This window comes from Pleurodeles waltl, chromosome 9 (genome assembly GCF_031143425.1).
Source record: "Pleurodeles waltl isolate 20211129_DDA chromosome 9, aPleWal1.hap1.20221129, whole genome shotgun sequence".
Classification (NCBI taxonomy): domain Eukaryota; kingdom Metazoa; phylum Chordata; class Amphibia; order Caudata; family Salamandridae; genus Pleurodeles; species Pleurodeles waltl.
Window position 1 is genome coordinate 765,487,398 of NC_090448.1, and position 144,179 is coordinate 765,631,576.

Genomic DNA, 144,179 nt, shown 5'->3' on the forward strand with positions numbered 1-144,179 from the left:
AACCAAACCAACAGATATTACCATGATAAAAGGCTAAGAGGAGTCCGATTTCCAGGCTAAAACCAAAATTTAATGCATCAGTATTCCTGCCCTCCGAAGTAGAAGTATGAAAGATATTGGTACTTCATTTTGCAGAAATATCAGCACAGTATTGCTCAGATTTACTAACACTTTGTGCTGGGTTACCTGGTGCAATTGGGGTTATGAGGCATTTACTTTCCAATGTAAATCACAATTTATGCTGGAAAATTGTCTAAAGTAAAGCAAAGTAGTGCCATGCACTACTTTGTACTTCATCGCGTCAAGCGGACATATCACTGGTGATATATAAGTGATTCCATGCAACCACCAATAGCGTTTCACATAAATCGGAATCTACAAACATTTGTAGACAGGGATTTGGACCAAAAAAGTACACCTCCTCTAGGCAGGTGTAACAAAGAATTTTTTAAAAGCCTCCACATTTTTCCAACTTTGCATGTGTGCTGCACTTTGCACCACACATACAAAATGGAAAATGTATTAAACCATAGTTTTTTATACTGGAAGTATCCCTTAACAGTAAAAAACAAAAAACGATGCTTTGTGGAACACAAACACCCTTGCGCTATGGTACAAAAGGGTGTGCATTGGTTTGTAGCAGCTTAAACTGTGCAGTGTTCTGGGAGAGAAAAACAGTGCTATATCTTAGTAGAAAAGTGCTGTTTTTCTCTAACCCTTTGATGCAACACAGTGTGGCAACTTTGGTTTGCTTATATCCAATTGGTGTGTTGAAGTTGCTTTTAAGTCCATAGTAAAGTGGTTCTACCTGTACCCAGGGCCTGTAAATTAAATGCTACTAGTGGGCCTGCAGCACTCATTGTGCCACCCACTTCAGTAGCCCATTCAACCTTGCCTCAAGTCTGCCACTACAGCCTGTATGTGCGGTTGTAAACTGCCATTTTGACCTGGCAAAATAAACCTATTGCCAGGCCCAAGCCTTTCGTGTTCATGCATATAAGTCACCCCAAGATGAGCCCTGAACAGCTTAGAGAGCATGGTGAAATGTACTTAAAAAGTCGGAGATGTACTATTACGCTTTACATGTCCGGGTAGAGAAATCCTCTTAAATGTGTTTTTCACTACTGCAAAGCCTGCCTCTCCCGAAGGATAACATTGGAGTTACCTTATTACATTTAATAAGCTTTAACTTCCAAATGGGAGCAGGTAACCTATTAATGATTGGAGTCTTTGGAATTGTAATGAAAAATACTCTTTTATGGTAAAGTCAGATTTTTGTTGCTTTCATCTTGATGCAGTTATTAAATTGTGCTCTATTTTTCTAAATTGGTGTGGTAATTTTCTTGTGTTGTGTTTTCACGTTATTATTGTTTGAAGTGCTTCATAAATACTTTACAATTATTTTAATCTTTAATTCACATTTAATTTGATTTATTAATGGGATGTAACATTTTAATATTTCCAGGTTAACATTACATATTTTCAGTTAATTGACATCTACTCTATACATTATAATATTTTAACTATTTTGTATATACTAAGCATACTAAAGCATCTCATAGTAGACCAACAGTGTTCCTACAACTACTGCCCATGCCAGAGCCTTCCTGATCGATTATTTCTATGTACTTTATCATTGAACTACCAAATTCACAGGGATTTGCCACTCTGCAGGTGGTTATAGACTACTTTTTCAAATTAAGACATTTCAGTCCTTGAGAGACAACTCCTCACAGCAGTAGAACTAGCCCAAGTTTTGTTGGATTACATTCTTTGTTTATATGGCCTTCTGGATACCTTTATAACCGAAATGGGCTCTTCCTTGACAGCACATTTATAGACTACTAATGAAAATGTTGTGTACTGTCAATTAACATCACCAGACTAAAGAATAGACAAAGCAAACCAGTTTATAGGACAGTACTTTGGGTGCTTCCTGATGAATCACCATCCAAAAGTCAAAGTAGAAATCGGCCAGAGAAGTGTTAATGCATGGGCAAAGTGAGCAATTGCCCAGGGCTTCCACATTCCTAGAGGCCCCCTGGGAAAGTAAACTTAGTTTCTATTAAACCTCTTTTTATTCTATTTCTCCCTCAAAACCTCTCTTCCTTTCAGCCTACATGTGTCTTTGACTCTCTCTCTCTCTCCACCCACTGTCATCTTAAGGATGTTTGGGGTACTGTGCAAGACATATTTCTACTGTTTTTTTGTGACCTTGTCAAAATATAACATTTATTTCTGTATTATTTTGCATTATTCAGCTTGAATTAGCAGGAAATAGGTAATAAAACTGAAATGTGTCCCATACTTGGGCCCTCAAAATATGTCTTGACCGGGGCCCCCAAGACACTTAACATGACATTTGGAAATCCCTTGCAGATTTTGCTTTTAACAATTCCCTACATTACTCATTGGGAACATTCCCTTTACTGCACTTATGGTATCAACCCTTATATGTTGCCCCTCCCAGCATTTGCCTCCAAGAAATCCTTAGTCACTCCCCTATTGTATCTCATCAAGAGCATTCATGACAATGTTTAATGCAGGCCAAGACCAAATACACACGTCAGGCTCTTCCTACCAATTGTTCCTAATAAAGTTGATAAAGTGTGGATATGCACTACACTTCTCACTATTCAGTGGCCCTATCCATTCCTTACGCCCACATTTGTACACTCCTTCAAGATCTCAGTGTTAGTGAGCTAGGCACTGGTCAGATCATCATAGCCAACTAGATAGCAAATGCACTGCACTGTATATATTTCCCCTGTTAAACCTTCTCCTATTGAGTCAGGGACTTCTCCACTTGCTTCATTAGTTGAAGCACACCTGAGTGTGAAGTGGAGGCTATCATAGATATGTTATGTTCTGTTATGTGATGATCTGTTATGTTATGTTATCTTATGCGATGTTCAGAGGAACGTGAATGCTTCTTGGTGCTAGAGAAAATCTTGTAACCATGATAAAACTAGCAATGCAAGAATTAAAAATCAAGAAACTATTTAGAGTTTAGAGGACAGGGCACTCCGCCACAAAATTGGCGGAGCATCCCGAGGAGTACCCTGTCATCAATCCCTTGGTCTGTCGCTCTCTTATGTGTCTGGTGGACCATCTGGTTTCTGACACCAGTGGCCCCACCTGCTATACCTTCAGTAACCCACATGGACAACTTGATGAAGGAGGAGTAATGTTGTAGGAACATTAGTCCACAGGCCCGATTAGAGCATTTGATCTGATATTCTTTCTGTTCAGAATTACCTGGGAACCTGAATAAAAAAAAAATACAACTGACCCCCACGCCCTGGGACAAAGGTATCACGGTCAATATACATGTTTTTTTTTCTTTTACTCAGTATCTTTTTTATTAACATTTATATCTTTACAACAGTTCTGCATCAGAAGGAAGGAAGAGCGGGTGCACATATCAATTCCAGTACAAACATCGAAACAATGCTGTAATGCTATGTCAGTAAACAAATATTGTTCCAAGTATAGAGCAAAGAGAGAAAAAGGGGAAGTTAACAGTAGCAAGTCAATATACCGGTAGTGCGGTAATAGTGTAGCACAGTGGTCTCCAAACTTTTTAATGCCGCGCCCCCTCCCCCCCCAGTTCAAAAATAAAAATCATTTGGCCCCCCTCAGAATTTTTCACAATTATTTTATAAAGATAGCAATGTTTAAATATGTCTAGACCAATTTAAACATTGGAGTTAAGTACTATTACCTTTTTAAAAATGCAATAACATACTTTAGCTTAAAACAAAGGCATGTCATCTGTATAATGCTTCTTTTAGCTAGAGTCTCGCACCCCCCCTGGGATCACTTGAGGCCCCCCTAGGGGGGACCGTCCTCCAGTTTACAGACCTCTGGTGTACCATTATATATTATTTTAAAAGTAATCACTGATCATCTTTGCATCTTCATGTATGATCATCTTCATACAGGTGGAACTGTAGAGGGAGGGGAAAACTATAAGAGGAGGGGGGACACAGGCTCTTCGGTTAGCGTATGTCTGGTGTGGGGCACGGGGCACAGTTCGTACCTGAGGGGGTGCAATCGGCCCATGGGGGAAGGAAGGTAGCTTGTGTTCCTAGCCCGACAGGTCAAACAGTTGTAGTGTGCACAGTCTCGGGGTCAGAAACTTAAATATTCCAGACGGTACATGTAGGTAATGAGGGGTGTCCACAGGCGGAGGAACTTCTAATCAGTAAAAAACAGTTTGTGCGTCATTTGTTCCATAGCCATCATATGCCAGAGCTGCATTAACCAGGACACCACTGGTGGAGCAGTAGAGGATTTCCAGGCTCACGCTATAAGCTGCCTAGCCGCACCAGTCATGTGGTTTACAAGATACCAATCTGCATGTGTCATGCCCTCCAAGGATGTCGGGTGGATTCCCAGTATGATTTTGTGATAGTTTGCCAGTATTGGATAGCCCAATGTGCTCATAATATGACTTCAAATCTCATAAAAAAAATGGTCACAGTGTGGCAGGTCCACCAGATGTGTTGGAAGTCACCCTCGTATGTGCCACATCACCAGGACTTTGGGGAAGTTGTGGGATAGATGGCATGCATGTGAGATGGGGTGAAGTGCCATTGCAGCATAACTTTCTATGCTGTGTTTTGTTGGGAACAGCTTCTGTAGGTGTGAGAGCTGTCCCTTCATAATTGTTCCCATTGTGGTTGGGTGATTTCTGGTAAGGCATCTTGGGTCCATTTTCATTGGTAGGGCGTGGAAGGGCAGAAGTTGTGAGTGCTAGAGGACGTCATAATTTTTGGATATTAGGCCCGAGAGCTTTAAAAATTTCTAACAAGTGTTTCAAAGTAATGCAATAGGTAGCCGCTGTTGCATTAAGGGGTTGCAAAGGAAATATTGATGTTGAGCTGCGTCAGGGAGATTTAATTCAGCCTTGCATTGTTTAAATGACTTGATAGTCTCGCCATGAAATAAGTCTTGAAGGATTCTACAGTCGCCTCTTACCCAGTCAGGAAGGAGTCTCGGGGAGAGCTGGCATAAAGTCAGGATTGCGGGCTATGGGAGTATGTGGTGATGCAAACATGAACAGTCTGTGCATCATAGCCAATCTGCCCCATATCTCCAGCACCGTACATGTGAGAGTAACTATATAGGCACTGCGAAGGCGAAGGTGTTTCGGAAGCTATGCTAGATCCCACAATGGACAACAGGCAACAGCTCTGTCCATGTGGATCCAAAGTTTCTCGCTTTCGCGAACCACCCACTTAGAGATATAGGGCAGGTGTGCTGTCCAGTAATAATCTTGCAAGTTAAGGCAAGTGAGACTGCCCTGATTTTTAGGGAGCATAAGAAGTGTGGTGGATGTTTGAGGAGTCTTGCCTTTCCAGATAAAAGTTTGTAAGTCGCTCTGCATATTTTTAATATTGTCAGGGGAGTAGGGGTGGGCAAGAATTGGAAGAAGTATAATAATCAGGGCATAATATTAATTTTCATAACGTTTATGCTTCCCACCGGCGAGATCTGGAGAGATATCTTCCAATATGGCCTTATGATAATATGACCAATTAATTTTGATCCATGTGGCTAGGGAGTTCAGATGGTAAGGGCTAGATATTGTATAGAATGTATGGACCAGTGGAAAGGGATGAGCGCCTGAGGAGTTGAAGGTATGCTGAAGGTGAGGTGAGATTGAGTGCATGGGACTTAGGGGGCCATTACAACCCTGGCGGACGGTGTTAAAGCTGCGGTAATACCTCAAACAGGCCGGCAGAAAAAAAAGGGAATTATGACCGTGGCGGAAACCGCCAACATAGACAGCCACTTTAACACTCCGACCGCCATGGCAGTACAGACAAGCAGTGAGGCGGTCACGGCCAACAGATAGGCGGAAGACAAAGTACCGCCCACAGTATTACAACACACCAATCCACCACCTTTTCCGGGGCGGATTCACTGTGGATAAAAACATGGCAGAAACAGCTTTTGCAATGGGAAAACGCTCACCTGAACACACTCCACGAGGAAGGAGGCCACCATGGAGCCCGAACTCCAAATACTCACTGCGCTTGTTTTCCTGCTCCTCTACGAACACCAGCAACGGCGGCGCTGAAGACAACGGTGAGTACTGCACCTACGACATAAGGGAGGGGGGAGGCAAAAGTCAGGGACACACACACGCAACACCCCCACCTTCAACCCGACCCTCGCACACTACAACACGCACACTAATGCATTTCCAAACATCGCAGGAACAACCCACAACCCCCCGGAAGAATGCAAAGACAAAACAAAATTACTTGAACCATTGTAATGTATCCAAATACAGTAAGCTCATATATACAGAAATATATAGACATTCAAAATATATACATCACGATTAGTAGTGCAGGTATGAACATTTCAATGTCCGTGTACCACTGGGCCCACAATGCATGGGCGAGGCCCACACTAGATACCTGTCCACAAACGGAGAGAACACTGCAGGGGCATCAGATCGAAATACAACAGGCACCTCAAGGGGAAGGGAAGGGGGGCACCTCAGCCGGATGACAGCACCACGCCAGATCCACGACGGCGCTCCATGCCCATTGATGTATCCTGGGGAGTGCAAAGCCACAGTCTCTCAAATCTCTACAGTGGTTGGTTTGCCCACTGAACCATCCTGGGGAGTGCAAAGCCACAGTCTCTCAAGTCTCTACAGTGGGTGGTTTGCCCACTGAACCATCCTGGGGAGTGCAAAGCCACAGTCTCTCAAGTCTCTACAGTGGCTGGTTTGCCCACTGTACCATCCTGGGGAGTGCAAAGCCACAGTCTTTCAAGTCTCTACAGTGGGTGGTTTTCCCACTGAACCATCCTGGGGAGTGCAAAGCCACAGTCTCTCAAGTCTCTACAGTGGTTGGTTTGCCCACTGTACCATCCTGGGGAGTGCAAAGCCACAGTCTCTCAAGTCTCTACAGTGGGTGGTTTGCCCACTGTACCATCCTGGGGAGTGCAAACCCACAGTCTCTCAAGTCTCTACAGTGGGTGGGTTGCCCACTGTACCATCCTGGGGAGTGCAAAGCCACAGTCTCTCAAGTGGATAACAGTCTCCACTGGTTCTGGGGGGGGGACTGGTGCCCAGAGTGCTTCATCCTGTGAAGGATTCAGGTAGTGGATGCAGTTCTCCACTAGTTCTGGAAGGGGACTGGTGCCCAGAGTGCATCACGCTCCCTGTGACGGTCCCAGTTCCGTCACTGTCCCAGCTGCACATGGGCTAACAATGCTTGCCATGGCGGCTTTGCCCTGTTCAGCGGTGCTTGACTTTGCAGTTTCCGACCTGTTCAGCGGTGCTTTGCCATGGCGGTCTTTGCCCTGTTCAGCAGTGCTTGACTTTGCAGTTTCCGACCTGTTCAGCGGTGCTTTGCCATGGCGGTCTTTGCCCTGTTCAGCGGTGCTTTGTCATGGCGGTCTTTGCCCTGTTCAGCGGTGCTTGACTTTGCAGTTTCCGACCTGTTCAGCGGTGCTTGCCATGGCGATCTTTGCCCTGTTCAGCGGTGCTTGACTTTGCTGTCTCTGACCTGTGCAGCGGTGTGTGGCATGACGGTTCCTCAGTGCCTAGTGGGGCTGTGGCTGCCGGGGCCCTCCAGGGCACTGACGCTGGGGGTGGTCTCCTGACCAGTGACAATTGTGCTGCCCTCCAGGGCACTGACCCCGGTGGTGGTCTCCGGACCAGTGACGATAGTGCTGCCCTCCTGGGCACTGACTCTGGCGGTGGTCTCCGAACCAGTGACGATAGTGCTGCCCTCCTGGGCACTGACTCTGGCGGTGGTCTCCTGACCAGTGACGATTGTGCTGCCATCCTGGGCACTGACTCTTGCGGTGATCTCCTGACCAGTGACGATTGTGCTGCCCTCCTGGGCACTGACTCTGGCAGTGGTCTCTGGACCAGTGATGATAGTGCTGCCCTCCTGGGCACTGACTCTGGCGGTGGTCTCCGGACCAGTGACGATGCCCTCCTGGGCACTGACTCTGGCGGTGGTCTCCGGACCAGTGACGATAGTGCTGGCAGTGGCGTCCTGGCCAGCGGGGAGGATGGCGGCCTTCTCCGCCGTGCTGCTCTTCCCAGACTTTGGAGACTTCTTCTGCCCCTTCACCACCTTGTGAGGAGTCACAGCTGACTCGGCACTCCCCCCGGGACCCTTGTGAGCGGCTTTGCCGGCAGGAGTCTTCACCCTCTCCCGTCGGGCACTGTCCAACTTCTGGTGCTTTACAGGGGGGGGGGACTGGCAGTTCTTTGGCTCCGTGTCACACTGGCTGCCCTGGTGCCCGGTGCACTCCATATACCTCTAACACGCACCACTGGAACCAGACTTTTTTTGGCTGAGGTGCTAGTACGGGACCTATGAATTGGAGGGGGTGTGGTGGGAAAGAGGTCAACGTTGCTCAGGAAAAGTTTCTGACGAACACTGGGATGGGTAGCTGGAGGGGGTCAGGGAGTAGAGGAAGAGGAGGTGGTTGTAGGAGGTGTAACTTTAGATGATTTGGGTGCAGGTGCATGTTCTGGAGGCTGTCGTGAGGTGGATGGATGTTTGGTGTGTGTGTGCCCACGTTTGTGTACTTTGGGAGGGGGCGTCATAGACACACTGGGAGAGGACACAGGAGACGTGTAAATGGTAGTGGGGGTGGTGAGTGCAGGTGAGCGGGGTGTGGTGCTGGGTGTTCTGGTGCGAGTCCTAGTGGCTGTAGATGTAGTGCATGCAGGTGAGAGTGTAGACGACACTGGGAGGGAGGAGGAAGACGACGAGGAGGGGGACACAGTGGAGGCAGTGGATGTTGCTGTGTCTGTATGTGGGTGATGCTTGTGTGAGTGCCTGTGGGATGTGTGGTGCCTATGTTTGCCAGAGCCACTTTTGTGTGTTGAGGTGTGTGCAGGCTGGTCTGATGGTGTGCTTGGGATAGGCTGGGGTACAGGGGATTGTGTCTGGGTGGAGGAAGTTGGAGGGGGAGGCTAGACACAGGGACAATGGCTGCCATCAGTGCTGAGGCCAGAGTTTGCAGGGTTCGATGAAGGGCAGCCTGACAAGAATGAATGCCCTCCAGGAATGCATTACTGTGTTGCAACTCCCTTTCTACACCCTGGATGGCATTCACAATGGTAGACTGCTCAACAGTGAGTGACCTGAGGAGGTCAATGGCCTCCTCACTGAGGGCAGCAGGGGTGACAGGGGCAGGGGCTGAGGTGCCTGGGGCGAAGGTGATGCCCACCCTCCTGGGTGAGCGGGCACGGAGCGAAGGCTGAGGGGCTGCTGGGAGGGCGGTGCTGGTGGGGGGGTGGCGGCTGTACCTGTAGAAGTGTGGGGCACAGATGGTGCCGCCACCACAAGGGAGCTCCCATCGGAGGACGAGTCCGTGTCGCTGTCTGCTGATCCGGTGACCGACGAGAAGCTCCCCTCGCCCTCCGTCCCACAGGTGAATTCGGAGTCTGTGGTGTGCCGCTCCATGGCCATGTGGGATGCAGCTCCCTCGTGCTCCGGTGCCACTGTACCTCCGCCTGATGATGCTGATGCACAAAAGATCAGGGAAAGCACAAAAAGGGGGGGGGACAGAAGAAAGACAGGTTGAGTGCATGATTTACAGCTACCGTTGGCGGACAATACAGACACAGCAGCCCCCTGCACTACGCCGTGCTCTTGGCCTCTATAGATGCAGTTCCTGGGATATGGCCTACATGGCTATGAGTGTCATCTGTCCACATAGATGACAAAGGGGAATGTATACCTGTACTTGGCATTCTACAGAGGTGGGGTGGAGTGGCACATGGCCTGCATTACGGAGGGGCCTAGCCTACGGAACCCGCCCTTGCCTAGGGAAACCCACAGCCCTCCTCCCCCACCCAGAAACCTTCACTGCGCGCAAAGTCATCAGAATGTGAGTGTACTCACCCCCTTGTGTCGGCTGTGATGCCCTCAAGCGCCCATCCAACTCAGGGTAGGCCACCGCCAGGATCCGGAACATCAGGGGGGTCATGGTGCGACCGGCACCCCTCCCACTTTGGGAGGCCATCCCCAGCTGAGCCTCTGCCGTCTTCTTGCTCCAGCGGCAAATGTCCTCCCATCTTTTACGGCAGTGGGTGCTCCGTCTCTGGTGGACCCCCAGGGTCCGGACTTCCTTGGCGATGGCACGCCAAATATCCTTCTTCTGGTGGGCGCTGACCTACATGACATGTACAGGGGAAGAAGAGAAGTCATTAGCAACAGCACCGTTGAAGTGAGTGGCCCACATCCCTGCCCTTGCCATGTGGCGCATGCATTCACACTCCTTCATGCTCGCATAACTCTGCCCCCTTCCTACTTACATCCAACCCTCTCCACCCAGGCATAGCTCATACAACTTGCACCCTATGTGCTCACCTGTTGGTCTGGAGGACCGTAGAGTAGCGTGTACTGGGGGAGGACCCCGTCCACAAGCTTCTCCACCTCCTGTGCAGTGAAGGCAGGGGCCCTTCCCCCAGACGCACGTGCCATTGTCTCTTCCAGACCGAGGCCACAGCAGCACTTGCAGTGTAGGTCCTCTCCTGTTGAAGATTAGGTATCGAGTGATTGAACAGATAGAAAATGGCGGTCACGTCCACGGCGGTGACGTCTGCGGCGGTGCGTATCATCACCACCGGCGCACTTCGTCATTGGCTCCTGGGACCCATAGGGTCCAATGTTAACCAATGCAGCATTGCGCCGCGGTCTTCGACCGCCTACCGCGACGGTGTACAACGCCAGCGCAGTTACCTCACATCCAATTGTCCCAGTTTAGAGGTCAGGCAGCCGCCATTTCAGGGGCCCACATAGCTTCTTTTACAACTGCGTCACACATACCTAGGCCTGGACTCAACACACTTACAGACAACTTTTTGGATTATGTTTTGTGTACTGTGTAGCTGTGGGTACATACCTCTGAGTTGCTTGACTCTGTGGTCGCTGTTGTCCTTCCTAGGCACCGTCAGCTGGGACATGTGAGGAGATGGCGGAATCCTCTGGTGTACCAACCACTGGTGGACCTGTTGACAATGGAGGAGCGACATTTAATCATCACCTACAGGTTTGACTGTGCACAATCCAGGAACTGTGTACCCAGTTGGAGCCAGATCTGATATCACCAATCCGCCATCCCACAGGAATCCCCCCTCAAGTGCAGCTGCTGTCAGTACTCCATTTCCTTGCAAGTGGGTCATTTCAAACAACAGTGGCCATGGCATCAGGGATATCCCAGCCTATGTTTTCCAACGTGTTGTCCAGAGTGTTGTCTGCCCTGCTGAAACACGTGAGGAGCTACATCGTTTTCCCTCAGGTGGAGGATTTGGCTACAGTTAAAGGTGACTTCTATGCTCTGGGACATATCCCTAACATCATAGGTGCCATTGATGGGACCCATGTGGCTTTGGTCCCCCCCCCCACAGGAGTGAACAGGTGTACAGGAACCGGAAGAGTTATCATTCCATGAATGGTATGTTTGGCAGACCAGTACATCTCGCAGGTAAATGCTATGTTCCCTGGATCAAAGCATGACACCTACATCCTGCGGAATAGCAGCATCTCGTATGTGATGGGTCAACTCCAGAGGCACCGTGTGTGGCTATTACGGGACTCTGGTTACCCCAACCTGTCATGGCTATTGACCCCAGTGAGGAATTCCAGGACCAGGGCAGAGGAACGCTACAATGATGCCCATGGGCGGACTAGGAGGGTGATCGAACACACCTTCGGCCTCTTGAAGGCCAGGTTCAGGTGTCTGCATATGACAGGTGGTTCCCTATTCTACTCACCAAGGAAGGTGTGCCAGATCATCATCGCCTGCTGTATGCTTACCAATCTTGCTCTGCGACGCCAGGTGCCTTTTCTGCAGGAGGATGGTCCAGATGACGGTGTTGTGGCAGCTGTGGAGCCTGTGGACAGTGATGAGGAGGAAGCAGAGGAAGAAGACATTAATAACAGGGACTCTGTCATACAGCAATATTTCCAGTGACACACAGGTGAGAACAATTTTTTTTACTATTACATTTACTTTCACACTTCTACCTCTATCCTGTCTGTCAATTTGAAGTAGTATTTGGTGAGTGGTACATTTCCATTACGGTTTCACAGGTGTGGTTACCAACGTGTGTCATCTGCTTGCATCCTTCATGGGCTTGTGATGTGTGACATAGGTATGTTGACATTACATTTTCGAACTGAATTTGTCATTGTCATTGCTAATACACATTTTCAAATTCACAGACTGACTCCAGATTGTTTTGTGGTTCAAGGGCGTTTATTGAAGTGCTAATTATTGGAGTCGGTTGCAAAATGGTGATGGGTGATGGTGGAGGAATGTCCATGGCAGAGTCCAGTCTATTAGTCTCACAGGTGCACTGCCCATATGGGCATAGGAAGTGGAGCTGGAACAGTTCCAATCTGGACAGGGTGACAAAGTGGGACAGTGGGATGACAATCAGGGTGGTCTAATTTCTTGGCGGGGGTCTTGCCATCTTGCTCTGTCCTGTTCCTGGATCTCAGGGACCGCTTGCGGGGTGGTTCTCTGTCTGCAGGGGTGGGGTGCTGGTGTGGTGGTCCTGTGGCGGGGCGTCCTGTCCTCTAGCGCCGGCGGAGGTGGTGGGCAGTTCATCATCCAGGCTAGTGTCAGGGGCCCCTTGGAGTGCCACGGTGTCCCTCATGGTCTTCTGTATATCCTTCAGCACCCCTACTATGGTGCCCAGGGCGGAGCTGATGGTTCTGAGCTCCTCCCTGAACCCCAAATACAGTTCGTCCTGCATGCGCTGGGTCTCCTGAAACTTTGCCAGGACCGTCGCCATCGTCTCCTGGGAGTGGTGGTATGCTCCCATGATGGAGGAGAGGGCCTCGTGGAGAGTGGGTTCCCTTGGCCTGTCCGCCCCCTGTCGTACAGCAGCCCTCCCAGTTCCCCTGTGTTCCTGTGCCTCCGTCCCCTGGACCGTGTGCCCACTACCACTGCCTCCAGGTCCCTGTTGTTGTTGGGGTGGTGGGTTATTCTGGGTTCCCTGTAGTGGTGGACACACAGCTGATTGACGTGTCCTGGGAACGGAGGTATGGGTCCGATGGGTGGGTGCTGTGCTGGTGTTACCAGAGGGTGGAAGGTCACTGTTGGGCTGTGCCTGTGCCAGGGGAACCATCTGTCCCGAGGCCCACGATGGTCCGGGCTGGTCATCTTGATCCAGTTGGCCAGAGCTGCTATCATCACTGTGGGCCTCTTCCGGGGGTGGGGTAGAGATATCTGGACCCTCCTGTCTGGTGACATTAGGTAGTGGTCCTGCAGGGGTATAAAAGCATGATTATTGCATGTGTGTGTGTCATGGTGTGCAATGGGTGGGTGAGCATGTACCCCTGTGCTAGCTTTCCTGTGTGGGGGCTTGTGTGATGATGGTTGGGGGTTGTTATGGGTATGTGCAGTGGGCATGCTTTAGTGAGGGCTGTCCATGCTTTGTTGTGTCATGCAGGGCTTGGTGTTGGGATGGGTGTTTGTGTTATTAGTACATTAGTGAGGAGTTGGAGTGATAGGGGAGAGGGTGGGGGTGTGTGATAGCATGCATATAGGGTGGGGGATATGATAGTTAAGATTTGACTTACCAGTGTCCATTCCTCCACTGACTCCTCCGACGCCCTCTGAATGCATAATGGTCAAGACTTGCTCCTCCCATGTTGCTAGTTGTGGGGGAGGAGGTGGGGGTCCGCCGTCAGTCCGCTGAATCACGATGTTGTGCCTGGAGACCACGGAACGCACCTTCACCCGTAGGTCGTTCCACCTCTTCCTGATGTCCTCACGATTTCTTGGGTGCTGTCCCACTGTGTTGACCCTGTCGACGATTCTTCGCCATAGCTCCATCTTCCGAGCTATAGAGGTGTGCTGCACCTGTGATCCCAATAGCTGTGGCTCTACCTGTACGATTTCCTCCACCATAACCCTGAGCTCCTCCTCCGAAAACCTGGGGTGTCTTTGGCGTGCCATGGGTGGTGTAGGTGATGTGTGGGGTGGTGTATGTGTTGATGAGTGTGGTGATGTGTAGTGGTGTGTGGTGTTTTGTGCGTGGATGTTGTATGGGTGATGGTGTTGTGTGCCTCCGTGTGGTGGGGTTGTCTATTGCTGTGCTCTCTCTCTGTCGCCTTTGTCTGTAATTTTTGGTCGTAGGGGTTTGTGGGTGATGTGGGTGTGTGTTTTATATTGTAATGGGTGTGTGGGAGTGTTGTTTTTATGTGTCTCAGGTGTGTGTATTTTGAATTGTCCAATGTGGCGGTGTTTTGGAGATGTGTGTGTATTTTGAGCGCGGCGGTGTGTACCGCCAATGGAATACCGCAGTTGAAAGACCGCCACGTGGATTCGTGTGTCGTAATAGCATGGGCGTGTTTCTGTTTGCATGACGGTGGAGGATTTGTTTTCGCCAGTTTATCACTGACCTTTGGTGTGGCTGACCTGTGTGGGTGTCTGAATTTCGGGGGATTCCGAGATGTGGGTCATAATAGCTGTGGTGGAATTCCGCAGCTGCGGCGGTGTATTGGTGGTCTTCTGCACGGCGGTAAGCAGCTTTTACCGCCGATGTTGTAATGACCCCCTTAGTCAGGTTGATTTAGTATCCAGAGACCCGTTCTTAGTGGTGGAGAGCATGGACCACAGCAGGTAGAGAAGGATCAGGTTCTGTTAGTGGAAGAAGAATTTCATCATTGTAGAGAAGAACCTTATGTTCCTTTCCACCGAATGGAATAACCTTGATATCCAGAGCCAGTCGAAGATGGATGGCCAAGGCCTCAACTGCAAGAGCGCATAGTAGGAGGGGGCAAAGGGCACCCCTGCCGGGTTCCCCTGAAAAGCAAGAAAGAACGGGCTGGACGTTATATAGGATAGAAGCAGTAGCTGTTGTGTATGACGCCATGGTCCTGCTGATCATAATAGGTCCTAGACCCACTTCCAGCAGCACTACTGATGCTATGCATTGCGCCTGATCCAGGACCAAGGGTGTCCCCTCCGCCACACCACCAATGGATCTCTGTAGTTCTCTTGTGAAGGACATGACATCGTCTCATTCTGCTCTCGGGGGATGCCCTGATTCATAGGTTATTGCGGTCGCCCCTGTTTTTTAGGTGTTCTTGCCTGGTCTGGAGCTGAATGTGTTGCGTCTCTAGTGTGTTAAGCTGGCGCCACAGCTCTTCTTTGTCTTCCGCTCAGGAGTCTACTGTGCATTCTAGAGCTTCAGCTCTCTCCTCCATCGTTGTAAAATCCTTGAGTAGGTGGGTGAGACAGCTCTTGAAGTCTGTTTTTAAGGAGACAATCTCTTGACGGATATCCGTTAGGAATTTTTTCATCTAGTCCTGTGTGATGGAGAGGGAAGGAGGAGTTGGTGCAGGCTGGCTAGCGGTGTCGCCCTTTCCGCTCATGTGAGCTGGAGTGGTTTTGACCCAAAAAAGATGTCACTGAACTGTCCCTCGCAGGCTTACCCATGGGCATAATAAGTGGGATTCGTCCTGATGTGCAGAGGCATCTATAATTTGCTGAGACATGGCACTTAGGGAGGGAGACAAATCCCTGGTGGAAGTCGCCGGCGCAAACCGTCAGGCTAGCCAGGAGTTGATGAGGTGCATGAGTCTTTTCTTGGGAGCCAAACACCTCCCCAGTGTGTCACAAGTGTCAATGGTGCTTTCTGGGCAGATGTTATGCCTGGAAGGAGGGACCAGACAAGCTCTTCTGTTATGTCTCCCACACAAAGAAAGGTGAAGTCAGTGTTGAGAGGGATTCTCAGGGTACAGGCTAGGCCCTGTCAGGACAAGGGAGACGCTGCCCTCACTTATGGTGTTGCAGTAATGGATGCAGTGGTGATGCAGCCTCTTCGGTTGTAGGTCCTTTTACCTGGGAGGTAAGTCCAGAGGGGCATCACGGTAGAGCCCCGGTGAGTTGCCTCTAACATGTGTGTTTCCAGTAGCCCCAGAGCCTTGTCTGAAGGAGGGGGGCCGAGAACAGGCCACGGCCCCTTGCAGTCTCAGTCTCAATGTGTTTAATGTGGGGGGGCCTCCTTTCCAGCCTCACCAGTACCTGCCAAAGTATGTCTGTTCCAGCCAGCGCTGAGGGGCTTCTCAATAGTGCCTGTCTGCAGAGGCGTAAATGTAATCTTCAGGTCACAGGATATGGACGGGGGCCTAACTCATATATTCCCCGTGTTCTGGCGTGCAGTGTGAGATATGGTAGCCCCAGGGTTCTGCAGTGGCTTTCAAGGACACTATAGATTATACAGCAGAGACAGCCACCGGTCCTGGCACAACGCGCCAGCGACCTATCCCAAAGTGCGAGCAGGGCTCACCGCTGCACAGGATCAGCATCCACAGCCCACTGGGGGCATAGGCTCACTCGTTGGCAGCCGCTGCTACCTCGTTCCGTGTGGAGTCTTCTGGACAAGTGTCAAAAGCAGGGGATACCACTCCACAGGGTGTTGCAGGTCGGGCATGCCGCAAAATGGTTCCGGGTGCTCGCAGCCGGCTGAAAGCCCTGCAGTTGTCCTGTTTCTGGTGTGCAGTGATTGGGTGCTGTTGGAGTCTGAGGCTAGCACTGTTTAAGTTGGAGTTTATCCAGCTCCTCTGCAGGCAGATTTGGGGTGGTTAATGTGCTTTATGATGGCAATGAGGCCCACGGGGATCGGAGCTCAGGCAAGTTTTTTAAAAACAGGCTCTCACTTTGAGAGGCTATTTCTGTAACAACAAAAAATTTGGTGTGCATCTGCCTGAAACATGTCACACACTCAACAAACTTTCAGTGACTTCACAAGAGTTGAGGATGTTGTGATGGTGGTTCCCGTGATTGCACAGAGATCACTGCTGAGCTGGTGGTGATCTCTGAGCTAGATATGGCAGGCAGTAGTTAGTCAGGGTGGTCGAAATATCTATTTCAACATCCTAACTGAGGGCGGGCTACACACCAATCTTTAGATCAGTCCCTTAGTTGTTAAAAAGCCTGGCTTCCCGCTGATGTCTATAAGGAAGTGGGTTTGATTTAGTGCAGTCATTCAAACATAGGGTGTTTGTGAGAAAACAGGGCTGATTGCAGAGGCCTCCTGACTTTTTGCCCCCATTTTTCACTTTTTGCTGGTGTTTTCTTGACTCTGATGGTGGCCCAGGGCCTGTGCTCTGTGTAAAATCAGTATGCAAATTAGGATAATTGTAATTAGCAATATTAACCTACCTATAAGTCCCTAGTATATGGTAGGGCATGTGGGTTTAGGGATCCCAGCATAGGTAGTGGACCCATAGGTACACTGCTGAGGTGCCCAATGTCATTTTAAAGGCAGACCTGCCTTGCTGGCTGCTTTTAAATTAAAGTTACATGCAAATTCGACATTGGGATTAAAAGTACTTCCAAAGCCTTAACCTACCTTGCTTTTACATATAAGTCACCCCTAAGGTGTGCCCAATATGCCCCTAAGGATGTGTGCCATCTAACTATAAGCAGGTACCTTATAAAAATAGTTTTATGAGCCCTGGTGAGGTATAACAGCCACATTTGTTTTTTCCTCATTGTAGTGAATGGCCTCCCTAGGCTGGAATGGGGAGACTTTATTTTAATTTATAAAGTCCCCTTCAGAATCAGATTCCTCAAGTCTGGTATCAAATTAATTGTTATAATAAATCCCACAACTTACAATTGCTGGATTTAATATAACTTGTTATGTAAAGTTTTAAACTCTACCTAAAAAGTTGCCATCTTCAGCCCTGTAGTGTTCTGCTCTGATTGGCCAGCCTCTGGCAGCCTGGCCAGGTTGCCTTGATGAGGTGTGAAGTAGCCTCGGCTAAACAACTCAAAGAAATGTGCCTGTGGGAGGAGATCTTCCCTCAGCAGATGGAGAAGCAGGAAGTCGGAGGGCTGCTAAACTGGTCTTCAAAGGCAGGGAAGGACATTTGGAGCAACCCAGCAGCTCCCTCATATCCTGCAAACCCAGACAATTAGGTGCCCCCCTGATTACATTTGGAGAGGGCAGGAGAAGGGTGTGTTTAAGATTTTTAGCCACACCAGTGGGTGGGCTCAGCCAGATGTAACATCCAAAAATCACTTTCAGCCATGATGGATTTTTGAGGAATGTTGCTACCTGGGATTGATTTTTGCCTCACTTCCCAGGAAGTGATCATCACAGGGAGAATGACCCTTCACCTGATTGGAGAACTAGGACCCCCTGTTTTTCACCCAGGATCAAGGATAAAACTGGTAGACCTGCACCCACAGATCAGATCCCTACCAGATTCCAACAAGGAAGAACTACAGGAGAAGAAGGACTACCCTGCTAGACCCCAGACCTGCACTTGGACACTGCACTCTGGAGGACTGCACCAGCTACACACTTGGACTCCATCCCAAGAAGGACTTTGCCTGGCTTCATCAGGTTCAAGAAAGGACTCCCTGTTTACTACAGGTGAAGAATTGCTAACCAGAGTCCCCTGCACCAACTCCTGAAGAAACAGACCTGTTGACCACTGTCAAGTGTCCGTTTTGGAGTTTGCGCCAGGTGCATCCTGGGAGTTGTAGTCCACACCCTCAAGGAGCATCTCAGAGCTTCTGGAACCTTGAGGTGAGCTGTGGACCTCAAAAGAACATTAAAGGAACATCTGGAAGAAGATCCAGAAGTTTGGAGAACTTTTGGAAAAAAGCTCCATAAAGGGACCGACCCACCACGGCAACTCTAGCTGGCTTTCCTCAACCACGACCCGGCCTGACTTGCAGGTTCGTCCCGGTGAAGAAAATCTCTGAAAAAGTGACTAAGTCCAAACGTAGAAAGTTGACCGGGACCTCCCAGGCAGTGTATCTGAAGAGGGCTCCAGGGACGTTGGATCAAGATTCAAGTTTGCCCCGGTGGAAGGATTTTCATCTTGAAAAAACGACTAAGTCCGAAGGTAAAAATCTCCACCAAGGGCTCCGCGACGCATATCTGAAGAAAAGTTCCAGGAGATTGGATTGGACTGACGACTCGGTCCCACTGAAGAAAATTTTCAAGAAAACAACTAAGGGCCAGATTTATACTTTTTGACACAAAGCTGCGCAAATGCAGTTTTGCGTCAAAATGTTTAGCGCTGCCTAGCGCCCTTTTTGTAACGCCACCAGGGTGTCATATTTAAACTGGGTGGTGCTAAGAATAGGTCAGAGTAATTTTTCCTGGTGCTAACCATTGCACCTTGTCGTAAGGCAAAATTACGTTAATGCAAGAAAAATGACTCTATTCCGGTTTACGACATGTAAAGATGTCGCAAAATGGAAATGCACCATTTTTGCCCGCAATAGCATCAAAAAGTGATGCTGATGGAGCAAACAGTGCAAAGGAAAGGCAAGATGGACCCACAGAGCCAGGAGAAACCACAGGGAGACCCCCAGACAACCAGGAACCAGCAAGGAGGACATTGACAAGACCCAGGGGAGAGACAAGAAAAAGAGGAAGTGTTGTTTCAGTGCAGAGGAGCATGAAATACTGGTGAGAGAGGTGACGGAGCACCAACATCAACTCTTCATCACCTCTAAATTGCCAATTGGAAGGAGAGAAGTAATTTGGCAGCAGATTGTGGACAAGATTAACAGTGTGGCAGAGGATAGGAGAACTGTCACTGAGTGTAAGAAACGCTGGCATGACTACAAGTGGAGGACAAAGGAGAAAATGGCAAGGAACAGGAAGGCAGCACTGCAGACCGGAGGTTGGAGTCCAGCACCACAAGAGGATCTAGACGAGATGGAGAAGATGGTTGCAGTGGTCATCCCGGAAAAAATTGTTACTGGTATCGCAGGACAGCGCAAACTACCAGGAAACAACACATATGCAGGATAAGTTGCATAGGGGACAAAAATGCCAAAATGTCAAGTGCAAGAAGAGGGAGGCACATAGCTACCACACAATGCATGTTAGCCCTGAAAATGAGGCAGTGGAAAGGGCAAAGAGGCAGGGCACGGGACCCCCTGTGCTGCCCATGCCAGGTGCATGGGTTGTGCAGGGGCATCCAGGGGCACAGCCTAACACAACACCAACAGCCTTTGCATGGGGGTACACCACCATGCCAAGGCTGGTGGAAATGCTGAAGCAGACCAGGAAGGTAGGGTAGAACCTAAAACTGGTCTGGTGTCACAGGACAGCTGGTATTGCCAGAATGTAAACTGTAGGAAACTGCCCAGTGTCAGGCCATTGGCCCAAGGTGCATTCTCCATTAACAACAGTTGCCACTACCAACTACCTCTATTGGCGCTGGTCATTTGGGAAATGGCAGTTAGGTGCCCATAGAACAAACACACTCGAAATGAGGATTCAGTATGACTACATGATCAATCCCCATCAATCCCTATCCAAGTGCAACTCCCGTCAACTGGTCATGTCCATAGACTCAATAACCATCAGGCACTGTCACATACAGAATGATGTACACAGCAGTAATCTCATACCCATGCTGGCCATCTCTGGGTTTACCCCTGTGCCTGTGTCACATTAGCTGCAATGCCACCATGCAGCATCTCAGGTATCATAGAGCAAATATAACTGCATTGAGGTGGAGGACATATGTGTGTAGGAAGGCGAACACACCCGCACAGTCACAAAAGGAAACGGAACTCTGCCAGGTCCATCACATCAATGCAATGTAGCACACTTATGCAAACATCAATGAGGAACTTCCAATGGTAACAAGTGCATTGTCTACTAGCAATGCCATGCATGGGGTGGTGCTAGGTCTCAGCACCACATAGATGTGTGGTGCTGTGGCATCAGCACACCAACACCCATTGAAAGGCCTCACCATGCAAATGGAAGCATAAGGAGGGTTGATGAGAACAAGAAGGTGGAAAGCCACAAATTGGACAGAACCCACACCTAGAAGATGTGATGCAGGCAATTGGGCAAACTGCCCTTCCCTATATGTGACATGCAGGTGGGGCATAGGGCTGAGAGACTGCAAACATTAAGTACAGAAACAGTGCATGGGAACCAAGATGACAATGTGCCACCAGTAGGAAGTCAGTGACGACACATTACAACTGCCACAACACAGAAACACTAATTGTACAATATCTCATTGCAGAGGACAATGGCTCTCCAGTGGACCTGCCTGTCCTGGACTACCCTGATGACCTCGATGACCAGCTGACAACCATCAGCCAGGAAGCCAGTGGGAGCTAGCCAAGGAGGTGCGGGTGGGGATACAAACTATGGCAGCCAGCCTTGAGGGTATGCACATGTGCATCACAATGGCCACTGAACATGCAGCAGCCAAACAAGGCACACAAGCCCCACTGCATGGAGTCCAACAGTGTGTGAGGGACCTAACCATTGCCGTGAGGGAATTGACACAGCACCTGCCCTCACAATCTTGCTTCTGCATGCATGACAACAAGCAGAACTCCATGCACCGGGAACTGGCCTCCCTCGGGGCAGACATGACTGCCTACCATGTTGCTGCCATACTCAATAATCAGCTCCTCCTCCTTTCTGCAGTGATGCCATATGTAGTTCCACAGATGGCAGCTGCTGGGAATTTGGTGTCCACTTCTCCAACCACTGAAGTGTGTGTGGCCTCCTCTACCCCACCACCACCACTATCAAGGGCAGAGGACTCAGAGGATGAAGATGTGGAACAGATCATCTTCACCCATAGGAGTACCTGGTAACACCAGCCCATGCCACATGGGCAGTGATTTCCCTTTGTCCTGTGCTTGACATCATGTCAGTGTTGCTACAGTTGGCGACATGTACTCTTGATTGACACACTGTTAACCTTTCCCCTATGGACTGCAATTGTCTCTTACTACCCCATTGGCAATTCATGTTCCCCTGCACTGAATGACACTTCACCCCAGCATGTCTAATGACATGCCCCTCAACCCTGGACTTGTGTTGTGTCACAATAGAATGGTTTTCACTAATGGGGTCACAGACCTGGACAATGTAAATATTGCACTACAGCACTTTGAAACAAACAGCACCTACACACCCACTTTGTCTCTGTGTAATGTGACACATCTACTTTGCTGTTGACTTGTGATGCGTGTAACATGTCTATAGTCACAGAGTGTCAGTACAAGAGTGCAGAAATATTGTGGGCATATATCTACGCACAAGGTACCTACATGAAGAACGTCAATGCTGGCCACATCCCCTACAAGCAAGTCACTATGTGTGTGATATTTGTTTAACACATGTATGCCTCACCCACTATTACAGCAGGAATGGCTGTGTAAGAGTGCTCAGGCAATAACGTCAGCTTGAAGTACCAATGAAACACATTGGTGTGAAATAGTTATACTTGACCTCATCTGAAATTGCCACTGCTCAGTTTAGCAGTGTTGAAATGAACTTCGGGCTGCAGGCAGATGTCCCACAGTGCCCAACATTCCAACACAGGACCCAAACAATGACAGCTTAAAAACCACACCTACCTGTCCAGTGCATGGGAACCATAGTCACCTTGATTGGTGGGTACTTTGGAGGGCAGATGCATTGAGAAATAGATTTGTTGTAGATGCCAATCTGACAGCTCAGTTGGAAGTAGGAATGAACATGTCAAGAGAGGGATCTGGATGCAGGACGGAATCCCCAGACCAACAGATAATTTGCACTGTACACTCATGCGAAGACGCTGAGACCCAAGCATATGACACATGCAGTAAGGGAGTACCCAAACTTTTATTATATATGTAGAAAACTGAACTGAAAACTATGTAAAACACCTATCCTAACCTAATCTATCCTACCTATACATTACCCACAACTGGCCCTAACTACCCTATGCTAAGCTTACTTACCACATTTAACAACACACTCTAAACATTGGCCCGCCACCCCCTTATATCACGAGACACATGCAGGACAACATATACTAAACTAAACATATACTATCTAATCTTTAACAAATATATATATTTTTAGATATTTTCATCATAGTTTTAATTTTTTTCTTCTTAAACACAAATGCCACAAAATTAACCCCTCCCACCCACCCACCCACCCGCAAACTAACATGTAATAATATGAAAACCCATCCCCCAAACCTACTTATCCTATCTAAACAACTATCCTAATCTAACCTATCACTAACCCCCTTTAACCCACTACAAAACATGATAAGAAATGAGGAGAGAGGGGCTAAACTAGGGGTGAAGGAAGGCATCAGTTCAGAGGTTGGCCCTCTCGAGTGTCCTTTTAATGGCCTTCAGTCTCTTTGTATTGCGGTCCACCTCCTTTTTTAGGCTGTCCAGCTTCTTGAGGACCTGTTTCATGTCCCTCTGTAGGTCCTTTATTGCTGACATGTCCATTGCAGCAGGCGTGGTGGGCTGTGATGCCGATGTTGAGGGGGCTGCAGGTGGGGCAAATGTGAGGGTGGTGGCTGTGGCCCCCTGTGTAGGTGCTGTGCTTGGTCCACTCTTTGTGGCCAATGCGGGTCCCCCCCTGGATGAATGCCCGCCATTCCCCAGTGGCTCGCTCTTTTCGATAGCGTCAGGCCATCTTGTGATACCCAGACTCCACATCCAAGATGTAGTGATAGCGCACTACCCTCTACTGGAACACCCTGAGTTCCGCAACATCCATGTTGGCAGCTGTAAAATTGAGACCGTCAACCAAGAGTGTTGTCATTGTGTGATGTATGTACAGATGATACTCTAACACTCTTTCGATTTGCACATGCACTCCGAATCACATTCTAGATAATACAATGTCCCTGATGAATCTAACGGCAACGCTGCCTACCCATCATGTCATTGACACCAAAGCGATGCACAACAAGAGTTGGAACCAAATAACCTAATCTGTGCATTGATTTAGTGCAATGTGTCACAATGAAAAGGCAGCAACTACTTCACATGGGCCAGGCACACTAATCTTCGTAATCTGAGTCAACTTTAAAGCACACAACACCAGCAACTAGTAGATGTATGGTATGCAGTTGCTAATCATAAGGGGCCAGTGTTGATTGGGACACATGCAAGACTGAATGAGATGACTGTCATCTACACTGTGACCATCACATCTACCTACATATATGATGTTCCCCTACTCCTGTGCCTCAGGGGAGATGGGCATGCAATCCATCATCACAACTGTCGAGGTCAACCACAAAGGCATGTCCACTTATACATGAATTTAGGGAGTGGAACACATGTGAGGAGGGCTGCCACCTAGAAAGCAGGTATCCATAGGTCATTCACATCTACATTCATTTGTCCAGGTGTGGACACCCATCAACACCTGATCTGCCAACACAATTCCCTAAACACACACATTGAAGCCAGCACACGTCTGGTCTTGACCTGCATGCATGCATATTACATACCACATAAGTGTCACGTAAATGGAGTACAACTTATGGGGCTACATGCTGGGGGGCAGTTACACACCCAGTCATACATGCACATTACAATACAGGGATGCACCAATTTGTGTGGAAAACTGGTGCATCACTGTGTTGTGAGAATGACGGTATGACCCAGTGCTAATATACTGACACTGGTGCACTTCCAAGTCACATGTGTGCCTACATGTGGCTACTAATCACCTTGTTCACACGCTGCTGCCTATTGCGCAGCATAAGATTTCCAAGATATGACTCTCTGCTTGTGAATGGGTAACTCTTGCACGGGACACAATGTCACCATCCAGCCTACTTCGATATCTGATCATGTGCCAGCTCATCATATCTAGCATTCAGTGCAACACACAAGAGTCACTCACACAACAGCAGCAAGCACTACACGGGACAGACATTATCACACTTACTTAATACATCTGGGTCCTGAAATCTTGCCACTCCTCCGATGGTGTAGGGGGCAGGTCCACCTGTAAGACATGGATGGAAATATATGCTCAATGTCATATCACTGTACATACAAGTGTACAACATATCACAGTGTGTAACATTTTACATGAGTGAGCTAGTGATCCTGCAGGAAGACAGTATAACAGACATACCACTGCAAACTCACATTGACACTGACACTCTAGTGATTGAGAGACACACATCTGCACACATGCACTGGGCCTAAGACTCATGTGGTGCTAAACCCTACAACAACCATATGTGGCTAATCAATTTAAGATGGTACTCCATGGCATGATTTGTATTTGGGTGGAAAATCCATTGGCACTTCCCTGGTGCACTGCAATACAAGTGACTCAGATATTGTGGTTTGTGCATCAAGGCACACTGAGTAACTGTTTGATGGACATAGGGCTCAAGTTTCAGTCTGCAATTATCATGTGTTCAGTGGTCCATGACTGATATGGTACAGTTGTACGTTGGTAACAAATGCCCCATTGCCAGTGTCCCCTGAGGCAGGTATGCCCCCTTTGCCAACATAATGGTAGGGATCATGTGTGTGTAATGATGACAATGTAGCGATAAACATGGATTGCCCACTTTGCTGACAGGATCCACTGAAATGTGGTATGCTGACGGTGTTTTACCTTAACGACATTGACTGAATGCATGGGCACAGGTGTTGCCATGGCACCTGAAATGTGTGACTAAGGGCCACATGTACGAAGATCAGGTTTTGTGAGTCGCAAATTGCGAGACTTAGATCAACTAGTAGATGTATGGTATGCAGTTGCTAATCATAAGGGGCCAGTGTTGATTGGGACACATGCAAGACTGAATGAGATGACTGTCATCTACACTGTGACCATCACATCTACCTACATATATGATGTTCCCCTACTTCTGTGCCTCAGGGGAGATAGGCATGCAATCCATCATCAGAACTGTCGAGGTCAACCACAAAGGCATGTCCACTTATACATGAATTTAGGGAGTGAAACACATGTGAGGAGGGCTGCCACCTAGGAAGCAGGTATCCATAGGTCATTCACATCTACATTCATTTGTCCAGGTGTGGACACCCATCAACACCTGATCTGCCAACACAATTCCCTAAACACACACATTGAAGCCAGCACACGTCTGGTCTTGACCTGCATGCATGCATATTACATACCACATAAGTGTCACGTAAATGGAGTACAACTTAAGGCGCTACATGCTGGGGGGCAGTTACACACCCAGTCATACATGCACATTACAATACAGGGATGCACCAATTTGTGTGGAAAACTGGTGCATCACTGTGTTGTGAGAATGACGGTATGACCCAGTGCTAATATACTGACACTGGTGCACTTCCAAGTCACATGTGGGCCTACATGTGGCTACTAATCACCTTGTTCACACGCTGCTGCCTATTGCGCAGCACAAGATTTCCAAGATATGACTCTCTGCTTGTGAATGGGTAACCCTTGCACGGGACACAATGTCACCATCCAGCCTACTTCGATATCTGATCACGTGCCAGCTCATCATATCTAGCATTCAGTGCAACACACAAGAGTCACTCACACAACAGCAGCAAGCACTACACGGGACAGACATTATCACACTTACTTAATACATCTGGGTCCTGAAATCTTGCCACTCCTCCGATGGTGTAGGGGGCAGGTCCACCGTAAGACATGGATGGAAATATATGCTCAATGTCATATCACTGTACATACAAGTGTACAACATATCACAGTGTGCAACATTTTACATGAGTGAGCTAGTGATCCTGCAGGAAGACAGTATAACAGACATACCACTGCAAACTCACATTGACACTGACACTCTAGTGATTGAGAGACACACATCTGCACACATGCACTGGGCCTAAGACTCATGTGGTGCTAAACCCTACAACAACCATACGTGGCTAATCAATTTAAGATGGTACTCCATGGCATGATTTGTATTTGGGTGGAAAATCCATTAGCACTTCCCTGGTGCACTGCAATACAAGTGACTCAGATATTGTGGCTTGTGCATCAAGGCACACTGAGTAACTGTGTGATGGACATAGGGCTCAAGTTTCAGTCTGCAATTATCATGTATTCAGTGGTCCATGACTGATATATTACAGTTGTACGTTGGTAACAAATGCCCCATTGCCAGTGTCCCCTGAGGCAGGTATGCCCCCTTTGCCAACATAATGGTAGGGATCATGTGTGTGTAATGATGACAATGTAGCGATAAACATGGATTGCCCACTTTGCTGACAGGATCCACTGAAATATGGTATGCTGACGGTGTTTTACCTGATCAACATTGACTGAATGCATGGGCACAGGTGTTGCCATGGCACCTGAAATGTGTGACTAAGGGCCACATGTATGAAGATCAGGTTTTGTGAGTCGCAAATTGCGAGACTTAGCGACTCGCAATTTTCGAGTCGCAAAAACTGATGTACAACACTGTCAATGACATTGTTTGCAATTTGCAATGGGGTAGCAAATTACCTACCTCATGAATATTCATGAGGTAGGTCTCAATTTGTAAACTCATTGGGAATGGCGGCACTCACAGGGATGGTGGCCTGCTCGGGCCAGCAGACCACCATGTCTGTGACTGCTTTTAAATAAAGCTGTATTTTTTTTTAAATGCAGCCCGTTTTCATTCAAGTAAAATGGTTGTTGCTTCGAAAAAATGTTTTCGCATGCATTCGCAAAGGGGAAGGGGTCCCAAGAGGACCTCTTCCCTTTTGCGAACGGGTTAGCACCAGCTTGAAACTGGTGCTAACTGTGATTGGTTTGTGACAGCATTCGCGGTCACAAAACAATCATCCATCGGACTTCGACTCGCAAATTAGGAAGGGAACGCCCTTCCTAAATGCGACTCACAATCCCTTTTTGGGATTCGGTAATGTGATTACCAAATGGCAAAATTAGGTTTGTGCATTGAAAAAAGCTTCTTTCTCGTCGCAAACGGCCCGATTCTGCAAATTGGGCCGTTTGCGATGAGAAAAAAGAGCTTTATACATGTGGCCCTACGTGATAGTTGAACATGACTCAACAAACATCTGACCTGCATTGTTAACATGTATAGACATGTGGACTCCATCTCAGTACTGGGACACTAACACTTCATTCAGGTTGCATTCAACCTGGCCCTAAACATTGCATGCAGCACGCCAACACATCTGCTACTGTCACTCATGAGCATTCTACTGTACACATATGTCAATGTGATACTCACCAACAGGGCCACCGATCACCACACCCAGGTGGTCCAGCAGCTCCAGCTGTCTGGCCACCAGGTCAGCCCAGTGATGCTTTAGCTGGTGCTCATTACGGCTGGTATGGCACACCCTCTTCAGGTGGTGGAGCACCTTGCCCCACCGCAGCCGCCTCGCCTCTGTCTGATAACCCTGTATCACCCTGCCACCCACCTCGAGCACCATGGGTAGGAAGTGGCACACCAGCCACATGAAGCCCCCAAGCTCCTTCTCCGCCACCCGCGTCAGCCTCGCCCTTCCTGACATGTCCCCCAAACACAATTTCAAACAGTAAATAGTGAAAAAAAATGAGAATAAAGGAAACTTACTGCCCAAGCTTAAGAACAACAACCCAACTAATCTAACACCCATACAGACACCTGACAGTACAAATACAATATGAAATACAGTAAACTACACAAAATCACATACACTGGTACAAGTAACAAACAGATTTCATGACAGACACAACAAGAGAGACACCACAAGATACATTACTCACATACAACACACCAGCAACACTGAGACACAGCCACACAGTCAACAAATGCACAGACTGTAAAATGAAAGTGAAAGTACACCCACTGTACCAGGCCTGTAAACAGGATTTCCTATTGTATCACTTCCTGTCCCCTTGCGACACATTTTACGCCATGCATGTATTTTTTTGACGCATAAGATGTTTATGCAACTATTTTCGACGCATTACCTACATGTGTGGCAATATATAACGCATTACCTGTAGACTTTGATTTCACCGGATATCCTCATGAGTGTGGTGCGCGGGTGGAATTCTCACTAAGAGCCTATGTATCGGTAGTTTGCGTTTGCAGATGTTTTTGTCTTATTAGGTAAAAAATCTTTACTCTATCTTTGATTGCGTGATTTTATTATATTCATCATGGATGCACTCTGTATCAACATGCAAGTAGGATAGTATGGGCTGCAGTGTGTAATGACCACATCACCACATGTGATAGAGCATGCAACTTTGTGAGTTGGGTGTGAATGGTTTGTAACAACGATGTGTGTGTTTTTGAAGGAGCGGCATGCAATGCTTTGGATGTCATGCATATGTATGAATGTGTGCCAAATGTGTATCTACATTTGATGGCAGCCAGTGATCTACAACAGTTATGGTATGTGTTTGTGAAATGTGTTGGCTCATGTGATGTGTGTAGTTGTTTGACTTAGAGGACATTAAATTTCAGACGACAAACGCACTCAAGCCTCATTGAGGATGGTTGAAGAGTGCTATGTAGGATATGTTACCCCTCATATGTCACTAATTGTCGGCTATGAGTTCATTGTGATGTGTGTGGACTACACAAAGGTCTGACATGTGTACATGTTTAGTACGTACTGTGTTTGAAACACTGTGTCTAAATTCCACCCCTTAAATGTTTTGTACACGTCAGTTTGACTCATTACAATTAGCTGTGTTACTTGTGTTGCTGTGCTGCCCCAGCTGCATGTGTTCACATATTTTCAAATGTGCATTCAACAGAAGTGTCCAGTCCAAGTGTGTGGGCATGTGTACCCTGTGTCAGGATTGGGCTCCATGGCAGTGGGAGGACTGATTTCCAGGGATGGACTGTGCAGGGCAAGTGTTGTGAACATTGTTTATCATACCTGGGACAATCATGCTATCCATTGGCACAAATGATGACCCCCCTTGTCACACAAGCTCCTTGCAGACATTGCATGTGCCACACTTAGTAATGTCAGGGGTCTGTTCATACATTCCTGTACTTCTGATATTTCACATCCACTGCCTCATGTATGGGGCCCTTATTTACCTTATCATTGGAGATGTCATAGTTGTGTGTCATGTGCTACAGTTGACCATGTTGGCAACGTGGATGTGACTCATATGTTGTGGTCCATTGATTGTGTCCTTCATTTGTGACATTCAAGAGATGAGTCTTTTTGTTATGTGTGTGATGGTTTCTGTACAATCATACGCATCAATTGTGTTGTTGCATCAGAAGTAGTCAGATTTCTATTTGTGACATACTCCCTGAGGTAATCCTCACATTTCTAAGGTACATGTGATGGAGAATTAAGACACCAGAGCAGGATTGTGCGATAAAGTAAGGTGTTTATTTACATATCTTAACAGGGTGTGTAGAGTGACTATAAAGTTAAAACGTTGTGTACAATTTGCTGTCTGCGGCGCATTCCTGCAGCTGTGTTCTGCTGTTCCCCCTCATTTTCCCTGCCACCATCCTCCTCCTCCTCCTCCTCAGGCAGTTTTGGTCCGGCTCATATAATGGGATGTTCAGCCTCACACAAATGTTGTGCAGGATAGCACGGGTCAGTATAATTTTACACACATTGGTCCTGATTCTAAGCTTGGCGGGTGGCGGTAGCCGCCCGACCAGCGGGAACCGCCAGAAGACCGTACCGCGGTCAAAAGACCGCGGCGGTCATTCTGGGTTTCCCACTGGGCTGGCGGGCGACCGCTGAAAGTCCGCCCGCCAGCCCAGCGGGAAACACCCTTCCCACGAGGACGCCGGCTCAGAATGGAGCCGGCGGAGTGGGAAGGTGCGACGGGTGCAGTTGCACCCGTCGCGAATTTCAGTGTCTGCAAAGCAGACACTGAAATTATTTGTGGGGCCCTCTTACGGGGGCCCCTGCAGTGCCCATGCCATTGGCATGGGCACTGCAGGGGCACCCAGGGGCCCCACAGCACCCCATACCGCCATCCTGTTCCTGGCGGGCGAACCGCCAGGAACAGGATAGCGGTATGGGGTGTCAGAATCCCCATGGCGGCGCAGCAAGCTGCGCCGCCATGGCGGATTCCCATGGGCAGCGGAAAGTCGGCGGTACACCGCCCGCTTTCCGCTTCTGGCCGCGGCTGTACCGCCGCGGTCAGAATGCCCGGCGGAGCACCGCCAGCCTGTTGGCGGTGCTACCGCCAACCTCCGCCCTGGCGGTATTTACCGCCAGGGTCAGAATGACCCCCAATGTGTGGGACATTTAGGAAGCTGCCTCCTGTGATGGCCAGGCACCTAAACCTGGACTTCAGAATGCCAAAAGTCCTTTACACAATGGTGCGTGTCCTCAGATGTGCCTCATTATAAGCACACTCTGCTGCTGTGCTTGGGTTGGGGAATGGGGCCATGATCCATGACTGGATCCCATAACCCTGACCTGCTGCAAAAGATAATAAGAGTGATTATTTTGTTTGTGCTTGCAACAGCAATTTCATGTAGCATGACAGTTTATATCTTGTGTTGTCTGTGACTCATATGTGTTTGTGGTATGGTGTGAGTTCCTGGGCTTCTGTGAGGTCTTCTCAGCTCTGGGTTGTTTGACATGACAACTTGTGTTTGGCTCATGGACCTGGGATCTACGATTTGGTTTCCTACCTGTTGGTCAGTATGTATGTACCATGCATTGTGTAGTGTCCCATATGTATCAGTGTGCTTTCACTGGAGGGGAAATGATACATCCACACACACAATGGGTTCATATGTGGTGGTAACATGGTTGCACTACATGGCCTGGACATCCCATCCATTTAGACATGTGTCATTGCAGATGAAATGTAACACTGAGGCCCTTTGAATTGGGTAGGTGACAATGCACAACACATCTCCATATGTTGGCAGCACTGACCTGTTGAGTATTGACAATGCACGATTGTCTAATGTATGACTTGTTTCTAGGTAAGCCTTTGTTGTTCCCTCTGCCAGTTCCCTCTGCCAGTAGCTCAACCGGGCGCCTACACTACCGAACTTGCTCCAGGGAACCTGGTTAACTGCCTTGTGGAGGTGGATGTATCTGTGCAGGAAGGGTCAGCTCCCTGCACATATGCAGTTTTGATGGACAATTGGCTCTTTCTGTGTGTGCAGCAGTGTGCAGTTTGGATTGGTGGAACATCAATATGTGTTCATAGCACAGACTACTTCCTCATTTCAACTTGCAAATGGCACCCCCGGAGTGGTGTATGATGTTGGGACTGCCTCAGTATTTCTGTGTCACCTACATGTGAGTCAGCATCATCATGCTAGGTGTCTCATGGTGTTAGACCTGCTGCAACACACGTTGCACACCCCTTCCACGCTACATACTGCTTAGGAGGGTGGTTGATTGACTACTTGGCCTAATGTAATTGTAAATTGTTCATCTTTCAAGTTGTACTTACAGTGCAGGCCATGTCATTGTCACTGTGGGCTTTGACATTGGTCCCTTGGTTCTCTAGAGTGGCAGCTAATGTTTGTGGCAGTCCTCATTTGTCCACAGGTTTGTATCCCATTGTGTGAGGGCGTACAACATAACTACCAGTGTCACACCTCTGTGTCACCCTGCCCAAGTGTCAATGTATTGGTGTATGTCTTGTGTGTCCTACTGGGTTGTGGTGATATGTGTATATTGCTAGATTTATTGACTTACCGACAAGAGGGCCATTGCCATATTGTCCATCCTGGAAGTGCTCATTGATCCTGCTGTGCCGGACTATAAAGGAGTCATGGACACTCCCAGGATACTTGGCCAAAATTTTTGTGAACAATCCCTGGTGGACAACTATGGCCTGCACATTGATAGAATGTGTGTGCTTTCTGTTCTTGAATAGGTGCTCTGTTGCTACAGGTGGGATGATCCGAACATGGGTACAGTCAGTTGCACCAAGCACATGCGGGAAGTCATGGATTTGATAAACCCCTGTTTTATCTCCTGCTGCTTCTGCTGGGTGTTGGGGAAGCTGATGTGGCGGGGTGTGAGGGAGATTATGGCATCTAACACCTTGGGCAGGAAAGCTGAGAATGAGGGCTGTGATACCCCAGCGATCCATGTCTGGAAGGACCCACTTGCCAACATATGCAGGACATCTAGCAGCTTGGTCACAGGGGGTATGTTGTGTGGTGTCTGCAGGCTAGCTGTTAGTTGTGGCTCAATATGGCGCAGCAGCTGCTGTGTGGCTTGCCAGGTGAGTCTATAGCTCCGAATGATGTCCTGTCCCCTGAGGCCATGGGGGTTGTCCTGTTTCTGAAAAGTCTTGCCTGCCTTCTGTGTTGCCTTTGTGGGCCGTGTTGGGGTGGTGGTGGCTGACGCCATAGGTCCTGTGCTCGGTGTTGTCTTGCAAGCTGCATCAGCAGCACCTCCATGTTGTCCTGTTGGTCTGTAATGTTGCTAGTGTGTGTTTTCCTTTGGTAGTGGTGTGTTTGCCTCATTTTAACGCCTGCCCTGACCCAGTCGTTAAAATTTGACACAAATCGGAGTTAGCGTTATTTTTTGGGTCCGCCTCCCGCCAGTGTGTCATTTTTGTCCTGTTGGATAAATATGGCGATAGGTGTTTGAGTCATTTTTTAGACAGGAACGCCTATCTTGCATCTCATTGACACAAGGTGGTTTCACGCATCCTTAAAATTACATTAACTCCATATTTTTGATGATAGAACGTGTCTAGCGTCAAACTATAGATATGGAGTTAAGTTTGCGCTGGAAAAAAATGACACAAATCTGGTCCAAACAGAGTATAAATATGGGCCTCAGTCCGAAGGTAAACTTTTGATTGAGGACTCCTGCGGGCTGTAGCCGAGCAGAGCTCCATCATGGTCGGCTTTAAACTTTGACTTTGCCCCAGTCAAGGTGCGACTAGATGACCAGATTGGCGCTATTCTTTTCTAAGCGCTAAAAAGAATTAATTCTTTTAAAATTCATATCTCCGGTTCCCCTCATCCGACTTTATTTGTTTTGGTGTCATTTTAAAGATAAAAATAGAATCCATTTTTATAAATTGGTGTTGGATTTTTATTGTGTTTTGTATTTTACTTATTTACTGTTTTGTGATTTTTAAATGCTTTACACTTTGTCTCCTAAGTTAAGCCTTGTCGCTCGTTGCCAAGCTACCAAGGTTTGAGCTGGGTTTAATTTATTGAGAGTCTAACTGGACCTAACTGGAGGTTAGTGGCCTATTGCTAAGTGTAGGTACTTACCTGCCCTTACCAATAACCCATTTTCCAACAGTGTTGCAGCATTTGGCAGCAATATCTGCGACAGCACAATCCCTGTAGCTGACAGTGCCAGTTTTCAATAAATGGAATCATTAGAAGATTTGTCACTCTGAGTGAGGAAGGGGGTTGGTAGAGAGAACTTTTATTTTCTGCTAATGTTTTTCAAGACTTAAAGGGTATCCAGCATCAAACGAGAAGCCAAAGTAAGGATAGCAGTACTGGTGAAATATGAGCTTTTCTACCAGTTATATGAGTACATAGGATCCTTTGTTCTGAACCAGTTGAAATCAAGAGAATATTTTATCTAGGGATCCGAAGAAGATGGAATTCACATAGTCTAGACGTGTATAGAGATTAATAAGAGGAAGGATTGTCTTCAGGAGACGAAGTTAAGTGAAGCAAGTGCAAGTCACATTTATTGATTTTTGTCATAAAGTACCCCAAATTATGCACCAAACTTTGATGGTGAGAAGGAAGCATTTTAAATGTCTTTCCATTCAAAGACTCCTTAAGCCTATGCGAGTAAGAACCCTGCTTTGGTACGGTTCTGATTAAGGGGATTGAGTGTATCAGATTTACTAAACTGAAGATGAGCTGAGGCAATCCGCATGCATGTAGAAGTGATCTCCCGCCTGGTGGGACTCTAGAATATGTCATGGTAATACCTGGTTGCCTGGAAACGAAATGCGTTTACTGAGAGATCATGGGAACCATCCTAATTCTGCATGCATCCCTTCTGGTTTGTCATTTCCACAAACATTTCTCTAAAAATGTGCACACAGGACTGCCACATTTCTCAGTGGAGGTTCTGCGGGGGGTGGAGGGGTACTTTCGCGATTTCTGTCCAGAATCATCGTGTTGGGAAGGTGGTCACAGAGCCACTCACTCAAAGTAAGATAGGTCCAGACCTTGCATTAACAATGTCACTATTTCAGCATGCGCTCCAAATAAAGTTTGCAATCACCCAATGCAGACAGTTGCATCCGGATCACAACTAGAGGGGATACCAAGTGTGTCAAGTTTCATGCCTTCATGCACCGCACTGGAAACCTATGCCAAAAATGGCCTAAAGATGACCCCTGTCTGTAAAAACAAAAAGCACATCGATTAATGTATGGAGGGACCAAAACTAATGAGTAGGTAGAAAGGATATTTGATATCTTTTGTACACATGGTGCCAGTGCACAAAATAGCCAAATCTGCAAGAGAAGCAGCCAGGATGGTTAGGTTAATAGATACACAAAGTATTGAAGGTGCCCTAGAAACATAAAAGGTGACATTAGAATGCTGCAAGAAAACATATATTAATTTTCAGGTCTGCCATCGGCTGTTTTAAAAATTGTGAAAGAAATATTAAAAACCCATAAGGACGAACATGAACAATAGATAGCTATATTTGCATTGGTATATTCTTCACAGACGTTGAAATCGCACACAGTGCAATAGAACCTTAACAACAACTCCATAATTTTGTATTGTTATGGTATAAATAATCATCAAACAATTTTTTTTTAAAACCTAACTGAGGCCCTCAGTATGATATTGGTGGTAAAAACCGCCCTCCGCCACGGCGACGGCCGCCAAAAGACCAGCAGCATCACGCCAGTAGACCGCCACCAGCCGTATTATGACTTATAATACGGCCTGGTGGAGTTCTGCTGGCAGACGCTGCTGGTGGCAGCAGCGCCCCGTCCCGCCTGCTGCCGGAGGACCCTCTGAACACAGTTAAGTGGGTGCTCCGACAGGGGAGGGCTTGTGGGGGGGGTTGTGTGTGTGTGAGTGGGGGTGTGTGTGAAAGTTTGTGCGTACGTGTATGCGGGTGTGTTTAGTGTTGAATGTGTGTGCATGTATGGAGGTGTGAGTGCGTGTATGTTGTGTTCTGTAAATGCGTGTATGAAAGTGTGTGCGGATGTGTGTGTGAATGGATGTATGCAAGCGTGGATGCATGTGGGAATGGGTGTGTGTATGCATGTGTCGGTGTCTGTGTGAAAGGGGCGTGAATGTAGGTGGGGTTTGGAGTGGAAGTGGGGTGAAGGGGTATCTGGAGAGGGGGTGGGGGTGGGGAAGACCTCTATCAGTGACAGGGAAGGGATTCCCTGTCACTGATAGTGCCTACCGTCATGGTTTTCGTGGTAGTAAGGAAGGCACGGGAACCATGGCGGTAGGCGGGGTCATTATCCCACAGGCCGCCGATCTGGAGATTGATCTCCCCAGCCCGGCGGCTGGTACCGCTGTGGCGGCCAATGTCGTAATATGGGGGAAAGTACTGCCAGCCTGTTGGCAGTACTTTCTGCCATATTACCGCCAGGGTCATAATGAGGACCTAAGTTTTTAGTTTGGTCTCACAGGAAGAATTTGAGTTTTTTTCATTTTCCATGTTTTCAATTTAAATGGTTAGTCCATATTTTATTACAATTTTGATAAATGTTTTGTGTTTTGACGTTTGTTCATTAAGGAAAGAAAAGTGGTGGTATAATGAAGTTTGGAATGCTCTTGTATATTACTTCTGTAAAATTCGGTACTTGTTACATTGCTTGCTAAAGAAACAGCCTGTATTTTTCAGTACTAAGGATTGTGGGTACTTCTCTCGTATTCAAACAGATCACTTTGCACAGCGAATGTAATTCGACCGATCTGAACAATAAATGTACCCGGATGGGGCGATGAAAGCAAATAATTGATGGCGAATTACAGTGATGACAAACAGGAGATGTTCTTTAAGAAAGGGTTTAGTTATGTAAATACTTTTACGCAGAGAAGAAAATGGAGATCTGTGGTTATGAACTATTCCCGCCACTGCAAGTTGCTTTGTTTGTCAAATACCAATGAAGATCTCATAAGTAAGGCTTGACAAAATAGCTAGTATAGTTTAATTACTAATAAAGCAGGATGCAGCACTAAAATAAGCAAATTATTACTACGTTCTACAGGTAATACATAGACACATGTTGTTTACAACTTTGCTACCAACAGATTCTCTACCAGCATCCATTCAGGCTCTATAAACAAGAGTGCACCCATCAAACATGCTCTATAAGACCAGCCTCACAGACTTTAGAGTACTTCACAACTAGACTTTTATCTGAATTGGCTCCAATAATATTGGTGGGTGGAGCAGTTGTAACCTAAATACTAATGATAAAAAAGAAAGCACCCAGTAGATTAAAGAAGTGTTTGAAGTAGGAATATGTATAAAAGACAGGACGACGAAATTGTCAACCATGACAATGTGTGCGCAAGATTGAGGTGAAGTGTGTAGCAAGGTTTTGATATGTATTTTTACGTTACAAGTAATACAGGCCTTGTTGTGTCTTGCACTAACATGATCACTTTTAGTGCATTTAAAACACTTGATTACATAGACGATAAGTATGTGAAGGAATGGTGTATAATGTGTGCCTTATTGTCATGATTTTCTGTAGCATACTAGAGATGGAAATGTTTCCATTCTCTAGTATAGCACGGTCATGAACAAGGCAGCAATCCCTGTGACATTTAGATGTAGCCACAAGTGGAGACGACCTAGTGTGTTCTGTCTAGTAGAAAGTTGGAAGTAAATTAGCAGTAAGCTTCTGTGTACAACTATATGTTGAACAAGAAGCAAAGAGCCAGATATATCATTATTTTTAATAGCCATTACCATAAGTAATCGCTATTGGAATGTATGAAACTCCAGGAGTTTCATATAGTGACTCGCAATGGCATGAGGTAGCCATTCGTAATAGGTTGCGACCCATTGCGAATGGCTACAATCACAGGGATGGTGGCCTGCTGGGCTCAGCAGACCACCATGTCTGTGATTGTTTTTCAATAAAGCAAGCTTTTTTTTTTAAATACAGCCTCTTTTCCTTAAAGGAAAACAGGATACGTTTAAAAAATGAAAAAGAAAAGCATTCTTTTAATTTTTTAAGAGTAGGCAGTGGTCCGTGGGACCACTGCCTGCTCTTAAATTTTTTTTCTCGCATGCATTCACAAAGGGGAAAGGATCCCTTGGGGACCCCTTCCCCTTTGCAAATGGGTTACCACCAATTTGAAATTGGTGGTAACTGTGATTGTTTTGCGACGGCATTCACCATCACAAAACAATCATACATACCTCTGTGATTGGGTATTAAGAAAGGACGCCCTTGACACGCCCCTTCCTAATACCAAATTGGTATGTAGTCGCACCTCCAATTTGCGATTCAGTAACAAGTTACTAAATTGCAAATTGGATTTGATACATTCTGAAATGCATTTTTGCGATTGCAAACGGCCCATTAGGCCATTTGTGATCACAAAAATGTTTGATACATCTGGCCCATAGTTCAGTATATTGGGCAATAATGCAGGAGCCGAGCATGAGCCAACCCCTCCTCCATTCAGAGAACACCATGCTTAAGAAAGGCATACAGCGTACTGGTACAAAGTAATTGATGTGGTAGTTTGAAGTTCAAGCCTGATGGTACAATAAGGTACTCTGAGGCATTACACGGCTTGGTATACAGTGAGGGATCTACACAGCAATGCTGTTAGATAGCTGGTAATAATTTAGGTAGTGTAGCGGGGTATACGGGGTGTATTTTTGTATTTGTCTTTGTAGAGCGCAATCCGGCCAAAGCATCAAAGCGCTAATGAGTGAGAGGAGCAGACCAGAGCAATGAGATAAAAAAACGTGCAAAGAGCCTAGTTTTAAGCTGTTTCTGAAATGGCATTAAAGCTTCCAGCTTCCTAATATGTAAAGGAAGAGAATTCCACAACTTAGCTGCCACAACAGAAAAGGGCTTGTCTCCCCAATTGGCTTTCCTACAGATGGGACAAGGGCCATGCCAAGGCCAGCTGATCTCAAATGACGGATAGGCAGATACCACCTTAATGTGGAACAAAGATATCCAGATCCCTGGGAATGCAAAGCCTTGTGAGTAATACAAAGAGCCTTAAAGGAAATACGCTTTTCAATAGGTAGCCAGTTTAGCTGCCTGAGGCTCTCATTAGCAGATGCTGTCTTAGGGAGACCCAGCACCAGGCGAGCTGCAGTGTTCTGTATGAGTTATAACTTATGTAGAGAGCCTCGATTACTATTCAGCAGTAATGCATTACAGTAATCGAGTCTGGACATTACCAGAGCAAGTACAACAGAAATCCTAAAATCCCTAGGGAGAAAGGGTAGAATTTTAATAATCGAGAAACAGATTTAGTGGTTTGATTAACCTGTAAATCAAAAGTCAAAGAGTTATCAAACAATAGCCCTAATTTTTTGGCTACTGGCAATGGAGATGGCAATACCCCACAAGATTGGGGCCACCAGTGAGAAATCCGTAACGACCTATCTGTGCTGAAGATCAAAACTCAGTCTTCTCCCCGTTCATTTTCAGCCAGTTTTGGCTCATCCACTTTTTTATCTTGTTCATACAATTATAGAACCTATCTGCCACTTCTTCCCAGTTCTTATCCAACAAGATGATAAGTTGAGTATGATCCACATATGAAGAGACCTGGAAACCAAAGGAGCAGACCAGTTTAGCCAGCGGCGCCATGTACAAATTAAACAGAATAGGACTGAGCTGTGAACCCTGGGGGACACCGCAAGGGAGTGGAAAAGGGGCGTCTCTAAAGTCCCCACAGCTCACAATAATGGATCTCCCACTCAGAAAGGAATGCAATATACCAAGTTCAGCATCCCTCACCACTGCCTGATGCAAGCGTTGTATCATCAACTGAGGAGAGATAGTATCAAATGCTTCAAAGAGATCCAATAATACCAAGATATCTGCCCCTCCTTGGTCCACAGGTCAGCATATAAAACCCAAAGAGGAAATTAAGGCCATCCCTCCCTTTATCTCTAAAAGCAAAAGTTACCATAAAAATAATTTACCTGACCACAAGTCCGTTTTCTTGTCTTTTCTCGAGGGTCCTTCAGCAGTCAGTACGGAGTGCCCGAAAACCTAGGAAGAAAGAAGAGGAGACATAAAACAAAGACAGTAACTTACGAATGGTCTATCCTGGATATACACATATACATATAAAAAGAGCCAATAAAGCTGAACTAAACTTCGTGATCAGACTCCCGTGTGCTACCTTCGTTCTCCAAACCCCTTAACAGATGACTTTTTTAGGATAGGGAGGGTGGTGGGTAACCGTTCGAGAGAAGGATTTGGGTTTAAGTGATTCAGCTCTTGTGCTTCTTATGCTATTATGAGGTATCTCAACCCCTGTGCTCCCAAGACATTTGAACAATCCCTGTATTATCTTAGAGACGCTCTCTGGTGTGGACCTTCTCACTCCCCCTTCTTGGGCCCAGTGATTCTCTTCCCCTTCCCCAAGTGACAGTCCCAAACTCAACCACTTAAGCAGTTTCTACCTGGTCAAGCCACTTCCCTCCTGGGATGTGGCAGGAATCATTGCCTTCTCCTCTCTCAGCCAGTGGACTCCTTCAGACTGCTCCTCCCGTCTTGCTGTCTCCAGTGTTCTCCTTTTCAGGCCTCCTCGCCTCAGTCTCTCTCTCCCCTCTCCTTCATTCTCCTGGATCCTATTTCCTCTCATCTCGTTTCCATGCTTCTGGCTTCTAAGTTCCTCACCTCCACCCCCCTTTGTATACTGTGGTCAGCATTTATACGTCTGGACACAAGGGTGTACGTTCTGATGTGCTACTCTCTGCCGTGCCCCTGGGGTACCTGTCGGTCGGGCTTGGGAGTGCCTCGGTCGTGCTCTCTGGTGTGCTGAGTACAGCCCTGTCACATTCGCTCCCCCTTCTGCGTGGCTGTTCGGGCCATGACGTTATGGGATATCTCAAGAGAAAGTGCGCATTGCCCTGCTTTAAACCAGAGGTATGTTAAATCTAGAAGGCAAAGGGTTGGAGGGATAAGAATCACTGTGGTACTGTTTGGTTGGTGTCTTTACGATGGACTAACTAGCTTAAAGGGGCATGATTGGTTATGAGGGTGAAGGAGAGTCCCAGAATATTCGATTGTAGGGCTTCTACAGCCCATTTTATGGTGAGACATTCTTTCTCAATGGCTGGATAATGTTTTTCTCGGGGTATTAACTTCCAGCTAATATAAACTATGGGATGGAGTTGACCTGCATCATCTGGTTGAGAAAGGACTGCTCCCAGTCCTTGATCAGAAGCATCAGTATGTAAGGAGAAGGGTTTAGTAAAATCGGGACACTTTAACAACGGTGCAGCACATAAGAAGGTTTTAAGTATGTTGAAGCAGTTTTTCTATGGTGAAGTTACCAGGGCTAGCTTGTTTGGATGGGTTTTTGCAAGGAGTTTAGTCAAGGACGTTGCATAAGTAGAATAATGGGAACCAAACCATCTATTGTAGCCCACTAAACCTAAGAAGGATCAGATATTCCATTTTGTTCAAGGATAGGGGATTTTCTTAATGTCCTCGACCTTGTCTATTTGTGGTCATATGAGGCCCTTCTCGATGACATACCCTAGATAATTTATAGACTTTCTAGCCAGTTTGCATTTTTCTGGATTGGCCGTCAAGCTTGCCTGTCTCAGAGTAGCTAATACCGCTGCTAGCTCTTCTAGGTGTTGTTCCCAGGTTTGGCTGTGAATAACAATATCATCAGGGTGTCAATGAGGAGTTGGAATGTAGTGGGGGTGCCGTGTAACCCGAAGAGCAATACTGCGAAGTGGTAGAGCCCAGAGAGAGTGGCAAATGCTGTCCTTTCTTTCACTTTTGGATTAAGAGGGATTTGCCAATGCTCTTTTGTGAGATCAAGGGTGGAGAGGTATTGGGCTTGGCCTAACCGTTCAATTAGTTCATCAACGTGAGGCATGGGATAAGTGTCAAATCGTGAGGTGGCGTTTAGCTATTGAAAGTCAATACAGAAACGTACGGTTCCATTCAGATTTGGTACGGGACTACTGGGGAACACCAAGGGCTGATTGAGGGTTCAATAATGTCTCCCTGTAACATATCTTGTACTTAATTTTCAAATACCTGTCTTCTGGCACAGGTATCCAATAGGGTTTTAAATGAACCACCTTGCCTTCTTCTGTTTGTATATAATGTTGTACTAGAGATGTGCACCCAAGTATCTTAGAAAATACATCGTGATTTTCTTCAATGAAGGAAGTTACCAGAACTATTTGGGCTTAGAACAAACAATTCCCCTATGGGGGGTCTGTCCATTCTTCATCACCCATGTAGGGCATGTAGGGAATATCCAGGGGGTTCGTATTCATAATTAGGTTTCTCATTAGGTGCCAACTCTCTTTCTTCCAGGTTTTTATAAGATTAATGTGGTATATTTACACCTTCCTTGAGGTATGTGGAATATCCAAGCAATCTGTAACGGGTGTGATCTTTTCCAACACTCGGTATGACCCTTGCCATTTTGCCAATGATTTGTTATCAGACGATGGTAGGAGGAGAAGGACCTTTCTGTCAATGGGTACGTCTCTTATATTTGTCCTATGGTCATACCATTTCTTTTGTTTGTTTTGTGTTTCTTCCATATGTACCCTTACATCATCCCAGATTGTGTGTATTTGGTCCTTCAGCTTTTGGGTATACTCTAAGATATCCTGTCACTCATCTTATTCCTCCTCCCATTGTTCGGCCTCCATGTCTAATAGAGTTCTTGGCTGTCGACCGAACGCTAACTCAAATGGGCTATATCCCGTGGACGTCTGTACATGAGTTTTAATGGCATATAAGACCAGCTGGAGTTTCTTGTCCCAATCATGTCTCGACTCAGAAATGGTCGTTTTGAGGAGTGTCTTGATGGTCTTGTTATATCATTCTACAAGGCCGTCTGTTTGTGGGTGATACACCGAAGTGCGGATCTCGTGGATTTCAAGGAGTGGGAATATTTGAGCCATGAGACGTGACATAAATGGTGTCCGTGGTCAGTTAGGAACTCTTGAAGAAACCCCACCCTGGAGAAACATTTGATCATTGCTTGGGCTATGATCTTGGTGATCATGCTAGTGAGGGGTATACCTTTGGGGTATCGAGTGGCATAGTCAACTAAGACCATTATGTATTAGTACCCTCTCGACGAAGGCATAAGGGTTCCTACCAAGTCCATACCCTCCCTTAAAAAAGGAACATCAATAATTGGTAGTTGTTGGAGTGGTGCTTTGGATGAGGGGGTGGATTCACCATTTGACATTTGGGAGAGCTACTACAAAATGTCCTTAGGTCCGATAAGACCCCGGGCCAATAGAAATGGTGCAAGAGGTATTCCCCTGTTTTTTCCCTACCATAATGTCACCCTCCTACGTGGCTATGTGCCAAGTGGAATACAGGGGGACGGAAAAGGGAAGGAACAACAAGATGAGTTCTTAGGTCCACTTAGTTTTTTATCGCCCTATTAAGAAATAGGGGCCCACTTGTCCTGTGTCACTGGAGACTGATGTGGCCCAGTCATGTTTCAGGGAGGGATCTTCTCTTTGACACACGCTGAAATGCCCTAGAGTGGATAGTAGCATTTTAACTGTGTGAGAATAGGTAGGTGGTCAGTATTCATGGGTTCTTGAAAGTGACAGTTCTGGGCCCTTTTCTCCTGCCTTCCTTAACCTTTTCTCTTACTTACCCCCTTCAATGAGCTAGGTTACAAATGTGGCGGATAGACAACCAGTGGGGTTCTAGATCTTGCGAACAAGTGTTTGCCATTATGTCCTCGAAGTCCTGATAGTCTGTCCCTATTATACCATCCTCTACTATATGTGGGATCCCCCACTACTCTTATCCTCTCTTCTTCCCCAGTCTATTAGGATCTCAGCCACTGAAGAGACCTTGCTGTCCCCAAGAACGCAGCTTATAACCACTGTTTCCCCTTCTTTTTGTTGTCCAGGTAAAACCTCAGCAGCGTCAATGAAAGACTGCCCACATCCCAAATCTATTAGAGCTTGTGCATTTGTCCCACTTACTTTTATGACCTTTGCATACTGGGGTGTCTTGCCATTCGCCCACAGAATTCTACCCCGTGTGAGTCCGATTTCTATGGGTTCAGAGATGGGTAGTTTTCGGGGACAGTTGAGTGCTATGCGGCCCCACGCGCCACAATTGTAGCACTGGGGTCTTTGACTGATTTTCTTGTTTAGCTGTCTCACGGGGTGGCTTATTTCTGAAAGAGTCTTTGGAGTTGGTTTTGGGGACAAACTGTTATTCCACATTAGAGTAGGAGGCTTTGATTGGTTCCCTCTTAATTCAGGGGCCCTATGGAAAGCACAGGCAAGTTTGATGGTGTCAGACACCGAGACTTCTAGATGCTGTTTAATCCAGTTCCTAATACTCCTAGATAGCACATATAAGTACTGTTCTGGTAATATTTTATTTGCAACCTCCTCTTTGGTAGTTTCTGAGGGTTTAACCACTGGAGACCCACATCCTGTATGCGATAAAAGAGGAGTTTCGGGTTCTTCAAGTGACCCATTTGATTTTACGGAATTTCACCCGCTAATGCTCTGTGTCGAACCCCTCTCTTTCCAATATCACTTTCTTTATATCAGAGTACGGAGTGATCCCTCCTGTGTTTACTGCTTGATAGGCAGTCTGTAAATCTCCTATCAAATTTAGTCCCCACCTGTCTTGTGGCCAATTCGCCGACATCGCCACTCGCTCAAAATTAATAAAGAAATCATTGGGATCGTCCACTTCTTGATATCTCTGTAGCACTGAACTTGGGATGTTTGGGTGGACCATGGTATTAGCAATCGTGTAGGTCGGCTTTTGAATAGAGGTCTTGTGTCCCAATTGATTATTCGCCATGATCGTGGTTTGACTTTTTAGGGCATTCTGCAAATGTTCGCTGTCTTTTTGGGCTTCCTTCACCTGCTCCTCCAGAACCATTTGTAAGTGTCACTGTCCTTCTGCCAGTTGAGTGATCATGTCTTCTAGAGATGTTTTTGTCTCCATGATCCCTTCTTTTCCCGGTTTTCCGATAAAATCCCACTTCTGACACCAGTATAGCATGGTATATGGGGTGTATAGTTACCCCCCTCTTTCTTGGTATTCGAGGAGCGTAGACGAACCAATAGCAGAACTTTATTGTGTCTTTATTTTCTATATTGCCTTCTTATTCAGGGTTTTTTTATTATTATTGTTCTTTAATCTTCACATATGTGTTGATGTTCTTTCTCTTCCTTTAATGTCTTGGTTTTTTGTTTCTTTCTTTTCCAGTTTCTTCTCTCTTTTGCGTGGCCACCCGTAACCTCGTGAGAGGAGAGACAATGCAGTGGTCAGGTAAGTGTGTTCTTAATTTTCTTTCTTGGATGGGGTTTTTTGGGAGGTGGGTAACCATGCGGAGGGAAGGAGTTAGGTTTAAGTGATTCACCTCTCGAGCTTCTTATGCTACTATGGGGTGCCTCAAACCCTGTGCTCCCCAAGACATTTTAACAATGCCTGCATTGTCTTAGAGATGCTCTCTGGTGTGCCCCTTCTCACTTCCTCTTCTGGTGCCCACTGCTGAATCTATCACCCTTCCCCAAGTGACAGCCCCAAACTCTACTGCGTGACCAGTTCCATACTTGGTCAAGCCACTTCCCTCCTGGGACATGGCAGGAGTGTTTGCCTTCTCCTCTCTCTGCTGGTGGACGCTTTCAGACTGTTCCTCCTGTGTTGCTGTGCCCAGCTTTCGCCTTCTTGGTCCTCCTCGCCTTGGTCTTTTTCTCCTCTCCTTCTTTCTCTTTCTTGGTTTTCCTTGCTTTGATCTCTTGCTCCTCTTCTTCGTTCTCCTTCTTAATCCTCCTCGCCTCGGTCTCTCTATCCTCTCCTTCATTTTTCTGGATCCTATCTTTTCTCATCTCATTTTCCACGCTCCCACCTCCTCTGATCTCTGCGTCTGCCCCCCTTCATATACTTTGGTCACCATTTAAAATATCTGGATGAACAGGTGTACGTTCTGATGCGCTACTCTCTGCCGTGCCCTGGGGGTACCAGTCGGTCAGGCTTGAGGCTCCCTCAGTACTGCTCTCTGGTGTGCCCAGGGAGGCACTGTCACAGGTGGGTTCTGAACTTACTGGAAAGTGATGAAATACGGTTAAGGCTTATTTGATCTTTGCTCTAAGTTTTATAATTATTAATGCGCTCTTTATAACACAGTCATTCTAAAACACATGATTTTTATATGAATAGTGTAATAAAGAATCATATAGTGTGAAATACCAGCTGTTGTGTGTGTGTATTGATCTCATGGTATGGGCGAGGGATCTGTATATACAAATTGTAAAAGAGAGATTCTCTGTCAGGTTTGTCTGTCTCCTACCACTCCCTCCTATTACAGCTAAACTTTGTAGGTGGGTGGGGGCAGAAGAGAGATACTCATGCCAGAATTGTTATTAATTTTGTGAGTTACAGGATGTACCTTGTGTGATCCCACTAATTTGGGGGTAAAACACCAATGTTGAAGAGTTTCTAGTGATCCAGTGCCTGGCACTCCTACTAGTTTTCTAGATCTTTTGAATTTTTTTGCAGTTCCGAGGGGTGAGGCGAAACACATTATACCATTTAAATCAATTTACAGTGCAAGTCATTTAGTCACACATTAAATCTCGGAGGTGAAATCCTAGATTTAAAAGTTTATTACAATGTTTAAAGCTAAACATATCTAAATTAGTCTCAAAAACATGCTATACAAATACAGAATTACCAAAGGTGAGTTAAAGTGTCAAATCTGGTTGAAGTGAACTATCATGAGACATACTAAAACTTCAGTAGCAGCAATACAGAAGATACAAAACAATATTTGGTGCTCAGAATCCAAGCATTGATTTTCCTGCCTAACTACTTAATATATAGAAGGCTCTAATTGGCTAATGGAAACCCCAAGAATTCTCTAGTTCAATGTAATTAGGAATGAATTAAGAATGTCTGCACTACAGAAACCTCAGTAGAAGTTCCTGTGAAAGAGATGGACGTAGCATAAAGCCACATCAGCCAAATCAAGTTGAAAACAGAAGTCTATACCTCCCTAAGGCTCTAAGGGCCAGATGTAGAAAAATAGCGAGTCGCTAACTGCAATGCAGGTAGAAAGTGCGAGGACAATTTGCGACTCGCACACGGAGTCGCACTGCAGATAGCGAGTCCGCTGTTTGTGAGGTCGCTTTTTGCGACCGCGCAAAAAACGGACTCGCAATTTGCGAGTGTGCGTCGCAAATAGCGACTGTGCCGAAAATTGAATGCAGGTGCTGCAGAACACTCTGGAAAACACTTCAGAACACTCAGGAAAACACTTCCTGGCACATGATGATGACATCACAGCCAGGAAGTTTACAAATACACCTGGGAGGAGGGAGGACCACACCCATTTCAACTTCAGCACAGCTAACAAACAGAGCTCCTGCAACCATGGCTGACAATCCTAGGAAAAGGAAGCTAAAGTTGGCTGAAAAGGAGTTGGAGGTGCTGACTGATGAGTGCTGTCAGCACCATGACGAGCTGTTTGGCAGGGCACCCCTCACCGTGCCAGACACAGAGAAGAAAAGAATTTGGCAGGAGATCCAGGACAAGGTCAACTCCCTGGGGGTCAGCCACCGGAGTGTGGAAGAACTGAAGAAAAGGTGGTATGACCTGCCCTCCCGGACCAAGGAGAGGGTGGCAGAGCGGCTCTGGGAGATGAGAGGCACAGGAGGGGGACCGCCACCCACACCCCTGGAGGAAAGGGTAGAAGAGACCCCAGAGCCTGAGGCAGTAAGCGGGATGGGAGATCTGGACACCTCTGAGCCAGGACCATCAACCGGTGAGTACCATGTGACATGCATGTACCCTCATCAATGCCATACCCCCACCCACCTTGTACACAGGGGCATGCACAACCAAGATAGCTCTATTTCAGAGTAGCAAACACCAGAATGATGCATTATGGGCAATGTAGTCAAGTAGGCAGTTCATAGGCAATAGTTTATTAGGAAGTTGATAACAGACAGTAGACACTGACAGTGTGTTCCCTATTTCCCACAGGTCTCACACAAGACACCCCCACCAGCCCAAGCAGCCAGGGGCCAATGGTCAGAGAGCACACACAGGAGACAACAGGACCAGCCACCACTGCTACCTGCACCACCGACACCATGCCCTCTCAGGAAACACCTGTTGCAACAGTGGTGTGTGAGCCTGCACCAGGTACGAGCCAGAGTGCCATGGCAGACAATGCAGGGCCTCCACCGCTTCGCAGGCGACGTAGAATATCAACAGCAGTGCGGCAGGCAGAGTCACGGCATGCCTCCACATCACCAACTGAGGCCCAACTGCTACGGGGTCAGCGCCTGCAAAACCAACAATTAAGGAGGATTAGTGGGGTATTGCGGCGCTTTGAACGCAATCATGCCATCAGTATGCAGCAGGTACATTTGGAGTTGCAGGTGATCGGTACCAACACGGGTGACCTTGCACTGTCTATGCGCCAACTAGTGACAGGACTGCTAACGCAGAGTGACAGTGCACGGCGCAGGGACCGCCAGCTGCTGCAACGCCTGGACAGGATAGCCTCCTCTATAGTTAGGCTGGCTGTCAACACAACAGGGCTGTCTAGGCGTACAGTCAGCCTCCTGGTGGACATGGGCCACTTTGCAGGTGATGTGGCACGGGGACTGGGCCGTCTCAGCCATGCAATGGACCTCATGGAGGCACGGCAGGTGGCCAGGGGCACAGGCGACATGCCACAGGACAGTGAGGAGGGCTCCACTGTCAGCAGTGTCTCTGCCGGTGACACCAGGGTGCTACGTAGTGGAAGCACAAGGCAGAGCACTGGTGACCCCCCTAGTACCAGCCAGGGTGTGAGCTCCACACTGTCCTTGGGTTTGGGGCACATGATGTCAATGTGTCCCATGCCAGGTGGACTATTGAATCCCCTGAACTGTTCCTAATGTACATAGTTTGGTTATTTGCACTTATTAAATCACTTGTTCTTTCCACTTAACACATGGACTCTTGGTGTGTTACATTGGTGAGTATGGTAAAAGTTGGCACGTACCTTCCAAAGTATTAGTTTGCAATGTGTTCCCGTCTCAGTCTGCCTTGATTTGCGATGCTCCTATCCCCATGATGGCGATGTGGTTGCTCTTGCTCTTCATCCTCAGAATCTGGTTCTTCAGGGGTGAGAGGTAGCCCACGTCGGGTGGCAATATTGTGCAGTATAGCGCATGCAACAACTATTTGGAAAGCTGTTATTGGGGAATACTGGAGGGCACCTCCACTTCGGTGGAGGCATCTGAACCTTGCTTTCAGCAGTCCAAAGGTACGTTCTATCATGTTCCTGGTCCTCTTATGTGCACTGTTGTATCGCCTCTCGCAATCATTGCTGGGTGTTAAGTACGGAGTTGGTATCCATGGACGTAGTGCATATGCACTGTCACCTGTTTGGCACAAAACGTGCAAAGTTAGCAAGGCATGGGTGGTTTGCACATTGACCTGTGTGCATGTCTTCAAGGTGTATTCAGCTCTACCTAGGAGGTATCGGTCTCCAAACTCCCCACGTTCCAGGCGTTGGTGTATCCCACTGTGCCTAAAAATGTAGGAGTCATGAGTACTGCCTGGAAATTTGGCAACCATGTCAGTGGTGATATAATGGGCGTCACATACCACCTGAATATTGAGTGAGTGGGTACACTTCCTATTGCGGAACAGATATTCCAGGTTTGCAGGAGTGCATATTTGTATATGTGTCCCATCTACACACCCTATGACATGGTGGAAGTTGGCAATCCTGTAAAATTCCAACTTGGTGCTGTTGATTTCTGCCTCATTCCTCGGTAGGTATATGTATCGGGACATGTGTGTGAGTAAGGCGTCTAGGAATGCCCTAAAGAACCGTGATAGTGCACTTTGGGATATCCCACTTGCCACAGCAATGACCCCCTGAAAGCTACCCGAGGCCAAGAGGTGCAGTGAACATAGCACTTGCACATGCATAGGGATGGCGCAGCCGCGCACAGTCTGGCATTCTAGCTGTGGTTTGAGTAATTCTATTAAATCTAGTATAGCTGCACTGCTAAGTCTATATTTATCATAAATTTCCTCCTCAGTTTGCTGGAAGAGTGTCTGCCTTGTTCTGTATATCTTCTCCTGTCTCTGGCTCCTTCTCCTCCTCTGCTGGGCGGCGTGGGCGCTCCTCCTCACTGCTATCAGGTATATCTCCGCCATCTTGAGTAACCCAGATGCCTTCTGGGTCTCCTTTTATACTTTGGTTCTGGTTACCACCTGCTCTGAGTTAGTGGTAAATTGGAAGTGCAAGATGGGCTTTTTGCGACTAGTCGCAATTTGCGAGTTGCTATTGCATATGGTTTGCGACTCGCAAACTGCGACTTCCTATTTGCGGGTCGCAAAATGGGGTCGCAAATTTTGTGAGTCGGTAACGGCTCGCATCGCATTTTGCGAGTCGGAAATGGGATTTTTGCATCCCATTTCCGATTTTGCGGGGTCGCAAATGGCGAATCGGGCCATTTGAGACTCGCAAAAGTTTGCTACATCTGGCCCTAAGAGTCTGCTCTAGTCAAAGGGCAAAAGGAATTTGAATCTCCTCCTGGCTAAAACACTCTTATCCTATCGAAACTCAGATAGTTGACATCACTGCTAGTAGCTTTCCATGTCTGTATATGAACGTGGATGGTAACTTCTCGTTGGGCTTTTATTTCTTGGTCCAAACATCAGGAGAACCCTGGAACATTTTCTTCACAACTCCTCGTTACACTCTCCGTCCCGTCTTCCCACACCCCCTTATCTACAACTAATGTTAAGGTTTTCATTAAGTGGAGACTTCTACAGACGCACCCGCAAACACAAAATATATAGCAAGAGCAAAACTTCCACATTGGAAGTTAAACACAGAAAAACATTTCAGGCCTTAACTCCAGCCAACTTAGCATAGATCTCAACGCACTTTCGAATACATGGTTAAACGTGCATTTCACATAAGTACTTCAAATGGTGGATAGCTATGAAAATATAATTTAACTAGATTATCAGAATAACCAAACATCGAAGAATACCGCATAGTTGTGATTTGTATATAATCATTCTACATTTCTACCTACAGGTATACTTCAGCTCACGACTTTCAGCTCACTTTGTTTGCATAAATACACTTAAGTACACATTTTATATATGTATAACTGAGTACATTTCATTTCCCCTCTGGACCGCATATGGCACAGCCAAGTTATGCTCTCTCTGTAGCATCCTTCATATGTCGTCATGAGTGATCCAGCTTGGTATGTGGGAAGGTCAAAAAGTGTTCTTGTGGCAAGGTTTGTTGCTTAATTTCTCCATTTCTTATTCAGATTATAGAAAAGATTTACTGTTACATTTTGAGGACCACAGTTTCTTGGGTGACTTACAGTCACGCTTCGGGCCCCATTAAAGCTCTGTGTCAGGGATGAAAGATGTTAGGAGAATCGTCTTGAGACCTCAGGGGCCCATAGCCTTTTGCTGCTACTAACCTTTACAAGGTTAGATGTGTTTCATAGCAGACTAAAAATATTGCTCCTTTAGCACTGATGTGTGGATTAATTGGGATATTTGGCAATCTGACAAAGAATAAACATTAAACCCTCCAGCAAGCCACTGCCATTGCTGAATTCTGATTTGCTTATCACAAAGGTGTTCATGAATGATTTTACCATTTGGAAGGGTAGGAGTAGAATGATTTTCCTAAGACTGTGGAGTAGGAAGTGGTGCAAGGCAAATGTTTCCTCTGAGGCAGCAACCAAGATCTTTTCTCAACATTGAGAAATTAAACACACACACACAAACACACACACACGCGCACACACCGACACCCACCCTCCAGGAAACCATAAAGTATGGCACATATACAGCGCTGCTGAGCCATTGTCAGGGAGTACTACGATTATGAAGCAAAGAGGACCAAATTATGCAGCCAGGTGATCAAATGTTTATGCTGCAAGAACACAAATTATGGACCACTTACTCTGGCAGTAAAATTTACATCCATTTTAGCTATAAGAATTTTTGTGAAATCAGCAAAGTGCGCTAATTATATGGAAAGTTATGTCACAAATGCAGGAAATCCATTATTATGTGGTAAACACTGCTCTCACTAAGGGCCATATGTACAAACACATTTTCCCATAGACACAGAATGGGCAAAACTGCTTGCTACATCTGGCCCTAAATCCCATAAATAGTCTGCCCTTCATCAATGTCTATTGTTTTATGAACACATTATTCATGATAGGTAAACAAAACTTAAACATTCAATCAGGAAGAAAGTCTTACATTAGGATAAATACCACTAGTATTAAATACAATTGGCCTGATTCACATAAGTAAGTTACACTTTTAAGTAAGTTTACACTATTTACAAGCTCCAAGTGTAAACTTACTACAAAAGCATATGTTTCACCTCACCACCACCAGAGTATTGTAAATGTCTTTCTCTTGTGTTAGTGAGTGATGTCCTTCCCTAAGCCGTCGCTGATGCTCCCTAAAACCCTCTTACTCCTCCTTATCCCATCCCCCTTTGGTAGTACATCTGTCCATTTTCCCACCCACTCCCTTGTCCCTCCCACATTTAATACTTAAATCTATACTTGAATGTGTAGAAACTCTGCAGCCAGAGTGAAGAACTCCACAGATATTGTTATAGACAAAATTTACATTTTGTAGTTTGTTTTATACTATTACAAAATGTATTGCAAAGTGCAGTTTGAAAATTAATAATGCCACTACTGTTTGTGGTAGCTGGAATGATGGAATGCATTGGATCATTGGAGGGATAGAATAGAAGAGGATTCGACATTCCTCAGGGAGACTGGAGTGGGGTGAAGAAAGCTGTTGGAGGTGGTGAAACCTGTTGGATCTACTGGTGTGGATAGGATGTTTTTAATAAAGAATCCACTCGAACTGTAACCTGTGAGAATTTCTTTTCTACACTGGCGATGAGGATCTGGCGCATGGAATATCCTAACAGATCAACAACTTCACGTGCTTTGAGCTTAAGAAAGTAACCACCCATCTCTACTACGTTTTGCAATTCTCCTGTTCTTCCTATTTAAAGTTGCTGCTACAACCTCCAGGTAAAAGGAGTTTACATCTTTGCAGCGTTAAAAGAACAGATCGACTTCCCTGGTGAGCCGGTTCATGTCTAATCGTGTATTTATTTCTACTGCCGAAGGAAGAGCTCCCTTGAGAGCTTGTTTCTACATAATTATTAACATTTCCTTTTACCAGCAAGTTTTTTTCTTTTCTGTGTTTAGTTTTAAACGCGCCTTAACTTTAACCGGCATTTTCGCGCGACCGGCATTCTTCAAACTGTGTGCGCGATACTGGAACGCACCCGTCTCGAGCCAGCGTTTTCCCGGCTCGCAGACTTTGAAATGTAGGCGTGTCTAGTCACATTTAACATTTCAAGATACGCCTTTTTTGAGCCGGTATTCTTTAGCCTGGTAAACAATGAAATGTACGCTTAGCACACCGACACCAGCAAAACTCCTTACCTGTTTACGCCTGCATCGTTTCCCGGCTGGGGTGCCTACACGAGAAAAAACAAAAAAAAACTATTGAAATTACGTGTGTGAACGTGTTCACAAAAAAAAAAAAAAAAGGGAACTGACTGTCAAAAACACCCCTTTGGTTGCTGACATTAAAGAAGGAAGTGTATCTACGCTATCAAGGGAAAACAGAGGTGTTTTTTATGTTTTTTTTTTTTTTACTCTGTTGGTTTATGCTATACACATTGGAGATTTCCTAGAACTGCCATATTAAAAACAAAATAAATAATTTATTTTTGGCGGAATTTCTTACTAATACCAAAGCCATGCAGAATATACCTCCTCCTCCTTTCTTTTTAACAATGCCAGGAGAAGCACCAAAATCTTGGTCTAAATGGAAAAAATCCTTCTTGCATTATGCTAGACTTTGCAGCACAAACTTATCCAACGAAAGAAAAATGTCTCTACTCATGCACTGTTTGGGAAGTGAGGGGCAAGAAGTTTTTGAGACCTTACCAGAGCCCGATGATGAAGGAGCTGACTTAAATGAGTTTGAACTCTGTTTGAAAAAATTAGACTTGCATTACTTACCAAAAATCAGCACGATTCTGGAACATTATCAGTTTGGGATGAGAGAGCAAAAACCTGGTGAAACTATTGAGGAACATATTACGGCTTTGAGGAAATTAGCAGCTACATGCAAGTTTGGAGCAACTATTGACGAACGTATAAGGGATCAGTTTATGTTGAAATGCTCCAGTGACAAAATAAGTCAGGAACTTTGGAGTAAAGATGATCCTTCTCTACAGGAAGTTGTGATCTTACCTAAGGGTGTGGAACACACTCTAGCTTGTGTAGAGGAATTGGAGAGGAACAGAAGTCCTGCTGTTAACAAGATTATTCAAAAAAAGGAGCAACAAAATGTGTTCAAAGATTGTGCTGGAGAAAAAGAAGATAGTAAACTTAATCAAACGCAGTGGTCTAAATTCAAAGACACTAAGGTGGGCATTACAACCCTGGCGGTGGGTGTTAAAGTGGCGGTAAAACCGACAACAGACTGCCGGTAAAAAAAATGGAATCACGACCGCGGCGGAAACCGCCAAAATAGACAGCCACTTCAACACTCCGACCGCCACGGCGGTACAAACAAACACCGCGGCGGTAACCGCCAACAGACAGGCGTAGGACAATGTACCGCCCACATTATTACAACAGTCCAATCCGCCACCTTTTCCGGGGCGGATTCACTGCGAACAAAAACACGGCAGAAACAGGAATTGGAAGGGAAAACACTCACCTCTACACACCCTATGAGGAACAAGGACGCCATGGAACCCGAACTCCAGAGTCTCCCTGCCTTTGTCTTCCTGCTCCTCTACCAGGAACATCAAAGACGGCGGCGAAGACCATGGTGAGTACTGCACCTACGACACAGGGGAGGGGGGAGGGAAAAAAGAGTGACACACACGCGCAACATGCAACACCCCCACCCTCACCCACTACAACACACACACACAAGTACATGTTGATACATTACATTTACAACCCCCAAACCCCCCGGAACAATGCAAGGACAAAAGGAAATGAGTTGGACGTTTGTAATCTATTAAAATACAGTAATCAAAAATATATATATATATATACACTATAAACAAATATATATACCAAGAATACAAGTCCAAGGTGTTCCACCATTAAAGTCAGTGGACCACTGGGCCCAAAATGCATGGGCGAGGCCCACACAAGATACCTGATCAAAACGGAGAGAACACTGCTGGGGCATCAGATAGAAATACAACAGGCACCTCAGGGGGAAGGGAAAGGGGGGACATCTCAGCCAGATGAGTGCACGACGCCAGATACACGAGGGGGCTCCATGCCCATTGATGTATCCTGGGGAGTGCAAAGCCACAGTCTCACAAGTCTTTCCAGTGGGTGGTTTGCCCACTGCTTTATCCTGGAGAGTGCAAAGCCACAGTCTCACAAGTCTTTCCATTGGGTTGTTTGCCCACTGCTTTATCCTGGGGAGTGCGAAGCCACAGTCTCTCAAGTGGATAACAGTCTCCACTGGTTCTGGAGGGGGATTTGTGCCCAGAGTGCTTCATCCTGCCAAGGACTGAGTGAGTGGATGTGAATCTCCACTGGTTCTGGAGGGGGCTTTGTGCCCAGAGTGCTTCATCCTGCCAAGGACAGAGGTAGTGGATGCCTTTCTCCACTGGATCTGGAGGGGGCTTTGTGCCCAAAGTGCTTCATCCTGCCAACTACTGAGGTAGTGGATGCCTTTCTCCACTGGTTCTGAAGGGGGCTTTGTGCCCAGAGTGCTTCACCCTTCTCCTGGCGGCGTCAGTAGCGTTGGAGCTTTTGGTGCTCATTGGCATGCAGTGCTTGTGGCGGTGGTGTCCTGTGCAGCAGTGCTTGTGGCGGCGGTGTCCTTGGCAGCGGTGCTTGTGGCGGTGGTGTCCTTGGCAGCGGTGCTTGTAGCGGCGGTGTCCTTGGCAGCGGTGCTTGTGGCAGTCTTGTCCGCCGTGCAGGCTTTCGGAGACTTGCCTGTTTTTCTGTGCCCCTTCCCCACCTTGGATGGTGGCGCAGCTGTCTTCCCACTCCCAACTGTACTCCTGGGAGAGGCTCTGGTGGTAGATGTTTTGCCTCTCTCTCGCTGGGCAGTGGCCAACTTTTTATGCTTTTGAGGTCGGGGACTGTCCGTGGTCTGGCTTCTTGACACACTGGCTGCCCTGCTGCTTGGCGCACTCCAGAAGCCGGTTACTGCTGGCACCACTGTTCCCGCTGATGTTGTGGTTGAGGTGCTGGGTTGGGACCTGGAAAGGCGGGCCCTAGGGGACTGAAGGGGTGGGGGAGGTGAGGGGAAGAGGTCAAGGTTGGACAGGAAAAGTTTTTTGGACACACTTGGATGGGTAGATGGTGGGGGTTTGGGAGTGGAGGAAGAGGTAGTGGTTGTAGGAGGTGTACGTTTGCTGACTTTGGGTGAAGGTGCATGGGCTGGAGGCTGTCGTGAGGTGGATGGCTGTTGGGTGGGTGTGTGGCTGCGTTTGTGTACCTTGGGAGGTGGGCTCACAGACACACTAGGAGAGGACACAAGGGATGTGTGAATGGTAGTGGGGGTGGTGATTGCAAGTGAGTGGGGTGTGGTGATGGGTGTGCTGGTGATGGACGTAGTGGCTGAAGATGTAGTGCATGCAGGTGTAAGTGGAGACGAGACAGGGAGGGAGGAGGGAGACGAGGAGAAGGGGGACACAGTGGAGGCAGTGGATGTTGGTATGTGTGCATGGGTATGATGCTTGTGTGAGTGCCTGTGGGATGTGTGGTGCTTATGTTTGCCTGAGCTTCCATTGTGTGTTGAGGTGTGTGCTTGCTGGTCAGATGGTATGCTTGGAATAGGCTGAGGTATAGGTGTTTGGGTCTGGGTGGAGGAGGTTGGAGGGGGAGGCTGGATACAGGGACAATGGCTGCCATCAGTGCTGAGTCTGAAAAGCTCGCTGTTGGGCTGCCTGACCAGAATGAATGCCCCCCAGCTATGCATTGGTCTGTTGCAACTGCCTCTCTACACCCTGGATGGCATTCAAAATGGTAGACTGCCCAACAGTGAGGGACCTGAGGATGTCAATGGCCTCCTCACAGAGGGCAGCAGGGCTGACAGGGGCAGGGGCTGAGGTGCCTGGGGCGAAGGAGATGCTCACCCTCCTGGGTGAGTGGCCACAGGGCACACGCTGAGGGGCTGATGGGAGTGCGGTGCTGGTATGGGGGTTGGCGGCTGTACCTGTAGATGCGGTGGGCACAGAGGGGCCCGCCACCGCAAGGGAGCTTCCATCAGAGGAGGAGTCCATGTCGCTGGTTTCAGCTCCTGTCCCCTCCGTGGAGCTTCCCTCGCCCTCTGTCCCACTGGTGAATTGTGACTCCATTGTGTCGCCCTCCAGGGCCATGTGGGATACAGCTCCCTCCTGCTCCGGTGGCAAAGCTCCTCCGCCTGATGATGCTATTGCACACAAGAACAGGGAGACCACAAAAAGGGGGGGGGAGACAGAAGAAAGACATATTGAGTGCATGCAATACCGCTACCGTTGGCGGACACTACAGACACAGAAGCCCCCTGCAGTACGCCATGCAGTTAGAGTTCCCTAATGGACATTGGGTACAAGGCCTATGCCCGATTGCTGCACACATGGACGTCACAGGAGCCTGACTAGGTGTAGTTGGCTCTGAACACAGGGGTGGTGGGGTGCCACATGGCCTGCCTTACCACGGGACCTTGCCAACTAAACTCGCCTTGGCCTAGGGGAACCCACAGCCCACCTCCTCCACCCAGACACCTCCAATGCGTGCTGAATCAGCAGAATGAGAGTGTACTCACCCCTTTGTGGTTGCTGTGATGCCCTCAAGCACCCATCCATCTCCGGATATGCCACTGCCAGGATCCTGAACATTAGGGTGGTCATGGTGCGACGGGCACCCCTCCCACATTGGGAGGCCATCCCCAGCTGGGCCTCCGCCGTCTTCTTGCTCCAGTGGCGAATGTCCTCCCATCTTTTCCGGCAGTGGGTGCTCCGTCTGTGGTGGACCCCCAGGGTCCGGACTTCCTTGGTGATGGCATGCCAAATATCCTTCTTCTCGTGGGCACTGACCTACAGGAATAGTACAGGGGAAAAGGAGAAGATATAACCGTCTGCACCGTCACAGTCATTGGCCCCCATCCCTACCCTTGCCATGATGCACATGCACTCACCGTCGTTTCATGCACGCCTCATTCTCCACCCCCCCATCTTTCATCCACACCACTCCACACAGGCATTGCCTATTCAGCATGCTCACAGTGTACTTACCTGTTTGTTTGGAGGACCGTAGAGTAGCGTGTACTGGGGGAGGACCCCATCCACAAGTTTCTCCAACTCCTCCGTGCTGAAGGCAGGGGCCCTTTCCCCAGACAAATGAGCCATTGTCTCTTCCAGACTGAGGTCACAGCAGCACTTGCAGTGTAGGTCCTCTCCTGTCGATGATCAGGTATCAAGTGATTGAACAGACAGAAAATGGCAGTCACTGTGCGTACCGTCACCGCCGGCGTACATCGTCATTGGCTCCTGGGACCCATAGGGTCCAATGTTAACCAATGCAGGATTGCGCCGCGGTCTTCGACCGCCTACTGCAACGGTGTACAACGCCAGCGCAGTTACCTCATATCCCCATGTCCCAACTTACAGGTCAGGCAGCCGCCATTTCAGGGGGCCACATGGCATTAATTTAAACTGCGTCACACATATCTAGGCCTTGCATACACACTAATAGCAGTTTAAAAACAATTGTGGAATCAAGTCGTGTTTACGTACCTCAGTGTTGGTTGACTCTCTGCTCGCTGTTCTCCTTCAGAGAGCACGTCCGCTGCGGCAGGTGAGGAGATGGCGGCATCCTCCGGTGTACAGACCGCTGGTGGACCTGTCGACAATGGAGGAGCGATGTAATTGTCACCTACAAACTTGATCGTACCACAATCCTGGAACTGTGTGCCCAGTTGGAGCCAGACCTGATGTGAGCTATCCGCCATCCCACAGGAATCCCCCCTCTAGTGCAGGCGCTGTCAGGACTCCATTTCCTGGCAAGTGGGTCTTTTCAAATTACAGTGGCCATAGCATCAGGGATGTCCCAGCCTATGTTCTCCAACGTGTTGTCCAGAGTGTTGTCTGCCCTGCTGAAACACATGTGCAGCTACATCGTGTTCCCTCAAGTGGAGGATTTGCCTACAGTGACATGCCCTGGGACATATCCCGAACATCATTGGTGCCATTGATGAGACACATGTGGCCTTGGTCCCCCTGCAGGAGTGAACAGGTGTACAGAATCCAGAAGAGTTACCATTCTATGAATGTGCAGATGGTGTGTTTGGCCGACCAGTACATCTCCCATGTGAACGCCACGTTTCCAGGCTCAGTGCATGATGCTTACATTCTGAGGAATAGCAGCATCCCTTATGTGATGGGGCACCTCCAGAGGCACCGTGTGTGGCTATTAGGTGAGGACATGGACCCTATACAGTGTGAATAGTTGTCTGGGGTTGTCCCTAAGGATTAGTGTGTGTCTAACAGTTGTCCCTCGACATTTGCAGGTGACTCTGGGTACCCTAACCTGTCATGGCTACTGACCCCAGTGAGGAATCCTAGGACAAGGGCAGAGGAACGCTACAATGAGGCCCATGGGTGAACTAGGAGGATTATAGAAAGAACCTTCGGCCTCCTGAAGGCCAGGTTCCGGTGCCTCCATATGATAGGTGGTTCCCTATTCTACTCACCAAAGAAGGTGTGCCAGATCATCGTGGCCTGGTATATGCTTTACAACTTGGCTTTGCGACAACAGGTGCCTTTTCTGCAGGAGGATGGTCCAGATGGAGGTGTTGTGGCAGCTGTGGAGCCTATGGACAGTGAAGACGAGGAAGCAGAAGAAGAGGACATAGACAACAGAAACACGGTGATCCAGCAATACTTTCAGTGAGACACAGGTAAGAAGACATCACTGCCCGCTACATCTGATACCCTTGTTCTACCTCTCATCTGTCTGTCACTTTCACGAAGTGTATGGACCCTGATTTGTCACTTTCCCTTTTCCATTTCACAGATGTGGGTCCCACTGTGTGACATCTGCTTTGTTTCCGCATGGACTAGAGCTGTGTGACATAGGTATGTTGACAATACATAGGATATAGCATTTTTCCACAGTTATTGCAAATACACATTTACGAAAACACAGACTGACTCCAGATAGTTTTGTGATTTAAGGGTGTTTATTTAAGTGCTAAATAGTGGAGGGTGTTGTAAAATGGTCTGGGGTGATGGTGGAGGAATGTCCATGGCAGAGTCCAGACTATTAGTCTCACAGGTGCATTGTCCAAAGGGGCATAGGAAGTGGAACTGGGGCAGTTTAAGGATGGACAGGGTGACAAAGTGGGACAAAAGGATGAACTTCGGGGTGGTCTCATTTCTTGGTGGGGGTCTTGGCATTGTTCTCTGTCTTTGTCCTGGTTCTCAGGGTCCATTTGCGGGGTGGTTCTCCATCTGCAGGGGGTGGGGTGCTGGTGTCGTGGTCCTGTGGCGGTGCTTCCTGTCCACTAGCGCCGGCGGAGGTGGTGGGCAGTTTGTTGTCCAGGCTAGTGTCAGAGGCCCCTTGTTGTGCCACAGTGTCCCTCCTGGTGTTGACGAGTTCCTTCAGCACCCCTACAATGGTGCCCAGGGTGGTATTGATGGCTTTGAGTTCCTCCCTGAACCCCAAATACTGTTCCTCCTGCAGCCGCTGGGTTTTTCTAAAACTTGGCCAGTACCGTTGCCATCATCTCCTGGGAATGGTGGTAGGCTCCCATGATGTTGGAGAGGGCCTCATGGAGAGTGGGTTCCCTGGGCCTGTTCTCCCCCTGTCGCCCAGCAGCCCTCCCAGTTCCCCTGTTTTCCTGGGCCTCTGTCCCCTGAACCGTGTGCCCACTACCTCTGCCCCCAGGTCCCTGGTGTTGTTGGGGTGGTGGGTTAGCCTGGGTTCCCTGTAGTGCTGGACACACTGCTGCTTGACATGTCCTGGGGACAGAGGTATGGGCCCACTGGGTGGGTGCTTTGCTGGTGTTTCCAGAGAGGGGAGGCTCTGTGGTTGCATGTGCCAGTGTGAGGGAAACCGACTGTCCCGAGGTCCCAGATGGGCCGGGCTGGTCTTCTTGATCCAGTTGGACAGAGCTGCTGTCATCACTGTGGGCCTCTTCTGTGGGTGGAGTGGACATGTCTGGACCCTCTTGTCCGGTGACGTTGGGTAGGGGTCCTGCAGGGGTGTAAAGGCATTACTATTGCATCTGGGTGTGAAATGGTGTGCAACGGGTGGGGGACCCTGTACCCCAGTGCTTGCATTCTTGTGTGCAACCTTGTGTGATAATTGTTTAGGGGGGTGTGTGGGTATGTGCAGTGGCCATGCATTGGTGATGGGTGTCCATGCTTTGGTGTTGCATGCAGGGCTTGGTGTTGGGATGGGTGGTTTGTGATAGTGGGACATCTGTGAGGAGTTGGAGTGATGGGGGTGAGGGCGAGGGTGGGGGTATGTGATAGCATGCAGGAAGGGTGGGGGATGAAGTAGTAAAGATTTGCCTTACCAGAGTCCATTCCTCCAGCTACTCCTGGGAGGCCCTTAGGATGCATTACAGCCAAGACCTGCTCCTCCCTTGTTGTTAGTTCTGGGGGAGGAGGTGGGGGTCCGCCACCAGTCCTCTGAACTGCAATCTAGTGTCTTGAGACCACGGAACGTACCTTCCCCCGTAGGTCGTTCCACCTCTTCCAGATGTCATCCCGTGTACTTGGGTGCTGTCCCACTGCGTTGACCCTGTCCACTATTCTGCGCCATAGCTCCATCTTCCTTGCAATGGAGGTGTGCTGCACCTGTGATCCGAATAGCTGTGGCTCTACCCGGATGATTTCCTCCACCATGGCCCTTAGCTCCTAATCAGAAAACCTGGGGTGTCTTTGCGGTGCCATGGGGTGGTGTGGGTGATGTGTGGGGCGGTGTGTGTTGTGATGTGTGGGGTGATGTTTAGGGGTATGGGGTGTTTTGTGCGTGGATGTTGTGTGAGTGATGGTGTTGAGTGCCTGTTGATGCTAGTTTGTAGATGGTGGTGTCTCTCTCTGGCCTTCAGTCGCAATTTTTGTCGTAGGGGTTTGTGGGTGATGTGGGTGTGTGTTTTATATTGTAATGGGTGTGTGGGAGTGGCGTGTGTATGTGTATCAGGTGTGTGTATTTTGAATTGTCCAATGTGGCTGTGTTTTGTAAGAGTGTGTATATTTTGAGCGCGGCGGTGCGTACCGCCAATGGAATACCGCGGTTGAAAGACCGTCGCGTGGATTCGTGTGTCGTGATAGTGTGGGCGTATTTCTGTTGGCGTGACTGTGGAGGTTTTTATTATCGCCAGTTTATCACTGACCTTTGATGTGGCAGACTTGTGTGGGTGTCTGAATTTTGGCAGATTCCGAAATGTGGGTCATAATAGCTGTGGCGGTTTTTCGCGGTCGCAGCGGTGTGTTGGTGGTCTTCTGCACGGCGGTAGCTGGCTTTTACCGCCAATGTTGTAATGACCGCCATAGTGTTGTGTGTGTTGAAAGATCCAGATGTGATTCCTGGGGCGTATGGTGGACAAGTAATAGAACTGAGGGGCTAGTTCGAATCTGAAATTTCTTTCAAGACTAATACAATTTTTGTGAAAATGTATGTACCAGTGAAGGGTGACAGTGTTTTGAGTTGGCCGCACCAAAAGGAACTGATTGTTATTTTGGATCCTAACGCCGGTTATGATCAAGAGTGATTTTGTCCAGATGTTGCAAGATGCATGTGAGGTCTCTGGAAAGACTGAGAAAGAGATTGTTGAACCTTTACCTAATTTTCTTCATGAGTTCAAGGATGTGTTCAGTGACAAATTGGGATGCTTGTTAAAATATGTGCATCGCATTAAGATTAAAGAAGGGTCTGTGCCGATAGTGTCCAAGGTACGTCCCATTCCTATATCAATGAAGGATGATGTAGAAAAGGAGATACGGAGGTTGTGCGAAGAAGGAATAATTTAACCGGTGGAGTCCTCTGAATGGGGTTTTCCCATTGTTGTTGCACGTAAATCCTCTGGTGAGATCAGGTTGTGTGTAGATTTGAGAAATCTCAACAAGTGTGTCATTAGTGACCAGTTTCCATTACCAAACATAACTGAAATTATGTCTTTATTACATGGGGCAAAATATTTTAGCACATTAGATTTAGCCTGAGCAGGCCATCAGGTTGTCTTGTATGTTGACTCAAGGGACTATACTACTTTTATCACACCGTTTGGGACTTTTAGATTTGTTAGAATGCCTTTCGGGTTGGTGTCAGCTGCCTCAGTGTTCCAGCGTTTGATGCACAATTTATTTGGTTCTGAACCTGGAATAAAGTATTTCCAGGATGATATTTTAGTTTATGTTCAGACAGATAAGGAACATTAAGAAGAGAGTGAAGAAAGTATTGACCATTATGAGAGATCATGGTTTGACACTTAAGTTGAAGAAATGTTCTTTCGGTAAGACGGAGATTGAGTATCTCAGTCATTAAATTACCTCTACGGGGTTGTTTCCAAAGAAATAACTTTTTAGGAATATTTTAAATTTGCATTCTCCAGAAAAGAAAGAGGAACTGTTGTCTTTTCTGGGGATGGTGGAGTTCCATGCTAAGTTTTTACCTAACTTAGCCTCCAAGACGGAGCATATGCGTAAGTTGCTCAAGAAAGGTGTTGAATTCTTGTGGGATGATGAGTGTGAAAAGTAATTTGAGAGCATTAAAGGAGAGTTGTCCACCGTGGAAAGCTTGAAATCATTTGATCCAAGAAAATTGTGTGTGATCATGATGGATGCAAGTACTAAAGGTCTGGGAGCAGTTGTTTTACAACAGTCTGATGGTGATGTGCCTTAACCAGGGGTGTACAATTCAAGGACTTTGCGAGAAGCAGAGATCGATTATTCAACTATTGAGAGAGGAGCTTTAGCCATTTTTTGGGCTGTCAACAAATTCAGGAATTTTGTTTGGGGAAGGGAATTCCATGTTTATACTGACCACAAGCCTCTTGTGGAAGTTTTTATGAAAAAGGGACTTGATTTGATTTCAAGTAGGATCAGTAGATGGGTTGTGTTCCTTCAAGATTATGATTTTAACATGTTTTATGTGCTAGGGACTTGTAACAAAACTGCTGATTGTTTATCGAGACTTACTTCTGAATCGGAGGAAGTTTTGGACATGAGTCAAGAAGATCAATTTAGTGTGTGTAGTGTCACGGAAGGAATTATTGAACAAGATGAGTCGGTAAGAGCTGTTGCTGATGATTCTGTGTTGCAATGTGTGTGTGATTCGCTCAGAAGTTTTTGGCATTCTGAGATGAAGAATGATGAAGCATTTAGAGGGTTCTGGAAGGTGAGAGATGAATTGTCTGTGTCAAATGGTTTGTTGTTGAGGGGAGTAAGATTAGTAGTTCCGAGTCCATTGACAGACAGAATTATCGAGTTGGGGCATGCAGGACACCAAGGAATGAACAAAACAAAGGCCAGAATCTGTCTTAACTATTGGTGGCCAGGTATGGATTTGAGGATCGAGAGGGCAGTTAGGAAATGTCCTGATTGCTGCAACAGTGACAAGATATATAAAACAAGAGTTCCATCTATGTGTGTCAGAGATTTACCTAGCAGACTTTGGGATGTAGTTGCAATGGATATTGTGGGACCTATTCATGCGAAAGGTGGAACTAGTTACATATTGGTTTTAGTGGATCAATTCTCCAGGTGGGCTGAAATATGGATTGTCAGCAGCATTGAAACAGGGAGAATAATTGGGCTGTTAGATGAGGTTTTCTGTCGAGAAGGGTTACCGAATTCAATTTTAACTGATAATGGTCCGCAATTTTTTCCCAATGAAATGGAAGAATATCTTAGACGTCTAGGGATCAGGCATAGATTGTGATCCTTGTATCACCCTGAAGGAAACAGGACTGTAGAGAGATTTAATAAGTGCGTGAAGGAATGTGTGCAACTGGAATTGGCAGCTGGGAGAAATTGGAAAGAAGCTTTGAAAACATTTCTTTTTGCATTTAGATTTACACCACATTCTACCACTGGAGCAGTTCCTTTTGAATTATCTAGAGGTAGAAAGGGAAACACTGTGTTAGCTCCAGGATGGGTGTCCTGGGATAAAAATAGCACTGTTTCCTGGTCTGATAAGAGAGGATATGACAGTGAGTGTGAAAAGGAACGTATAAGAAAAAGGAAAGAGTATTTTGACAAGAAGAAGAGTGCTAGTACTGTCAGTGTGAAAGCTGGTGATGAAGTTTTGATTAAGAAACCCACTCTAAATAAAAGTGGGAGTAAATTTATGGGTCCTTTTGTAGTCACCAAACCTTTTAGAAATGCTGTCAAAATTAATGATGGGAGTGAATGGAATCTCAGTCGCGTTGTGATCTCCAAGACGAAAATTTCATAATTTCTTCATTGTTGTTATTATTATTATTATTATTATTATTATTATTATTATTATTATTATTATTATTATTATTATTATTATTATTGTCATATTGTCATATTTTGTAGTGAGGTTTATAGTTTTCTAGTTCAGTATTTCTTATCATATTCTTTGGGGGGAAGGTGTGTGGTAGCTGGAATGATGGAATGCATTGCATCATTGGAGGGATGGAATGGAAGAGGATTCTACATTCCTCAGCGAGACTGGAGTGGGGTTAAGAAAGCCGTTGGAGGTGGTGAAACCTGTTGGATCTACTGGTGTGGATAGGATATTTTTAATAAAGAATCCACTCGAACTGTAACCTGTGAGAACTTCTTTTCTACACTGTTCTGTGCTTGTCAGCTGACCAGGCATGCATGCGTTCGTAACTATAAAGCGTGAACCTATCTGATTTACAATGTAGTGCTGTACAGAGGCAAGCCTCAGTGAGTGTACATAAGTGGCAGAAGACAGAGGGCAAAGGTAGAGCTAGTAGATGAGATGAGAAGTCAGCCTATCTGAGGTAGTGTTCAGTTAAGAGATGAGTTTTAAGTTTTTTTACAGACCTATAGCAGAATTTCTGGTCCACTGATGTCAGAGGGAATGTTATTCCAAATCCCAGGGGATAGGTAGCAAAGCCTAATTTCCTGTTTTTCTCCTTTCAGCTTTATTTATTCTCTAATCTGGTGATGCAGGAGTTACTAATCTGGCGTCGACCTCCAAATATAGGCCCAGGTTTACGAGGCCCTAGAGCCTCCTTGCACCACATTAGCATCATTTCTTTTACGCTAATGTGGCCCAACAAGGCCAAAAGCGCCGCGCCAGATGCATACATTGTGCCAATTTGTAACCCCTTGTGCCACAATATGCCTGCTCCAGGCATAATGTATGTAAATGGCACAAAGAAATCTAAAAGATTTCTTTGCGCCATTTTTTTCAGCATTTTTGATGCCTGCACAGCGCAGGTGTTAAAAGGAGGCACACTGTCATTTATACTGGGCCTCAATGTGCTTTGCAGGTTTAGGTTCAAGCTTTTTGACGCGAATCCTGCTAAGCACCAAAGTAGCACCAAAACTTTTGATGATAGTTTCCTATCTACTACCATGGCTCACCGTAGCTTAAATAGGGCGCACACATGGTGGCGTTAGGTAGGCACTATTGGGCAAAAGAAAAGTGGCGCTGCATTGACTGCAGTGCCACTTTTCTTACATCTGCCCCACAGTTCATTTGTTATCTAGGTAAATACAGGCCTTGGTGTAGAGGCGCTTGGAAATGATAAGCTGATCTTGAAGATGTCCGGGCTTCTAGAGGGAACGTGTGCAGATCTATTAGTGAAAGGCTGTCATGAGTCGGTTTCTTAAGCCCCTTGATGAGCGGTGCTGTTGCGTGAAGTGTGCTTTTCGGGGGAGCAAGGGTGGTCTCTGTCATGCCATTGAGCAGGACGTTGCATCATGTTAGATGGGAAAGGAGTAAGGATTGACTGTCATTCTGAAGCCTTCTTCTGGGAGAAAAGGATTCAATATTTTCGGCTGACAGTATTAGAACTAGGCTGTTTTAGTCTTCTTGGCATAGTTTCATTGAGCGCAAGGTTCAAGTCAAGGGTATATCTGAATCAGAAACTGTTTGGCATTGTTGGGAAAGGGGGTGGGATGGTTTGGTATTCGTGGGGTTTAGCATGAGGTAACTTGGTTCCATCCCTGACTTGAAGCATTTGAGTCTTTTTATGCTGTTGATTGATGAGATTTTGAGATAGTATTTTGTGCTGTGCATAAAATAAAACACTATTAACATTTATGCTAAAGGCTGCTGCCATAAAAAGAGAGGGTAATTAAAATACATAGAGAGTACCACTCAAATATCCAATAATGTGGCAGCCTTAATTAAGTAGCTATACAATTATTCCGATTTGTGCCCAATATGCAAGATGATCAAGAGTAATCACTGAAGAGCAAATAATCCAATGCTGTTTATTGGTCTTGGTAAGCTTCATGCACCAAGGGTCTGTTCATGGTGCCAGAATTGTTACTCATATTGGTGAGAACCCTAAGATTAAAGAATCATTTTTTATGCATTAGAATTGTCCATCTGCAGTCGCTATCAAAATACCTTCACCTTCATTATCCCATTGTCATATTCAATGGACTAGTACATAAAGCAACATAACAAACAGCACCATAAGAGTTTTCACAATCCTTAAGTGGGTACCCATATCAACATTATTCCATTACTCTGTCTCTCTACCTCTCCCCTCTCTTTTTACTTCAGCTATTTCTCTTTGCTCCCTTTTTTGTAACTCATAGTTCCGCCCAACTAACCACTAATCCCTGCCTTTCTCTCCATGACACTTCTTTATCTATTCCTGTGTCTATATCAACTCTCTATATCACCTCTCTATCTTTCTCATGTAGTATCCTTTCTCGTTTCTTTATACATACTGCACTTAACTTCTTCCTCACCCTTCTTGCTTTATCTCCCTCTCTTTCTCCAACTCCACTTCAACTTTCCACTTTAGTTCTTTCTATACCCCATCTCTCTGTGTACCTTTTAGCCTCCCACTCAACCTTCCTGTCTGCCTTCCATTGCTCATTTTGCTTTTCCCTTTACATCAGCACTCTCTATTTTTCATTTCTCTGTATTTTTCATTCTGCCTCATGTTTCTCTAACTTCCCTCTCTCTAAACTCCACACTCTTCATACTCCACTCCTTCCTCTGCATTTCTTTCAGCCTACCCATAGCTCTCTGTACATCACTCTACAACCTTATCTACCTATTTACTTCTGTGTCCCTACCTAGATCCATATCATTCATTCTGGTTACCTCACCTTTCTCCCTTTTCCTTATGTTCCTCCCTATCCAACCTTCTCTCTTATGTCTCTGCCTAACTTAACAATCTCTTCATCTCACCCGTGTATTTATGTTCATTGTCTCTCTACTTCACTTATGGTACCATGCTCTTTGCTTCTCTGTCCTTCTTCTGTTTATCTCCCCCTCCCACTGCTCTTGCCCAGCAGAGTAGAGCATCACTGTACAACCAAAAAAGTGTACATTTTAAACGAGGATGAGAGGGAAAAGGCAAGTGAATCTAAAATAAAATTATCAGGTTTCAACCCAATATTTGATTTGAACTGCTGCAGTCAGAATGTCAGTTATAGGGGGTGAATTTACATGTGATCACAAGTGTAAGCAATGCAAGTACATTTTGAAGTTCTGTGTGCATATGTCCACTAAATATTCACCAGCCTTTATTTACCCTTACCTGTATGTCCTATACTAGGAGGGGCAGGCTGGTTAGACACTAAGGGCCAGATGCAGGAAACACTTTGCGAGTCGCAAACGGCAAAATCTGCCGTTTGCGACTCGCAAATGCGTGTTTCCAATGCAGAAATGCATTTTGCGAGTCGGGACCGACTCACAAAATGCATTTCAGAATCGCAAATAGGAAGGGGTGTTCCCATCCTATTTGCGATTCGTAGTGGTATGCAATACCATTTGCGACCGCATATACTTGAAGTGGATGGTAACCCACTCACAAATTGGAAGGGGTCCCCATGGGACCCCTTCCCCTTTGTGAATGGACCACAAACTATTTTTTTGGGGCAGGTAGTGGTCCAAGGGACCACTACCTGCCCTGAAAAAATACCGAAACAAAAGGTTTCGGATTTTTTTTTAAGTGCAGCTCGTTTTCCTTTAAGGAAAACGGGCTACACTTAAAAAAAAAAAACTGCTTTATTTAAAAGCAGTCACGAACATGGAGGTCTGCTGACTACAGCAGGCCTCCATGTTTGCGAGTGCCCATAGTCGGTATGGGGCCGCAATTTGCGACCCACCTCATTAATATTAATGAGGTGGGTCTTTGCGACCCCATACCGACATGCAGAAGGTGTCTGAGACACCTTTCTGCATAACATTTTGCGAGTTGCAAATTGCGAGTCGCTAGTACTCGCAATTTGCAAGTCGCAAAATGTTATTTTGCTACATCTGGCTCTAAGAGTCAAATGTACAAAGTATTTTTCTAGTTACAAACGGGCCGATGCGCCGAATCGACCCGTTTGTGACTAGAAAATTGCTTTTTGGGATGTACAAAGCCCATACTGTGATTCGGTAAATGGTTACCTAATTCGCAATTTGGGTTTTGCGATTTGGAATTAGGATGGGGCGTGTTCAGGACATCCCTTCCTATTAGCAAATCTGAATGGTATGTATGATTGTTTTGTGACCGTGAATGTGGTCGCAAAATAATCGCAGTTAGCACCAATTTTTAAATGGTGGTTACCCATTCGCAAACATGAAGGGGTTCCCAAGGGACCCCTTCCCCTTTTTTAATGCATGTGAAAATGATTTTTAAGAGCAGGCAGTGGTCCCGGGGACCACTGCCTACTCTTAAAAAATGAAACTAAACAGTTTCATGTTTTTCCTTTTAAATACATCCTATTTTCCTTTAAGGAAAACGGGCTGCGTTTAAAAAAAAAGATTGCTTTATTTAAAAGCAGTCACAGACATGGTGGTGTGCTGAGCCCAGCAGGCCACTATCCCTGTAATATTTGCAATTCCCAGTGGGTACCAAATTGCGACCTACCTCATTAACGTTAATGGAAGAAAAATAAATTAGGCACACCAAAATGTGACAAATGCAACGAGAGAACAACTAGATACGCTCAGCAGCTGCTTAGGAAGTAGTAGCAGTGAAACTTTATTTCGGTCAAAAGGCCATAAAAAGCACAATATAAAGACAAGTACACATTCTTAGTGGCAAATAAAAGAGCAAACTACGGTCACAATGTCCAGGTGTCACAGCTTGAGTTACTAAAGTGCATTAATGACATAGATCAATTATCAGTCTGATAAAGTGCATAATGATATACCATAGAGTACCATAAACAATAAACAATAAAGTACTCAGAAAAACTTGGCAAGCTGATAAAGTGCACGAACAAGAGGCATGCAATGGGTATATTTCTTATACATTGTGTTTGACAAAGAGATTCTAGTTGATCTAATAAGAGAAGTTTTAACAAAAGTTCTGTGTCTTGGATGCAAGGAATATAGAACGTGTAAACCAAGCTGCAACAGGTATCTGCTGATTGTGAACACTGTGGTCCTAGAAGGATCGGAAATGAAAATCCTATGGGTGGTCAAGAGCCTGTCAAGGCCCAGCTTAAGGCACAAGGGTAGAATTCATTTGCGCCTATAGCCAGTAAAATGTGGACAAAAAAACAAGAAATGGTTAGTATCCTCTGATTTGTACTTACACAATTTGCACTCTGAAGTTGGAAATGAACCTGAAGGCTATTTCCTGGTGAAAGCCCTTAAAGGTAGGATGCCAAAGCAGAATATGATATATAAGCTTTTTGCATGTGGATGGGTAATCCCATCAAGAAAAGACTCAAATTTAGGGTATGTGTAAAGAAATGGCTCCCTGTTGCAGTTACCCCCCACTTTTTGCCTGATACTGATGCTGACTTGACTGAGAAGTGTGCTGGGACCCTGCTAACCAGGCCCCAGCACCAGTGTTCTTTCACCTAAAATGTACCATTGTTTCCACAATTGGCACAACCCTGGCACCTAGGTAAGTCCCTTGTAACTGGTACCCCTGGTACCAAGGGCCCTGATGCCAGGGAAGGTCTCTAAGGGCTGCAGCATGTCTTATGCCACCCTAGGGACCCCTCACTCAGCACAGACACACTGCTTGCCAGCTTGTGTGTGCTGATGGGGAGAAAATGACTAAGTCGACATGGCACTCCCCTCAGGGTGCCATGCCAACCTCCCACTGCCTGTGGCATAGGTAAGTCACCCCTCTAGTAGGCCTTACAGCCCTAAGGCAGGGTGCACTATACCACAGGTGAGGGCATATGTGCATGAGCACTATGCCCCTACAGTGTCTAAGCAAAACCTTAGACATTGTAAGTGTAGGGTAGCCATAAGAGTATATGGGCTGGGAGTCTGTCAAAAACGAACTCCACAGCTCCATAATGGCTACACTGAATACTGGGAAGTTTAGTATCAAACTTCTCAGAATAATAAACCCACACTGATGCCAGTGTTGGATTTATTAAAAAATGCACACAGAGGGCATCTTAGAGATACCCCCTGTATTTTACCCAATTGTTCAGTGCAGGACTGACTGGTCTGTGCTAGCCTGCTGCTGAGAGACGAGTGTCTGACCTCATGCGGTGAGAGCCTTTGTGCTCTCTGAGGACAGACACAAAGCCTGCTCTGGGTGGAGGTGCTTCACACCTCCCCCCTGCAGGAACTGTAACACCTAGCAGTGAGCTTCAAAGGCTCAAGCTTCGTGTTACAATGCCCCAGGGCACTCCAGCTAGTGGAGATGCCCGCCTCCTGGACCCAGCCCCCACTTTTGGCGGCAAGTCCAGGAGAGATAATGAGAAAAACAAGGAGGAGTCACTGGCCAGTCAGGACAGCCCCTAAGGTGTCCTGAGCTGAGGTGACTCTAACTTTTAGAAATCCTCCATCTTGTAGAAGGAGGATTCCCCCAATAGGGATAGAAATGTGACCCCCTCCCCTTGGGAGGAGGCACAAAGAGGGTGTACCCACCCTCAGGGCTAGTAGCCATTGGCTACTAACCCCCCAGACCTAAACACGCCCTTAAATTTAGTATTTAAGGGCTCCCCTGAACCTAAGAATTTAGATTCCTGAAACCTACAAGAAGAAGAAGACTGCTGAGCTGAAAAACCCCTGCAGAGGAAGAACAGAAGACACCAACTGCTTTGGCCCCAGTCCTACCGGCCTGTCTCCTGCCTTCCAAAGAACCCTGCTCCAGCGACGGTTTCCAAGGGACCAGCGACCTCTGAATCCTCTGAGGACTGCCCCGCTTCAAGAAAGACAAGAAACTCCTGAGGACAGCGGCACTGCTCCAAAAGAACTGCAACTTTGTTTCAAGGAGCAGACTTAAAGACCCCTGCAACCTCCAGCAAGAAGCGTGAGACTTGCAACACTGCACCCGGCGACCCCGACTCGACTGGTGGAGAACCAACACCTCAGGGAGGACCCTCCGGCGACTCCGAGACCGTGAGTAACCAAAGTTGTCCCCCCTGAGCCCCCACAGCGACGCCTGCAGAGGGAATCCCGAGGCTCCCCCTGACCGCGACTGCCTGAACTCCATTTCCCGACGGCTGGAAAAGACCCTGCACCCGCAGCCCCCAGCACCTAAAGGAACGGAACTCCTGTGCAGGAGTGACCCCCAGGAGGCCCTCTCCCTTGCCCAGGTGGTGGCTACCCCGAGGAGCCCCCCCTTGCCTGCCTGCACCGCTGAAGAGATCCCTTGATCTCTCATTGAAATCTACAGAGAACCCGACGCTTGTTAGCACACTGCACCCGGCCGCCCCCGCGCTGCTGATGGTGTACTTTCTGTGTGGACTCGTGTCCCCCCCGGTGCCCTACAAAACCCCCCTGGTCTGCCCTCCGAAGACGCGGGTACTTACCTGCTGGCAGACCGGAACCGGGGCACCCCCTTCTCTCCATTGAAGCCTATGCGTTTTGGGCACCTCTTTGACCTCTGCACCTGACCGGCCCTGAGCTGCTGGTGTGGTAACTTTGGGGTTGCTCTGAACCCCCAACGGTGGGCTACCTTGGACCCAAACCTGAGACTTGTAAGTGATTTACTTACCTGACAAAACTAACAAAAACTTACCTCCCCCAGGAACTGTGAAAATTGCACTGTGTCCACTTTTAAAACAGCTTATTGTGTTTTATGTAAAAAGTATACATGCTAATGTAATGATTCAAAGTTCCTAAAGTACTTACCTGCAATACCTTTCCAATGAGATATTACATGTAGAATTTGAACCTGTGGTTCTTAAAATAAACTAAGAAAATATATTTTTCTATAACAAAACCTATTGGCTGGATTTGTCTCTGAGTGTGTGTTCCTCATTTATTGCCTGTGTGTATGTACAACAAATGCTTAACACTACTCCTTTGATAAGCCTACTGCTCAACCACACTACCACAAAATAGAGCATTAGTATTATCTCTTTTTGCCACTATCTTACCTCTAAGGGGAACCCTTGGACTCTGTGCATACTATTCCTTACTTTGAAATAGTGCATACAGAGCCAACTTCCTACAGTATGGTTTATGGGATAGGATGTGGGTGGATTGGGATCACAAACTAGAGGATTGAGGCCACTTGTCCACTATGAACTTCCAAAAGTTTATTTTAGGAAAAGGCCTGAAATGTGAGTGAATACACTCAGGGGAAGTATACAAGGACTTGAGACCTTTTGTGAATCATTCACTAATGTGCATAAGCCACTTAACTTTGTTATCTGAGTCTAAATTCCTAATCTCTAAGAGATGCCTTTGATATAGGTCCAGATTATGGTTGGACCTAAGACTAACCCAATATAAGAGGGGTTGCAAAACGGCAAGATGTTCAATGCCCTTATGGGCATTATCTATAATTATAGGTATTGAAGGGGCAGTTTGGGGCAGTTTAATAATGATTAAAGAAACTTTATCTCCTTTGTTTTCAAAGGATTGAGAATGTTAGTTCCCCATCACTCCAGGCAATATAGTATTGTTGTTTCAGTTTTGACTCTATAGACCTTTAAAGCAATGGCAATGGCCTGCAGTTTGAAGGCTTTGTGCAGTTTTAGAATACCAGTCAAGGGTGTGGGATAATCAAGTTACCCTTGAGAATATGGGCTAACCATGAAAGGTAGCTGGAAATCCTTACCCAAAGATAATTAAAAGTTTGAACAATATGTACTGGAGTAGTGCCTAATGTTAACTGGCACCTGAAGTGTTTGCGAGGTCTAAAGGCCACAAGATTAGTCTTTTGTATGTTAATTTGCAACCCTCTAGACAGACAAAAGTCCTCAGATTTTGATAAAAAATTTTGAAGACCAGTTGGAGTCCTAGAGAGGAGAATGGAGTCATTGGCAAATTGAAGTGCAGGTGTCTTAATCCCGCTCCTCTTCAGGACGTCCACTCTCTCAACATTAAGATGCTTAAGCACCCCATTAATAAAGAGAGAAAATAACATAGGTGCCAATATGCACCACTGGCGGACTCACCTGCAAGTGGGATAGGGGTCTGTCAACTCGCCTCTAGGACTCCATCTCATCCTTACATAATTGGATTGGTGGAGCCTGATAAGAATGTCTAAAATTTCAGGTGGAACTCCCAGGTCGCTAAGAATTTCTCAGAGGATATGTCAGGGGACCAAATCAAACGTTGACCTAAGATTAACGAAGTCCACGTAAATGTGAGTTTTCTGAAGGAATACATATTTCCAGATAACAAGGAAGAATCGTAGCACCTGATCTATAGTGCTAACCTTACACTGAAAACCAGCCTGGAGGCGAGATAAAATGTTGGCTTTATCGAGCCAATCATGAAGCTTGAAGAGGAGCTGGAAGCAGATGATTTGTTGGAGATTGTCTAAAAGGCTTGTAGGCCTATCGTTTTTATGATTGCTCCTATTGCCCTTTTAAATTTTTTTAATAATATCGGCCCCTGCTAAGGTGGGAGGTAAATCTGCTCTTTGAAGGATGTCATTGGAGAGGCAATTGATATATGGGGCACAACATATATATATATCAAATTTAGATCGCCAGGGATGGCATTGGCTCTGGGGGCCTTACCTTGATGTAAAGATTCTATTTCCATTCTCGTGTGTGATAAAGAGGAAAGCTCTTTTGTGGTGAGAGCAATCATTATGGAGCTAGCAGAGCTAGATTGGTGATGTGAGATGACTGCATAAAGCTTCAAAAAGTGATCCAACCAGACTAATGAAGATATGAAGTGGACAGTGTGACTACTGGCCCCAATGTGGCTATGTGAAATAATACACCAATAGAGAACCTTCTGCGTACCCTGGGCAGCCTCCATCAAGTCCTAACAGATTTATCCAAGTTGCACTGTTTTTCTTCATGGATCTACTCATAGGTTTTAAGAGTGATATGAACAGCAGCTACATTATGGTCTTTGATCACCCTCAAGAGGCGGGTCTTAGCCCTAACAATCTTGATCATACCAAGGGTAGTTTTGATTGGCTTATTGAGATGTTCTTTACATGGCTTTAGCAATAGGTCTTTGAGGGACTACAAAAAAGAAGAATGGTTATCTAATATCAATTTATTAGGGTGGGTACAATGTTCCACATTAGCCATTTTAGCCTGAAAAAGAGTGTACATTTTGGGCAGGAGATCGGGAATATTTGCTTGATGCCCCTCCTGTTGTTGGTAACAGAAGGCAAGAACTGGGGCTGCGTTTGTGGAATGGATAGATCACAAAAAAGGTTCCCTGAGAATACTAGTTCTAAGACATTATGATCACTATTATCTCTGTGAAGGATACTAAAATCTTGTAAGCTAGTCCAGGGTCTACTGTCAATAATACAATAATCAATGCAGGATAACGTGGTACTCCTTTTAAACGTAAAGACTGTACATTTGCTTGACTCAGATAGTCTGTTACAAGTCCTAAAACCAAAAGTGACGTTTAAGGGAGAAAGCTGGAAGCAGTAGTGAGCCTCAAATTGGGGCCATAGCCCGCGGGTGGGGGTTCGAATGCCAGTCCCCTCTTTATTTGTTTATGCCCCCCTAAATAGGGCAGACTTCCTGTTAACAGAACTGGCCTGTCACTTTGTAAATTAGGAGACTGCCTAACTGGCTAGGAGCGTGGATGCTGGTTTCATCCCCAGATGACCTATTCCAATAATCTAAAACAATAAATAAAATGTTTGCAACTGAGCCGTGAGTTTACTACAATCAACCGCCGTTGCTTTAACTGTTCTCTGTCTGCTTGCTCAGGAAGTGTCCTGCAAACCCCATGAGATCACTGAGCCTCGGGAACAGGAAGGAAAGAGGTTCTGCACCTACTTGCAGAGAGGAGTTGCAGCGCACATCCAGGAGAGCCATGCTGTGTGTCATTTTGTGCACGGTGCTTCAAATTTCAAACCCGGACCGCCCTGACTGGCAGAGCGTAATTATTAATGCCATCAATACACACTGAGTTAGTTTACTTTTATGCCAGGAAGGGTGGAGCAGTAGGGCGTTGGTTGGCCTGGGTGAGAGCTCCCCAAGCAAGGGCAAACTGTTAAATTCAGTTCGTCCATGGGTCAATGCATTTGGACACCCCGTTAAAAAATACTGTGGATTTTTTCAGAAGGTGGACTTTTTTGTGTTTCATTACAGAAATGGTGGAATTGAAGTTTGTTTAAAAGAAAACCCATACAATTTTTTTCATTAAACTTTAGAATGGCAGTTATGAAGAAAATCCAGTATTAACATGCATGAAATAGCTTAGTTAATTAAATACTAGGTCTGACGCTTCCATGCTATATGTTACAGTCTTGGCCTACCATCTCAGCCTATCATCCCTGTAAGGCTGGTAAATTGTTTGTAAATTGACAAACCATGCCTCCTGTTATGTATGGTGCTTAAAAATGGCAAAGTATTACTTCCCAGCACTGTCCAAAACAAACATTTTAATGTTAGAAGATAATCTCATTTAAACGTGCATACAAGTGCAAGTGAGATGTGTGCACTGCCCAACACCGGTGTAATGGCACGCACATATCTATCATTTCAAAATTATGCTTTGGTACTTCTATGTGGGCTGCATTTTGCAGCAGCACCCATAGAAGTGCCAAATCGCAATTGTGGATTGTTTGTGTGCAGAAAGGCACACCTTCCTGCACATAGACAATCTATCCCCTCAACGCAGACACCCTTGTGCAATGGTGCAAGGATACCTGCTTTGGCGCAGGCAGCTTAATTCATTGCTGGTGCAGAGGGAAACACTCGTGTGCGCCATATTCCTATCAATACAGGGCAGCCCTGTCTTTCAAAAGTGGCACAGCGCGATGCTGCTATTTTTGGCAAAGCACTGTGCTGCATCATTTTGTCCTAAATCTGGGTCTAAATATTAAATAGATATTTGCATGATAATCACCTGCCTGCAGCAGTGCTCACTCTGTCCTGCAACAGTTGTTTTTAGGCTGGTCTAACCAGACCACACTGGTTGAGAAAATCCTCTTATGGGTTTACCAAGAGCTTATCTGGGGTTAAAATCCACTCAGGGTTTACCATTGGTTTGGTTTATTGTCACTCTGATTTGCTTTGCTTTTTACTTAATGGCTTTACGTGCTGCAGTCTTGTACCCTATGCAGCATGGCTCCTTCAGCTAACATCTCTCTGAGTGGCTGGCATTTTTTACCTTTCACTGCTGACTTTTAGGGAACTTTATTTGCTTTCAGCTTAAGCACACCAGGTGATTGCATGTCTTTTTGCACTGTCTTCCCTGTGTGCTTCTCTCGACATCCATACTCTATGTTGCTCTCTCTCACTTGGGTGCTTCTCCCCACCCCTGCGCTTGTGTTCATCTGTCGCCCATGTGCTTCTCTGCCCTCACCCCCCATTATGTGTGCTCTATCACCCTTGTGCTTTTCTCTCCCTTGTGCTTTCCCCCCCAACCGTTCTCCATATTTCTCTCCCTCTCCATGTTCTTTTCCATTGGTGGCTTCCTCTTGCCTTCTGTTGCTTCCGCCCACTGTTGTTATGGCTTTCCCACCAGCCACCTATGTTACTTTTATTCATGTTGCTTTCCCTTCTCACCTATCCTCACTCCATGTTGCTTTCCCCAACCACCACCCCATTATTGATTTCCTACTTGCCAGCTGTTCAGTTTAAAGACTTTATTAAAAAAATGGTTTCTTGCTAATATTTTTAAAATTTACTGATCCATCTCAGATGGGTAAATAAAAAGAAAAACAGGTGACTGGAATTTTGTGGGCACTCACATGCTCTCACGTACACAATGATGCAGCAGCAGTGCATTTGTCATTTTTCTTTCACCATACTGCACAGTATCAGGAAAGCCCATCAGCAAAGCCAATAGATCCCAAAGGTGAGGCCTATTGGTTATGCCAATGCTTTTTATATGTTTGTACTATACGCCTTCGAGGGAGATTTTCACTCATAACTTGTGGGAATGTACCATGAATGACTGGATGGCAAAGTGCCAGGAAGGAAAAATGCAGAAGTGAAGAAACAGTATAACAGTGAAGGGGGTGTGAAAACCAGTTTCCTGGGCTGCTGTAATTATAGGTGATAGTTTGGACCTTCTTATTGTCACTGTGGTGAAGAAAATCACCAGTTTGTCACTATTTCGCCAAACTATTTTGAGACTGGTGAACCCTGAACAGTACTAGATAGGTCAGCATTGTTTTTCACAATATGAAAACGCAGAAATAGTTCAGGAATCCACCTTCAGAAGCTGTAAGGGGTTTGCAAATAAATATGAGATTAGTGCTGTAAAAGCCTAGAAATGTTAAAACATTTTATTGGAAGAACATTATTATGCCCTATAGAGGAAGTTGAGCGTTGCTTGCTTGGGCCAATTCGTGGCCTTCATTTACCTCCCAACATTATCAAAGATCCCCAGCTACCAGTGCTTGCAATTGAGTTCCAAAACACTCTGGAAAGCATTGTGTTCACTTGCTGCGCTCACTGCCATGTCATGGTGTTATGCACAACACGTCAGCCAAGGGTCTGGGTGGGGAGGGCCCACCTTTTAGGCAGAAATTAAGTGAGAAGTGGGAGCGGCACAGGCTGAGTGCTAAGGCACGGGGCCACGCAGGCATGCCCCTTCTTGACTCTGCAGATTGTTATCATCATCATCACCAGAGGGGCCATCCCTGCCTGCACAGCAACGAGGAGTTTATGCATACAATTTATGCACGTCTGCCATACTTGACCATTGTCAACTTCTGTTCTATTCTCATAGGCCCCTGGCAGTGTTTGCACAATGCAGGATGGCTGTGCTGCAGCTAACGTTGTATATTCTCATCCGCACGATTGCAACACACGATTGCCTGCTAGCGGCCAACGCAGTGATCATGAAGCTTGCTTGTGCTAGTGTGACCCGCACCTGGGACCTAGTGCTTACAGTTGTCATCATCCCAGAGTAGGGGCTGCATTCTGCATCACCTCAGGGGCAAGTTTAGTTCACTAGTGCCAGTCACAGGCGTACTTGCTCTGTTTGTCAGCTGTCCAGATGATCAGCAGACAGGAGGTACCTCCGGACCTGCAGTCAGGCTGCTCACAGATATTGTCTGCAACCTCCCAGCACTGCGCCAATTGAGCCCAAGATTTTCTCTACCGTCTTTCAGCTGAGTCCATGTATCTGAGACTGTAGCAGCAATCACTGTCACTCACCAATACATCCAGACTGGACTGAGGACTACTGTATAGTGAATCATATGATCCGGTTGCTATTGCCCACAGCCAACCCAGGTGAAGTTACGAGTAAATACCGGTGAAGTAGTGCTTCTACTTTTGGCCTGTGATTCTCTGAATCTGGGTATGATCTATTATAACCCTTCATTCCATACTTTTCCTGAAGCTACACTTGATTTAACCTAATAGCAAACGTTGCAGACTAGCCAATGAACATCATTTCATTGCCAGTGGACAGAACTGACATTCAGTTTGGGGAGTGAAGCATATGTTTCATCCTTAGAATTTAACTTAGAGTAAAAGAGAGAAAGGCAGAAAAGTGAGAAAAAAACAGGAATAGTGAGATAGGAATAAAGTTACAAAGGGAGAACACTGGGACGCAAAAGAACCTTGCAAGTGTGAGAAAAGGGGACAGGAAGTGTAGGCTGACAGAAGAAAATGTAGGAGGTGGGTTCAAGACAGGGCGCACTCAGTATTAGGTAACCCTAGCACTCAGCACCTTCGACAGTCGTCTTCGAAGAAAAACTGTGCGTCACTGCACTTTATTCATTTTACAAATTAAACACTGCTGATAGGGGATTATAAATCATCTTGAAACCCTTTCACAGATTATGATTCCAATCTCTGGTACGGAGACCCTGCTTCAAATTAGCCAGTCTTGGGGTTTAGCGCTGTCTTTTAATATCATAGTAGGGAGGAATTAGACTGCATTTATGAACTGATGTCAAGCTGTGCTCTGCCAATCAGATCATGGTTTAATGAGAAAGGGAACCCCCTACCACTGTGGTGCCTGAACACAAGTGCCCTTTCCGCCAGTCTTATCATGGTGGTTTAACTGCGATGAAAAGGCTGGCGGAAAGGAAGTGCTGGGGGGTCCAGCACCCTCGGAATGCCCACTGTCTTCTTTGCAGACAGTGTGCATTCCGAGGGTGACTTTGTTCTACGATATTGGCCTTGGCTCCCTTAAGGGAGCTGAGACCAACACCGTAGCACTGTTCCCGCTGGGCTGACATGCAGGAATGTCATAGTGCGATGTTCCCGCCAGTCAATCCGGAGGGAACATTGTGATATGACTCGGGGTGAAGCTGCCGGGTTGATGGCAGTCTCATCCCTCGGGTTTGGCTGTCAGCTCCTCCGGTCCCTAAACTCATAATCATGCCTAAGCCTTTAAATACTGAAGAGACGTGATGGGCTAGTAATTCAGTACCCTGATGTATCCACTGCAAGAACATGTATGTACCTTCTAGTCACAGGTTCACATTGAGAAGGGCCCACTCAGCAATTTAATCTTCCCATTTCCATAAATGGCGCACCACTGAGATGTAACAGTATGCCTCGCACATCACTTTGGCGGTGATCAAGCACATTGCAAAATAGACATTTTCTTATTCAATTTGAAATGTCCTTCTCTGCTATCATGGTTTTCCTGACTGCCTTGTTAAGTAGTAAGAGTCTCTGCTTCTAACACAGTGGCAAGCCATTCTTTTGTGCCCTTTCTGCTTTTTTGCAATCACTTCAAAAATGTGAACTGGTGCCAAACTGCTTCTGCAGTGAATGGTCTCCCCCTTAAAGGTGACAAGGAAACATCTGACTATCATGCATGCGCAGTTTTATTTTGTTTGGAGCATTGATGCACCAGCACTCTGCAAAGGATAACGGGGAATAAAACATGTAATTCAGCTCTCCGCACAGCTGCAAAGCCAATGGCAGGACTTGTGTTACAGCTGCAGTGTGACAAACAGTTCAGGCCCTGCAACAACCAGTCATGAAGTAGTTCAGGCTACATTGAGATAGGCCATATTGCGGGTGCTGAAATTTCAACGTGTAACTCTGGCACAAGGTCTGACAGGCAGCAGGACACAAGTCAAGGATTGCAATCCAAATGGCTGCTAAAACTGGATGAGATAACAAAGTTACTATATAGATAAGACTTGAATGCTGCTGGTCATGGGTGTGTATACAAGTACATACGTGTGTGTATGCATGAGGGAGATCATGTAATGTGTTCACCCTTTCTTGGCCTGTTAATGCCCACTCCTGTTACACTGTTGACCATAACAATGATAATTCTTGTCATTTTATGGGCATCCGTGACATGATGGTGCCTTCCCATAGTATATTGCTGACCTTGGTATGTTGGTGATATTTTTTGCTATACTATGGGTACACATGGATGACAATCTCTCTGTTGCATATAACACTGGTCATGCTACATTATGGTCATCCATTGCATGAAACAGTGATAAATAGGCATGCAATCGTTGAATAAAGCCACGTGTCACAGTGGTAAGTGTGCACTTGGTAAAATTCACACACTGCTGTTTGAGGAAGAAAAATCATTTTTTTCATGTACTGATAAGCTTTTGTTTTGGTAATGTGTTTATTTTCTAAAATGAAAAGCTTGCATTTGATTGCAAAATATGGTAACTTTTACATATCATGCATTGGAAAGCTGATGTTCTGATCGAAATGATTACAGCACGTCAAAAGGTATAAGGACATGGATTGCTTGTGCTTGTGAATCTCAGCATCTTTCTTTTTGAGAAGAAAGAAAGAGAGAGAGAGAGAGAGAGAGATTGAGAGATAGAGAGAGAGTGTGTAAGTGCGGTTTAATTTGCCATTTATTAGAACTGGTGTGTATGGGGATAGTACTGACTCACAAGAAATGACACCACGAGTGGGTCAGGATGCTCCTCCCCTCCCTCTACAATGGTGCCTAATGGCATAACTTATTCTACATATCTGTTTATCGGTCTATAGTGACTAAAGTGGCATCTTTCATAATAATGATAGCATGTTGCTGATGGACGTTGGACTGGATTTGTTGAGATATATGAGGACAGGAAATTATTGGTCAGTGTGGGGTGACTTATCTGTTCAAGTCATTTTTTTCTGTCAAGTTCATCCCCTCACAGAAGAAATATTGAAGCATACCCAGCGTGCACTTTTGGCTAAAGTTGCTATAAAAAATGCCATATGGTACATATTTTACTCTTGCATTCCTTGATGTACTAACTCCTATTCGAATAGATAAAGTTATCTTTTCATTTATCCAGTTTTCACCAACGTTACTGACCCATTGTTTTTTAACTATGTGATTGGCAACAGTCCTTTCAAACAAGCACTGGGGAAAGAATCTCTAAATCCTCTGTAAAGTTTTATTAAAATGGTATCCCATTTTAATTCATTTGAGTGCTTCAGGGAGATTTCTGATGTTCCATAATGCCCAACAAAAAAATCAAAAGGCCCTGATAATCTGCCTTCATTTTAGTGAGTTTTGATCAAGTTTACTGGACTATCGTGGTATATGCACAACACTGGGCATTAATATTCCCATCTATTCCTTGAGGGAATCTCATTTCACTCTTGCAAAAATGTATTTTGGTTTAGTTCAGTTTTGACTTACATTAAAGCACACCATTTGTCACCCACTTTCATCTCTAGGGAGAACAGCATAAAAAATAACACTTTTTTTTTTATTGCTTTAAAATACCAAAGTTAGTACAGCAGTTTTTCAAATGCGACCGCAAGATCATATATTCTCGGGAACGGAGGACAGTCGTTTTGAATCTGCCTCATACATGGCTCATTTTGTCCTCCGACATTTGCAGAGCACATTGTGGGCGCTTTTACCTACTTCTCACCTCTCACATTAATTATAACAGCAGACTCCAGTGCTGGCTTGGTTTCCAAGCTGTACGGTGCATCACTTGAGCTTCTCCCCATTCAGGGCGGAGGGTGTGGGAGGCCTGGGAGTCAGACCTGTGGCATCAGCTGTCCAATAAGATATGGTATGATTGTTGCCCTCAGACATGCACAGTGTCTTTAAATCATAGACATAAACTTGTACGTTATACATTTATTCATAGAATCTATGTGACCCATAGTGACTTGGCAAAAATTGACCCCTCCTGATCCTCGGCATGCCTGAAGTGTAAAACAGAAAATGCAGACTTTGCTCATCTGACATGGACATATGGCGGGTGGCAGTATATTGGAGAAATGTTGTTTTCATATATTGTCATCTATGGTGGGTACCTCTGTTGCCCCTGACCCCCTGATGGCATTGAAGGGATATGGTGAGACCATTGCTAAACCTCTCTGATGCTTCACAGCCATAGCCCTTCTCTTGGCAAGGCAGGAGATAGCATTACTTTAGGGTTCCAGGGCACTGCCTATGATGCGGCCGTGGCTCCAGAACCTCACATACTGTAAAACAACCAGTGAGATATATGCCTCTCTGTAACCTGCAACCTCATGCCCAAAAGACAGCTGGCAGTCTTTGAGGGACTTCTTGTCAACCCTGGTAGACTTCGAGATGCCTGGCGATCCTGCCCGTGAGCACCTTGCAACTCATGTTGTGCAGATATATGGAACAGAGACAACGCCGATTATTGACTCTTTGACCTCTCAGTGAAAATAGTGCATGCTGTCATCCTCCTATAACCTATGTGCTATTACCCTTTATTTGCCCCACTTCTTGTATGAGGTCCCGAACTGCAATTGTATAACGACACAGATGGTGCAAGGTTCTGTCCCTGCAGGGTGCACAGCCTGTTATTTTTGTTTTTTTTTGGTATGAAATTCAATAAAAAGACATTAAAAAAAGATTCCACCTCATCTATCAGGATGTCAATTTCTTTGAGGGGGCAGTTCTCAGCAACGTGTTTGGGAGTTGTTTCCACTTGTGTGACCCAAGGGAGCCCTCTTCTGCTTTTCTCTTATCCATTTGCCTCAATAGTATACACCTAAGGGAGAAGCGCTAACTTTTAGGTATGCAGCCAGGGGTAGTGACAGAGTGTCTGGGCACAAATTATCTGAGAGGAGCAAATGCTGGCAAAAATGTGTATAATCGACGCAATGTGAATTTAAGAAATACTAAAGGTAGCAGAGGGGAAAGATGCAGCTCAATGTCAAATGGCCATGAAACCCCGTCGCTCCCGAAGATAATTTTTCCCAGGACAAACTGAGGGATGGTGTCTCACCCCAGCGTACGGCCAAGGGAGAGGTACAGAAAGCACTAGCAGAGACAAAGGTGGAAAGCCAGTGACCCCTGTGCACTCACAAGAGTTACAGTTATGACCATTCAAACAGAGGGCAATGTACCGTAGTCAGCGTCCCAATCCAGCAGGCGGCCAGGAGGGAGTTGAGGAGGGCCCAAAGAAAGGTATGGCTTAAACTGCAGGGAATCATGCACCCCTGCTGACAGCCTTGCATCCCTTCTTTAGATGACAGGTACAACAAGCTTTAAGTCAAGTCTAATGCACGGGCAAGGCATAGGTTGTAAGCACACCTGTGAGCTCCACAAGGAAGTGGGCCCGGAAGCATAAACCAAAATGGGTGGGGCAGCCGAGGTGCTTCCTGGCACTGACTGGTGCAGGGCAGGCCTGCCCTTGGCCTAGGTATTACGTGGGCCCGTCCTGCACCACAGGAGATGAAACTGCACTTTATAGGGATACAGCTGCAGGGGTGGGAATCAACAGGTGGCCCCTCCTCCTGGAGGCGCGAGAGTTATAGGACATCGAGGCCCTATTGCAGTTCAAAGTCTAGCAACCAGAGTGACCAGCGCTGTGGCTGATAAAAATGTGGTTTATAGTGCTAGAGTGGCAAGTGCCCCCCCCTCCTCCAGAGCTCAGAGAAAACCCTTAAACATTAGTACAGTCCATATTAGAGGCAATTAAGTAACTGTTTCAACCCTATTGCTTACAGTGACAAGGGCCAACATTAGGACAAATTGTCAAAAGACATTTACAGAGAAGGAAACAAAAAAATATGGCTAAAAACCACAAAGCAAAAGAAGAAGAACTTTGTCAAGGCCAAGAAATGGCCTGTGACAAAGGCGAAGGATCTGCATAAAAGGATAACCAATGGATGCAAGAATGATGTTTTAGGCACAGCTTGATGACTGTTGGTCCAAAAACAACCACTCAGAGGGAAGAAGACTCCCCACAAAACACGAGCCACCAAGACACCTTGGGCCATATTTACAAGGCCCTAGCACCACCGGAGCATCACTTTTAGTGATGCTCCAGTAGCGCTGCGCAGTGCACTACATTTACAAGGTGGCACTACACTCATTGCTTTTGAGGCTGCCCCAGATTTACAAGAAGGCATAAATCTGAGGCAGCGCTAAAAACTAACACCACTTCAGGGGTGGTGTTAGCATGGCACAACAAGGAAGTATATTTTCATTCCTCCTCATTTTTTGCTCTTTCTATATGCGCTGCATTCTGCAGCACACATAGAAGGAGAAAAAGACCATGGATGATTGTTTATGTGCAGGAAGGTGTCCCTTCCTGCACATAAACAATCATTCCAAAATGATGCTTTTGGTACTTCTATGTGTGCTGCATTTTGCAGCACACATAGAAGTGCCATATCGCCATTGTAAATTGTTTATGTGCAGGAAGGGACACCTTCCTGCACAAAAACAATCACTCCGCTCAACTCAGACACACTTGCACTATGGTGCAAGGATGCCTGCTTTGACACAGGCTACTTAATTCTTGTAAATAGGGTGCATTCCTGCGTTTCAAAACTGGTACATCACGGCACTGCTATTTTTGGCACAGCACCGCGCTGCACCAGTTTCTGTAGATCTGGCCCCTCGTGTTCAACATTGAGCACACATTTGATTAATCAGCCACATTAAACCATGCCTTAGAAAAGTCCTTCAGAACAACATCCAAAGAGAAGTGACATACAGCCTGATACTATGCAAAAGCCTTCAGTTTGATATGAATTCATGCCAGTGTCAGTTCTTACCTGCTAATTCCTTTCAGTCCCTGATCATTTACGTTAACTAGCGGAAGTAATGGGCAGGCCAGAAAACTTCGAGGCAGAGGCAAGCCCGAGCCAATAGTTTTTCTTCAGGTCCAAGAGCTAGAATACATACAGAGCCAGAGTCCCTTGCACAATTTACATATGTAACATCCTTATTCTAAAAGTGACATGTACACAAACAGTTCATCAGCAAATAAAGAATACTTGAAATGTAATTTATTGCTCCACATAGAAATGCTTTTCTCAGTTGACCTATTTTTTACATCAAATATTGTGACACCTCTTACAGAAAACACTAGACTTGCTCTGCCTCTTCTTAATCAAAAAGCATACATTCCGCTCAAGCTATAATTCTCTTGTCCATCTTCATACAACAGTTACACATGACTAATAGTAGGGATATAATGTAAATTATGGTGAAACACAGTGACTTCCATTAGATCACACAATTTTGCGTGGCATGAAAGCTGGGATTATAACTCATATTTCCTGTGCCAAGATCATGGTGATTAGGCACCAACCCAGTGTCCACAACTCCCTGCACCCATGCTCTATTCACCTGATTGAGCACACAAATGCTCAAAGTGCAAAACAGAACTCATGTATATAATTAGTAATTTCTACACTTTGATCTCACCAACTAATAGCATTCAACCTAACTCACTTCTCTCACTTCCAACTACATTCTGATATGTGCTCTTCATTTTGCGATTGAGCACCATCCCCCTTAATTTCATTACTGACACTGTTTCCACTTCTGGGCTTTTGAGGAGTTCCTAATGAATTATGGGCCTTGCATTCTTCAGACCGGCCAACATGAAAATAAAAGTTGCTGTGTGGGACTGGGGCGTGGCTGTGGAGGGGACGGGACTTTATGCTGAGCTACCTTTGACGCCCATCTGCCGCCATGGTTTGCCCCCATTGACCTGCGGCTGCAGTCCATGTCCTGGGGTGTTTTCACACCTCTTAACAGACATCGACTGTTTGCAGCCTTCAAAGAAGAGCTGGCAATCCACACTATCCAGTGGTTACCAGCCCCTCTTTCCTGCCACTGTGTGATTTTGACTCATCACTGGGTGACAATGTGAAGACAGATTAAATTGTGTGACCCACAGTGGGGCCATGTGAGTTGACAGGTCTGATTCTTAGTCTGCTTTAATTGAATTATTTAGGATATAAAGCCTGATAACCATGAATTCTAAATGAATAACAGGATTGGAAATGGTGTTCATGATAATATCAAGACTATGATGTCCACCCTAAACAGCAGTAGTAGCCACTCTGTGATAAGCCAACATTCTTTCAAATAATCCCCTCCCATGATGCTCTAATTTTCCTGCTATCCCTGCCCCAGATAATTTTACACCATGTCATATCATGTGTGACAAATTCAGCTAGATCTCTGTTTTTAGCTAGCATCATGATGCATGATGGGATTCCTTTATACTGAAAAACTTCTAAAAAGTCCCAGAATGTAGAGTAATCCATTCCAAAAGCTAGGACTGGCTGAAGAAGGGCCACCCGACAGGAAAATGAATGTCTGACTAACTACACTGAATCAGCACCCACTGCCTTGTAAGGCATTCACGAAATGCGACCACTGTCCAGCTTCTTCAACTTCTTAACATGTCATTCATTCTATAGTAATGTATTATATAATTTATAGAGCACTGAATACCCTACTAAGGCCACTAAATACTCCCATTCACTTCAGGTTCTCGATGTCCTTTTTGAATTGATGGTTTTTACGGAGTGAGGTGGAGTTTCGCCTTATGCTGGTTGAAGTGCCTGCCATTCTTCCAGTCACCACTTCCTTCCCAACTTTTCCTGTTTTACTCCATTTGCAATTTCCTACTCAGCCCTCTCAACCTACTGTTTACTTATTTCGTTTGTAATGTAGAGCAGGTAGATATAGTGAAATATGGAGACTACAATGCAGGACAGCTGCCTGTCAATGGTTGGAGGAATCAAACTCAGTCACAATCAGATTCAACGGCCTAGTTAGATAGATCACAATTTAAAATCAGACAGCCAAAATAAGGAGGCAGGGGCTCTCAAACCACCGCAAGACCTTAGAGTACTAGTTGTCACAGAGGTTTTGCCTACTCTCATCTTCTGTCTGTATTGGATTTTGTGGAATACCCCTTGCTATGAGGGGCTGTAAACGGAAGTAGTATGCAGATTATCATGGGAGTTGCACCTTTTATACTGCTCTAAATTACATGTGACTATTTCTCATTTTTTCTACTAAACATTTTACTGCTGTTGTTTGGTTGGAGTAAAAATGAAAATAAAATAAATAAATATTTTAAAAAATGGCAATCTCCCTCCTGATTAAGGAGAGTTGGCATTTGTTCATACAATACCATGACCCTTTCATGATGGCTACAAAGTATGTAAGATATTATTAATAACATAATTATGCTACATTTCTTGCAAGTGCTGCATATAGTCAGTTTTATTATTCACATGTAAGGCTATAAATTGTCACTTATACTTATCTCAATCCCTTGTGTCAGTGCCTCAGCTTTTGTCAAATTACAGTATGGAAGTTTAGGTAGTGGAAATATTTGGCAGGGATCACATAAATCAGATCACTTGGATTCAAAGCACAAGACAGAGAAGGATTCAGTTGAATTTAGAGCAGCAGGCTGCAATATCCCTATTAACGGGATGTGCCGCAGACAATCAAAGAACTTTGAGCAGAATGAGATACACTTTTTGCTGGTGCAAAGTCACCAAAACAATGCAAACTGATGCAAAGTGTTGATTTGGGAATTACTTTCCAGTGCAAAGTTTTTGTGCTAGGAAGTTGCCATGGTTTTTGATGCTAAGCCCTATCAACTAACACAGGTTGACATGGCAGGCACATAGTAGGAGAATTTAGTTTCTCCAAATGTTTCAAACTTTACAAGTGTGCTGCAATGTACAGCACACATTGAAAGTCCTTTTTTGCATCTTCACCAGGGAGACATTATATTAAAAAAAACAGGTATGACAGCCCTTGTAGATCTCTCTTTTTATAGAAGAAAAGAGGGTGTTAGCTCTGGAATGCCCAGGTACCACTTAAGGAATACCTCTTTGATACAGTGTAATGCAAAACAGAGCATAATGCTACTTGTGCTACAGAAATAGCGTCTTTCCAGTGCAAAAAGATTTGAATTGGAAAGTAAATTCTCTACTAAGACTTTGCACCAGTTTGTGTGACTTTCTGTAATTTTGCTCTAGCATAAGGTTTTAATAAATCTGCACCCTTGTGTTATGCCCTGCCAAGACCCCTTCAATCAAGTCAGGCATCATGAATTGTGAAGAAGTTTAATTCTGAAATGTAAACAATTGGTTTTAAAAAATGAGCTCTTCTTTCAGGGTGCAACCTAGGCAAATGAAGTGCTTGCACTTCAATTGTAAAATATAAGCAAATATCTGGTCATATCGGACGCCAGGCAAGGGGCGCCTTGGGAACAAAAGAGCAAGCCAGGGGGCCTGGCCCCTTTCAACTCTCTTGTTAGCTCTACCACTAGATTCAGTAGTAGCAGAGGAAATGATTGACTCTAGTGCTTTTCTGAGCTGAATGGAATCTCAAAGTTGTAGGAAGAAGAGGTGATGAGAGAAGTAGGTGGGTTGAAGGAATCTAGGAGGATGGTAGCGGTGGATAAGTTGTCAGGTGCCACACGATGGAGGACGGTAGAACATTAGGTGGTAGAAAAAGTCTAAGGAAGAGAAGATGTGTCTGTGTGAAGCGGAGTAGAGGGAGAATAAGAGTGGGCCTTATATGAACCAAGAGTGGACGTTGTCTGAAAGTGCTGTTAGAGGAGACATCAATGAGATCACGATAAACTGATCAAATAGTTCTTTATTCCTAGAAAGTTGAGGGTTTCCAACATGAGTGCTATTCAGCAATGTCCGAGGCCGCTAATATACAAGGTGTGTAACTTGCCTGAAAGCAGACAGGCCTACATCTTACCTAATGGCATGAGAAGATTCTTAAAAAAATGAATTACATGATGCACTGATTACTATTTATAGGCTTTGGAATGTGTTTGTAGATTAAAATATGTAGGCAGAACGATGTGTCCTGTCCCTAAGAGAATATTGGAACGATTCAGAGCTATCAAACACTCTGATCAGAATTACAATGTAGCAAGACACTTTCATAATTTTCATGAGAAAAAGCGTGAACATTTGAAATTCTTAGGTATTGACAGGGTGACTCCTAATATACAAGGAGACTATAAAGAAAATGACACTGAGCCTGATTCCCAAAGGTAAACCTACACTTACTCTTTTTTACTGTTCATAGAACTGCAACTTAACCCCTTCGCTGCCAGGCCTTTTCCCCCTCCTGTGCCAGGCCTTTTTTTGCCTATTTGGGGCAGTTCGCGCTTAGGCCCTCATAACTTTTTGTCCACATAAGCTAACCAAGCCAAATTTGCGTCCTTTTTTTCCAACATCCTAGGGATTCTAGAGGTACCCAGACTTTGTGGGTTCCCTTGAAGGAGGCCAAGAAATTGGCCAAAATACAGTGAAAATTTCGTTTTTTTCAAAAAAATTGGAAAAAGTGGCTGCAAAAGAAGGCTTGTGGATTTCCCCCTGAAAATGACATCAACAAAGGGTTTGCAGTGCTAAACTCAGCAGCTTCCTAGCTTTCAGGAACAGGCAGACTTGAATCAGAAAACCCAATTTTTCAACACAATTTTGGCATTTTACTGGGGCATACCCCATTTTTTGAATTTTTTGTGCTTTCAGCCTCCTTCCAGTCAGTGACAGGAATGGGCATGAAACCAATGCTGGATCCCAGAAACCTAACCATTTCTGAAAAGTAGACAAAATTCTGAATTCAGCAAGGGGTCATTTGTGTAGATCCTACAAGGGTTTCCTACAGAAAATAACAGCTGAAAAAGAAAAATATTGAAATTGAGGTGAAAAAAACATCAATTTTTCTCTACGTTTTACTCTGTAACTTTTCCCTGCAATGTCAGATTATGGAAAGCAATATGCTGTTACGTCTGCTGGACTCCTCTGGTTGCGGGGAAATATAGGGCTTGTAGGTTCATCAAGAACCCGAGGAACCCAGAGCCAATAAATGAGCTGCACCCTGCAGTGCGTTTTCATTCTATACCGGGTATACAGCAATTCATTTGCTGAAATATAAAGAGTAAAAAATTGCTATCAAGAAAACCTTTGCATTTCCAAAAAGGGAACAAGATAAGGTGCTGAGGAGCAGTGGTTATTTGCACATCTCTGAATTCCGGGGTGACCATTCTAGCATGTGAATTATAGGGAATTTCTCAAATAGATGTCTTTTTTACACACTCTCCTATATTTGGAAGGAAAAAATGTAGAGAAAGACAAGGGGCAATAGCACTTGTTTTGCTAATCTATGTTCCCCCAAGTCTCCCGATAAAAATGATACCTCACTTGTGTGGGTAGGCCTAGCGCCTGCGACAGGAAACGCCCCAAAACGCAATGTGGACACATCCCATTTTTTAAAAAGAAAACAGAGGTGTTTTTTGCGAAGTGTCTACCTGTAGATTTTGGCCTCTAGCTCAGCCGGCACCTAGGGAAACCTTCCAAACCTGTGCATTTCTGAAAACTAGAGACCTAGGGATATCCAAGGAGGGGTGACTTGCGGGGCTCGGACCAGGTTCTGTTACCCAGAATCCTTTGCAAACCTCAAAATGTGGCTAAAAAAACACATGTTCCTCACATTTCTGTGGCAGAAAGTTCTGGAATCTGCAAGGAGCCACAAATTTCCTTCCACCCAGCGTTTCCCCAAGTCTCCCGATAAAAATGATACCTCACTTGTGTGGGTAGGCCTAGCGCCGGCGACAGGAAACACCCCAAAGCGCAACGTGGACACATCAAAAATTTTGGAAGAAAACAGAGGTGTTTTATGCGAAGTGCCTACCTGTAGATTTTGGCCTCTAGCTCAGCCAGCACCTAGGGAAACCTACCAAACCTGTGCATTTCTGAAAACTAGAGACCTAGGGGAATCCAAGGAGGGGTGACTTGCGGGGCTCGGACCAGGTTCTGTTACCCAGAATCCTTTGCAAACCTCAAAATTTGGCTAAAAAAACACATGTTCCTCACATTTCTGTGGCAGAAATTTCTGGAATCTGCAAAGAGCCACAAATTTCCTTCCACCCAGCGTTTCCCCAAGTCTCCCGATAAAAATGATACCTCACTTGTGTGGGTAGGCCTAGCGCCGGCGACAGGAAACACCCCAAAGCGCAACGTGGACACATCAAAAATTTTGGAAGAAAACAGAGGTGTTTTATGCGAAGTGCCTACCTGTAGATTTTGGCCTCTAGCTCAGCCAGCACCTAGGGAAACCTACCAAACCTGTGCATTTCTGAAAACTAGAGACCTTGGGGAATCCAAGGAGGGGTGACTTGCGGGGCTCGGACCAGGTTCTGTTACCCAGAATCCTTTGCAAACCTCAAAATTTGGCTAAAAAAACACATGTTCCTCACATTTCTTTGGCAGAAAGTTCTGGAATCTGAGAGGAGCCACAAATTTCCTTCCACTCAGCGTTCCCCCAAGTCTTCCGATAAAAATGATACCTCTCTTGCGTGGGTAGGCCTAGCGCCCGCGACAGGAAACACCCCAAAGCGCAACGTGGACACATCCAAAATTTTGGAAGAAAACAGAGGTGTTTTTTGCGAAGTGCCTACCTGTAGATTTTGGCCTCTAGCTCAGCCGGCACCTAGGGAAACCTACCAAACCTGTGCATTTCTGAAAACTAGAGACCTAGGGGAATCCAAGATGGGGTGACTTGCGGGGCTCGGACCAGGTTCTGTTACCCAGAATCCTTTGCAAACCTCAAAATTTGGCTAAAAAAACACATGTTCCTCACATTTCTGTGGCAGAAAGTTCTGGAATCTGAGAGGAGCCACAAATTTCCTTCCACCCAGCGTTCCCCCAAGTCTCCCGATAAAAATGATACCTCACTTGCGTGGGTAGGCCTAGCGCCTGCGACAGGAAACACCCCAAAGCGCAACGTGGACACATCAAAAGTTTTGGAAGAAAACAGAGGTGTTTTTTGCGAAGTGCCTACCTGTAGATTTTGGCCTCTAGCTCAGCCGGCACCTATGGAAACCTACCAAACCTGTGCATTTCTGAAAACTAGAGACCTAGGGGAATCCAAGGAGGGGTGACTTGCGGGGCTCGGACCAGGTTCTGTTACCCAGAATCCTTTGCAAACCTCAAAATTTGGCTAAAAAAACACATGTTCCTCACATTTCTGTGGCAGAAAGTTCTGGAATCTGAGAGGAGCCACAAATTTCCTTCCACTCAGCGTTCCCCCAAGTCTTCCGATAAAAATGATACCTCACTTGCGTGGGTAGGCCTAGCGCCCGCGACATGAAACAACCCAAAGCGCAACGTGGACACATCAAAAGTTTTGGAAGAAAACATAGGTGTTTTTTGCGAAGTGCCTACCTGTAGATTTTGGCCTCTAGCTCAGCCGGCACCTAGGGAAACCTACCAAACCTGTGCATTTCTGAAAACTAGAGACCTAGGGGAATCCAAGGAGGGGTGACTTGCGGGGCTCGGACCAGGTTCTGTTACCCAGAATCCTTTGCAAACCTCAAAATTTGGCTAAAAAAACACATGTTCCTCACATTTCTGTGGCAGAAAGTTCTGGAATCTGAGAGGAGCCACAAATTCCCTTCCACTCAGCGTTCCGCCAAGCCTCCCGATAAAAATGATACCTCACTTGCGTGGGTAGGCCTAGCGCCCGCGACAGGAAACAACCCAAAGCGCAACGTGGACACATCAAAAGTTTTGGAAGAAAACAGAGGTGTTTTTTGCGAAGTGCCTACCTGTAGATTTTGGCCTCTAGCTCAGCCGGCATCTAGGGAAACCTACCAAACCTGTGCATTTCTGAAAACTAGAGACCTAGGGGAATCCAAGGAGGGGTGACTTGCGGGGCTCGGACCAGGTTCTGTTACCCAGAATCCTTTGCAAACCTCAAAATTTGGCTAAAAAAACACATGTTCCTCACATTTCTGTGGCAGAAAGTTCTGGAATCTGAGAGGGGCCACAAATTTCCTTCCACCCAGCGTTCCCCCAAGTCTCCCGATAAAAATGATACCTCACTTGTGTGGGTAGGCCTAGCGCCCGCGACAGGAAACACCCCAAAGCGCAACGTGGACACATCAAAAATTTTGGAAGAAAACAGAGGTGTTTTTTGCGAAGTGCCTACCTGTAGATTTTGGCCTCTAGCTCAGCCGGCACCTAGGGAAACCTACCAAACCTGTGCATTTCTAAAAACTAGAGACCTAGGGGAATCCAAGGAGGGGTGACTTGCGGGGCTCGGACCAGGTTCTGTTACCCAGAATCCTTTGCAAACCTCAAAATTTGGCTAAAAAAAAACATGTTCCTCACATTTCTGTGGCAGAATGTTCTGGAATCTGAGAGGAGCCACAAATTTCCTTCCACTCAGCGTTCCCCCAAGTCTCCCGATAAAAATGATACCTCACTTGCGTGGGTAGGCCTAGCGCCTGCGACAGGAAACACCCCAAAGCGCAACGTGGACACATCCAAAATTTTGGAAGAAAACAGAGGTGTTTTTTGCGAAGTTCCTACCTGTAGATTTTGGCCTCTAGCCCAGCCGGCACCTAGGGAAACCTACCAAACCTGTGTATTTCTGAAAACTAGAGACCTAGGGGAATCCAAGGAGGAGTGACTTGCGGGGCTCGGACCAGGTTCTGTTACCCAGAATCCTTTGCAAACCTCAAAATTTGGCTAAAAAAACACATGTTCCTCACATTTCTGTGGCAGAAAGTTCTGGAATCTGAGAGGAGCCACAAATTTCCTTCCACCCAGCGTTCCACTAAGTCTCCCGATAAAAATGATACCTCACTTGTGTGGGTAGGCCTAGCGCCGGCGACAGGAAACACCCAAAAGCGCAACGTGGACACATCAAAAATTTTGGAAGAAAACAGAGGTGTTTTTTGCGAAGTGCCTACCTGTAGATTTTGGCCTCTAGCTCAGCCGGCACCTAGGGAAACCTACCAAACCTGTGCATTTCTGAAAACTAGAGACCTAGGGGAATCCAAGGAGGGGTGACTTGCGGGGCTCGGACCAGGTTCTGTTACCCAGAATCCTTTGCAAACCTCAAAATGTGGCTAAAAAAACACATGTTCCTCACATTTCTGTGGCAGAAAGTTCTGGAATCTGAGAGGAGCCACAAATTTCCTTCCACTCAGCGTTCCCCCAAGTCTCCCGATAAAAATCATACCTCACTTGCGTGGGTAGGCCTAGCGCCCGCGACAGGAAACACCCCAAAGCGACACGTGGACACATCCAAAATTTTGGAAGAAAACAGAGGTGTTTTTTGTGAAGTGCCTACCTGTAGATTTTAGCCTCTAGCTCAGCCGGCACCTAGGGAAACCTACCAAACCTGTGCATTTCTGAAAACTAGAGACCTAGGGGAATCCAAGATGGGGTGACTTGCGGGGCTCGGACCAGGTTCTGTTACCCAGAATCCTTTGCAAACCTCAAAATTTGGCTAAAAAAAAACATGTTCCTCACATTTCTGTGGCAGAATGTTCTGGAATCTGAGAGGAGCCACAAATTTCCTTCCACTCAGCGTTCCCCCAAGTCTCCCGATAAAAATGATACCTCACTTGCGTGGGTAGGCCTAGCGCCTGCGACAGGAAACACCCCAAAGCGCAACGTGGACACATCCAAAATTTTGGAAGAAAACAGAGGTGTTTTTTGCGAAGTTCCTACCTGTAGATTTTGGCCTCTAGCCCAGCCGGCACCTAGGGAAACCTACCAAACCTGTGTATTTCTGAAAACTAGAGACCTAGGGGAATCCAAGGAGGAGTGACTTGCGGGGCTCGGACCAGGTTCTGTTACCCAGAATCCTTTGCAAACCTCAAAATTTGGCTAAAAAAACACATGTTCCTCACATTTCTGTGGCAGAAAGTTCTGGAATCTGAGAGGAGCCACAAATTTCCTTCCACCCAGCGTTCCACTAAGTCTCCCGATAAAAATGATACCTCACTTGTGTGGGTAGGCCTAGCGCCGGCGACAGGAAACACCCAAAAGCGCAACGTGGACACATCAAAAATTTTGGAAGAAAACAGAGGTGTTTTTTGCGAAGTGCCTACCTGTAGATTTTGGCCTCTAGCTCAGCCGGCACCTAGGGAAACCTACCAAACCTGTGCATTTCTGAAAACTAGAGACCGAGGGGAATCCAAGGAGGGGTGACTTGCGGGGCTCGGACCAGGTTCTGTTACCCAGAATCCTTTGCAAACCTCAAAATGTGGCAAAAAAAACACATGTTCCTCACATTTCTGTGGCAGAAAGTTCTGGAATCTGAGAGGAGCCACAAATTTCCTTCCACCCAGCGTTCCCCTAAGTCTCCCGATAAAAATGATACCTCACTTGCGTGGGTAGGCCTAGCGCCCGCGACAGGAAACACCCCAAAGCGACACGTGGACACATCCAAAATTTTGGAAGAAAACAGAGGTGTTTTTTGTGAAGTGCCTACCTGTAGATTTTAGCCTCTAGCTCAGCCGGCACCTAGGGAAACCTACCAAACCTGTGCATTTCTGAAAACTAGAGACCTAGGGGAATCCAAGATGGGGTGACTTGCGGGGCTCGGACCAGGTTCTGTTACCCAGAATCCTTTGCAAACCTCAAAATTTGGCTAAAAAAAAACATGTTCCTCACATTTCTGTGGCAGAATGTTCTGGAATCTGAGAGGAGCCACAAATTTCCTTCCACTCAGCGTTCCCCCAAGTCTCCCGATAAAAATGATACCTCACTTGCGTGGGTAGGCCTAGCGCCTGCGACAGGAAACACCCCAAAGCGCAACGTGGACACATCCAAAATTTTGGAAGAAAACAGAGGTGTTTTTTGCGAAGTTCCTACCTGTAGATTTTGGCCTCTAGCCCAGCCGGCACCTAGGGAAACCTACCAAACCTGTGTATTTCTGAAAACTAGAGACCTAGGGGAATCCAAGGAGGAGTGACTTGCGGGGCTCGGACCAGGTTCTGTTACCCAGAATCCTTTGCAAACCTCAAAATTTGGCTAAAAAAACACATGTTCCTCACATTTCTGTGGCAGAAAGTTCTGGAATCTGAGAGGAGCCACAAATTTCCTTCCACCCAGCGTTCCACTAAGTCTCCCGATAAAAATGATACCTCACTTGTGTGGGTAGGCCTAGCGCCGGCGACAGGAAACACCCAAAAGCGCAACGTGGACACATCAAAAATTTTGGAAGAAAACAGAGGTGTTTTTTGCGAAGTGCCTACCTGTAGATTTTGGCCTCTAGCTCAGCCGGCACCTAGGGAAACCTACCAAACCTGTGCATTTCTGAAAACTAGAGACCGAGGGGAATCCAAGGAGGGGTGACTTGCGGGGCTCGGACCAGGTTCTGTTACCCAGAATCCTTTGCAAACCTCAAAATGTGGCAAAAAAAACACATGTTCCTCACATTTCTGTGGCAGAAAGTTCTGGAATCTGAGAGGAGCCACAAATTTCCTTCCACTCAGCGTTCCCCCAAGTCTCCCGATAAAAATCATACCTCACTTGCGTGGGTAGGCCTAGCGCCCGCGACAGGAAACACCCCAAAGCGACACGTGGACACATCCAAAATTTTGGAAGAAAACAGAGGTGTTTTTTGTGAAGTGATTTTAGCCTCTAGCTCAGCCGGCACCTAGGGAAACCTACCAAACCTGTGCATTTCTGAAAACTAGAGACCTAGGGGAATCCAAGATGGGGTGACTTGCGGGGCTCGGACCAGGTTCTGTTACCCAGAATCCTTTGCAAACCTCAAAATTTGGCTAAAAAAACACATGTTCCTCACATTTCTGTGGCAGAAAGTTCTGGAATCTGAGAGGAGCCACAAATTTCCTTCCACCCAGCGTTCCCCTAAGTCTCCCGATAAAAATGATACCTCACTTGTGTGGGTAGGCCTAGCGCCGGCGACAGGAAACACCCAAAAGCGCAACGTGGACACATCAAGAATTTTGGAAGAAAACAGAGGTGTTTTTTGCGAAGTGCCTACCTGTAGATTTTGGCCTCTAGCTCAGCCGGCACCTAGGGAAACCTACCAAACCTGTGCATTTCTGAAAACTAGAGACCTAGGGGAATCCAAGGAGGGGTGACTTGCGGGGCTCGGACCAGGTTCTGTTACCCAGAATCCTTTGCAAACCTCAAAATGTGGCAAAAAAAACACATGTTCCTCACATTTCTGTGGAAGAAAGTTCTGGAATCTGAGAGGAGCCACAAATTTCTTTCCACTCAGCGTTCCCCCAAGTCTCCCGATAAAAATCATACCTCACTTGCGTGGGTAGGCCTAGCGCCCGCGACAGGAAACACCCCAAAGCGCAACGTGGACACATCCAAAATTTTGGAAGAAAACAGAGGTGTTTTTTGTGAAGTGCCTACCTGTAGATTTTAGCCTCTAGCTCAGCCGGCACCTATGGAAACCTACCAAACCTGTGCATTTCTGAAAACTAGAGACCTAGGGGAATCCAAGATGGGGTGGCTTGCGGGGCTCGGACCAGGTTCTGTTACCCAGAATCCTTTGCAAACCTCAAAATTTGGCTAAAAAAAAACATGTTCCTCACATTTCTGTGGCAGAAAGTTCTGGAATCTGAGAGGAGCCACAAATTTCCTTCCACTCAGCGTTCCCCCAAGTCTCCCGATAAAAATGATACCTCACTTGCGTGGGTAGGCCTAGCGCCTGCGACAGGAAACACCCCAAAGCGCAACGTGGACACATCCAAAATTTTGGAAGAAAACAGAGGTGTTTTTTGCGAAGTGCCTACCTGTAGATTTTGGCCTCTAGCCCAGCCGGCACCTAGGGAAACCTCCCAAACCTGTGTATTTCTGAAAACTAGAGACCTAGGGGAATCCAAGGAGGAGTGACTTGCGGGGCTCGGACCAGGTTCTGTTACCCAGAATCCTTTGCAAACCTCAAAATTTGGCTAAAAAAACACATGTTCCTCACATTTCTGTGGCAGAAAGTTCTGGAATCTGAGAGGAGCCACAAATTTCCTTCCACCCAGCGTTCCCCTAAGTCTCCCGATAAAAATGATACCTCACTTGTGTGGGTAGGCCTAGCCCCGGCGACAGGAAACACCCAAAAGCGCAACGTGGACACATCAAAAATTTGGGAAGAAAACAGAGGTGTTTTTTGCGAAGTGCCTACCTGTAGATTTTGGCCTCTAGCTCAGCCGGCACCTAGGGAAACCTACCAAACCTGTGCATTTCTGAAAACTAGAGACCTAGGGGAATCCAAGATGGGGTGACTTGCGGGGCTCGGACCAGGTTCTGTTACCCAGAATCCTTTGCAAACCTCAAAATTTGGCTAAAAAAACACATGTTCCTCACATTTCTGTGGCAGAAAGTTCTGGAATCTGAGAGGAGCCACAAATTTCCTTCCACCCAGCGTTCCCCCAAGTCTCCCGATAAAAATGATACCTCACTTGCGTGGGTAGGCCTAGCGCCTGCGACAGGAAACACCCCAAAGCGCAACGTGGACACATCAAAAGTTTTGGAAGAAAACAGAGGTGTTTTTTGCGAAGTGCCTACCTGTAGATTTTGGCCTCTAGCTCAGCCGGCACCTATGGAAACCTACCAAACCTGTGCATTTCTGAAAACTAGAGACCTAGGGGAATCCAAGGAGGGGTGACTTGCGGGGCTCGGACCAGGTTCTGTTACCCAGAATCCTTTGCAAACCTCAAAATTTGGCTAAAAAAACACATGTTCCTCACATTTCTGTGGCAGAAAGTTCTGGAATCTGAGAGGAGCCACAAATTTCCTTCCACTCAGCGTTCCCCCAAGTCTCCCGATAAAAATCATACCTCACTTGCGTGGGTAGGCCTAGCGCCCGCGACAGGAAACACCCCAAAGCGACACGTGGACACATCCAAAATTTTGGAAGAAAACAGAGGTGTTTTTTGTGAAGTGCCTACCTGTAGATTTTAGCCTCTAGCTCAGCCGGCACCTAGGGAAACCTACCAAACCTGTGCATTTCTGAAAACTAGAGACCTAGGGGAATCCAAGATGGGGTGACTTGCGGGGCTCGGACCAGGTTCTGTTACCCAGAATCCTTTGCAAACCTCAAAATTTGGCTAAAAAAAAACATGTTCCTCACATTTCTGTGGCAGAATGTTCTGGAATCTGAGAGGAGCCACAAATTTCCTTCCACTCAGCGTTCCCCCAAGTCTCCCGATAAAAATGATACCTCACTTGCGTGGGTAGGCCTAGCGCCTGCGACAGGAAACACCCCAAAGCGCAACGTGGACACATCCAAAATTTTGGAAGAAAACAGAGGTGTTTTTTGCGAAGTTCCTACCTGTAGATTTTGGCCTCTAGCCCAGCCGGCACCTAGGGAAACCTACCAAACCTGTGTATTTCTGAAAACTAGAGACCTAGGGGAATCCAAGGAGGAGTGACTTGCGGGGCTCGGACCAGGTTCTGTTACCCAGAATCCTTTGCAAACCTCAAAATTTGGCTAAAAAAACACATGTTCCTCACATTTCTGTGGCAGAAAGTTCTGGAATCTGAGAGGAGCCACAAATTTCCTTCCACCCAGCGTTCCACTAAGTCTCCCGATAAAAATGATACCTCACTTGTGTGGGTAGGCCTAGCGCCGGCGACAGGAAACACCCAAAAGCGCAACGTGGACACATCAAAAATTTTGGAAGAAAACAGAGGTGTTTTTTGCGAAGTGCCTACCTGTAGATTTTGGCCTCTAGCTCAGCCGGCACCTAGGGAAACCTACCAAACCTGTGCATTTCTGAAAACTAGAGACCGAGGGGAATCCAAGGAGGGGTGACTTGCGGGGCTCGGACCAGGTTCTGTTACCCAGAATCCTTTGCAAACCTCAAAATGTGGCAAAAAAAACACATGTTCCTCACATTTCTGTGGCAGAAAGTTCTGGAATCTGAGAGGAGCCACAAATTTCCTTCCACTCAGCGTTCCCCCAAGTCTCCCGATAAAAATCATACCTCACTTGCGTGGGTAGGCCTAGCGCCCGCGACAGGAAACACCCCAAAGCGACACGTGGACACATCCAAAATTTTGGAAGAAAACAGAGGTGTTTTTTGTGAAGTGATTTTAGCCTCTAGCTCAGCCGGCACCTAGGGAAACCTACCAAACCTGTGCATTTCTGAAAACTAGAGACCTAGGGGAATCCAAGATGGGGTGACTTGCGGGGCTCGGACCAGGTTCTGTTACCCAGAATCCTTTGCAAACCTCAAAATTTGGCTAAAAAAACACATGTTCCTCACATTTCTGTGGCAGAAAGTTCTGGAATCTGAGAGGAGCCACAAATTTCCTTCCACCCAGCGTTCCCCTAAGTCTCCCGATAAAAATGATACCTCACTTGTGTGGGTAGGCCTAGCGCCGGCGACAGGAAACACCCAAAAGCGCAACGTGGACACATCAAGAATTTTGGAAGAAAACAGAGGTGTTTTTTGCGAAGTGCCTACCTGTAGATTTTGGCCTCTAGCTCAGCCGGCACCTAGGGAAACCTACCAAACCTGTGCATTTCTGAAAACTAGAGACCTAGGGGAATCCAAGGAGGGGTGACTTGCGGGGCTCGGACCAGGTTCTGTTACCCAGAATCCTTTGCAAACCTCAAAATGTGGCAAAAAAAACACATGTTCCTCACATTTCTGTGGAAGAAAGTTCTGGAATCTGAGAGGAGCCACAAATTTCTTTCCACTCAGCGTTCCCCCAAGTCTCCCGATAAAAATCATACCTCACTTGCGTGGGTAGGCCTAGCGCCCGCGACAGGAAACACCCCAAAGCGCAACGTGGACACATCCAAAATTTTGGAAGAAAACAGAGGTGTTTTTTGTGAAGTGCCTACCTGTAGATTTTAGCCTCTAGCTCAGCCGGCACCTATGGAAACCTACCAAACCTGTGCATTTCTGAAAACTAGAGACCTAGGGGAATCCAAGATGGGGTGGCTTGCGGGGCTCGGACCAGGTTCTGTTACCCAGAATCCTTTGCAAACCTCAAAATTTGGCTAAAAAAAAACATGTTCCTCACATTTCTGTGGCAGAAAGTTCTGGAATCTGAGAGGAGCCACAAATTTCCTTCCACTCAGCGTTCCCCCAAGTCTCCCGATAAAAATGATACCTCACTTGCGTGGGTAGGCCTAGCGCCTGCGACAGGAAACACCCCAAAGCGCAACGTGGACACATCCAAAATTTTGGAAGAAAACAGAGGTGTTTTTTGCGAAGTGCCTACCTGTAGATTTTGGCCTCTAGCCCAGCCGGCACCTAGGGAAACCTCCCAAACCTGTGTATTTCTGAAAACTAGAGACCTAGGGGAATCCAAGGAGGAGTGACTTGCGGGGCTCGGACCAGGTTCTGTTACCCAGAATCCTTTGCAAACCTCAAAATTTGGCTAAAAAAACACATGTTCCTCACATTTCTGTGGCAGAAAGTTCTGGAATCTGAGAGGAGCCACAAATTTCCTTCCACCCAGCGTTCCCCTAAGTCTCCCGATAAAAATGATACCTCACTTGTGTGGGTAGGCCTAGCCCCGGCGACAGGAAACACCCAAAAGCGCAACGTGGACACATCAAAAATTTGGGAAGAAAACAGAGGTGTTTTTTGCGAAGTGGCTACCTGTAGATTTTGGCCTCTAGCTCAGCCGGCACCTAGGGAAACCTACCAAACCTGTGCATTTCTGAAAACTAGAGACCTAGGGGAATCCAAGGAGGGGTGACTTGCGGGGCTCGGACCAGGTTCTGTTACCCAGAATCCTTTGCAAACCTCAAAATGTGGCTAAAAAAACACATGTTCCTCACATTTCTGTGGCAGAAAGTTCTGGAATCTGAGAGGAGCCACAAATTTCCTTCCACTCAGCGTTCCCCCAAGTCTCCCGATAAAAATGATACCTCACTTGCGTGGGTAGGCCTAGCGCCTGCGACAGGAAACACCCCAAAGCGCAACGTGGACACATCCAAAATTTTGGAAGAAAACAGAGGTGTTTTTTGCGAAGTGCCTACCTGTAGATTTTGGCCTCTAGCCCAGCCGGCACCTAGGGAAACCTACCAAACCTGTGCATTTCTGAAAACTAGAGACCTAGGGGAATCCAAGATGGGGTGACTTGCGGGGCTCGGACCAGGTTCTGTTACCCAGAATCCTTTGCAAACCTCAAAATTTGGCTAAAAAAACACATGTTCCTCACATTTCTGTGGCAGAAAGTTCTGGAATCTGAGAGGAGCCACAAATTTCCTTCCACCCAGCGTTTCCCCAAGTCTCCCGATAAAAATTATACCTCACTTGCGTGGGTAGGCCTAGCGCCCGCGACAGGAAACACCTCAAAGCGCAACGTGGACACATCAAAAGTTTTGGAAGAAAACAGAGGTGTTTTTTGCGAAGTGCCTACCTGTAGATTTTGGCCTCTAGCTCAGCCGGCACCTAGGGAAACCTACCAAACCTGTGCATTTCTGAAAACTAGAGACCTAGGGGAATCCAAGATGGGGTGACTTGCGGGGCTCAGACCAGGTTCTGTTACCCAGAATCCTTTGCAAACCTCAAAATCTGGCTAAAAAAACACATGTTCCTCAAATTTCTGTGGCAGAAAGTTCTGGAATCTGAGAGGAGCCACAAATTTCCTTCCACTCAGCGTTCCCCCAAGTCTCCCGATAAAAATGATACCTCACTTGCGTGGGTAGGCCTAGCGCCCGCGACAGGAAACAACCCAAAGCGCAACGTGGACACATCAAAAGTTTTGGAAGAAAACAGAGGTGTTTTTTGCGAAGTGCCTACCTGTAGATTTTGGCCTCTAGCTCAGCCGACACCTAGGGAAACCTACCAAACCTGTGCATTTCTGAAAACTAGAGACCTAGGGGAATCCAAGGAGGGGTGACTTGCGGGGCTAGGACCAGGTTCTGTTACCCAGAATCCTTTGCAAACCTCACAATTTGGCTAAAAAAACACATGTTCCTCACATTTCGGTGGCAGAAAGTTCTGGAATCTGAGAGGAGCCACAAATTTCCTTCCACTCAGCGTTTCCCCAAGTCTCCCGATAAAAATGATACCTCACTTGCGTGGGTAGGCCTAGCGCTCGCGACAGGAAACAACCCAAAGCGCAACGTGGACACATCAAAAGTTTTGGAAGAAAACAGAGGTGTTTTTTGCGAAGTGCCTACCTGTAGATTTTGGCCTCTAGCTCAGCCGGCACCTAGGGAAACCTACCAAACCTGTGCATTTCTAAAAACTAGAGACCTAGGGGAATCCAAGGAGGGGTGACTTGCGGGGCTCGGACCAGGTTCTGTTACCCAGAATCCTTTGCAAACCTCAAAAGTTGGCTAAAAAAAAACATGTTCCTCTCATTTCTGTGGCAGAAAGTTCTGGAATCTGAGAGGAGCCACAAATTTCCTTCCACTCAGCGTTCCCCCAAGTCTCCCGATAAAAATGATACCTCACTTGCGTGGGTAGGCCTAGCGCCTGCGACAGGAAACACCCCAAAGCGCAACGTGGACTCATCCAAAATTTTGGAAGAAAACAGAGGTGTTTTTTGCGAAGTGCCTACCTGTAGATTTTGGCCTCTAGCCCAGCCGGCACCTAGGGAAACCTACCAAACCTGTGTATTTCTGAAAACTAGAGACCTAGGGGAATCCAAGGAGGAGTGACTTGCGGGGCTCGGACCAGGTTCTGTTACCCAGAATCCTTTGCAAACCTCAAAATTTGGCTTAAAAAACACATGTTCCTCACATTTCTGTGGCAGAAAGTTCTGGAATCTGAGAGGAGCCACAAATTTCCTTCCACCCAGCGTTCCCCTAAGTCTCCCGATAAAAATGATACCTCACTTGTGTGGGTAGGCCTAGCGCCGGCGACAGGAAACACCCAAAAGCGGAACGTGGACACATCAAAAATTTTGGAAGAAAACAGAGGTGTTTTTTGCGAAGTGCCTAACTGTAGATTTTGGCCTCTAGCTCAGCCGGCACCTAGGGAAACCTACCAAACCTGTGCATTTCTGAAAACTAGAGACCTAGGGGAATCCAAGGAGGGGTGACTTGCGGGGCTCGGACCAGGTTCTGTTACCCAGAATCCTTTGCAAACCTCAAAATTTGGCTAAAAAAACACATGTTCCTCACATTTCTGTGGCAGAAAGTTCTGGAATCTGAGAGGAGCCACAAATTTCCTTCCACTCAGCGTTCCCCCAAGTCTCCCGATAAAAATCATACCTCACTTGCGTGGGTAGGCCTAGCGCCCGCGACAGGAAACACCCCAAAGCGCAACGTGGACACATCCAAAATTTTGGAAGAAAACAGAGGTGTTTTTTGTGAAGTGCCTACCTGTAGATTTTAGCCTCTAGCTCAGCCGGCACCTAGGGAAACCTACCAAACCTGTGCATTTCTGAAAACTAGAGACCTAGGGGAATCCAAAATGGGGTGACTTGCGGGGCTCGGACCAGGTTCTGTTACCCAGAATCCTTTGCAAACCTCAAAATTTGGCTAAAAAAACACATGTTCCTCACATTTCTGTGGCAGAAAGTTCTGGAATCTGAGAGGAGCCACAAATTTCCTTCCACCCAGCGTTCCCCTAAGTCTCCCGATAAAAATGATACCTCACTTGTGTGGGTAGGCCTAGCGCCGGCGACAGGAAACACCCAAAAGCGCAATGTGGACACATAAAAATCTTTGGAAGAAAACAGAGGTGTTTTTTGCGAAGTGCCTACCTGTAGATTTTGGCCTCTAGCTCAGCCGGCACCTAGGGAAACCTACCAAACCTGTGCATTTCTGAAAACTAGAGACCTAGGGGAATCCAAGGAGGGGTGACTTGTGGGGCTCGGACTAGGTTCTGTTACCCAGAATCCTTTGCAAACCTCAAAATGTGGCTAAAAAAACACATGTTCCTCACATTTCTGAGGCAGAAAGTTCTGGAATCTGAGAGGAGCCACAAATTTCGTTCCACCCAGCGTTCCCCCAAGTCTCCCGATAAAAATGATACCTCACTTGTGTGGGTAGGCCTAGCGCCGGCGACAGGAAACACCCCAAAGCGCAACGTGGACACATCAAAAATTTTGGAAGAAAACAGAGGTGTTTTTTGCGAAGTGCCTACCTGTAGATTTTGGCCTCTAGCTCAGCCGGCACCTAGGGAAACCTACCAAACCTGTGCATTTCTGAGAACTAGAGACCTAGGGGGATCCAAGGAGGGGTGACTTGCGGGGCTCGGACCAGGTTCTGTTACCCAGAATCCTTTGCAAACCTCAAAATGTGGCTAAAAAAACACATGTTCCTCACATTTCTGTGGCAGAAAGTTCTGGAATCTGAGAGGAGCCACAAATTTTCTTTCCACTCAGCGTTCCCCCAAGTCTCCCGATAAAAATCATACCTCACTTGCGTGGGTAGGCCTAGCGCCCGCGACAGGAAACACCCCAAAGCGCAACGTGGACACATCCAAAATTTTGGAAGAAAACAGAGGTGTTTTTTGCGAAGTGCCTACCTGTAGATTTTGGCCTCTAGCTCAGCCGGCACCTAGGGAAACCTACCAAACCTGTGCATTTCTAAAACTAGAGACCTAGGGGAATCCAAGATGGGGTGACTTGCGGGGCTCGGACCAGGTTCTGTTACCCAGAATCCTTTGCAAACCTCAGAATTTGGCTAAAAAAACACATGTTCCTCACATTTCTGTGGCAGAAAGTTCTGGAATCTGAGAGGAGCCACAAATTTCCTTCCACCCAGCGTTCCCCCAAGTCTCCCGATAAAAATGATACCTCACTTGTGTGGGTAGGCCTAGCGCCCGCGACAGGAAACACCCCAAAGCGCAATGTGGACACATCAAAAGTTTTGGAAGAAAACAGAGGTGTTTTTTGCGAAGTGCCTACCTGTAGATTTTGGCCTCTAGCTCAGCCGGCACCTTGGGAAACCTACCAAACCTGTGCATTTCTGAAAACTAGAGACCTAGGGGAATCCAAGGAGGGGTGACTTGCGGGGCTCGGACCAGGTTCTGTTACCCAGAATCCTTTGCAAACCTCAAAATTTGGCTAAAAAAACACATGTTCCTCACATTTCTGTGGCAGAAAGTTCTGGAATCTGAGAGGAGCCACAAATTTCCTCCCACTCAGCGTTCCCCCAAGTCTCCCGATAAAAATCATACCTCACTTGCGTGGGTAGGCCTAGCGCCCGCGACAGGAAACACCCCAAAGCGCAACGTGGACACATCAAAAGTTTTGGAAGAAAACAGAGGTGTTTTTTGCGAAGTGCCTACCTGTAGATTTTGGCCTCTAGCTCAGCCGGCACCTAGGGAAACCTACCAAACCTGTGCATTTCTGAAAACTAGAGACCTAGGGGAATCCAAGGAGGGGTGACTTGCGGGGCTCGGACCAGGTTCTGTTACCCAGAATCCTTTGCAAACCTCAAAATTTGGCTAAAAAAACACATGTTCCTCACATTTCTGTGGCAGAAAGTTCTGGAATCTGAGAGGAGCCACAAATTTCCTTCCACCCAGCGTTCCCCCAAGTCTCCCGATAAAAATGATACCTCACTTGTGTGGGTAGGCCTAGGGCCCGCGACAGGAAACACCCCAAAGCGCAACGTGGACACATCAAAAATTTTGGAAGAAAACAGAGGTGTTTTTTGCGAAGTGCCTACCTGTAGATTTTGGCCTCTAGCTCAGCCGGCACCTAGGGAAACCTACCAAACCTGTGCATTTCTGAAAACTAGAGACCTAGGGGAATCCAAGGAGGGGTGACTTGTGGGGCTCGGACCAGGTTCTGTTACCCAGAATCCTTTGCAAACCTCAAAATTTGGCTAAAAAAAAACATGTTCCTCACATTTCTGTGGCAGAAAGTTCTGGAATCTGAGAGGAGCCACAAATTTCCTTCCACTCAGCGTTCCCCCAAGTCTCCCGATAAAAATGATACCTCACTTGCGTGGGTAGGCCTAGCGCCTGCGACAGGAAACACCCCAAAGCGCAACGTGGACTCATCCAAAATTTTGGAAGAAAACAGAGGTGTTTTTTGCGAAGTGCCTACCTGTAGATTTTGGCCTCTAGCCCAGCCGGCACCTAGGGAAACCTACCAAACCTGTGTATTTCTGAAAACTAGAGACCTAGGGGAATCCAAGGAGGAGTGACTTGCGGGGCTCGGACCAGGTTCTGTTACCCAGAATCCTTTGCAAACCTCAAAATTTGGCTTAAAAAACACATGTTCCTCACATTTCTGTGGCAGAAAGTTCTGGAATCTGAGAGGAGCCACAAATTTCCTTCCACCCAGCGTTCCCCTAAGTCTCCCGATAAAAATGATACCTCACTTGTGTGGGTAGGCCTAGCGCCGGCGACAGGAAACACCCAAAAGCGGAACGTGGACACATCAAAAATTTTGGAAGAAAACAGGTGTTTTTTGCGAAGTGCCTACCTGTAGATTTTGGCCTCTAGCTCAGCCGGCACCTAGGGAAACCTAGGGAAACCTACCAAACCTGTGCATTTCTGAAAACTAGAGACCTAGGGGAATCCAAGGAGGGGTGACTTGCGGGGCTCAGACCAGGTTCTGTTACCCAGAATCCTTTGCAAACCTCAAAATGTGGCTAAAAAAACACTTGTTCCTCACATTTCTGTGGCAGAAAGTTCTGGAATCTGAGAGGAGCCACAAATTTCCTTCCACTCAGCGTTCCCCCAAGTCTCCCGATAAAAATCATACCTCACTTGCGTGGGTAGGCCTAGCGCCCGCGACAGGAAACACCCCAAAGCGCAACGTGGACACATCCAAAATTTTGGAAGAAAACAGAGGTGTTTTTTGTGAAGTGCCTACCTGTAGATTTTAGCCTCTAGCTCAGCCGGCACCTAGGGAAACCTACCAAACCTGTGCATTTCTGAAAACTAGAGACCTAGGGGAATCCAAGATGGGGTGACTTGCGGGGCTCGGACCAGGTTCTGTTACCCAGAATCCTTTGCAAACCTCAAAATTTGGCTAAAAAAACACATGTTCCTCACATTTCTGTGGCAGAAAGTTCTGGAATCTGAGAGGAGCCACAAATTTCCTTCAACCCAGCGTTCCCCTAAGTCTCCCGATAAAAATGATACCTCACTTGTGTGGGTAGGCCTAGCGCCGGCGACAGGAAACACCCAAAAGCGCAATGTGGACACATAAAAATCTTTGGAAGAAAACAGAGGTGTTTTTTGCGAAGTGCCTACCTGTAGATTTTGGCCTCTAGCTCAGCCGGCACCTAGGGAAACCTACCAAACCTGTGCATTTCTGAAAACTAGAGACCTAGGGGAATCCAAGGAGGGGTGACTTGTGGGGCTCGGACTAGGTTCTGTTACCCAGAATCCTTTGCAAACCTCAAAATGTGGCTAAAAAAACACATGTTCCTCACATTTCTGAGGCAGAAAGTTCTGGAATCTGAGAGGAGCCACAAATTTCCTTCCACCCAGCGTTCCCCCAAGTCTCCCGATAAAAATGATACCTCACTTGTGTGGGTAGGCCTAGCGCCGGCGACAGGAAACACCCCAAAGCGCAACGTGGACACATCAAAAATTTTGGAAGAAAACAGAGGTGTTTTTTGCGAAGTGCCTACCTGTAGATTTTGGCCTCTAGCTCAGCCGGCACCTAGGGAAACCTACCAAACCTGTGCATTTCTGAGAACTAGAGACCTAGGGGGATCCAAGGAGGGGTGACTTGCGGGGCTCGGACCAGGTTCTGTTACACAGAATCCTTTGCAAACCTCAAAATGTGGCTAAAAAAACACATGTTCCTCACATTTCTGTGGCAGAAAGTTCTGGAATCTGAGAGGAGCCACAAATTTTCTTTCCACTCAGCGTTCCCCCAAGTCTCCCGATAAAAATCATACCTCACTTGCGTGGGTAGGCCTAGCGCCCGCGACAGGAAACACCCCAAAGCGCAATGTGGACACATCCAAAATTTTGGAAGAAAACAGAGGTGTTTTTTGCGAAGTGCCTACCTGTAGATTTTGGCCTCTAGCTCAGCCGGCACCTAGGGAAACCTACCAAACCTGTGCATTTCTAAAACTAGAGACCTAGGGGAATCCAAGATGGGGTGACTTGCGGGGCTCGGACCAGGTTCTGTTACCCAGAATCCTTTGCAAACCTCAAAATTTGGCTAAAAAAACACATGTTCCTCACATTTCTGTGGCAGAAAGTTCTGGAATCTGAGAGGAGCCACAAATTTCCTTCCACCCAGCGTTCCCCCAAGTCTCCCGATAAAAATGATACCTCACTTGTGTGGGTAGGCCTAGCGCCCGCGACAGGAAACACCCCAAAGCGCAATGTGGACACATCAAAAGTTTTGGAAGAAAACAGAGGTGTTTTTTGCGAAGTGCCTACCTGTAGATTTTGGCCTCTAGCTCAGCCGGCACCTTGGGAAACCTACCAAACCTGTGCATTTCTGAAAACTAGAGACCTAGGGGAATCCAAGGAGGGGTGACTTGCGGGGCTCGGACCAGGTTCTGTTACCCAGAATCCTTTGCAAACCTCAAAATTTGGCTAAAAAAACACATGTTCCTCACATTTCTGTGGCAGAAAGTTCTGGAATCTGAGAGGAGCCACAAATTTCCTCCCACTCAGCGTTCCCCCAAGTCTCCCGATAAAAATCATACCTCACTTGCGTGGGTAGGCCTAGCGCCCGCGACAGGAAACACCCCAAAGCGCAACGTGGACACATCAAAAGTTTTGGAAGAAAACAGAGGTGTTTTTTGCGAAGTGCCTACCTGTAGATTTTGGCCTCTAGCTCAGCCGGCACCTAGGGAAACCTACCAAACCTGTGCATTTCTGAAAACTAGAGACCTAGGGGAATCCAAGGAGGGGTGACTTGCGGGGCTCGGACCAGGTTCTGTTACCCAGAATCCTTTGCAAACCTCAAAATTTGGCTAAAAAAACACATGTTCCTCACATTTCTGTGGCAGAAAGTTCTGGAATCTGAGAGGAGCCACAAATTTCCTTCCACCCAGCGTTCCCCCAAGTCTCCCGATAAAAATGATACCTCACTTGTGTGGGTAGGCCTAGGGCCCGCGACAGGAAACACCCCAAAGCGCAACGTGGACACATCAAAAATTTTGGAAGAAAACAGAGGTGTTTTTTGCGAAGTGCCTACCTGTAGATTTTGGCCTCTAGCTCAGCCGGCACCTAGGGAAACCTACCAAACCTGTGCATTTCTGAAAACTAGAGACCTAGGGGAATCCAAGGAGGGGTGACTTGTGGGGCTCGGACCAGGTTCTGTTACCCAGAATCCTTTGCAAACCTCAAAATTTGGCTAAAAAAAAACATGTTCCTCACATTTCTGTGGCAGAAAGTTCTGGAATCTGAGAGGAGCCACAAATTTCCTTCCACTCAGCGTTCCCCCAAGTCTCCCGATAAAAATGATACCTCACTTGCGTGGGTAGGCCTAGCGCCTGCGACAGGAAACACCCCAAAGCGCAACGTGGACTCATCCAAAATTTTGGAAGAAAACAGAGGTGTTTTTTGCGAAGTGCCTACCTGTAGATTTTGGCCTCTAGCCCAGCCGGCACCTAGGGAAACCTACCAAACCTGTGTATTTCTGAAAACTAGAGACCTAGGGGAATCCAAGGAGGAGTGACTTGCGGGGCTCGGACCAGGTTCTGTTACCCAGAATCCTTTGCAAACCTCAAAATTTGGCTTAAAAAACACATGTTCCTCACATTTCTGTGGCAGAAAGTTCTGGAATCTGAGAGGAGCCACAAATTTCCTTCCACCCAGCGTTCCCCTAAGTCTCCCGATAAAAATGATACCTCACTTGTGTGGGTAGGCCTAGCGCCGGCGACAGGAAACACCCAAAAGCGGAACGTGGACACATCAAAAATTTTGGAAGAAAACAGGTGTTTTTTGCGAAGTGCCTACCTGTAGATTTTGGCCTCTAGCTCAGCCGGCACCTAGGGAAACCTAGGGAAACCTACCAAACCTGTGCATTTCTGAAAACTAGAGACCTAGGGGAATCCAAGGAGGGGTGACTTGCGGGGCTCAGACCAGGTTCTGTTACCCAGAATCCTTTGCAAACCTCAAAATGTGGCTAAAAAAACACTTGTTCCTCACATTTCTGTGGCAGAAAGTTCTGGAATCTGAGAGGAGCCACAAATTTCCTTCCACTCAGCGTTCCCCCAAGTCTCCCGATAAAAATCATACCTCACTTGCGTGGGTAGGCCTAGCGCCCGCGACAGGAAACACCCCAAAGCGCAACGTGGACACATCCAAAATTTTGGAAGAAAACAGAGGTGTTTTTTGTGAAGTGCCTACCTGTAGATTTTAGCCTCTAGCTCAGCCGGCACCTAGGGAAACCTACCAAACCTGTGCATTTCTGAAAACTAGAGACCTAGGGGAATCCAAGATGGGGTGACTTGCGGGGCTCGGACCAGGTTCTGTTACCCAGAATCCTTTGCAAACCTCAAAATTTGGCTAAAAAAACACATGTTCCTCACATTTCTGTGGCAGAAAGTTCTGGAATCTGAGAGGAGCCACAAATTTCCTTCCACCCAGCGTTCCCCTAAGTCTCCCGATAAAAATGATACCTCACTTGTGTGGGTAGGCCTAGCGCCGGCGACAGGAAACACCCAAAAGCGCAATGTGGACACATAAAAATCTTTGGAAGAAAACAGAGGTGTTTTTTGCGAAGTGCCTACCTGTAGATTTTGGCCTCTAGCTCAGCCGGCACCTAGGGAAACCTACCAAACCTGTGCATTTCTGAAAACTAGAGACCTAGGGGAATCCAAGGAGGGGTGACTTGTGGGGCTCGGACTAGGTTCTGTTACCCAGAATCCTTTGCAAACCTCAAAATGTGGCTAAAAAAACACATGTTCCTCACATTTCTGAGGCAGAAAGTTCTGGAATCTGAGAGGAGCCACAAATTTCCTTCCACCCAGCGTTCCCCCAAGTCTCCCGATAAAAATGATACCTCACTTGTGTGGGTAGGCCTAGCGCCGGCGACAGGAAACACCCCAAAGCGCAACGTGGACACATCAAAAATTTTGGAAGAAAACAGAGGTGTTTTTTGCGAAGTGCCTACCTGTAGATTTTGGCCTCTAGCTCAGCCGGCACCTAGGGAAACCTACCAAACCTGTGCATTTCTGAGAACTAGAGACCTAGGGGGATCCAAGGAGGGGTGACTTGCGGGGCTCGGACCAGGTTCTGTTACCCAGAATCCTTTGCAAACCTCAAAATGTGGCTAAAAAAACACATGTTCCTCACATTTCTGTGGCAGAAAGTTCTGGAATCTGGGAGGAGCCACAAATTTTCTTTCCACTCAGCGTTCCCCCAAGTCTCCCGATAAAAATCATACCTCACTTGCGTGGGTAGGCCTAGCGCCCGCGACAGGAAACACCCCAAAGCGCAACGTGGACACATACAAAATTTTGGAAGAAAACAGAGGTGTTTTTTGTGAAGTGCCTACCTGTAGATTTTGGCCTCTAGCTCAGCCGGCACCTAGTGAAACCTACCAAACCTGTGCATTTCTGAAAACTAGAGACCTAGGGGAATCCAAGATGGGGTGACTTGCGGGGCTCGGACCAGGTTCTGTTACCCAGAATCCTTTGCAAACCTCAAAATTTGGCTAAAAAAACACATGTTCCTCACATTTCTGTGGCAGAAAGTTCTGGAATCTGAGAGGAGCCACAAATTTCCTTCCACCCAGCGTTCCCCCAAGTCTCCCGATAAAAATGATACCTCACTTGTGTGGGTAGGCCTAGCGCCCGCGACAGGAAACACCCCAAAGCGCAATGTGGACACATCAAAAGTTTTGGAAGAAAGCAGAGGTGTTTTTTGCGAAGTGCCTACCTGTAGATTTTGGCCTCTAGCTCAGCCGGCATCTTGGGAAACCTACCAAACCTGTACATTTCTGAAAACTAGAGACCTAGGGGAATCCAAGGAGGGGTGACTTGCGGGGCTCGGACCAGGTTCTGTTACCCAGAATCCTTTGCAAACCTCAAAATTTGGCTAAAAAAACACATGTTCCTCACATTTCTGTGGCAGAAAGTTCTGGAATCTGAGAGGAGCCACAAATTTCCTTCCACCCAGCGTTCCCCCAAGTCTCCCAATAAAAATGATACCTCACTTGCGTGGGTAGGCCTAGCGCCCGCGACAGGAAACACCCCAAAGCGCAACGTGGACACATCAAAAGTTTTGGAAGAAAACAGAGGTGTTTTTTGCGAAGTGCCTATCTGTAGATTTTGGCCTCTAGCTCAGCCGGCACCTTGGGAAACCTACCAAACCTGTGCATTTCTGAAAACTAGAGACCTAGGGGAATCCAAGGAGGGGTGACTTGCGGGGCTCGGACCAGGTTCTGTTACCCAGAATCCTTTGCAAACCTCAAAATTTGGCTAAAAAAACACATGCTCCTCACATTTCTGTGGCAGAAAGTTCTGGAATTTGAGAGGAGCCACAAATTTCCTCCCACTCAGCGTTCCCCCAAGTCTCCCGATAAAAATCATACCTCACTTGCGTGGGTAGGCCTAGCGCCCGCGACAGGAAACACCCCAAAGCGCAACGTGGACACATCAAAAGTTTTGGAAGAAAACAGAGGTGTTTTTTGCGAAGTGCCTACCTGTAGATTTTGGCCTCTAGCTCAGCCGGCACCTAGGGAAACCTACCAAACCTGTGCATTTCTGAAAACTAGAGACCTAGGGGAATCCAAGGAGGGGTGACTTGCGGGGCTCGGACCAGGTTCTGTTACCCAGAATCCTTTGCAAACCTCAAAATTTGGCTAAAAAAACACATGTTCCTCACATTTCTGTGGCAGAAAGTTCTGGAATCTGAGAGGAGCCACAAATTTCCTTCCACCCAGCGTTCCCCCAAGTCTCCCGATAAAAATGATACCTCACTTGTGTGGGTAGGCCTAGGGCCCGCGACAGGAAACACCCCAAAGCGCAACGTGGACACATCAAAAATTTTGGAAGAAAACAGAGGTGTTTTTTGCGAAGTGCCTACCTGTAGATTTTGGCCTCTAGCTCAGCCGGCATCTAGGGAACCTACCAAACCTGTGCATTTCTGAAAACTAGAGACCTAGGGGAATCCAAGATGGGGTGACTTGCGGGGCTCGGACCAGGTTCTGTTACCCAGAATCCTTTGCAAACCTCAAAATGTGGCTAAAAAAACACATTTTCCTCACATTTCTGTGGCAGAAAGTTCTGGAATCTGGGAGGAGCTACTAATTTCCTGCCACCCAGCTTTCCCCCAAGTCTCCCGATAAAAATGATACCTCCCTTGTGTGGGTAGGCCTAGCGCCCGCGACAGGAAACACCCCAAAGCGCAACGTGGACACATCCAAAATTTTGGAAGAAAACAGAGGTGTTTTTTGCGAAGTGCCTACCTGTAGATTTTGGCCTCTAGCTCAGCCGGCACCTAGAGAAACCTACCAAATCTGTGAATTTCTGAAAACTAGAGACCTAGGGGAATCCAAGGAGGGGTGACTTGCGGGGCTCGGACCAGGTTCAGTTACCCAGAATCCTTTGCAAACCTCAAAATGTGGCTAAAAAAACACATTTTCCTCACATTTCTGTGGCAGAAAGTTCTGGAATCTGGGAGGAGCTACTAATTTCCTGCCACCCAGCTTTCCCCCAAGTCTCCCGATAAAAATGATACCTCACTTGTGTGGGTAGGCCTAGCGCCCGCGACAGGAAACACCTCAAAGCGCAACGTGGACACATCAAAAGTTTTGGAAGAAAACAGAGGTGTTTTTTGCGAAGTGCCTACCTGTAGATTTTGGCCTCTAGCTCAGCCGGCACCTAGGGAAACGTACCAAACCTGTGCATTTCTGAAAACTAGAGACCTAGGGGAATCCAAGATGGGGTGACTTGCGGGGCTCGGACCAGGTTCTGTTACCCAGAATCCTTTGCAAACCTCAAAATTTGGCTAAAAAAACACATGTTCCTCACATTTCTGTGGCAGAAAGTTCTAGAATCTGAGAGGAGCCACGAATTTCCTTCCACCCAGCGTTCCCCCAAGTCTCCCGATAAAAATGATACCTCACTTGTGTGGGTAGGCCTAGCGCCGGCGACAGGAAACACCCCAAAGCGCAACGTGGACACATCAAAAATTTTGGAAGAAAACAGAGGTGTTTTTTGCGAAGTGCCTACCTGTAGATTTTGGCCTCTAGCTCAGCCGGCACCTAGGGAAACCTACCAAACCTGTGCATTTATGAAAACTAGAGACCTAGGGGGATCCAAGGAGGGGTGACTTGCGGGGCTCGGACCAGGTTCTGTTACCCAGAATCCTTTGCAAACCTCAAAATGTGGCTAAAAAAACACATGTTCCTCACATTTCTGTGGCAGAAAGTTCTGGAATCTGAGAGGAGCCACAAATTTCCTTCCACTCAGCGTTCCCCCAAGTCTCCCGATAAAAATCATACCTCACTTGCGTGGGTAGGCCTAGCGCCCGCGACAGGAAACACCCCAAAGCGCAACGTGGACACATCCAAAATTTTGGAAGAAAACAGAGGTGTTTTTTGCGAAGTGCCTACCTGTAGATTTTGGCCTCTAGCTCAGCCGGCACCTAGGGAAACCTACCAAACCTGTGCATTTCTGAAAACTAGAGACCTAGGGGAATCCAAGATGGGGTGACTTGCGGGGCTCGGACCAGGTTCTGTTACCCAGAATCCTTTGCAAACCTCAAAATTTGGCTAAAAAAACACATGTTCCTCACATTTCTGTGGCAGAAAGTTCTGGAATCTGAGAGGAGCCACAAATTTCCTTCCACCCAGCGTTCCCCCAAGTCTCCCGATAAAAATGATACCTCACTTGCGTGGGTAGGCCTAGCGCCCGCGACAGGAAACACCCCAAAGCGCAACGTGGACACATCAAAAGTTTTGGAAGAAAACAGAGGTGTTTTTTGCGAAGTGCCTACCTGTAGATTTTGGCCTCTAGCTCAGCCGGCACCTTGGGAAACCTACCAAACCTGTGCATTTCTGAAAACTAGAGACCTAGGGGAATCCAAGGAGGGGTGACTTGCGGGGCTCGGACCAGGTTCTGTTACCCAGAATCCTTTGCAAACCTCAAAATTTGGCTAAAAAAACACATGTTCCTCACATTTCTGTGGCAGAAAGTTCTGGAATCTGAGAGGAGCCCCAAATTTCCTTCCACTCAGCGTTCCCCCAAGTCTCCCGATAAAAATGATACCTCACTTGCGTGGGTAGGCCTAGCGCCCGCGACAGGAAACACCCCAAAGCGCAACGTGGACACATCAACAGTTTTGGAAGAAAACAGAGGTGTTTTTTGCGAAGTGCCTACCTGTAGATTTTGGCCTCTAGCTAAGCCGGCACCTTGGGAAACCTACCAAACCTGTGCATTTCTGAAAACTAGAGACCTAGGGGAATCCAAGGAGGGGTGACTTGCGGGGCTCGGACCAGGTTCTGTTACCCAGAATCCTTTGCAAACCTCAAAATTTGGCTAAAAAAACACATGTTCCTCACATTTCTGTGGCAGAAAGTTCTGGAATCTGAGAGGAGCCACAAATTTCCTCCCACTCAGCGTTCCCCCAAGTCTCCCGATAAAAATTATACCTCACTTGCGTGGGTAGGCCTAGCGCCCGCGACAGGAAACACCCCAAAGCGCAACGTGGACACATCAAAAGTTTTGGAAGAAAACAGAGGTGTTTTTTGCGAAGTGCCTACCTGTAGATTTTGGCCTCTAGCTCAGCCGGCACCTAGGGAAACCTACCAAACCTGTGCATTTCTGAAAACTAGAGACCTAGGGGAATCCAAGGAGGGGTGACTTGCGGGGCTCGGACCAGGTTCTGTTACCCAGAATCCTTTGCAAACCTCAAAATTTGGCTAAAAAAACACATGTTCCTCACATTTCTGTGGCAGAAAGTTCTGGAATCTGAGAGGAGCCACAAATTTCCTTCCACCCAGCGTTCCCCCAAGTCTCCCGATAAAAATGATACCTCACTTGTGTGGGTAGGCCTAGCGCCCGCGACAGGAAACACCCCAAAGCGCAACGTGGACACATCAAAAATTTTGGAAGAGAACAGAGGTGTTTTTTGCGAAGTGCCTACCTGTAGATTTTGGCCTCTAGCTCAGCCGGCATCTAGGGAACCTACCAAACCTGTGCATTTCTGAAAACTAGAGACTTAGGGGAATCCAAGATGGGGTGACTTGCGGGGCTCGGACCAGGTTCTGTTACCCAGAATCCTTTGCAAACCTCAAAATGTGGCTAAAAAAACACATTTTCCTCACATTTCTGTGGCAGAAAGTTCTGGAATCTGGGAGGAGCTACTAATTTCCTGCCACCCAGCTTTCCCCCAAGTCTCCCGATAAAAATGATACCTCACTTGTGTGGGTAGGCCTAGCGCCCGCGACAGGAAACACCCCAAAGCGCAACGTGGACACATCCAAAATTTTGGAAGAAAACAGAGGTGTTTTTTGCGAAGTGCCTACCTGTAGATTTTGGCCTCTAGCTCAGCCGGCACCTAGAGAAAACTACCAAATCTGTGAATTTCTGAAAACTAGAGACCTAGGGGAATCCAAGGAGGGGTGACTTGCGGGGCTCGGACCAGGTTCTGTTACCCAGAATCCTTTGCAAACCTCAAAATTTGGCTAAAAAAACACATGTTCCTCACATTTCTGTGGCAGAAAGTTCTGGAATCTGAGAGGAGCCACAAATTTCCTTCCACCCAGCATTTCCCCAAGTCTCCCGATAAAAATGATACCTCACTTGCGTGGGTAGGCCTAGCGCCCGCGACAGGAAACACCTCAAAGCGCAACGTGGACACATCAAAAGTTTTGGAAGAAAACAGAGGTGATTTTTGCGAAGTGCCTACCTGTAGATTTTGGCCTCTAGCTCAGCCGGCACCTAGGGAAACCTACCAAACCTGTGCATTTCTGAAAACTAGAGACCTAGGGGAATCCAAGATGGGGTGACTTTCGGGGCTCGGACCAGGTTCTGTTACCCAGAATCCTTTGCAAACCTCAAAATTTGGCTAAAAAAACACATGTTCCTCACATTTCTGTGGCAGAAAGTTCTGGAATCTGAGAGGAGCCACAAATTTCCTTCCACCCAGCGTTCCCCCAAGTCTCCCGATAAAAATGATACCTCACTTGTGTGGGTAGGCCTAGCGCCGGCGACAGGAAACACCCCAAAGCGCAACGTGGACACATCAAAAATTTTGGAAGAAAACAGAGGTGTTTTTTGCGAAGTGCCTACCTGTAGATTTTGGCCTCTAGCTCAGCCGGCACCTAGGGAAACCTACCAAACCTGTGCATTTCTGAAAACTAGAGACCTAGGGGGATCCAAGGAGGGGTGACTTGCGGGGCTCGGACCAGGTTCTGTTACCCAGAATCCTTTGCAAACCTCAAAATGTGGCTAAAAAAACACATGTTCCTCACATTTCTGTGGCAGAAAGTTCTGGAATCTGAGAGGAGCCACAAATTTCCTTCCACTCAGCGTTCCCCCAAGTCTCCCGATAAAAATCATACCTCACTTGCGTGGGTAGGCCTAGCGCCCGCGACAGGAAACACCCCAAAGCGCAACGTGGACACATCCAAAATTTTGGAAGAAAACAGAGGTGTTTTTTGCGAAGTGCCTACCTGTAGATTTTGGCCTCTAGCTCAGCCGGCACCTAGGGAAACCTACCAAACCTGTGCATTTCTGAAAACTAGAGACCTAGGGGAATCCAAGATGGGGTGACTTGGGGGCTCGGACCAGGTTCTGTTACCCAGAATCCTTTGCAAACCTCAAAATTTGGCTAAAAAAACACATGTTCCTCACATTTCTGTGGCAGAAAGTTCTGGAATCTGAGAGGAGCCACAAATTTCCTTCCACCCAGCGTTCCCCCAAGTCTCCCGATAAAAATGATACCTCACTTGTGTGGGTAGGCCTAGCGCCCGCGACAGGAAACACCCCAAAGCGCAACGTGGACACATCAAAAGTTTTGGAAGAAAACAGAGGTGTTTTTTGCGAAGTGCCTACCTGTAGATTTTGGCCTCTAGCTCAGCCGGCACCTAGGGAAACCTACCAAACCTGTGCATTTCTGAAAACTAGAGACCTAGGGGAATCCAAGGAAGGGTGACTTGCGGGGCTCGGACCAGGTTCTGTTACCCAGAATCCTTTGCAAACCTCAAAATTTGGCTAAAAAAACACATGTTCCTCACATTTCTGTGGCAGAAAGTTCTGGAATCTGAGAGGAGCCCCAAATTTCCTTCCACTCAGCGTTCCCCCAAGTCTCCCGATAAAAATGATACCTCACTTGCGTGGGTAGGCCTAGCGCCCGCGACAGGAAACACCCCAAAGCGCAACGTGGACACATCAATAGTTTTGGAAGAAAACAGAGGTGTTTTTTGCGAAGTGCCTACCTGTAGATTTTGGCCTCTAGCTCAGCCGGCACCTAGGGAAACCTACCAAACCTGTGCATTTCTGAAAACTAGAGACCTAGGGGGATCCAAGGAGGGGTGACTTGCGGGGCTCGGACCAGGTTCTGTTACCCAGAATCCTTTGCAAACCTCAAAATGTGGCTAAAAAAACACATGTTCCTCACATTTCTGTGGCAGAAAGTTCTGGAATCTGAGAGGAGCCACAAATTTCCTTCCACTCAGCGTTCCCCCAAGTCTCCCGATAAAAATCATACCTCAGTTGCGTGGGTAGGCCTAGCGCCCGCGACAGGAAACACCCCAAAGCGCAACGTGGACACATCCAAAATTTTGGAAGAAAACAGAGGTGTTTTTTGCGAAGTGCCTACCTGTAGATTTTGGCCTCTAGCTCAGCCGGCACCTAGGGAAACCTACCAAACCTGAGCATTTCTGAAAACTAGAGACCTAGGGGAATCCAAGATGGGGTGACTTGCGGGGCTCGGACCAGGTTCTGTTACCCAGAATCCTTTGCAAACCTCAAAATTTGGCTAAAAAAACACATGTTCCTCACATTTCTGTGGCAGAAAGTTCTGGAATCTGAGAGGAGCCACAAATTTCCTTCCACCCAGCGTTCCCCCAAGTCTCCCGATAAAAATGATACCTCACTTGTGTGGGTAGGCCTAGCGCCCGCGACAGGAAACACCCCAAAGCGCAACGTGGACACATCAAAAGTTTTGGAAGAAAACAGAGGTGTTTTTTGCGAAGTGCCTACCTGTAGATTTTGGCCTCTAGCTCAGCCGGTACCATGGGAAACCTACCAAACCTGTGCATTTCTGAAAACTAGAGACATAGGGGAATCCAAGGAGGGGTGACTTGCGGGGCTCGGACCAGGTTCTGTTACCCAGAATCCTATGCAAACCTCAAAATTTGGCTAAAAAAACACATGTTCCTCACATTTCTGTGGCAGAAAGTTCTGGAATCTGAGAGGAGCCACAAATTTCCCTCCACCCAGCGTTCCCCCAAGTCTCCTGATAAAAATGATACCTCACTTGCGTGGGTAGGCCTAGCGCCCGCGACAGGAAACACCCCAAAGCGCAACGTGGACACATCAAAAGTTTTGGAAGAAAACTGAGGTGTTTTTTGCGAAGTGCCTACCTGTAGATTTTGGCCTCTAGCTCAGCCGGCACCTTGGGAAACCTACCAAACCTGTGCATTTCTGAAAACTAGAGACCTAGGGGAATCCAAGGAGGGGTGACTTGCGGGGCTCGGACCAGGTTCTGTTACCCAGAATCCTTTGCAAACCTCAAAATTTGGCTAAAAAAACACATGTTCCTCACATTTCTGTGGCAGAAAGTTCTGGAATCTGAGAGGAGCCCCAAATTTCCTTCCACTCAGCGTTCCCCCAAGTCTCCCGATAAAAATGATACCTCACTTGCGTGGGTAGGCCTAGCGCCCGCGACAGGAATCACCCCAAAGCGCAACGTGGACACATCAAAAGTTTTGGAAGAAAACAGAGGTGTTTTTTGCGAAGTGCCTACCTGTAGATTTTGGCCTCTAGCTCAGCCGGCACCTTGGGAAACCTACCAAACCTGTGCATTTCTGAAAACTAGAGACCTAGGGGAATCCAAGGAGGGGTGACTTGCGGGGCTCGGACCAGGTTCTGTTACCCAGAATCCTTTGCAAACCTCAAAATTTGGCTAAAAAAAACACATGTTCCTCACATTTCTGTGGCAGAAAGTTCTGGAATCTGAGAGGAGCCACAAATTTCCTTCCACCCAGCGTTCCCCCAAGTCTCCCGATAAAAATGATACCTCACTTGTGTGGGTAGGCCTAGCGCCCGCGACAGGAAACACCCCAAAGCGCAACGTGGACACATCAAAAATTTTGGAAGAAAACAGAGGTGTTTTTTGCGAAGTGCCTACCTGTAGATTTTGGCCTCTAGCTCAGCCGGCATCTAGGGAACCTACCAAACCTGTGCATTTCTGAAAACTAGAGACCTAGGGGAATCCAAGATGGGGTGACTTGCGGGGCTCGGACCAGGTTCTGTTACCCAGAATCCTTTGCAAACCTCAAAATGTGGCTAAAAAAACACATTTTCCTCACATTTCTGTGGCAGAAAGTTCTGGAATCTGGGAGGAGCTACTAATTTCCTGCCACCCAGCGTTCCCCCAAGTCTCCCGATAAAAATGATACGTTACTTGTGTGGGTAGGCCTAGCACCCGCGACAGGAAACACCCCAAAGCGCAACGTGGACACATCCAAAATTTTGGAAGAAAACAGAGGTGTTTTTTGCGAAGTGCCTACCTGTAGATTTTGGCCTCTAGCTCAGCCGGCACCAAGAGAAACCTACCAAATCTGTGAATTTCTGAAAACTAGAGTCCTAGGGGAATCCAAGGAGGGGTGACTTGCGGGGTTCGGACCAGGTTCTGTTACCCAGAATCCTTTGCAAACCTCAAAATTTGGCTAAAAAAACACATGTTCCTCACATTTCTGTGGCAGAAAGTTCTGGAATCTGAGAGGAGCCACAAATTTCCTTCCACCCAGCGTTCCCCCAAGTCTCCCGATAAAAATGATACCCCACTTGTGTGGGTAGGCCTAGCGCCCGCGACAGGAAACACCCCAAAGCGCAACATGGACACATCTAAAATTGTGGAAGAAAACAGAGGTGTTTTTTGCGAAGTGCCTACCTGTAGATTTTGGCCTCTAGCTCAGCCGGCACCTAGGGAAACCTACCAAACCTGTGCATTTCTGAAAACTAGAGACCTAGGGGAATCCAAGATGGGGTGACTTGCGGGGCTCGGACCAGGTTCTGTTACCCAGAATCCTTTGCAAACCTCAAAATTTGGCTAAAAAAACACATGTTTCTCACATTTCTGTGGCAGAAAGTTCTGGAATCTGGGAGGAGCTACGAATTTCCTGCCACCCAGCGTTCCCCCAAGTCTCCCGATAAAAATTATACCTCACTTGTGTGGGTAGGCCTAGCGCCCGCGACAGGAAACACCCCAAAGCGCAACGTGGACATATCCAAAATTTTTGAAGAAAACAGAGGTGTTTTTTGCGAAGTGCCTACCTGTAGATTTTGGCCTCTAGCTCAGCCGGCACCTAGGGAAACCTACCAAACCTGTGCATTTCTGAAAACTAGAGACCTAGGGGAATCCAAGGAGGGGTGACTTGCGGGGCTCGGACCAGGTTCTGTTACCCAGAATCCTTTGCAAACCTCAAAATTTGGCTAAAAAAACACATGTTCCTCACATTTCTGTGGCAGAAAGTTCTGGAATCTGAGAGGAGCCACAAATTTCCTTCCACCCAGCATTCCCCCAAGTCTCCCGATAAAAATGATACCTCACTTGTGTGGGTAGGCCTAGCGCCCGCGACAGGAAACACCCCAAAGCGCAACGTGGACACATCAAAAATTTTGGAAGAAAACAGAGGTGTTTTTTGCGAAGTGCCTACCTGTAGATTTTGGCCTCTAGCTCAGCCGGCACCTAGGGAAACCTACCAAACCTGTGCATTTCTGAAAACTAGAGATCTAGGGGAATCCAAGATGGGGTGACTTGCGGGGCTCGGACCAGGTTCTGTTACCCAGAATCCTTTGCAAACCTCAAAATCTGGCTAAAAAAACACATGTTCCTCACATTTCTGTGGCAGAAAGTTCTGGAATCTGAGAGGAGCCACAAATTTCCTTCCACCCAGCATTCCCCTAAGTCTCTCGATAAAAATGGTGCCTCACTTCTGTGGGTAGGCCTAGCGCCCACGAAAGGAAATGGCCCAAAACACAACGTGGACAGAACATATTTTTTCACAGAAAACAGAGGTGTTTTTTGCAAAGTGCCTGCCTGTGGAGTTTGGCCTCTAGCTCAGCCGGCCCCAGTGGGGGGGGGGCAGAAATGCCCTAAAATAAATTTGACCCCCCAAGCCCCCCCTGCCCCTGCCCGGGAACAACCCCTGCCTACGGGGTCGCTCCCCCTGCATGACATTGGCGCCAAAAAACAAATCCCAGGTGCCTAGTGGTTTCTGCCCCCTTGGGGGCAGATTGACCTAAAATCGACCAATCTGCCCCCAAGGGGGGCAGAAATGGCCTAAATACAATTTGCCCCCCAGGGGAGCGACCCTTGCCTGATGGGTCGCTCCCCATCTCGAAAAAAACAAACAAACAAAAAAAAAACACAACAAAAAAATTTGCCCTGGTGCCCTGAGGGTTCTGCCCCCCCCCTGGGGGCAGTTCGGCCTAATAATAGGCCGAACTGCCCCCAGGGGGGGCAGAAATGGCCTAAAATAAATTTGCCCCCCCCAGCCCCCATGTGTATGAGCAGCCGAGGCTTATCTAGGAGACATGCAAAGCTCATGCAATACCACTGTGTCACATAGTGCTCACATGAAAGAAAACACTCAGTGTTACAAAAATAAAGGTACTTTATTTTGGTGACACAAATACCAAAGATACTATAGAGGTCATACTCCCTTAGGAGGTAAGTAATACACAAATTCTATATAATAGTATGCAGAAATAGGCATAAAACAGTTAGAAAGCAGTGCAATTAGTGAAAATCACAATAGTTGGAAATGGGCCTATGGGGAGCACAAACCATATACTAAGAAAGTGGAATGCAAAGGTTGGTCTCCCACGTAGGCAAGTGTAGTGTTAGAGGGGAGCTGGGAGTAGAAAGCCCAAAGGTTAGTACCAGAACCCACCTCAGTGACAATGAAAGCAGGAGTAAATCACAGTAAGTTTCCTAGAACACACAGAAAGAACAGAGGAATATTGCAAAACCCAGAAGAGACTATAGAACACAGTGGATTCCTGGAGCAGAGGACCTTTGGAAATAGGAGACCAAGTCCAAGAAGCACAGGAGAGTCCAGGAACGGCAGGAGCCCCAACCCACCAGGAGGAAGGTGCAAGAAGTAAACCACAAGTGAGGATGAAGAGTCAGCACTGCACCTAAGAAGACACATTCGGGTTCCTGAAAGGTGCAGGTGATGTCCCTCGCCAGATGAAGGATTGCAGTCCGGTTTGTGTCGTTGGAGTCTGCCAACAAGCCTCGGGCCCCACAAAGCTTTTGGTTAGCGGAAAATTGTGCTGCCGCGGACCAGGAAGGACCAGGTTGACTCTACTCAGGAGGAGGAGTCAGAGAGGGCCCGCAGCAGTACAGGGAGCCCACAGAAGACCAGGCAGTGCAAACAGGAGTCCCACAGGACGGGGACGAAGAAGTTGCAAAAGAGGCCCACGCAGCACTACGACAAACTCCCAAGCCACTCAGGAAGCTGTACGTCGCAGGATGGAGTGCTGGGGGCCGGAGCTTCAAGTTGCATGAAGAACTTGGAGGAAGGATACCAACAAGCCTTGGCATCTGCAAATGATGTGGTGCATGGGGGTACTGTCTTGCGTGAGGAGGCAAGGTTTTACCTCCACCAGTGTTGGACAGCTGGAAGAGAGAACTGTCTGGACTACTTCAGTCCACCACCCGTGATGCAGGATCAATGCAGCTCAGCAGGAGAGGGGATCCTTGCAGCTGGTCGTCGTTGCAATTGGTGCCTACTGAAGCAGGGGAGTGACTCCTTCACACCAAGGGAGATTCCTTCTTCCTTCTAATGCAGGCTGAAGGCCAGCTGTCCTCAGAGGATGCACGACTGGGATATTGTGGCAGTTGCTGGCAGGAGCCGGAGATACAATATTGCAAGAGGCATCTTGCTTCTTTGTTGCAGCTTGTAGGGTTCATGGAGGGTCCAGATGAAGTTTGTTTGGTGAGAAGTCGAAGTAGAGAGTGCAGATGATTCCTGCTGGACTCTTGCAATCCGAATCTGAGGAACCACCCATAGGAGAGACCCTAAATAGCCCTGAAAGGGGGATTGGTCACCTAACCAGGTAAGCACCTATCAGGGGAGGGCTCTGTCGTCACCTGCTGTCACTGGCCATTCAGATGCTCCCAGGGTCCCTGCCAACCTTGAATCTAAGATGGCAAAATCCAGGGACCCTCTGGAGGAGCTCTGAGCACCACCCCTGGGGTGGTGATGGACAGGGAAGTGGTCTTTCCCATTTCCTTTATCTAGTTTCGCACCAGAGCAGGGACTGGGGGTCCCTAAACCGGTGTAGACTGGTTTATGCAAGGAGGGCACCAAATGTGCCCTTCAAAGCATTGCCAGTGGCATGGGGAGGCTATCCCTCCCCTGCCTGTAACACATATTTCCAAAGGGAGAGGGTGTAACACCACTCTCCCATAGGAATTCCTTTGTTCTGCCTTTCTGGGCTTGAGCTTCTCAGCAACAGGAGGGCAGAAACCTATCTGAAAGGTGCAGCAGCTTGGGCTGCCTAGAAACCCTCAGAAGGCTGAAATGGCAATACTGGAGGTCCGCTAAGGAGCCCCCAGAGTGAATGGGATCATACAACCAATGTTTGCAAAAGCCTTGGGTATGATTCCAACATGTTTGATACCAAACATCCCTATGTTCGGAGTTACCGTTATGTAGCTGGACATAGGTAGTGCACTATGTCCAGTACATGCGTAAAATGTCATCCCCGCATTCACAAAGTCTGGGAAAATGGGCCTGGAGTTCGTGGGGGCACCTCTGCTAGTGCAGAGGTGCCCTCACACACAGGTACTTTGCACCCTGCCTCTGGGCTGGAAGGCCTACCATAGGGGTGACTTATAAGTGACATGGTCTAGTGAAAAATAGCAGTGAAGGGGTGCTTGCACCTTTTCACGCAGGTTGCAATGGCAGTCCTGCAGAAGCCTTTGCATGGGCTCCCTATGGGTCGCAAAATATATGCTGCAGCCCATTGGAATCCCCCTGAACCCCAATGCCCTGGGTACCTAGGTACCATATACTAGGGACTTATAAGGGGGCACCAGTGTGCCAATTGTGGGTGAAATACTGTGATAACAGTAGCCAACAACCAAATTTATGAGAGGGAGCATAACTACTGGGGTCCTGGTTAGCAGGATCCCCGTAGACAGAGTCAAACACACTGACAAAAAGGCCAAAAGTGGGGGTAACCAGGCTAGAAAGAGGCTACTTTCCTACACCAATATATCATAGACGTCTGCACCAATCATTCTTATAGACTAAACAAGGATAAAGATAGCTTTTGTTCCAAGTTGGGTGTACCCCCTCTACATTGTTTTAATCTAGTCATCTGCCATTAAGATGTTTTAGAAAGAGTGGCCTAGCTCTGAGCTGCCTACATGAAAGGCCCTTGCACTTTCTTGTTTATAATCTGTATAAGTGCCCTAAGATTTGGCATCTCAACTATGAGTGTGAGCCCATTGAAGTGAGTGATGATAAACCAAAAGTAGATTCATGATAGTTAGACCTTAGCTATGTTAAGACACTTGGGTCTTAGTTTGTTATGTATTTTTAGGATTGGGTGTTCCCTTTATTCCCTTTGCGTGACAGCTGCACCAAAATCACATTGACTATAACTTGAAGATTTCATAGCAGGACTCCTCCAGTGTATGTTATTTTATGCAATTGTTACTGAGTACTCGTAGTGTGATCAGCACAACAATCACGATTCACCATTCAATGGAGTAGAGAGTAACAACAGGATCTGTACATACAGATCGATTCTATTTTATTGATTGACTGAAGGCAATTGAACTGGAAATGGTTTGACCATAGCAAGCAAAGATAACAGCATATGACACCGATTGTCCTCTCTGTATATCTAGGATATGGATAAGCACTCAATTATTATAGAGTGATGACAAATGAGCAAATAATGTAAAGTAAAACGAGGCATTAATCCTCCTTTAAAATAAATCACGTGGGAACATTTATAGAATGAACAACGTGGTCTACAGACCTTAGATTAGGGGAAGATACAGTTACGGTTTAAAAAAATGCTTAAAATGTATGCATGTCTTTGACAACAATTCTAGTTTTCTGATTACTATCTTTTATAATGAGTATTTTGTTTAAGTCCATGAACATTCGGATATATTTTTGTGTGGTGGTGTGATGCACTCATTGATGTCAAGGAACATGTAATGGGTAATGTAATATGGGAGGTAATTAGCAGTGCATGCTGAGGGCACAAGTTATATTATTTTAGAGCCTGATTTAAATCTTGGTAAACTCGGTCACCTAGGTGACAGACATCTCGTCCGCCAAAATCCAAATCGCATAGGATATAATGAGATTTATCTTTCGTTGGCCGGGATATCCGTCACCGTTGTTACAGAGTAACTCGTCCCTCAAGATCTAAATCAGGCCCTTCGTTACTATAGTTATGGCTCCAACCGCTCCTTTATTATTCTATATGGACTATAAATATGTATTTATAATATTTTTGTGGGTATCGTGGACCCACCTGGGAAACCCTCAATTTTATTTTTTTTTGTTTGGTCTGTAGAGGAGCCCTAGAGTCTCCGTGGCCTCTGCCGGCTCCCCTGGCATGAGCCAGCCACTTACATTCTTGGTGGGTTTGCTGGTGCCCACAGGGGACACCCAAATGTCTCCAATTCATTAGGGGCAGCAAGGGGAGCCCCAGGACCTCATCAGCCCCTGCTGGCTCTCCTGGTGGGAGCCAGCCACTTTAAGGCCACCCATGGCACCCACTTCTTCAGTCATTAGGGGCCATGGTCGAAACCCCAGGGCCTCCGCGGACCATCTGGGGCACCCACATTTTGCCAAATCATTGAGGGATTGTTGGGTCCAATCACAGGAGCTGGCCACATAGATTCTTGGTGGGTTCACAGGTACCCACCCAGGGCTCTCACAAAGTTTCCATCACTGGGGACTGCAGGGGGACCCCCAAGGCCCCCATCGGACCCTGACGACTTCCCAGTCAGCACCCATTGTGCTGCCAAAGGGAGCCAGCTCAGTAACTTTGCCCTAGAATGTGTGGGAGTAGCATTTTTCACTGCTGGGCCTGGGCTGGAGCAGAGTTGTGTTCCTTTCCCGTTAGAGTGAGCGCAGGGCTGCCTGTATTTTACCGGACATGTACCACCAAACCAGTGTCCTGGGGCATGGAGCAGTATCGTGCCCGGGGAGAGGTGCACATGTATGGCAATCCTTGGCCTCTGGGATGGGGCCCTCAATGAGACTAGGGGAGTGGTGCCATGTGTCCTTCTCCCCAGGTATCACGATCAGCCTCAACGGATGAGATCTCCGGGGCCTGAAAAAGGCTCAGAAAGGGTGCTGCCACTCACTCCCCATAAAAATAGATCCACTGACCGTCCTGGACACTGGCACACCCAGGGGGCTGATTTTGAAAACAGATAAGAGCCATGTTTTTTTTTCCATTTCCACTGATCAGCGTTGAGAAAAAGAAGTTTGCCCCTAGAAACCCCCACAAGGCCTGAGGGTTACAGGTATTCCTATCCTGCCCCCAATATGTTTTTTGAATTTGGTATTAAGGACAGGGGACTGAGTCTGCAAGCCCTAAAAAGGCTGCGATCACATCTATGTTGATGAAGTGGCAGCCAATCAGATCTTATCTTAAGATCAGTTGGCTCCACATATCCGCATGAAATATCGAAACATTTTCAGCCTTAATTTCTCAAAAACTGCTGAACAGATTTCAAATCATGAAAAGCACACTTTCTGGGTCAGGTTCTAGCTTCCTGCCAATGTGTGTGTATGTATGTATATATATATAAATATTCACTTAAAAAAGCAAAGGTTACAGGGACATTTCATTATAGTTAGGTTTTGAATTTACTCCCACAAAACCTTAGAAATTCAGCAGCTATGGTTATGGTTATTTCAAGTAACTATAACTCGTACCCTAAAGTAACTATAACTTGACCCCCACCATGCACAGTTTTCTCATCAATAATTTTATTACATATGTTGCAGTGATGATATCAATGATGCCATAGAAGGTGTCATCAGTAATGTAATATGTGCGGTAACTAGTTGTGCACAGCAGATAAAGCATAGTACATAAGGTATGTAAATGTCCCCATTCCGATAAGTTGTCCCTGCAAAGGAAGTGGGTTATTTACATACACTCTTCAATAGGATGCCCAACAGAGAAAGCTATACTCATGATCATGCACAGCAACTGAACATGCAAATAGAACAGTAAATAATCAAACTGGGTAGTGGTGGGTGGTTACTTAATTTGCAGGCATTGTCTAGATGTCTAAGGAGAGAGAGGAATGCAAGTAGATGTATAGGAGCAATAGTGCAGCTCCGCTAAGAAGTAAACATTTGCAAGCCATCACACCATAGCAAGTGGAAGGGCAAAAGTCTGCTCTACACATATAAGGAGTACCCTAGGAAGTCAGAAATGAGTCTCCCAGGATCAGCAGCCCTGTAACAAACTATAGACCCACAATCCCGGGGAGCCCCCTGCACTAGCATCATTAATCAGGCAATGGCCTCTACTTTCTTCTGCAAATAAAACATATACATGTCCTCCATGGCTGCCGCTTCTCCCCTTCCTCTGATGCGCAATTCGTGTTCCATAACAATGGCCTCAGCAGCCACCCATCGAAGTGCTGTCCAAGGCCAGCAGTTGACCCAGGGTGACTGCACTGCCTTGAAGCCATAGCGATCAGGCGCCTAAAGAGGACCGTAGCTAAGTCAGCTAGTTTCAGGTAGAGTTTGGTGTGCTTCATGCACTCTGGGCTTAGGAGGCAGAGAAGGGAATAGGTGGTAAAAGAACATCCACAATTGCCAAGATATATGCCAAATCTTGCCCCTATATCTGTGCAAGTGGCGGACAGCCCATACCATGTGAAGGAAAGTGGCGCCAGGGTATTCACATTTAGGGAGCACTAAGGTCACTCCCAGAAACATCCTGTGGAGGCGATGGGGTGTTAAGTAAGTGTGGTGTAGGTAGTTGAACAGGGTGAATTCAGTTGGGTGTTGCAAGATACGCGTTTCACCTGTTCAAGTGCCATCCCCCATTGTTTGGCCATCAGCGCTGTCTGTCCCGAGGCACTCGCCCCATCTGGGTTTGGCAAGTAGTGCAAGGTCCACCCCTGCAGTCATCAGAGCTACATACAGGACTTTGATCGATCTGCGCCCCATACCATGGGTCAGCATACACTGTAATCCATGACGGAGGGCTGGGGCCTCCATTACCACCATCCAAGTGGCCCTGATAGCCAGGAGAAGACATTGACCAGCTCCTAAACCATTGCCATCCTGCAGGTCTTGAAAGGGGCGCAGTGTCCCATTGGTGTGCAAGTCCACCAAGCAGGTCACCTCAAATTCCCGCCAAGGCCCTGAGTCATGCGTTTCCAGCAGGGCACCAGTTGTGAGCATGCTCCAGAGTGGTAATTGTGTGTGTATGGGGAGCATCCTGGCGCTGTTGAATAAATCTATTCTCATCACAACTCTGCCACCCACGCTAGCTGACCAGCATCTCTAGCCAGGGGTCCCGGTCTCAGAAGCCAATCCAATGTTCCCACTCTGTCGAGCTCCTCTCTGATTCACCAGCTTTTGCTCAGTACGTCTCTTGCCAGCTACAGCATGGGTCACTGCAGCTGCGTGGACGCAAAGTACAGATCAAGGTCTGGTACCCCCAAGCCACCCTCCAGGAGTGGGCATTGGAGTGTATATAGATAGAAACTTGTTTGAGCGCTCCCCCCATATAAAGTCAGACAGTAGGCTCTGTAGGTCCTTTAGGAAATCCCTAGTGGGGATCAGCAGCACTGTTACAAAGAAATAGATAAGGCGTGGCTATAGAATTTTTTTTCCTATGAATGCTCGCCCCATAGGTGATAGGGGCAAATGCTTCCAGAAGCCTACGGACTGTCTCAGTGACATCAAGGTTCTACCATGATTACCGTCAAGGAGGTCTCTATCTGTGTGATAGATGTTCACTTCAAGATAACGGAACATCTCCAGGGAGATGGTACAATTCCAACTCTGCCATCTCCACTTGCTCTGCCACCCTCCAGGAGAAAATGCACAACCTACCCCAGTTCACCCGAAGACATGCCATATCCCCAAAGAGATCTAGGAGGGTAAAGAGTCCCCGTAGGTCCTGTCTTGGGCTGGCCAAATAGACCAGGATGTTATCTGTGTAGAGCAAAACTATATGCCATTGGGACCTCACCTTCACTCCCATGTCTAGGCCTCTCACCCGTAGCAAAGCAGCCAGCGACTCCATAGCCAAAGCAAAAATCACAGGGGAAAGGGAGCAGCCAATTTGTGTACCTCTGCCAATATCCAACGGTCAAAAGATCTGATGTCCCACCTGGACTCTGGCCCGTGGCGTCGTGCACAGCAGCATGACCCACTTTAAAAACTCAGGGCCCACCCCCCAGTGCCTCCAAGACTAACATCAAGTACGACCATCCCGAGGGTGTCAAATGCTTTACCAAAGTCTAGGGAAATGGCCACCCAGAGTCCCTCGGACCTTCCAACCGCATCCATGATATGACATAAGCGGCAAATGTTATGTAAAGTAGTCCTGTGGGGAATAAACCCACACTAGTCTGGATGGACCATGGTATGGAGCATCGGGAGCAGAGGGTTGGCCAAAACTTTAGTCAGTATTTTATAATCAATGTTAAGCATTGATAAAGGGCAATAGGACCCCTCTTCCAGGGTGTCCTGTCCTGACTTAGGCAAAATCACTATAAGAGCCTTGCTGAGGGAGGCAGGAAGCCTGCCCTGTCGACGTGCCTCCTGATAAACCACTGGCAATTTGGGAGCAAAGGTCACTCTATATGTTGCATAATATTTGACGGGGAACCCCTCCGTGCCCGAAGTTTTCTTTCGGGCCATCTGATGTACAGCGGCCTGCAATTCTTCATGTTCCAGCGATGGCTCAGGTTCCTGGGACTGGAGGGTATTAAGTTGGGGGAAGTGACCCTGGCAACTTAATGTTGGAGGTGCTCATCTGGAGGGCTGGGTGGGGGAATAGAGGCACTCATAGTACTGAGCATAGGTTTCACAAATCTCAGCCTGAGAGGATACAGTGTTGCCCACAGAGGTGTGGATCGCCCTATAATGGTCCTGGGGATGGCTGAACATAAGTCGAGAGCAATGTGCGACCCAGCTTATCTCCATGTGCTTGCGAGTCAGAGACTCCCTGTGGTCAATATTATTGAGACTTCGTGACTCCTCCCTGTGTTGGTTCCTCAGCTCACGCAGCTGCGTCCGAGCCTCGAACATAGTCATTTCCTCTCGCTCGCCGAGCACATCTGCTCCACCAGTGTTAGAACACTGTGAAGGAGGGATGCCTTCTCCCCCCAGGTTGTCTTGATACAGTGTCCCCTCAAAACCATCTTCACGGCTTCCCACTCCACTCCCAAGCAGCCTGTGGTGTCTTTATTGTCCTCAAAATAATTGAGCAAATGTGTGGTAATGGTGACTCTGTATATATTGTGTCTAGCAGGGCATAGGTCCTCAGATGCCAAGTCGGGATAGGTGTCCTGTCAACCCCCCACTGGAATGTTTCCTGGAGGGTGCTGTGATCCGACAACATCCCGCCAAGGTACTCTGAGTTCTGGATCTGGGGCCAGAGCTCCACATTACAAAATAAGTAGTCCAATCTGGTGTGGACCTGATGCCCTGGGGCATAACAGGAGTATTCAGTGTCAGCAGGGCAATCCAGGCACCAGATGTCTTAGAGTTGTGTTGTAGATGTTCATTCCCTGAAGTAATTGTTGCTTGTAGACCCTGATTCACAGGTAGTGGGGGCACAAATCTATCTAAGGAGGTACAGTGTACACAATTGAAGTCCCTCCTCCCCCCAATGACTAGGACACATGGAATTAGGGAGCAAAGCTGGGGACACTGTGTGCAAGAAATCCCCATGGAGTGAGTTGGGGGCATGAAGTGAAACAATCACTAGTGAGTGCCCAGCCAATATGCCCACTAGGAGCTCGAACTGGCCCTCTGGGTCTACCACAATCCTGCTCTGAACAAACGGGACACCTGGGCAATCCAAATTAAATTCCCCCTCACAAACATAGAGTGAGCAGTACCAAAGACCAGCCCACTCCAACATCAGGCAACCTTGTCTTATTCAGTGGTAGTAAGGTGTGTCAGCATAGAATGCCACCTGTACAGAGGCCCAATTGCACCATCATGAAATACTAGAAACACATCTTCAACCCCATTCTCCCATTCTCCCCTCCGCCCATTCAAGCTCCTTTAACTAATGAAACAATAAACAAAACAATAACACCCATTCCCTAGGCTTGCACACCAAGAGGCATTGCGCCACAATAGCCCCAACTAGACAGTCAATAAGAAGGCGTAAATGTTGTACTGGTCGGTCCTTACATACGTTTTTGTGGATTGGACCATGAAGCATGCAAAATAAAGTCCTGAGTGGCACCAATAATCTCGGGCCCCAAGAAAAAGCGCTGATGAGTCCCAAGATTTCATAATGGGCAGACAAGTCCTCAAGAAACTTCCCAGATGGCTCACTGTCCATCCACCCCTTCCCCGGCAGGGGTCCGAGTCAATTCACTCACCAAGATAGTAGACACACTTCAGGAGGTTTTCTCCGGGGGGCCGCACTGAGGCAATGGTGGAGTCCCCATCTGAGACCACTTTACTCGGGGTGTCCAGCTCTGACTCCTGATCAGTGTCAGGCCCAGTGCCCGGAATCTGTTAGCTACCTGGAGCAACATCTCAGCCACCACCAGTGCATGCTCTGTCACTGTTTACTTGCTGGGTGACTGTGCTCGGTGCTTGTGTGGGTGGCATTCGGTGCCTGATCCATCCATCAGACCATCCTTGTAGATCACCACCATACTCCACCTCCGTCCATTCCGGGACACCATGGGATAACAGCCAGGTCCAGGCCCCTGCAGGGGAAGCGAAGAAGTGAGTAGTGTCCACAGCAACCAACCAGAGCTTTGTGGGAAAAAGGAGGGCATAGGCCAGGCTCAAACTTCACAGCCACGCTTTTGCAGCTCAGAAACTGTTACAGCGTCTTTGGACCTTCACTGTATTGCCAGTCTAGGCGATGATGGGATTTCCATTGTAAGTCCAAGGGCCTTTTGCTTGGAACAGCTGAATTATTAAGTCTCTATCTCTAAATCTGAGGAGGCATGCAATCTCTGGACCCGAAGGAGCCCCCGGAGCAGGTGGCCGACCAGGGATGCGATGCGCCATTTCCCCTGAGAAGGACTTGGGGACATAGTTGGCCAAGAACCTTTGAGGCAGCCAAATCCTTGATAAAGAGTTCTGTGTTGAGGCCATAAGCTCTTTCAGGAAATCCCAGAAAACTAACATTATTCTGTCTATAGGAGCTTGAGTTGGTTCTGCACCGAGGCAAGAGAGGGTCACATAGATGTCAAGGAGGACACTACTTCATCTACCCTGTCCTTGAGGTTGGCATGGTCTGCTCGTAGAAGACCAGTTTCCATCTGAATGACCCCTGAGCCTCCATAGCACTTTTCTAGCCCTGAATAGCATGCAGCACTTTGTCAAACCTTCCAGTGTGCTTTTCAAGCATACTTTCCAGCTGGTGGATCGGGTCTACTGGCTGGGTGGAAGCAGTCAGGATATCCATAATTGACTTCTGAGGGGGCGGAGATTTGTTGGTTTGACCATGCCCCCACTATCACCGTCGCCAGCAATCACACCTCTGAGAGGCAGAGCAAACAAAACTTCCTCCCAGGGTCTCCTGAGTGGGCCAACAGCAAACCCAACAAAACTGCATTGATGTCTCTTGGTGTGTGTCTTCTGATTAGAAAAGATGGATTTCAGTCGAGCATGCAGCCCGTCCCCTCCAGAGACCTCCTAGGTGGTAATGTGCACCAGTGACTGCTGTTGTATAGATAAAACTGAGTGCCCAGGGAGGGAGAAGGCAAGATTATGGCAAACGCCCTGGGCCTCCAGAAGAGGGAAATCCAGGCCCAAGTACCTGCCATCCAGTCAGCCTGTCACTCACACTCCTATCCCCCTCCAGCTCTTGTTCCCCTGCAGCACGGGGAGGGGCACCTAATTAGCAACCCAGGTGTTACTCTCCATGTCCCTGTGTTGAGCAGTCTGGTTGCACACCTGTCTCATGGGTGTCTCCTCACCTTATCTTGACCGGGGGGCCAATTCACCACCTTTGCGGCTGGGGCCTTGTTCACCATTAGTGTCCTTCCCTCACATCGTGGCCCAGAACACAGGTGGGGGGCTCATCCCCTCATGCCCCTGTCATGGGAGCTCAAACGTCAGTGTAGTGGACCCGCCATGCTATGCCCCAGCCATCCACAATATCAACATGTTTGGTGTCTGCAGGGGAATGCTTGCACGTCGGACCTCCTAGCTATCTCTCGCATCAGGCAGGGAGTGCGGGGGAACTCGCACATCATCGGCACCCTCCCGGGGCTCCCAATGCCTTAACTTCTGGGCGTGAGCTGCGCAGGGGATGAGGATCAGCTCCCGCCATCTGGGAGTTTGCACTGGCCGCCCACAGCCTTGTGAGAGCCTCCGGGAAAAGGGCCCACCAGTCATCTGCAAATCCTCCTAGCTGTTGGGGGAGGGACATGTGTACCTGTGCACCCCCCTCATGGAGAATCAAATCCAACAAGCTGGGCTCGCCAAAGCAGCCCCCGGCAGCTGCAGGCACCACCACACTCAGCTCCCACCAAAGACGACACTGCGGGTCCTCAAGTGACAGCTCCCTCCTGGCATGGAGTGTGAAGTAAAGGCGATGCGGCTCACGCCCGAGGCTACCAGTACCATAGCCTCCAGGTGCAAGCCACACAGAGGTAGCTGATCTGACCTCGTCACTGGCCGGTACACCACTCCTGCTGTTACCGTGAAATTACTAGAGCCTCCTCGCAGCAGTTGGCGGTGCCCGGCAAGGGGGGGTCACTAGTCATTGGGCATCCTCGGGGGTACTGGAGGGTAGGATAGTGGTAGCTAGGAGCAGATCAGAGTGGAGCCTCACAAAAAGTGTCTGCTCTAGTCACCATCTTGGCCACGCCCCCCAAGCTGTCTATCATTCTGGGAAAATGGCAGAAAGATGTTGCATTCCACTAATACATAGGCTTGAGCGAAAAGGGAGGGATCTTCTAGGATATTTTTTATATTTATCCTTTTTAAAAGGTAGAACACGGTCTCTGGTCTCAGCAGCAGATAACAAGTAAGAACCCACTTGTCACAATAACTACATGATATATTACACTCAAAAAAAGCAAGGGCCAGATTTATAAGAAACTGGGGCAGTGCAGTGTTGCACCAAAATTAGCAGTGCCGCGAGAGTTTTGAAACACAGGGACGCGACGTATTTACAAGAATATGATCCCTGTGAGTCCCTCTCCGCCGGTGCTAAATTAAGAAGCCTGCAACAACGCAGGCATCCTTGCACCATAGAGTAAGGGTTTCTGCGTTGAGGGGTGTGATTGTTTATGTACAGAAAGGTGTCCCTTCCGGCACATAAACAATCATCAATGGCATTTTGCTTCTTGTATGTGTTCTGCAGAATGCAGCACACATAGAAAAAAGCAAAAAACGAGGAGGAATAAAAGTATTCTTTCTTGTTGCACCATGCCAATGCCACCCCTGGGATGGCGTTAAGTTTTGGCGCTGCCTCAGATTTACGTTTTCTTGTAAATCTGGTGCAGCGTCAAAAGCAATGGGTGTTCCGGTGGAATGCTGACCGCAACACCCATTGCACGTTCCTCTGACTCAGAAAACTGCTCCAGAAGGGCCCATATTTACAAGGAGCCTTAATGCCACAAAAAGTGGCGTTACACCTCCTAGTAAATATTGAAAAGTGGTTAGCTCCACCAGAGCGTCGCAAAAAGTGATGCTCAAATGGTGCTAGTGCCTTGTAAACACAGCCCTACGGGTTACAGATAACTTTTCAAGACGGAAATAGAGAGAAAAAACTCTCACTTTGCCTTGACTATGGGCAAGAAATTAGGATGATTAATACTTTACAGAAGCGAAGCTTGAACTTGGGCACCTGCTTTGTTAATATCTGTGCTATATATATATATATATATATATATATATATATATATATATATATATATATAAAAGTGCTTCCTGTTGAGGTTTAGTTTCTGTGTAATGAGCATCATACCACAATGAATCCTACTCTGCATATTTATCCAAGAAGAGGCCACTGTTTTGTGTCTACCGTACTGGAGTACATTTTAGTGGCTAATTAGTAAGTGTTATCGCGTTGGGAAAATGTATGGTGCATCTCCTACACTACCGCTGCTAAAGGACTCTGAGAAAATGCACCCAGTAACCCTGCGCATGTGTAAGTTTGCCCATGTGATTGTTCCTTGGGCATTTAAATTAGTTAACTTTTCTAGGCAGAAATGCAGAGAAAAGGCACTTGGGTGATTCTTTTTAATCTTGTAGGGGACAGCAGGGGGAACCTCAAGGACCCCGCGGTCCAAGCCAGGTCCCTGTATCATGTGGGAGCCAGCATTGATCCCACACACAGGGAACTGCTGGAAATGCAGCTCCCTGTGTACGGGAGAAATACTCTCATCTCTTTCGATACCTGCATGTCTTCAGGTGGGAAAGAGATGAAAACTGCTTCCAGCAAGCTGGAGCATTTTCACAGCTGTAAGCGGAGTGTCTGCTTTAGCCTGGCAGAAGCTGTCACAGCTCTCACCAAGCAAAAGCTAACAGCTATCTCCCAAGGGTGGGCACCTCAGAGGATAGCAAGAGCCGGCCCTGGGAGGTGGCTGTCCCCAGGGCCATAAATGGCTTCAGTAGGTGGGCTGCACAGTCCCCCTCCTTTTTTAGCACAGCCTGGCCCCAGTGAGGTGGTGGTCCTTGGGGCCATATATGGCACTGGGGGTGCCTCACAGGTCCCCTCCTTCTTTTAAAATGCGAAATTGACCCCGGGGTGCTCGTGGTCCCTGGTGCCAAGGGGTCCGCAGGGCCACCACTATTATTTTTTTCTATGTAGCCCAGGGAAGGTGGTGGTGCGTGGGGCCTGGGGGGGGTGTTCTGCGCTGCTCCCCCATATATTTAGTGTATATTGCCCCAGAGAGGTGGTGGTCCCCGGGGCTTTTAAGAACCCTAGAAGGGCAGGGCTGTGCGCCCCTTACTTATTTATTCAATGTATCATGCACTGGTATAGGGAGTGAAGAAGCACAACTGCGAAATTCTGGCTTGCGCACTGGGTCAGGGAGCTACTGACACACAAACTGGGACAGGGAACAATGAAACAGCAGCAGGACAGAGAAATATTGGCCCTCTACTGGGACAATGAGCTACTGACCTGCAAGTGAGACAAGTAACAGTGAAATGTGCAGCAGGATTGTCGTAGTTGGACTCTTTCTCTAGGCAGGACTGCTGGTATAGGGATGACAGCACTTTTGTTTGAGGCGACTAGGCCAATCCTACAACAACTCGTAACTGTTGGCTCAGCCCTCCTGGCTCATAAGCAGTACCTCACCAAAAACCCAAACAGTAAAAGGTGATTTGTGGCAGCCTTTAAGCATGGACTCAAGAGTGCAATATCTCAGGGGAGTAATGGTTATACGGAGATTACCCTTTTCTCACATTAACAATATGTCTCAGTCACACACATGCAATAAAGGAGATGCAGTAAAGTTTTCAATAGGTTTTATTAAAAAGACTGCAATCTACTGTAAAATACATGGGCTGCAATGAATCGGATAATGAACAATGCAAGAAACACAATTGTGAAAACGAGAGTCATGAATATAAAGACCCCACCATCTTGCAATATCATGAGATGTGAAATAGGCTCTAATACCCTAGCACAATGAATTCATCTCTAACCTAAAGAGAGCTAGGTGTGTTAAACCTAATCTGCCAGGACTCTGTCCAAGAGAAGGTCTCTAGATCAGACTCCGTGGGGACACGAAGGCTGGATCTGCATCAAGGCGACACATAGCTTAGATAGCGTTGATGTCATCTAGTAGGAATCCCTCTGATAACCTTGTCTGTATGAGATGTATTTATGCAGATCTTGTAGGACCCCTTATGCAGGTATGTTCCCAAACAATAGATAAGAGGGCATGCTTGGGGTGGCAATTACTTAAACAGTTCCCTCCATTACATTCCTGTCACATGTAAGTGGGAAAGGAACTTGATATGAATACCTACGTGTATCACTTGTCTTTGATGCTGATAGTGTTGCCGTCACAGAGTGGCACTGATAACGTGAAATCAAAACATCTTCCTAACTATAAACTCACAGGTGAGATATGTAACAGTGAGCACGACTGAACGATCCTGGCTCTTGCACTTGGAAGGGGCTACTGACAGGCATGTGAGGCAGGTAACAGTGAAACATGCAGTAGGTCTGAGAGATGATGTCTCGCCGACTGGGACAGAGAGCTACTGACAGGCACATAAGACGGGGTAAAAGTACAGGGACATTATATTTAGGAAATAGAATTTAAAAAACATAGAAATTCACTGAAAATTACAAAGATTACAGGGACGTTATAGTTATGTTCTGAATTTACTCATAAAAAAACACAGAAAATCAGTCGTTATAGTTAGAGCTATTTCAGGTAACTATAACTTGCACCCTAAGGTACCTCTAACTCACCTCCTCACCTTGCACTGCTAATTCCACCAATCATTAAAAATATAAAAATATCAATGAAACATTAGCAGTCAGAATATTGAAGAAAAAACTGTGCATGGTGGGACACGGGTTTTATATATATATATATATATATATATATATATATATATATATATATATATATATATATATCACAAAGACACAAGAATACAGAGGCTGTCTGCGAGCGGCCGGTACGGGTTCCGATACCCCTTAAACTTCCACACACTGCCTTTGACATCAAGAAGAATCCGGACTCCAAGGCACTGCAAATATAATTTAAAAAATGAAAACAAATACTGGCATCCACACTAATGCGTTTCAGCTGTACTCTTGCTCACATGAGTCCGGATCCTTCTTGATGTCAACGAGGCAGTGTGTGGAATTTCTAGTTTAATCTGCAAACAATTAACACAATAAAAAATATGTCTATGTGTCTATCAACATATACTTAAACAATATATATTTACATATATGTTCGCTGAAAAAAACAAAAGTTAAAGCAATGTTATTTGAGATGTCATCAGTGATGTCCTAAATGTAATTATAGAACATGTCATGAGTGATGTCATGGGTGAGATCATAAGCAGTGCATAGCGACAGTGCAAGTTATTGTTTGTGCTGCTAACTATAACTGCTACATTTCTGTGTTTGTTTAGTTCCAAATGTTAACATGGTCACTGAGAAATTTATCTAACTATACCACTACTTTAACCTTTGTTTTTTCAGTGAAATTCTAAGGTTTTTTTCAAAAGAAAAATATTTTTCAAGTACATAGACATAAACACTAAATACTCCTCAATATTTGCACTGAGAATGTTCAACTTCTTAGTTTTTGTAACTCACATATACAGAAATATTCCCAGCATAGCTTTCATAGACTTGGGTGTATATTTACATAAACCTTTTTTTTATATTTCAAAAAGACACTGGTCAGTTTTTCCTATACTATAAACTATGAGTTTTCACTATGTACATCCATTTTTAAGGAGTGTTATCACTCTTGCGAGAGTTATACATTCTAATCTAATCTGCTGCACAGAGTTCTTTTTCACCTGGTCAGTTATTATTGAATGCTAATGTTTAATAATGAAGTCAGTACAGTATGTATTTTGTATTAATTATTTTGTTTACAAACTAATAGCTCTCGTGAGATGATTGCAGTAGCTGTACAGGCAATACCCTGCATGCACTATGAAGGGGCCGTAATTCCTGCCTGGCTTTTGTGATCCGCTCTTGAGATCGCACATTTGGAATTAAGTTTATAAAAGAGTATTTTTATGGTTTTGAAGAATGTAAGACATCAGGAGTGTTTTTAAAGCAAAAAAACAGTTGATGTATGTTGTATTTGAGATATTAAGAATGTCATCTGTATTTCACGATCTTGCAGTCCTCTCGCAGACACCTGGGAGGCACCCAAGAGAAGAAAGACAGCCCAAGGAAGCATTGTGATTGGTTCATATGGGTGTTTTTATTTAACAAAGAAAGATTCCTTCCTTGTAGTATCATTTGTCTCTTGAAGTTTACTCTGAATACACCTTTGGCTTCCTCTCTGAATCTCTGCTAATGTTCTGGGTTTAGAATGTCATCATCTGATTCAGATGAGAACTCCACTCTTGTTCCTGCAAGTCAGCTACTGCATCCACCTAGGGAGTCCTTGGATGGTCTGGCATTTTTTTCAAATGAGGTCTGGTGGGAAGAAAATGCCTGCCAAATATGTAAATTGTAACGTATGCAAAAAATAATTCAGCAGGGGTAGCCAGAAAAAGCAATATTCCTTGAGTACCACTGGGATGTGGTGACATTTGAGAGCTATGCACCCAGTGAATCCATGCTGCAGAGTTTGATAACTCCTAAGGGGCATCCACATCGTTCCTACCTGGTGACAGCGTACCTGCCCTGGTAGTCACGACACAAGCAGATAACAACTCGGCATATCTGAACCAAGCCCTTTTTTTTGTTTATGTGAGGAGATTATTGTTTCTTCTGAGAAAAGCACTGGTGCTCGGGACAGGCTTGTCTAGGATCATCAATGCCCATTTTTTAAAACATTTTTTAAAACATTTTTCTCTTTGCTTTGAACAAGATGTTTTTTCCCTCAGTTTCTTGTTTTTGTTCTGTCCCTTTAAAAAACAAAAAAATTAGAAATGTTAAGAAAACACACAAAAGTTGTTGAAAATATTACTTGAAAAAGCTCTTTTCAGAGCTACCTTATACTTTCATTGTAGGTGTTGTTTGAAGCATGTACCCTTTTTTTCCTTCTTAATGACTCTAGCAAGATACTTGTGAGGGTAATGATGATACATAGCGTGGTTGACTCTCATGGGCCTCTCGATAGAGCCATGCGCACAGTCTGCTGTGCAGACTGCGAGTGTTTGCTGCTTTATGCTCACAAATCTCTCACAAGAGTGTACTTTTATTACAGAATTTGCGTTTTCACTGAACATATCCTGTTGTAATATGTACAATTTATATGCACCAGATGGTCTCTGTCCCTTTTTTTTGTACATGATCCAGTGGACTCTTGCGAGATTGTAAAAATACTTTCAAGAAATAATTTACATTTTCCTTCATTACAATGCTTACCTCTGACTATCCCCATTGATAGACAGTGGGGAGTCACTGGCCTCTCCACTGAGACCTTGCATGAAGACAACTGGTGTGTAGAGTAGGGTGTAAAGAGGCACTGCCTCTCCATTCACACCTTTCCCTGCTCAGTAGTATGCATAGTAGGTTGTGAATGGTACTCTACTCACATGTAAGACCTCACTATTCCATACTAAGTATAACAAGTACTAGCCTCTCCACTGCCTCTCCCCAAGGAAATAACTATATTTATTAGAGTATGGGAATGGATTTTCTTGTCCACTTGCATCTCTCGCCAGCCTACTAGATACATATAGTAGCACGCAGGGAAACGTTGTCTTCTGCACTAACACCTATCTCCCTATCAACTTCGATAAACAGTATGGTATAGTGAACCAATGGCATCTGCTCTCATACCTCTCTTTAGTATATCAACAATATGTAGTGCTCTCTGGGAAGGAAGTCATCTCTCTGCTAACACATCTTACAAGGGTAAGAGGTGTCGCTAGTAAGGTTTGAGAGAAATGTAT